Genomic DNA, 112,860 nt, shown 5'->3' on the forward strand with positions numbered 1-112,860 from the left:
GGGATATATGGCTTTAGCCATATATATAATGCTTTCTTTTATTTTTAAAGAAAAAGATACAAAGCAAAAGAGGTGACACAAAAGTGAGCATTGCTCAATTGTGTTGCTGCCGTGACTGAACGAGCGAGTAAGTGGAAAAATGCTCAGTGAAGGTTCTTTAGAAGGGTACAGTGATGGTGGCTCTGTAGGTGGAGAGAGCTCACGTCCCTACCTATTGTGTCATCGCAGTGAAATCTCACTCTCCCATTAATACCTGTCAGTCTCAATTTCCTCATCTATAAAATGTGTATATTAAAAGTGCCTTATCTCATAGCATTTCTGTGAGTTAAATAAGTCAAAGTGCTTAGAGTAGGACCTAACTTAGAGTAACTACTCTTGCAGACAGGCTGCTGTTGATGATGCCGATGCTACTGTGTTGCTAGGTTTCTCTTCCAGATGCATTTGAACTCTTTCTAAATCTCAACTTGTAAAATCTCCCAGGAACCTCATTTGGCGATGAAAGTGCCCAGCATCTAAGAAGACCCAGCCTCTCTTCAAGGAGCTGAATCAAGGATTGCAAACTCCCATCCCTGCCAGGCAGGTAACATGCAAAGTGCCAATGGAAGGCGGTAATGGAAGACAGGGCACCCTCCCCATCTGGAGGGGCAGCAGCTCCTGGTTGGGACAGAAACTATAAATCCAAATTTTCTGTAAAATCTCTCCATTTTTTAAGTGTTACAATTAATTCAAAAGAATAATAAAAGCACACTGTGAACCAAAGGAAATACTTGGGTGGGTGCCAGGCCAGCTTTCGAGCCCTAAGATGGAAGCTGGCCCAGAGACAGATGCAAGAGCAGATCTTGACAATGCAGTGTAATTAGAGCTACAACAAAGGTGAGTAACAGAAGCGGGAGTGTGCTGGATTGAAGATGACAGCAAGTTCTCTGTCACATCTCCCACCAACATGTACAATCTGTCTCCCCTTCCCTTGTTCTGGGCTGGCCCTGACCTGTTTTGAACAGAATGTGGCAGGAGTGATTGTGTAACTTCTGAGGTTGGGGCTTAGGAGATCTGCGACATCCACTTTTGCCACTTGGAACATGCTTCCTTGAACCCAGCCACCATGCTGTGAGGAAGCTCAAGCAGCCACGGGGAGAGACCCACACGAAGCAGAACTGAGGCCCATGGATGACTACAGTAGGCCGGGCTCCAGCTGGTAGCCAATATCAACTGCTTGTCAAGTGAGTGAGGCCATTTGGGAACATCCAACCACCCCAGAGCCCCAGCCAACAGTAAATGAAGACCTGCCCAGTCAACCTGCAGAATTTTGAGAAACAATAACTTCTATTTTAAGATACCAAATGAGTGGCTTGTTGAGCAGCAATAGATAATCAAAAGAAGCAGCATTAGAAAAAGAGATCTTATTCTACCTAGAAGAGCCAGGACTTGAGATTTGAGCTAATTCTTTTAAAAGGCATATATTGGTGTGTGTTTTAAAAAAAATTGTTTAACTGATTTTTTTTTAGAGAGAGAGGAAGGGAAAGGGAGAGAAACATCAATGTGAGAGCCCAACATTGATCAGCTGCCTCCTGCACGCCCCCTATTGGGGATCCAGCTCACAAATTCTGACCAGGAATCAAACCCGCAACCTCTCGGTGCACGGGTGGGTGCCCAACCAACTGAGCCACACCGGCCAGGGCAAAGGCACATATTGGCCTTTAAAAATTTTTTGTGGCCTTAGCTGGTTTGGTTCAGTGGTTAAAGCATCGGCCTGCAGATTGAAGGGTCCAGGGTTCGATTCCGACCAAGGGCACATACCTCAGTTGCAGGCTCAATCGGCGGCCCGAGTCAGGGCACATGAGGGAGGCAACCAATTGATGTGTCTCTCTCACATCAATATTTCTCTTTCTTCTCCCTTCCACACTCTCTGAAAAAGCAACGGAAAAAATATCCTTGGGTGATGATTTTTTTAAAAATGTGAAGGAAGGAATGGATGGTGAGTAGTTAACTTCCCAGATGGAGGGGAAAGCATGTACATAGCATGGATAATGAAAGCTATAATGTAATCAAGGATCCCCAAGTAAGTCAATTTTGCCGATTGGGGCCTAAAACACCAAAATGGGAGGGGTCAGAGATAACCATTTCTAACCTTTCTTGAGCACTTACTATTTGCCAGGCACTGTGGTGGGTGCTTCGCAAAATCATATAAACCACCAATCTGTCTCATTAATACATGAGAAAGTTGTGGTCCAGAGAGGTTAGGTTACTTGCCAAAGATCACACAGCCAACAAATGGCAGAGCTGAGATTTAAAGCCACTCTGTAAAGCCTGTGGTCCTTCCACTAGGTCACAGAGACACTGCAGCTTCACATACTGAGTCAGGTCCTGAAGGGCTGTGTGCCAGGTAAACAGGTGGGGGTTATACTGAAGGGGAGAGGCAGCCACCAAGGAACTGTGAGTGGGGAGTGAGATGTTCTGATTTTCATTTCGGAGGGGTCTGTCCGGTGGCTTGCCAGAACTAGGAGCAGAAGACAAGTAAAGAAACATTTCCAAAGGTCTAGGCGGGGACACTTGAGCAGTGCTGCATTCCCCCCTCACGGGGACTTGCACAGGCCACCTGTGGCTGGCCACGTGGCTGAGGCTGGGAGTTAGGTTCGGGGCAGAACCAGGATAAAGGTCCTTTCTGAGGCAAAATGAGCACTGAAAGTCGAGTAGCAACCTGGTAGGGAAAACTGGGTTCAAACCCTGAGACTTCAGTTGGGGTCATACGGCCTCGGCCTTGAGTTAGGAGCTGGAAAGAGGCCGGATGGGGGGAGTAGGCCAGAGATCAAGAGAGCTGCTGAGCGAGGGCCGCAAACTCTAGGGGGTGCTGTGAGTGGCCTCTGCAGCTCCAGGGGCGAGGGAAAGGCAGAGGCGGTGCGGGGTTCCTGTGTGGTGAGCTGGCGAGTGGGATCAACGGCAGCTCTGGTCGGGACCCTGGGGGGGAGCAAGGAGGGACAGGGCCTCCAGGCTTCTGGTTTGGGCGGCTGGGTGCCTCGTGATTCCATCTACTGAAACCAAGGAGCAGGTTCGGGAGAAAGGATGGGTTCAAATTTGGGGCTATTCAGTGCTTGCTTGGTAAATTTAGACTGAAACGTTAACTTCAAGCAGCAGGGACGCCGAGCTGGAGAGGTTCATGAGACAGCTGGCAGTGGAGGCCGAGAGGGAGAAGTCCGGGCTGGAAATATACCTTTAGGAGTCAGCAGCGTGGCAATGGGGGGGAGGGAGCCCAGGGAAGGTGTGCAGATGGGGAGAGCAGGGGCCTGCGAGGCAGCGAGGAGGTCTTGGCGAGTAGCGGGAGGAAGATCGGCCAGGGAGGCAGCAGGAGGCAGGAGGCAGAGAGTGTTTTCACAAAAAGCAACAAAGAGCCCGGGCGTGGCTCAGCGGGTGAGCAGGGACCCAGGATCCAGGAGATCCGGTTCGATTCCCCGCCAGGGCACAGGCCCGGGTTGCGGGCTCCATCCCCAGTGGGGGCGTGCGGGAGGCAGCCGACCGATGACTCTCATCATTGATGTTTCTCTCTCTCTCCCTCTCCCTTCCTCTCTTGGAAATCAATAAAGATATATTTTTTAAAAAAAGCAAAAAGCAACAAAGACCTTCAGAGTGCAGTCAGCAGGATCAAATGCTGCAGAGGAAAAAAGAAATGACGATGAGCATGCCCCTTGGGTTTGGCAATGAGGAGGCCCAGCCGAGGTCACCTGAGTGACAGCAGGGACAGGGGAGGGGCGAGCTGACGGATGTGAGCTGAGGAGGTGCCTCCTTCCCCACAAGCCGCCTGTAGCCTCAGTGGCTCACAGCGCGACCAGCACCCGGGACGCCCACGGGCTCCGGGTTAGGTATTGGGACCGGGCACAGCTGGGACCTCTTGTCTCTGCTCCAGTGTTGGGGGCTGAGCTGGCCGCTGGCCGAGGCTGTGGGCTGCGACCCCGCAGACGTGTTGGTTGGGTTCCTGGGGGGCCAGCCTCCTGAGGGGAAGAGAGAGAACCCTGACATTTGAGTCCAAATAACGATTATGAAGTGACAGGGATTTAGTCTGCCTGCTCCAGTTGTAGATTTGCTAAAATGGGACAGAAATTTATTTTCTACAACTTGAACAAGTCAGCTAAAATTCATATGCTTTCAATATTGTTAAGTCCCAAGTTCTAACCCCTTCCTTGAGTCATATTTTTCTGTGAACTTCTGCATCCATAGATGAATAAATATCTGTCTTTTCTCCTGCTTACAAAAATCCACATACTTTATATTCTGTATTGGTTTAATTACTGATCAAAACAATGAAGATGTATGTGGCTCCCATTTGTATTCTTTTCCCAGTTTTTTAAAAACTTAAGTAGATTACTTCCTTGAAGATATTCTATTTTTCTTTTTTAGCTTCATTTCTTTGAATTCCACATTCATAGTTTCTGTTTCTATCATGATCTCAATGTGTACTCATTCTCAACAATCAAGGATTAAAAATAAAATACAATTGTAGCCAAAGTTAAAATCGTTTTATGGAAATCAAACTATTTAAAATCTAATATTCAATGTCCATCCACTTACCAATATAGAACAATCAGTATCATGCTTTGCAACACTTTTGCCTAGACCTACACGCTTACAAATTTAGCAGTAGGGAGAATTATTTAATACTGCAAAGGCTCCTCCACTTGCAACTGTTGTAAATTGATCCCCCTCGAACACAAAGAGAAACAAGACAAATGGACACAACACTATTGGGAAATGATACTTTATCTGCTGTTTGAAAGGTAATATTTGACAAAAACCATTAATTAAGTTGTACTTTCTCTTACCTAAGTCTCCACTGCTTACATGCTCGACACACTCCAAAGCCGCGGTGCCTCCGACCGGCAGACACACGACGTCCGCTTTCACGGGACCGGCTGTAGTCATCTGTTTCCAGGAGACCGGGCGACAGGTTGCAGAAGAATTTCTCTGGGGCCCGAACAGTGTTAATGGCCAGAGCAGACGTTCAGGGTTTCAAGTTGTGTTGTGCCAGCAGATCCCAAGTGGCAGAGGTGCCCAGGTATCGTTTAACGAATGTGCTGTGTGCTAGGTGGGGCCCAGTCCAGTGTGTGGGCCTCGGCAGGGCCCCCGTGGTCCAGGTCTGAGGATGACACTCTTTGTGGGGGGAGATCATGATTCAGTTTCAAATAGGCTAAGTTTGTGACATTCAAAGTAGGGGGGCCAGGTAGGCAGTCAGATACGCGAGGCCGGGGATCAGAGGAAAGATACACATTTCAGAGAGCAACTGGAGCCATGGGAGGCGTGACCCCAGGGGCTGGGAGCCTGAGAGGAGGAATTCCAGAAAAGAGGAATTCCTGGGTAGGCAGGAGGAGCCACGGGAGCAAGGGGCAGCGGAGGGAGAGGGACAAAACCAGAAGCGCCGTCCTGGAGGCGCGGGGAAGGCTGGTCGACATTAAGAACTGGTGGGAGTCCAGGCGGCGGAAAACTAAAGACAGGGATTGAGTGGAAGTGAGGGAATAGAGAATTTTTCCCCACCTTTTTTTCCCTTACATTGATTTAGCTTTCATTTCAAAATGTCTTCTGTTGACAGGATTCTATCTTGGACATTAAAGAGCCAGTGTCTAAAGGACCTGGAGAGAGGCCCGAATCCGACCCGTACGGAGGACTTCCCATCGCCCTTCTGCATAATTCCTCGCGGTGTGAAAGTGCTCCCGACACTAGGATGCTCTCGGCGGTGGTGTGAGCCGGGGACGGCCTCTGACCACCTGCTTCCAGGGCCGTGGAGGGCGGCTGCCGCATGCTGGCGGGTGGCAGTGAAGGGACGGCGAGCTGGTGGAAACACACAATGGCTCGTAAAGATTCTCTCCAAATGACACATCCCTTCCGCTCCGGGTTCACTGGCCAGAGCCCTCTGTGGGGCCGGGTTGGATCCCAGGGACGCTCATGCTGGTGGGGGTTCCACTGTCCTCGCGGGCCGTCTAGGACAGCTTCCCGCGTCTGAGCTCAATTCTCCATCTCTCCCTACACCCGATCATCCCAACTTTTTATTATAAAAAGTTTCAAACATACAGAAAAGTTGAAACTATAGTACAATTATCATTTGTATAGTACAATGATCATTCTTAGATTTAACAATTACATTTATACATACATACAAATACTTACATATTTATGGAGAGTTCTTTTTTAAAAAATGTTTTTATTTATTTTGGAGAGAGAGGAAGGGAGAGGGAGAGAGACACTCGGATGCTCTCAGCAGCGGTTTGAGCTGGGGACAGCCTCCATCTGCCTCCTGCACGCCCCCTACTGGGGGGGATGGAGCCAGCAACCTGGGCATGTACCCTGGCCAGGAATCTAACCAGTGACCTCTTGGTGCACAGGGATGATGCCAACCCCACTGGGCCACACCGGCCAGGGCTAGAGTTCTTGAACTAGGTAGTCATTTAGGAAATCGTGCTGCTTCACATTTTAATACTTCAGCATACATCACCTAAAAGTAAGGGCTTCCTCCTACATGACCACAGTGCCCTGACCACAGAAAATAACTCGCCCCAAATGTTATCCACATGCAGAATATACTCAAATTCTCCTCAACTAACCCCCAAATATGTTTTATATATGTCTGTCCAAAGGCTACCATCCAAGTGCTTGTACTGTGCATGTGAGAGAGAAGCTGGACAAGGCAACTGACCGGCACAGGGAGCGGCCAGAGGGAGAAGTGAGGTGGAGGAAGGGAGGTTTGGGGTTTGGTTTGGTTTGGTTTTGAGAGGGAGAGGTTACAGATTCAGGAGGCAAAAGGAGTAATTGAGAAAATGGGGTGCAGAACACAGCTAGAAGGACTAGCCTCGGACAGGAGGAGGGCAGCCCGTCTACTCCAGGGGTTCTCAAAGTGGGACACGCAGGCCAGCAGCACCAAGCGTCACCTGGAAACTAGTGACAAATGACAATTCTCACCTCTCCCCCACCTCGTTACTGAATCAGAAAGGTTTTCACATGCCCTCCAGGCAACTCTGGAGCACACAGAGCTGTAGAACAACCGCTCTACTCTAATGTAAGGGCAAGGAGAGGGGGCACAGGGCAGTGTGGATTTGGTAACAGTTTTCCCTGTGACATTAGAGGGAGATCATCAACTGAGTGAGGTGAGAGGCAGAGGGAGAGGACCTCACAGGTTCGGGGTCAGGGAGTTTAAAGTAGCCAGTGACCACATGATGTGGTTGGGTCGCTAAACAATGTGGGGTTGATGACCGTGAGTGAGGAGTGGAAACCATGTTCTGGTTGTGTGACTTCCCCCAACACTTGTCAGCTCTCACAGTAAAATCCCGAAGCAAACAAATCGCTGGGCTCGTGTGGGGCTGAAGTTTTGCCAGATAGGTGCAAAGTATGAGGATAGAGAGGGGCCAGGAGTTTGGGACACTGCCAAGAGAGTTGCTGAAATAAAGGGCCGCGCAGTTGAAGCTGGATAAGGAGGGGCTACCGGGTTGGACGAGGGGAGGCGGCGGTGATGTGCAGGCCCCAGGCGACGGCAATGTTTGTGAGAGGAGCAGACAGGCCCATGGTGGACGGTTAGGAGAGGGGGCTGAGGCAGGCTGCCTGAATGAGGGGTCCTCGGGGAGGGGCCGCTTCAGATGACAAGGTGACAGAGACAATGGGTGGCTGGTTTGGGGTGGAAAGGTCCAGGGGATGAAGTCACCAAGTTGGTGAGAGGTCAGGTGGGGAATGGGTCCTGCGCGCAGACAATGAGATGGGAAGAGACAGACAGTCTGCCTGGTGCCCGGTCCCCTGAGTGAGGGGAGGGGGCCGGCGGCAGACAGGACCAAGGGGAAGGACAAGGGCGACTCAACCCAGGGGCTGAGCCTCAGAGGCGGAGCTCATTTTCAACTAGAAAGTGGGAGTGGGGGGAGCCCGGGGCAGCCGTCTGGAGAGGGAAGCGCCCTCACCTATAAGAAAATAAACAGCTCGCACTTCAGAAGCCTGCAGAGGAGGCCGTGTCCTCAAGGGAGACTTCAGTTTCGGCTGAAGCCGGGAAGCGGAGCGAGGCTCCAAGGAGAAGTTCAGGACGGGAGGGTGGCCATTTACTAGAGGACCAGAGGGTAGCTCAGGAGGGGCGCGCGGAGGCTGGGCGACAGCCAGAAAGTGCAGGGCGCCTGGAGAGGACGAGGACAGCGCGAGCGACGCCTGCGGGAGGGAGGCAGCCCTCGAAAGCGGTGGCTGGGCTCAGGCCCGGCAGCTGTGTGTAGCCGTGGCCCGGGCTCTGGGCCTCGGGGTTCTCTTCTCTAAAACAGAATAAAAGCCCCTGCCTCACAGGGCTGCTCTGCTGATTCAGTGACTCCGAGTGTGAAACGTTGAAACAGAACCTGGGCAGTCGCCGCAGACGGGCCTGGCCGTGGCTCCTGCCTCTCTGCTTGCCTGGCCCTGGCCCTGTGCCAGGTGGGAAACAACGCGGCAGCCGCTTGGATGGGGATGTCCAGTTTGAGGAGCAGTTGCAAATGCAAGAGTTATAGGGAAACACCAAGGACACAAAGAAGGTCCCCAGGGAAAGTGGATTCTTTCAGGCAGCAGCCGGCTGACGCCCCCTACAAGTGGGATTTGGGCGAGAAGCTTGGTTCCCCAAGACCACGGAAGGTTTCGTGGCCACACGTAGACCGTTCCGGCTGCTCTAATGATGCTGGGTCTGGCTCTACTGCAAACGCACAAGACGTCCATGCTAGAAACGCAGAGAAAACCCCAAACCCGCTGATTCCCCCAAAGAGGGGAGATAACAGAAAGGCGGAATCAAGGTGGTTTCATGTTGAAAAAGATAGAAATACAAATGTGTTAAATGTGTTATATGTCCGATTTGCCCCCAGACATTACAGTGGATGAATTTATACACCTTTTATTCAAATCTTGCATTATCTTGAGAGATCCTCAGAAGAATTTAAGTCAAGCTTTACAAAGAAATCTTAAAGGAGATGGGCTTTGCTGTTCTTTGAAGAGGGAGTCTGTGGATCTTGCACTAACATTTTTAGATAAAACTGAAATTAGAAGCTACAAATTACGGGTCAAGGTGGCAAAGTCTGAGCTGAAGGAGAAATAGATGCCTCAAAAAAGAAGTGCAAAGGCTACAAGAAGTTGTCTCTGCACCAAAAACAGTTGGACTGGAGGCCCAAGAGGAGAGCTGGGCCGCTGGAACGCACCAGATTGGTTACCAGCCAAAATATGCCCCATCCTGTGGGTGCTGAGATAAAACTTTATCTTTATTGTTGAGCACATCAGAGAGACCTTTCAGTGGGGTGTCCCAAGTCTGCACAAATTAGGAAGCTCTTTCTCTGGGAGGCGCGCAGCTGGGGTCTTTGAGGAATACAGAGGAAGCTGTGTTTTGTAGCCTAATCCTCTCCTGAAGGTGGCTGGGTGGCCAGCAAATCACTGCTCAAGCACAGGATGGGATTATAGGTTATCAGGTTGAGGAGGCCTCAAGAGAAATGGAGGAAAGGCTGGGAGGATAAGAGGCTTTCCTCAGTTTCCCCCAAGGCCAACAGAGGCTTTCAGCATCCAAATTCCGTCTGTGCTTCAGAAAGAGCAAGACAAGACTGCCCTTCCACTCCTGACCTGAAGCCTGGTGTCTTCCCTCAACCCTCCGTTCGGGCCTCTCTTCCCAAGTGACAGACACTCCTCAGATGCTGAGCCCAAAAGACATCTCTGCATTCATTTACACTAACTCAGGCAGTGAATGGGAGTGTGGGGTGCGGGGAAGGGCTCATCTGTAGAAATGTCACAACCACACATTTTTTAATAAAATTTATCTTTATTGCTGAAAGAATGACAGATGTCCCATTTTTCCCCCCATTGGCCCCTTCTATCCTCCTGCCCCCTACCCAGGCCTTCACCACACTATTGTCTGTGTCCTTGGGTTATGCATATATGCATATAAATTCTTATGTTAATCTCTCCCCACCCTCTGACCCACCCCCACCTTCCCTCTGAGATTCACCTGTCTGTTCCATGCTCCTATGTCACTGGATCTATTTTGTTCATCAGTTTATTTTGTTCTTTAGATTCCACATGAGTGAGATCATGTGATACTTGTCTTTCTTTGCCTGGCTTATTTCATTTAACATAATATTCTCCAGGTCCTTCCATACTGTCCCAAAGGGTATGAGATCCTTTTTCTTTTCAGCTGCGTAGTATTCCTTAATGTAAATGTCCCACAGCTTTTTTATCCACTTATCTACTGATAGGCACTTGGGCTGTTATCTGATCTTAGCTATTGTAAATTGTGGTTTTATGAACATAGGGGTGCATAAGTTCTTTCTGATTAGTGTTTCAGGATTCTTAGGGTACATTCCTAGAAGTGGGATCACTGGGTCAAATGGCAGTTCCATTTTTAATTTTTTGAGGAACCTCCATAGTGTTTTCCACAGTGGCTGCCCCAGTCTGCATTCCTCCCAGCAGTGCACCAGGCTCCCCTTTCCCCACACCCTCCCAGCACGTGTCATTTGTTGATGGAGCCATTCTGACAGGTGTGAGGTGATACCTCATTGTGGTTTTAATTTGCATCTCTGATGATTAGTGACGTTGAGCATTTTTTCATATGTCTCTTGGCATCTGTATGTCCTCTTTGGAGAAGTGTCTATTTAGGTCCTTAGCCCATTTTTTAATTGGATGATTTGTCTTCCTCTTGTTGAGTTGTATCAGTTCTTTGTACACTTTGGGAATTAGCCCTTTTTCAGATGTATCCTTGGCAAATATGTTCTCCATACCATGGGATTCTTTTGTATTTTGGGGATGGTTTCTTTGGCTGTGCATAAGCTTTTTAGCTTGATGTTGTCCCATTTGTTTCTTTTTTCCTTTGTTTTTCTCTTGCCCTAGGAGATGTATCAGTGAAAATTCTGCTACATGAAATATCTGTGACTTTACTGCCTATGTTTTTTTCCAGGATTTTTATGGTTTCACAACTTACATTTAAGTCTTTTGTCCATTTTGAATTTATTTTTGTGTATGGTGAAAGTTGGTGGTCTTTTGTCCATTTTGAATTTATTTTTGTGTATGGTGAAAGTTGGTGGTCTAGTTTCATTTTTTTGCATGTATCTGTCCAATTTTCCCAGCACCATTTATTGAAGAAATTGTCTTTATTCCATTGTATGTTCTTGCCTCCTTTGTCAAATATTAATTGACCATAATGGTGTGGGCCAATTTCTGGGGTCTCTGTTCTGTTCCATTGATCTATATGTCTGTTGTTGTACCAATACCAGGCTGTTTTGATTACAGTGACTTTGTAATATAGTTTGATATCTGGTAAAGTGATCCCTCCAACTCTCTTCTTCTTTCTCAAGATTGCTGCGGCTATTCGGGGTCTTTTTAGGTTCCATATAAATTTTTGGAATATTTGTTCTAGTTCTGTGAAATATGCTGTTGGTATTTTAATAGGAATTGCATTGAATCTATAGATTGCTTTGGGTAGTATGGACATTTTAATGTTAATTCTTCCAATCCATGAGCATGGTATATTCTACCGATTGTTTATATCTTCCTCTATTTCTTTTTTCAGTGTCCTGTAGTTTTCTGAGTACAGGTCTTTTAGATCTTTGGTTAGGTTTATTCCTAGGTATCTTATTTTTTTAGTTGCGATGGTAAATGGTATTTTTTTTTCAGTTTCTCTTTCTAAGAGTTCATTATTGGTGCATAAAAATGCTGTTGATTTGCTGATGTTAATTTTGTATCCTCCTACCTTGCCAAATTCATTTATCAAATCTAGTAGTACTTTGGTGGAATCTTTAGGGTTTTCTATGTACAATATCATGTCATCTGCAAATAATGACAGTTTTACTTCCTCCTTTCCAATTTGGATGCCTTTAATTTTTTTCTTCTTGTCTGATGGCTGTGGCAAGGACTCCCAGTACTATGTTGAATAAGAGTGGTGAAAGCAGACAACCCTGTCTTGTTTCCGTTTTTAATGGAAATGGTTTTAGTTTTTGCCCATTGACTATGATGTTGGCTGTAGGTTGTCATATATGGCCTTTATTATGTTGAGGTATGATCCCTCTATTCCCACTTTGCTGAGAGTTTTTATCAGAAATGGGTGCTGGATTTTGTCGAATGCTCTTTCTGCGTCTATTGATATGATCATATGATTTTTGTTCTTCATTTTGTTTATGTGATGTATCATATTTATTGATTTGTGGATGTTATACCAGCCTTGCATCCCTGGAATAATTCCACTTGGTCATGATGTATGATCCTTGTAATGTATTGCTGGATACAATTTGCTAATATTTTGTTGAGGATTTTAGCATTTATGTTTATCAGGGATATTGGTCTGTAATTCTTTCATTGTAGTTTCTTTATCTGACAACCTCACATTTTGCAGTTGGGAATGTAGGACCCGGGACCCTTGGAATCACTGCCCTAGCTGGTTGCTAGCACATCTTTGCCCAGTCATTCAATCAAATTTTAGTCTGGGCACTGTGAGGAAGGGATTCTGCAGATATAAGTAAAGTCTCAAATCAGTTTACCTTGAGTTAATCAAAGGGGAAGCTTTGTGGGGTGGGTCTGACTCAATCACATCCAGGTTTTTTACTAGTGGCTGGAAATGAGGAAACATCTCCATACTCTGGGACTTTCTTTCTCACTACAGTCTTAAAGCTCAGACCAGCTGTCAGTTCTCTGCAAGCCCAGGGTTAAGCCTTGTGGCTGCAGAGAAAACTCAGGAATAAAAATGGAGACAGTGGCAATTCCAAATAAAACTATTAGAAGTCTTCTGAAAGTAAAGGAGGAAAAAGAAGCGTGGACCAGAGAAGCTTTAGGCCAGTTAATTAAATCATGGAGTGAGCAGGAAATCCAGAGTTCTCTTGAGGAAGGGGATGAGCTGGAGATGAGGAACAGGACCCCCGTGCTGCGACAGCAGAGTAAATGCCCAGGGCCCCAAGCCCCAGGGTGTGAGGAAGAGCAGGTGGTGATGCCGGCAGATGCTGTTTGTTGCACTTTTCAGGACTATTAATGTGGTCAACCAGAGGTCATATAGAAACCCCTTGCCTTGTCCTTATAGGGAAGCCCTACTCAGGATCCTGGGATATAAAAGGGAGGGCATGCCTGGCTGGCGTGGCTCAGCGGTAGAGCATCGACCTAGGATAGGAGATCGCAGTTTGATTCCCGGTCAGGGCACATGCCCGGGTTGTAGGCTCGATCCTCAGTGGGGAGCGTGCAGGAGGCAGCGGATCAATGACTCTCATTATTGACGTTCCCATCTCTCTCTCCCTCTCCCTTCCTCTCTCTACTAGCCCCAGGCCTGGCCTATCCATGCTCCCTTCAAGGAGCTGCTGTCCCTCCCTCTCCTACATGTGATCCATACTGAGGATCCTCAGAAAAGTGGATAGGAGCCTGGACCCCCAGTGGTCCATCCTCTCTGTAGCTGTGTCCTGGGTTTCTCTTACCAGAGACCCCCCACCCCACAGCTGTGTGGACCTCCTATGACTCTGATCCAGATTCTGAACTTAAAGATAACTTGAACTGTGATCCCAATTCCATTCAAGAGACAATAGGATATCACAATTTCATTTACTCATGGCTCCTTCCCTCCCCCAAACCCAAGGTAATATATAGCCAAAAACATATGTTAAAATATACAAAACAATTTGACAAAATTAAATAAAAATAATTTTAAAATCCACATTCATAGTGGAAGACTTTGACATACCTTTTTCAACAACCGATAGAAAGAAAAACACAAGGAAAGATCACTAAGGACACAGAACATCTGAGAAACACAATTAAGAACTTGGCCTATGACAAATATAGAACATTTCCCCCAACAGCAAAATAACCCACATTTAAAAAATATATATATCCTTATTGATTTCAGAGAGAGGACAGGAAGGGGGAGAGAGATAGAAACATCAATGATGAGAGAGTCATTGATCAAGCCCACAACCCGGGCATGTGCCCTGACTGGGAGTCGAACCCCGATCTCCTGGATCCTAGGTCGACGCTCAACCACTGAGCCACACCTGGCTGGGCAACCCACATTTTTTTGTATATCAAATTTTATTTACCAAAATTACCGCATGCCATGTTGCAGAGCAAGCTTCAAAAAAATGCCAAAGGATTCAAAGCATTCAGTATATGTTCTTGGAAAGGTGTAAATTAACAACAAAGTGATAAGAGAGTATTAAACTGCTTAGATATCAAGCAATATATTTCTAAATAATCCTTAGATTAAGGAAAATACAGTAGAAATTAGAAAATCTTTTGAACTGAGTAATGATAGAGCTAGGACATATAAAAACTTGTTAGATACAGCTAACCAGTGTTTAGAGGGAAATTTATATCATTAAATCCTTATGTTAGAAACCGGTGATTTGAGAGTCATCCCAAGATGCTAGAAGAAAGCATATCAAACTCAAACACAACGAATGGGAGAAATAAAAGAGATGATACCAATAAAATAGAAAAAGAAATGTTCAATGAAAAAGTTCAACAAAGTGAAAAAAAGGCAGTTCCTGGAACGCAGTAAGCAGTCAGTATGTGGCGGTTACGTTATTGTCACTCAAGCAAGGTGGGCACTCCCTGGGGCAGCTGGCCCAGCAGCTCTGCCAGGCCCCCCCCCCCCCAGTGGAGTGGGGTGAGGACTGGCGTGGGGGGTTGAGGGGGGGAAAGGGGAGTCTCTAAAGGCTGTGTGTGTGTTGTGTGTAGACTGGGCATGGCTACACTCCCGTGTGGAGTGCATAACAAGCCGGGGGGTGGGAGAAATATTTTGTAATTAACATTATTTAGAATTGCTGATACGTGGTAACAATGAAAAGTCAGTTTTCGTGTTAATATAAAATTCCCTACAGACAGCACACCCTCAGATGGCCTGCCTCAGGGCCCCTCCCCCGCCCTGCCCTTGGCAAGCTGCGGCCTGAGTGCCCCTGTGAGTACAGTCCCACTTCTCCCCCAGCTTGGGGCCCCAGGCAACTGGGGGTTGTTTTGAACCTAGTAGCATAGTTTTGTGCAGCAATGTTTAGTACAAGAAAGGTGTTTCCTAAATATATGAAGGAATGAATAATAATGGAGGCAAGAAATTACAGGCAGAAATTACATAAGTGGGCATTTAGTTCAAACATGAAGAAAACCCTCCCATTTACCATGGTTGTAAGAAAATACAAAGCAGGAAACTACCATTTCATCAGAGATCTAGGCATTCTTAACCTTTTACACTTTGGACCCCTCTGGCAGTCTCAGAATATTTTTTCAACTGCATAAAATAAAAAATACAGGATTCTAAAAGAAAGCAATTATATTGAAGTACAGTTATCAAAATACATAAATAAGAAACAAACATGCAATAAGATCTAGAGGTGGGTCTAACCGCAACCATAACTACAAAGTAATGGTGAGCACTTATGACATCTTGAGATTTCTGTAAGTGAAAGGTGACATAAAGTCTGTGATTCCTGTTGGTGACAGTCACAGGTACTGCTAACGCTGCTTTGTTGCCTACATTTATCATTGGAGTGAAAATGAAATGCACCTTTCCTCTTCTTCATTCGCAGATCCTTGGGGTCCTGAGTAAGAGGCCTGCAGGAGGGCCAGCAAGGTGTCCAAATGGAAAGGGAGCCAGGTCAGTAACATGTTGCTTCCTGCCCATGAGCCTTTTTTTTTCTTTAAATCCTCACCCAAGGATATTTTTTCCATTGCTTTTCAGAGAGAGTGGAAGGAAGAGAGAGGGAGAGAGACATCAATGTGAGACACAGCGATTGGTTGGCTCCCTCACGCGGCCCCAGGGGCTGCCTTTGGATCGAATCCAACCTGGGACTCTTCGGTCCTGTGGGCTGACGCTCTAACCACTGAGCCAAACCAGCCAGGGCCCATGACCCTTCCGACCCTTGGCCCCTGCTACCTGGATCCTGAAAGTGTCCTGGCTTCTGTCCTTTCCCAAATCTTGCCTGTTCAGCTTTTCCTTCCATCCTGTCAACATCCTTCCAATAACTATTCTTACTTCTGGGGGTTAATTTGTTAGTCTCTACAGCCAGCTGCTTCTTCAGCTCCATGACTCCCAGCCTGGAGTCACCGCACAAAGGGTGAATGTGGCACAGGAGGCCCAAGCCATCCATTGGCTGTGTGGCCTGGGGCTCGCTGCCACCTGTGAAAAGGGAAGAACAGCTCCTTACGGGGCAGGGTGTGAAGCCAGTGAGATGAAATATCTGCTCTGAGGTCGGGGGCCACAGAACACAGAGAAGGGGATCAATAAATGTCTTGGCTTAATGCACACTGTCTCTGAAAGCACTAAACTCTAAAATGCAACATCAATTGCTGCATCCAGGATTCCCAGGCTCGGGGCTGATCTCTACTCCTCCCCTCCAAGTTTCCTCTTGGTCCTGTCCTGCCTTCTCCTTCTTGCCTTGAATCTTTGCCCTAAATCTATGTTGGAACCCAGGCAATTTGCCTGCTTTCCTGAAATCAGAAAAGCCACCCTGATTGAGTGGAGGGAGGGTGGGTCCGTGTGGATAGGATGGGAAGAAAGAAGGATGTCCCTAATTTCTGTCCTCCGAGTACGCAGCCACATTCAGTGGCTCTGAAACCTGCTGAGAGGGGTGCCCTCCGAGCCTGCAGAAGCAGAGCTGTCGGGCGCCGAGTAAATGTTCCCAGAAAGCCCAGTTAAGAAATAACTCGGGGCAGAGTCGTGGACAAAGAGGGAAATGACTTTCCTTTAAAGGACCGAGATCCCTGAACAGCGGGGGGCGGCTGTTGCACCCATGGGGGCTCCGCCGAGCCCTCCTCTGTGGGCCAGGCGGGCACCGAGACCGCGCCGGCAGGCCCCGCCCCAGAGCCGGCAGGGCGGGTGGGCCTGGCCCCGCGGGTGCTAGGGAGCGGCCCCCAGATTCCCTGGCCTGTGAGGACGTGTGTCTGTATGAGCAGAAGGAAACAAGTGGGGGAGCAAGCTGAGGGGCAGCGACGTTCGCCAGAAGTTGCAGGTTCCAGCCTGGGGATCGCAGGGTGCCACCTAGGCCGCGGGGTGCCACCTAGGCCGCAGGGTGTCATCTAGGCCGCGGGGTGCCACCTAGGCCGCGGGGTGTCATCTAGGCCGCGGGGTGCCACCTAGGCCGCGGGGTGTCATCTAGGCCGCGGGGTGCCACCTAGGCCGCGGGGTGCCACCTAGGCCGCGGGGTCCCACCTAGGCCGCGGGGTGCCACCTAGGCCGCGGGGTCCCACCTAGGCCGCGGGGTGCCACCTAGGCCGCGGGGTGTCATCTAGGCCGCGGGGTGCCACCTAGGCCGCGGGGTGTCATCTAGGCCGCGGGGTGTCATCTAGGCCGCGGGGTCCCACCTAGGCCGCGGGCTGAGGTTCTGCCCGAGGCGAGTCCCTCCCCTGCGCCCCGCGGGACGGGCGGGCGCGGGCCAGCCTGGGGGAAGGCGCCCGGGCGACAGCGCCGTCCCCTGGTGGACGCTGCCCCCTGCACGCCCGCAGAGGCGTCGCCGCTCCCTTTCGCGCTGGTCGGTCTCCTTTCATCCCCCGGAGGTCAGAGTTCGGCCGGATCCCCACGGGACTGCAATGTCCCCGAAAACTGTGCTGCAGCATAACGTGAATGCCCCAGCGAGGCCTGCAAAACGCCTCGCTTATCCGTCAAGTCTGGATATTTGGGTCCGGGATGGACAGAGGGAAGGTCAGGAACTGCGAAGATCCGAGGCGCCTGCCCGCACCCGCCTTGCCCCCGGGCACTCGCTGACCTCCGGCCAGGGCTGGGCGGGCAGAGACCCTTCCTCGGCGAGCTCGCTCTGTCGAAGCAGCTGCGCGCCGCCCGAGCCCCAACCCCTGGGCCCCTGTGCTCCTCGGCTGAGGCTGGGGTCAGGTCAAATGTGAGGCCATCTGGACTCCCCAAGGTTGAAACCTGGAAGTGGGGCACGGGTGTGGGGGCAGGGACCGGGAAGCGGGAAGGAGGTGGAGGGACAGAGGGCTGCAGGGGCCGACCTGGAGGAGCTCCGCAGACCACCACCGGCACGGGGGGGGCGGGGCCCCCCGAGTCAGGCAGGGCGGACGGACACCGCGGGGGTGTGCGGAGGGAAGAACGGGGGCTCGAGGTCGGTTCAGGATGCTGCCCCGGCTCCGCCCTGAGGCGTGTGGGCCAATCCGGAGCCGCCCCCGGCCCCGGCCCCACCCCGCCCTGCCCCGCACTCGGCCCAGGCGCTTTGGAGGCTCTGACTAGGTTCCCAAAGCGGAGATGGGGCGGAACCCAAGAAAAGGAGCGGCGAGGGCGGCTCTGCCACGCCCCCGCCCGCAGCAGCCAATCGGAGGGCCCGCCAGCCGCTGTGTGCGCACGCGCGGAGGACACCTCCTCCCCGCCCCGCGAGCCCCGCCCCCCGAGCGCTAAGAGGGTAGAAACCGCTGCCCTCGCTCCGATCGCCGGGGCGTGGCCCGGATGCTCAGGCCTTAGGGGCAGAGGAATCAGGGAAACATCGCCAGAGTACTGACTTCGGGCTGCCCGCACCTTCCTCCTCAGGACTTACAGGCGCCCGAGGCTCCCCAGTCCAGTCTGAGTTCAGAGGCGGCGCACGGGCGGCGCCAGCAGGAAGACTCCCAGTCACACAGAAGTGGACGGGACGGGCCCTGCAAACCCGGCTCACCCCCGCCCCGACGGTGTGGGTGCTGCAGCCCGCAAGGGGCCGCGACAGCCACAACCAGAGCAGCGAGTGAGCTGACAAAGGAACAGCAATCCCAAGGTCCGCTCAAGGGGCAGAGCCGCAGTGCTCGAGGCCGCGCAGCCAGGTAGCCAGCCCTTGCATCTGCCATCTTAACCGGGGTCACCTTCCTCCACCAGGTAGGTCAGTCATCAGATACTCCCCACCCTAAAACCAATGCAGCCACTCTGGCCTAAAGCAGCTAATGGTTAGAGGTCACTGTGTCCCTACTTTTTCAACACCCACCAGAATGTAAGCCCAGGACGTATTCAGAGATGGAGGTGACCCTGGAGCACAGATGGGGCTACTTGAACGCCCCAGGAGGAAGGAGAAAAGAAATGGAAGAAGGGCGTTATATTAAATATTTATTGTTCTCTGTAGACTGACCTTGAAGTACCTCTCAAGCCAGGAGGGGGACTAGTTAGTGTTCAAGTTGCCATAATTTAGGTCAAAAAGCTACAGAAATCACTTTGTGTAAAAAAAAACACCAAAAAAATCAATGACTTGAAGGCAGTCTCCCCTTGCCACCAATTCCAAGAGGTGAGGCTTCACGCTCAGGACATGGTGACAAGAGTTGAGTGAACCAGAGATTGAGGCAAGTGAAGGTTTTGCTAGAGGAAGAGAGAGGAGCCTTGTTTTCTGTTAGTTTTTGGGGGGACGGAGCATCGTGACAAAATTGGGAGAATGATCAGGTCGTTTTGGAGGCCCAGGGGAAGGTGGTCCTGGGACACCTGAAGACACTGGGAGGTCCAGCGTCCCCTGATGAGGCAGGGCCCTGGGGACGAAGGCAGGGTGAGGCATGTCATAGACCCAGGAGGAAAGGGAGAACTGGGAGGGGCACGCAGGTGAAGGACGTGGGTGGGCTGCAGGAGTCCATGGAGAGGGCTGGTGAAGCCGTCAACCCCAGCACATCAGAAGTTGGGCTTGTGCTTCTTGAGCTCTACCATAAGGTGGTGAATGTTGATGAGCTCAGCCCGGGCAGGGAGCGCGCGGAGCTGGGGCTGAGACAACACCCGGTGAAAACGATGATAGAGCTGGATCAGCTGGGTCAATGCTCCCTGGCCAGAGAAAGGCAGGAGGGGGTAAGACTGTAGGGCAGTGCTAAGGATGGTGATTAAGAATCAGGTTAGGGCTTTTCCAGAACTCTGGGCACAACTGGTAGTTGAAGATCAAGGGTCATTTGGATGATGCCGAGCCCAGGGAAAAAGGGTGGGGGGTGGGGATTAGTGATAGGCGCAGGATGGGAGTGGGGGCTGGGAGTTGCAGGTCACCTGGATGATACTAGTTCCATTTCTGAAGTTGGTGAAACTTCGCATTACATCCTGACTCAGAGACTCCACCGATGATTTCCAGGAACTACCAAAGCCACGGATCAGCTGAGTAACACGGGCTGATGGTAGGAGGAAAGAGAGAGTGCCAGATAAGGACTAGGCTAAATGATCTTTGACCTCACAAAATCCTCCCCAAAGCACAGCCATCCTCACCATCCAGCCCCTTTTCTCTGGTGGTCTCCCACCCATTCTTACCTGCTCCACCCACTCCCCATGCAATCCCCATCCTCTCATTTTTCATTTCCAGTCACCTTACCACTGGCCCCCTCTCTCTACCACACCATCCTCATACCTTCTTCCCCTCGAAGTCGCTCAGCCTGTCCACGCTCAATCAGAGCCTCGGCCTCCTTCACAAATGCCACCAAACCACCAAAAGGGGGAGAGAGCAACTCTTCAATGAATTCCTGGAGAAACACACACACACAGTTGAGTGTCCTGCTGTCAGCAGATTTTTCCAATTCTGGCATCATGACCCACTAAGTCCTTAGAACACTCCCACAGCAAAGGTCATATACTTTAAGACACTGCGGTCTCACTAGAGGTAGGGGAAATCTTCAAGGTTCCCCTTCCTAAAAAACAAAAACAGAAACAAAATTTCAATGGGAGCAGAGCAACAAGAAACTGGGGTCAGGGCTGGAACCAGAGGAGTGGGTGCTGGGAGAGGCAGGGCTACAAGAAGGCAAATGGCCATGGCAACTCTGCTATCTGGAAACAGCCTGATGCCAGTCTCTCATGAGAGCCACAAGAGGTGCTGATGTAAACCCAGGTGGATGGCATCTTTCAGCTCTTGCAAAAGTAGAGGCAACTCCTTTCTGAAGGAAAATATTCTCAATTCCAACTTAGGCCCATATGACTCCTCCTGATTGAGATCAAGCAATGAACTCAAAGATCACCAGATATATAAGAAAGCAATGAGAGTTAGTGTAGACAATAAGTAATGGCCTGAGACCTACAAAAACTGCCAGCATCAGAACTGTCAGATACCGACATATGGTTGTACATTCTTTTTAATCTTCACTGAAGGATATTTTTTCCATTGCTTTTTCAGAGAGAGTGGAAGACGGAGGAGAAAGAGGGAGAGAGAAATATCAATATGAGAGAGACACATCAATTGGTTGCCTCCTGCATGAGCCTGCTACGGAGGTACATGCCCTTGGCCAGGATCGAACCCTGGACCTTCAGCCCACGGGCTGACGCTCTAACCACTATGCTGGGCAAAACCAGCTAGGGCTGGTTGTACATTCTTTATGAAATGTTTAAAGAAGTTAAAAATACAAAGATAAGCAGTTAACAAGATGGAATTTTTTAGAAATTATTTAAAAATAAAAAATGTTTTAGGAGTTCTGGTCATGATGGTATAGGTAAATGCAGTACTTGAATCCTCCCACAACCACATCAAAATTACAACTAAACTACAGAACAATCATTCAGAAAGCCTGAAATCTAGCTGGAAAGAAATCCTACAACTAAGGATATAAAGAAGCCACATCAAGACTGGTAGGAGGGGTGGAGACGCAGAACGGGCTGGTCCCACGCCCACATGTGGCAGATAAATATCATAAATATCGGGATATCTCAGCTGTACAGGTCTCCCTGGGGAGCGAAGGGATGCCAGCCGAGGGTTCCAGTGCCAGGAAGAGAAGTCCCCATAACTTCTGGCTGTAAAAACCAATGGGGATTGTGGGTGAATGAGACATGTGCTGTAATATAGAATACACACCAGACTTCGGAAAATTCATACAGAAAACATTTTTAAATAAATAATTACTAATTTTTGTTGATTCTATTTTGAAAAGATAATATTTTGGATATAGTGGTTTAAATAAAATATATTATTAAATTCACTTCACCTGTTTCTTTTTAATTTTTAAAATGTAGCTATTAGAAATTTTAAAATTAGTTAAGTGGTTCATATTATGGCATGCATTATATTTCTATTGGACAAGCACTGATCTAGACTTGGTCTAAACTTTCTTTAAGTTCTCTACCCAGCAAAAGGGAATATTCTCATAGCAGAGGAGTGACCAGAGGGAGAAAGCACACACTGGGCTTGGGCTAGCAATCCTTCCCACATAATATCAAGCAGCAGCCCACCAAAAGGGACTGGGAGCACAGGTTAACAGCTGGCTCCCCACCCTGGCAAATTCCATGGCACCTCAGCTGTTCTCAGCAGTCCACCAGTTTAAGTGCATCTTGTGGGATCAGGGGATCTACAGAATTACATTTCTGAAGGCAGAGCTGACATTCCCTCAGGTCACCCAACTAGGCAGGTGAGGACAATGGTTTCCTTTGTCATCTAATTACATGTTATTTTACTAAAAGCAGAGAAAAGAATGGGAAAGTTTAACCTATAACTAATCAGACCCCAGAAGAAAGATGGAGGAAAAGCAATGTTTAAAAAGATACTGGCTGTGAATTTTCCCCAATTAATTACAAAGGTAAACTCAAAGACCCAAGAAACACAACAAGATACCAAAAAATAAACAAAGAGAAACCCATATCCAGACATATTGTTGTAAAACTTCAGAATACTAAGGAAAAAAGAGGGGCTCTTTAAGAGCAGTCACAGAGAACAGACTGCCTTCAAAGGAACAACAATTAGAACAGCAGCAGACTTCTTCACAGCAATACTTTAACAGTGGAAAATTGTCCTCTAAATGTTGAGAAAAAATAACTGTTAACTTAGAATTTGACAGTAAGACAGCAAAACTCTTTTTTCCGAACAAAGAATAAAGACATTTGTATAAAAATAAGGTTTATTACCAATAAACTTTCACAAAGGAATTTCTAAAAAAGTTGCTTCAGGAAGAAGGAAAATGATCCCAAAAAGATCATCAAGTTTTAAGAAGGAATGATGAGGAAATAAGCTGGGAAACATTTCATGGAAATCCAAATAAATAGTATCACTATAAAATAGCAACAATTAAAGGTAGGAAATAAATAAAATGCTCGTCAATAATTAGCATGGAAGACAGGAGGAGGAGGAGTGACTGGAGCATTAAAACATTTAAAATGTATTGTTTGAGAGAGGGGTTAAATATTAAGTTTATATATTAAATTAAATATGTAAGGCAAAATTTAAAGGACAAATTCCAAAAGAAGGAAGTACAAAATGCAAACACTTAGAGAGAAAAATAATGTAAAATTATTTTTACATTAAGAAAAACAAAGACAAGAAGCACAAATGACACAGCACAAATAGAAAACTAAAGATGACAAAAACAAGTCAAAATATAACGTTAATCATAATAAACATAAATGGATTAAAATCACAACTTAAAAGGCAGAGATAATCCAACTGGATTTTTTAAAATTCCAGGTATATGCTATTTACAGAAAATGTGAAAACATAAAAAGGCTGAAAGCAAAAGAATGGAAATAAATTAATAAGCAAATATTAACCAAAATAAAGCTGGCAAAACTATGTTAATATCAGACATAATAGGCTTTATGACAAAATTATTAGGGCTAAGGTGGGTCCTTATATAGTGACAAATACTTCAGGTCATCAGTAAGAGCTAATGGCTCTAAACTTTTAAGAATTCAGATAAACTAAGATAAGTCTCCAATCATGGCCATCCCATGGCTTCCCAGGAGAGGGCAGAGGCAGTTACCAAAGGAATGGGATTTCGGGCGCTGCCCCAAACAGGCCACTTACACCCGTGGGACCTGAGAGCTCCTCAGAGGAGATTTAGAGAAGGAGAAATGAAGACTCCAAGATATCTTTGCTACAGAGAACAAACAGGAATGGGAAAGAAAGCCTCCTCCTGTGCAACAGGAGAACCCAGCCCCTGAGCTGGACCAGTCTGAAGAACTGGTGAAGGAAATCTGGGAGAGGAAAAAATTCCTGTCTGAAATAGAAGCCCCAGGAGAGAGCAGACAGTACTGAGGGATCATCCTTGCTGAAATCTCCCAGAAACTACAGGAAATGTAAGACACTGACCACAAGAGGAGTGAGGAGTTTAGGAAGGCTCTTGTCACCACTGAAGCTGTCTCCGGAGATGGTGGCAGAATAGCCCAACCTTGACCACTGGGGCTCCCCCCTTGCCAAGCAGGGTCATCCCCATCCTGGCCTTCAGCCATGTCAAATGGTCATACAGAACTGCACAGGCCTAGGGTACCATGAGCATATACAACACCCTAGAAAATGGACCACATCAGAGAATGAGCTGATTCTCCTTGAGACTGTGCCCAGGGATGCTGGGTCAGCTGTGCCTCTGAGACCCAGTCACAGACACACACAACTTCTAATCTTTTCTTGGGGAAAAAGCCCCATATACCGTGAAGGCAAGTCCCAAGTCTTACCATCTTGGGCAAGTGTCTAAGGGCATACAATAAGCCCTCTTACCACCATCTTCTCCCGCTCTGTGTCCCCACACTTGGTTTTCAGTACTTAGGAACGAATACGACTCCTCCTTCCTACCTGTCTTGGGACCTACTTATTTGACTTCTTCCAGCCTTAGTAAGTATTTAACCACTACGATTAACTGGCCAATAAAAAACACATTTAACACGGGTTAAAAAAACCCCAACAATTTAGATAAATGAAGCTGAAACTACATAAAGCAAAACTTGATAGAAATGCAGGGAAAAAGTGACAAATCTATGAATTTCAAAATATCTCTCTCGATTACTGATAAGTAGACAAAAATAATCAATAAATGCATAGATGATGTAAAAAGCACAATTAAAAAGCTTGACCTTCATACCCGACAAATACAGATTCTGCTCAGACACACATGGAACATTTACAAAAGTTGATTATGTACCAGGCCACAAACAAATTTCAAAGAATCAGTACCAAAAAAAACACATTCTCCATCCACAATGCAATTTAGACATTAATAACAAAGATAAATAAGAAAACTTTTAGAAATTTAAAAACACTCTTCCAAAAATCTCATGATCAAATAATTGAAATATAAAATTCTTTTTATTTTATTTTTTGCTAATCCTCACCCTAGGATTAAAAAATATATATGCCCGCCCTAGCCAGTTTTCCTCAGTGGTTAGAGCGTAGGCCCTCGGACTGAACAGATACTTTTTCCATTGATTTTCAGAGTGTAGAAGGGAGGAGGGGAGAGAGAGAGAGACAGAGACATCATTGTGAGGGAGACACATCAATTGGTTGCCTCTGCCACATACCCCGACTGGGGCAGGGATCAAACCTGAAACCCAGGTTATGTGCCCTTGACTGGGAATCCAACCTGAGACCCTCTGGTGCACAGGCTGAAGTTCCAACCCCTGAGCCAAACTGGCCAGGACTGAAATATAAAATTCTTAAAGATAAATGACAAAAAACTGCTACATATTCAAACCTACAGAATTCAAAAAATGCAGTACTTAGACAGACATACCCTGGTTGCAGGTTCACTGCCCCCCCCCACCTCATGGAGGCGCATGTGGGAGGCAACCGATCGATGTGTCTCACATCAATGTTTCTCTCTATCCCCCCCTCCTCCCTTCCACTCTCTCTAAAAATCAATGGAAAAAATATCCTTAAAAAATATCCTCACTCCTTGGATGATTAAAAATAACAATAATAATAATAATTATTATTATAAACTATATGATTATCTCAACAGTTTCAGAAAAAGCATACATCCTTGATTAAAAATTCAATACTCATTCATGATTTTTAAAAATAGTAACTCTTGCTATAGTAGGGATTGAAAGAAATTTTCATAACCTGACAAAGGGCATCTATAAGAAAATCTACAATAACATTACTCTTAATGGGGAAATGATGAAAGCATTCCTTTTAAAATTAGGTAAAGATAAGTGTTCTCACTATTACCACTTCAATTATTCATCTCTGTCCTGGAGGTACTAGTAAGTGGAGTAAGAAAATAAGGACATAAGAAATTAAAGACATAAGGATTAGAAAGGAAGAGCTAAAACTGTCATAAATCATAGATGATGAATCCCTACATGAAACATACACACAATTATCCAGAAATACTAGTAGAAATAATAATTTAGGAAGGTGGCTGGCTATACGGTGAGTATACAAAAATCAATAACATTTCTATATCCCGGTTCAAACAACAAGAAAATTTCTTTTTCACCCTGGCCGGGTAGCTCAGTTGGTTAGAGCGTTGCCTAGATAAACCAACGTTGCAGATTCGATCCCTGGTCAAGGCACATATAAGAATCAACAAATGAATGCAGGGATAAGTGGAACAGCAAATCGATGTTTCTCTCTCTCTTTCCATTCCTCTCTCTAAAATCAATCAATCAATCAATAGAAATTTTTTAAAAGAAAATTTCTTTTTCAAAAGATAACATTTAAGTAACAAGTATATTTAAAGAACAAATTCTGAAAGAATAGAGTAGAAAATCCAAACAGTTACAGAGGAAAAAAGTACCCATTATTCCTAGTTATTATTCCTAAATCAATCCCTAAATAAATGTAGATTGATTCCCAGTAGGAATAACTACAATAACAACTCCTAGCACACTAGGGATTAAAAGGAATTTTCTTAACATGATAATGGGCACCTACAAAATGCCCACAGCTACAGCCCTCTTAATAGGGAAACGATGAAAGCATTCCTTTTAAAGTCAGGAACAGGATAAGGGTTCTCACTATTACCCTTCTATTTAATTATTCAACACTCACAGAGGTCCCAGCCAGAACAGAGGATTAGAAAGAATTCATTTATTTATTCCAAGTAGGACTAAATCTACATGTGACCCCTACCAAGGAATAACAAACAAAAGATTTGTAATGTCTTTGTGCTGAAAGTTATAAAAGATTATCAAAAGGCATTAAAGAATATGTTTTTAAAAAGGAGAGGGAACCCATGTTCATGAGCAGTAAGTGTCAACATCATGAAGTATCAGTTCTTCCAAATCGATCTACATTGATCAATGCAATTCCAATCAAATTCCTTAATGGGGTTTTTTATGTGAAAATTTACAAGCTGATTATAAAATTTATATGGAAAATCAAACTGCCAATAATACTCAACATACTGATGAAAAAGAAGTTAGGAGAATTTGCCCTATAAAGCATAATAATTAAGACGGCATTGCAGGGTAGACAAATTGACCAATGGGACAGAATAAAGGCAAGACCCACATCTTTGTGGAGCTTTGCTATGTGACAGAGACCGCACTGCAGATCAAGTGGGGAAAGAGATTTTCTATAAATGGTTCTAAGTGAATCATTATCCATACAGAAAAAATTAAATTAGATTCCTACCTCATATCATACACAAAAATCAATTCTAGGTAAATTTAGGGGTTTAAAGTAAAAAAGCAAAATTCTACAATATTAAGAAAACTGTAATATTTTCCTGACCTTGGAATAATAAGGGATTTCTTAAATAAGACACAAAAATAAAGATTATAAATTCAGCCCTGGTGGTGTGACTCAGTTGGTTGGGCATCGCCCTGTGCACTGAAAGGTTGCCAGTTCGAACCTCGGTCAGGGCACATGCCCAGGTTTCAGACTCATTCCTCGGTAGGGAATGTGCAAGAGGCAGCCAATCGATGTTTCACTTTCACATTGATGTTTCTCTCTTCCTCTCTCAAAAAATCAATTAAAAATCTTTTTAAAAAAAGATTATAAATTCAATCATATTACAATTAGGATTTCTGATTATCAAAAGACAACATAAAGGAGATAAAATGTATATTGAGAAATATCTGCAATTTATATAATCAAAACCAACAGAAGATCAGTATGTAGAATGTATAAAAAATTCTTTTTGTTGTTGTTGTTAATCCTCAACAGAGGACATTTTTTCCATTAATTTTTATTTTTTTAAAAAATATATCCTTATTGATTTCAAAGAGAGGAAAGGATGGGGAGAGAGAGAGATAGAAACATCAATGATGAGAGAGTCATTGATCGGCTGCCTAGCCTGCAACCCGGGCATGTGCCCTGACTGGGAATCAAACCCCGATCGCCTGGATCCTAGGTCGATGCTCAACTGCTGAGCCACGTCCGGCTGGGCAATTAATTTTTTTAGAGAGAGTGGAAGGGAGGGGGAGAGACACAGAGAGAACCAATGATGTGACAGAGACACATAGATTGGTTGCCCCCCTCATGTGCCCTGACCAGGGCCGGGGAATCGAAACCTCAACCCTTCAGTCCACAGGCCGACACTCTAACCACTGAGCCAAACTAGCCAGGGCAAGAACTCTTTTTTAAAAAAATGTTTTTATTGCCCAGATGGGAGTGGCTCAGCAGCTGAGCATTGACCTAGGATCCAAACGATCAGGGTTCGATTCCTGGTCAGGGCACATGCCCGGGTTTCGGGCTGGGTCCCCCATCGAGCGCGTGCAGGAGGCAGCTGATCAAAGACTCTCTCATCATTGATGTTTCTCTCTCTCTCCCTCTCCCTTCCTCTCTCTGAAATCAATAAAGACATATTTTAAAATAATGTTTTTATTGACTTTTAGAGATAAAACATATTAAAAAAACTTATCTACATCTATGCGCACTAAAAGACATAACTGTTCAAAACAAACAAACAAACAAACAAAATTGAAACAACTCATAGACTCAGAGTGAACTAGTGGTTGCTAGATGGGAGGGGGTTTGAATGACTGGGTGAAAAAGGTGAACGGATTAACAAGTACAAATTGGTAGTTGCAGAAGAGTCACGGGGATGTAAAATACAGCATAGAGAATATAGTCAGTAATATTGTCAAAGAACTTATATACATATATGCATAGCCCACGGACACAGACAATAGTACAGTGAAGGCTTGGGGTGGGGGTGGGGAGCCAGGTGGAGGTGGGCAAAGGGGTGAAAATAGGGGACACATCTGTAATACTCTCAACAATAAAAGTAAATTTAAAATAATAATAATAATACTGTAATAACTATGTATGGTGCTAACTGGGTACTAGAAATATTGGGGGAACATTTTGTAAAGTATATGATTGTCTAACCACTATGCTGTATACACCTCAAACTAATACAAAATAATATTGAAAGGAAGCTGTAATTGAAAAATTAATATGAAAATGATAAAAAGGACATAACTTCATAAAAATGCCCACAGCAGCAAAAAACTGGAAATAATCCAAATGTCCTCTTTCAGGAACACATTATATTCATGTAAGTCACATGATCCAACAATGAAAAAAATGAGGTACAGCCCTGTATAACAACATGACCATATTAGAAAAATTGTGCATGAAGAAGTCCTGATCCCATTTTTACAACACTCAAAAATATAACTAAATAATTATTGTTTTGGCATAGGTACATCTATATTTTTAATTAATTTTTAGAGAGAGAGGAAGAGAAACCCTGATTTGTTCCACTCAATGATGCACTCATTGGCTGCTTCTTGTGTGCACCCTGACCAGGAACTGAACCCACAACCTTGGAGTATCGAGACGATGATCTAACCAACTGAGCTATCTGGCCGCGGCTTAGCTATAATTATATTTTTATTTATTTATGTATTTAAAATATATCTTTACTGATTTAAGAGAGAGGAAGGGAGGAAGAGATAGAAACATCAATGAAGAGAGTCATCGATTGGCTGCCTCCTGCATGCCCCCTGACTGGGGATCAAGCCCGTAATCCGGGCATGTGCCCTGACTGGGAATCAAACCACAATCTTCTGGATCCTAGGTTGATGCTCAACCACTGAGCCATGCCTGGCCGGGCTATAGCTATATTTTTAAAAGCAAGGGCATGATAAACACAGCATGTAGGTCACCAGGTGCTTCTATGTCAGAGGCAGGGAGATGCAATGAAGAGGAATTCATACTCTAAGATTGGTTATTGCCAAAGTGTCTTGTGGGCTCATGGGTGTTTATACCATTTTAAAAGATACAAAATAGACCAATAATGGCAGCATGTTGTGAACTAAGAGTTATAATAATTCTAATTCTGTGTAAATGGTGTCCATTAACTGCCACTTTATTTTCCCCACTCCCTACCTGTGTCCGAGCATTGAGCAGCTGCTGGAAGCTCTCAACCTCCTTGCTGTCGTCCGCAGCCCGTTCCTAAGGGAAGACAAAGGGAAACCTCAAGTTCGGGACAGGCACTCACTGCAGGAAACTTCCTTCCTTCCGCAGTCACTGCACTTAGCCAGACGCTGTGCCAGACTCCAGAACAAACCACTGAACCAACAAAAGCCTGCCCTCAGAGTTGCCAGAAGAGTGGGGCAGCCGATTCTGCAGGCAGGGAAAGAGGAGAGCAGGGGCGTCCGTTACCATCAGCACGCCCAGCATCATGTCATAGTTGTTGATCAGAAACACAAGCTGCTCCTTCCTTGAGGAGAACTCAGCTGCCACTCGGAGGACAAAGTTCTCCACTTCCACCTGAAAAAGCCGAAGGAGGTGACAGGAGGTGAGGGCACACGGCCCCTCCTCACACTCCCACGGCTTCAGCGGGAGCTGCCCCTCACCTGGAGCTGCCCCAGCAGCTGCATCGTCCGCTCGTTGGGAATTGTCTGATTGATGCTGACAAGAGCAGACGAGAACTCTGCATATCGGCGTGTGATCTGGGAAAAAGAAGGTGGGAAGAAAAATCACCCCACCTCCCTGACCCAGCCAACACAACCTCCCAGCTCCCCTGAGCTGGCCAACCAACCTGTAACTCCCGCCTCCAATCCTATGACCAGCGCCCAACCGCCCTGAGTGTAGCACACTCTTGGACTGCCCCTCACACCATATGGCTAAACATCCCACAGGACCAAACAACCACATAGACCTCCCCCGAAACTGAAGCTTAGAGCCCAGCCCTTCAGGAAACCCTCTGTTACCCTCGCCCTCCCTCACATAGTGGGGCCGAGTATCCAGCCCCCCAAGGCGCTGAGGGTCAGTGCTTCGGACACTCTGCACATTCATCTCCAGTATCAGCTCAAACCGTGGCCACAGCAAGGCAAGCACCTGCTCCCAGTACCTGTGGGCTTAACCAGAATCAGCCATCAGCTGGCCAGCAATGTGAGAGGCGGGGTGGGGGTAGGGGTGGGGCGGGGTGGAGGAGGGGTAGTGTTTGTGTTAGGGTGTGTGGGAAACCGTCCATTCTGGGGCATCCTTTAGGTTAACAGCTGGTGGCTGGTACTGGCACGACTGGGTGTGAAAGGTGAGTCAGAACCAGTAGTGCTGCCTCTTGGCAGATGAATGGGACTAGAGTCAATGGTATCAAGTCAGTAGGAGCCAAAGGGTCAGGGCAGGGCCCTGTAACACCAAGAGTTCAAGGCCAGCAGGGCTCAAGGACCAGAACTCAGTGACCTGTCCAGGGCGGGAACATCCCTCTTCGCTGTAATGTTGCGGAATCGGAGCACGATGTGGATACAGAGAAAAACAGCAATGGCGTCGTAGCAGTCAGCGAGATAGGACTCCAGGTGCTTCTGTGATTTAGGAATAGGCAGAGGATTGAAAGAGAGCGCTACTTTGTCCTTCCTAGTGGCTAAAGACAAATGCATGTGCTCTTTTGGGGATGTAGCACTGGGAGGGAGGGCAGAAGGGAGGGGAGAGAAACCTAAAAGGGAAATGCCCCCCCTTCTCTGTCCACTGGCCACTCGGTTGGTCCTGCTGTCGTGCTCACAGGATCTATGATCTCAGGCCTAGTACAGAATTCAGAGCTGAGCACCAAGGTTTAGGGGCCCCTCAGCTATTGCCTGGGTGTGGATCAGCAGTAGGGGTAATCTATTTTGAGGGTTTTGTAAGGAGTCACTGTGAGTACAAGGCTTAGATGTTGCAGAATAAGGGGTTCTGGTTTCATTACCACCAGAGCTGTGACCCTCCTAACAGTGCAGGTCTGAGAACACAGGAGCGAGGGGTCTCACCAGGGTCATGCTGAGTGTGCGGCCCATGACAGCGTGGAAGAGGTCGTGCGCAGCCGGGCCCGACACAACAAAGAATTCACAGATGAAGAGATATTCCCGGCAGGAATTGTCCAGGAGGGCATAGTGCTGGCTGCGAAAGAGGGCCTCAAATGGATACTAGGATGGGAGGGTAAAGAAGAGAAACAGAGGGATGAACCCAACATTGACGCCCTGAAGAAATGGCTGGGAAGTCAGCAAACCTGGGCACTGAGAGCTCAGGAGACCCTTCTCGTCAAACCCAAGTCTAGGCTGTTTTGAAACAGCATCCTGAATAGGTGGTTACTGAAGGGGGAGAGGGGTACAAGAGAACAGCCCTCCCCCCACCCGCTGTGGCCACACCTGCCTCAGGACATGTCACTCCCCTCAGGGAATCTCTTCCCCTATGTGCTCTTAAGCCCATGGTCCCAACCCTCTTCGCATCACAGAACACTAAGGAGATCGGAAAAGGCCGCTCCCAGGTCCTGGGATGACAGAAGGGCCAGCAGGGCAGGAAGCTCTGACCTTCCCACCCACCCCCGGCCCTCCCATCTCAGCATCACCCTATGACTGAAGCGTGCTCTCCCTCCTACCCTCTGTTCTCCCCGCTGGGCGGTGTGAGGCACCAGGATGGGGGCCTCCAGCTCAGTGGGGGAGATGACAGAGCCACGAGTCCCCAGGGTGAAGATGGTGTTTCTGCTTCGCAGGGATGGCTTTGAGAAGAATCGTGAAGGGTGAGTCAGGGAAAACAGTTAAGATCACAGCTGTGACTGAAAATCAGACTCAGTACCTCGGGGCCTCCGGGAGCTGGACACAGCTAGATGCCCCTCTTTCCCGGAACTAGGGCCCCACTTCACCTGACATCCATGAATGTGCTTCAGGAAACCTCTCACCCCGACATCATATGCAAAACCAAGTATCAGAATGCTTTCCTTCTGGGAAAGATGGCCATAGCCCTCATCACATTCTCAAAGGGTTTGGTCCCACAGAAAAAGGTCAGAAGTAGTGCCTTGGAAGCTAGAGTCAGAAGCCCCCTCGCTCTCCAGGCCTAGCAGAGGGTTCCTCAGCTCTAGGATATCTTTCTTTGCTGTGTCTTCCACACCCATTAGGTCATCTTTCTCAGCAACTTCCTCATACTAGAGAAAAAAGAAAAGATCTGGTAACCATTTCTTCCCATGGCACCATAAAAAACGTGCCTCTATGTTGTCCCCCCTTGCCCAGTGGTAGTCCTTCCTCCCAGCCCAGGTGCCCAGGAATGTTTCCCCCTCCTTGGCCTCACCTGCACCTTCATGAGCCGCCCCAGGTAGGAGCGGTAGTAAGACAGGTAGATCTTGCTCAGCGTCTCCACATATTCATCTCGGATCTCCTTCGCTGTTGCTCTTTCATTGCCCAGCAGGAACTGATAGAAGAACCTGGAGGGGTCAGGGACCTGTAAGTTTCCCTGCCTGCCGAAGAAACCAGAAACCACACTTGGCTGCTCAAAGCTCAGAGGCCATCCTCCCATGGTGACCTGTACTTCAGCAGGGCCGTCTGGGGGATCTGATAGTTGGTCATTGGTTTTCTGAAGGAATAAATCTTCTGAAGGATGAACTCTCGAATCTTCGTCACTGCCTAGATATGGGGGACCAAACACAGGGCATTAAGCTGCAACATTCTTACTACTGGGAGTACTGGAGAAAATGACAAATGTTAAAGGGAGGAGGAGGAAGGGTGGAGAATACCTCTTTCATTTTTTTTTAAATTCTCAGGGGAACCCAGAGATGTGAGCCTGAGCTCTGCCAGGGAAATCCAGAGTGAACATGTTGGGGAAGCTGGTTCTAGTCTCTGGGCTATACACCCACCCCTCACCTTGACCCGGAGCCGGTCGAGCACACCTCTGACATCTGCGCAAGCTGCTGTACCTCTAGCCTCCTGCTCTCGGACTGCAGCTGCCTTGGCATCCAGTTCCTGCAGCTGTTCCAGGAATCTGGGCTCTGTCACTGGCGCCTCCAGAATTGCCCTGGGTAGCAGGGAGGGGTGGGATAGGTTAGGAGGGAGACCCAGACATGTCTAGACTCCAAATTCCTTACATCCAGCCTGTGTCTCCTTCCCTTCTTACACTGTATCGTAGTCAGGCTTTACATAGTTTTCTATTCCTGGACCCCTCACTACACCCCTAATCCTGGATGATTCCTAATCTTTGATGCCTAAAGCATGCATCAAGGTTAGAAAGAGTTGTCAACCCAACCTTCAGCTTATGGAAGGTACTTGGTGACCTGGAGCCAGGAAATCCATGTGGTAAGTAGGTCAGGTCAGCCCAGCCCACCTACCTGCTATAGACCTTATGACCCTTCAAACTAGTAACTCACGTGACCAGAGCAGTGGGCACTACCAGACCATCGACAAGCTCCCCAAGTTTCCCACGAACTGCCTGGCGGTTTCGAAGCCGAATGTTCATGGCTCCTGACTGTTCCTGCAGTGTCCGGATCTCAGAGCTGATGGAGCTGAGGTCACTCTGAAAAGCTCCCAACATCTGCTCCATGCGCTGGAGAAAAGGTAGAAGATGTTGCTAGAGCACCAGAGGGGACAAGTGGGCCACCTAAGTGCATTGGTGAAGTCCCCAGTATCGATCAGCCCATGAGGGTAGCAGGTGATGAGGGAAGAGGTACCCCAAAGGTCACTGCCAAATAACATTAGTTATGGCAATAACAACAAAAAAGGTTGCTGAGGTCATACTGCAAGTGACTCTGTCCACACCTGAGGTTGATGACCTAAAGAAGGCACTGGGGACCATGATCTAGTTCAAGGTTATTTTAGAAGTTACAGGTCATGGTCACTAACCTACCTCAAGGACAGCATCGCAGGCTGTGATCTGGTTGTGCAGAGATGCTATGTTCTCACTCTCTTGGATATCTGACCCACAGAAAGTCAAGGGGCCTCTCTGTAAAGATGGAGATCCCCAGATCTGCAGGACCTTTCCAATTTCTCCCTGAGATGATAGAAACCTCAGAGAGAAGATGTCACCCCCAGTTAGGCTGTCTGCACCATGCTCCACAAATCCCTATTTTAATAACACCACCCTTTCCCTCTGCTGGAGGATACAATCCCGAATGGATTTCTGCTCAATCTGCTGTAGTTCCAGCTCAACCTGCTTTGAATAGTGACGGAGATCCACACCCTGGGAGAACATAAGCATGACAGGTCAGGAGGAAGTTACAGTGAGGGAACACTAAACAGAATCAACAGAGGACTAGAGGGTAAGATACCAGGATGATATTATAAGCACAAAGGACTGTTTCCATATTTTTTTTCTTTAAGGGGAGGGTAACAGGGGGCAGGTTAGCAGAGTGGAAAGCCTCACCGTTTTAAGAGCTTCCTTTACTAACTCGTCCTCCAGATTTGCCTGAATGTGAACTGGAAAGAAAAGTTTATTATAAGGGTTCAGTTCCACAGCTCCCTCTCCCCACACTGAACATGTGCACACCAATCCCTGCCTTATTACTTCCAGCCCCCATGCCCCTCAGATAGGCACTCTGCATCCACCCGGTGCCATCACTTACCATCCACTTCATCCAGGATAAATTCATCAGAGGTGATGTCCAACTCTCCAAGCTGCAATGGCTCCTGAAGACCAGGACCACCCCCCTGGAGAGGGAGAAGTTAATGAGAAAGGATACAGGGAAAGAAGGGAAGAACAAAATATAATGGGATAATCCCTAACCCTTCAATGGGGAGGAAGGAACATTTACTGGGGAGCCATAGGTACTGAGTGAAAAAATTCCAATTTATGACGGGGCTAATGGGCAAGGAATATGATAAGGAGCCAGGCAATCAGCAGAGAATGGAGGTGTCTGATGAGAAAAATTAGGAGTTGCAGAGGACAGAGCAGAACTTGCAGTTCTATCACAATCTCTCTGGGGAGCTCGTCTTTCTAGAAATGTCAGCTAACACACTGTTTACCTGCATGCCAGGTACTACTCATTCATCTAACCAACAACCTATATGACAGGTTTTATTATTTTCTTAACCTTATAGGTATGGAAAGTGATGGCAAAGAGGTAGTTACCTTGCCCAAGGACACAGGGTGTGAGTAGCAGAGCTGGAATTAAAACACAGGCAATCTGGCTCCAGAGACCATGTTCTTAACCTTTAGACAGCACTGCTTCTCTACTCTGCCCGAAAATCTGGAGGTTAACTGAAATTGTGCCCCGGGGATCGAAGTCGACCCTTCTGGTCCCTGCTCAGGCTCAGGTCCGAGCCCAGGGAGGGCTGCGGAGAGCATCTCTGGTAAGCAGCTGAACTCCCACCCTCTGCCTGAACCCGGCCCAGGTCTTTCTGACGCGAGGACGACTGAACGAGATTCCGGAGGAGAAAAAGCCCTGCGTTCTCACCAGCGGGCCCTCCTCCTCCTCCATGTCCGAGGCCCCGGCCCGCAACACCAGCTCCCGGGCAGCTGCCGCCATGGTGGCCGCGGCGGCCATTCCGCGCAGCCTCACTTCCGGCAGCTGTCAGTCGCGGCGAGGCTGTTCTCCCCAGTGGAACTACAAGTCCAGGGTGTGTTGCGCAGCGCGAACTCGTTCCCAAGGGTTTGCGTTAAATCGCTTCACTCCAGCCTTCCGTTTCAGCTCTGACCACTTCACTCAAGCACCGGAACTGAAACTTAGCACAGTCGCACCCGGAACCTTCGCTGCTCTCACACCCCAAAACTTCACGAGCCATAAAGAGACCGCACCGGAAGTCGTGCCAACTAATTCATACTCAGGACTCCAGTGGACTCCCGCACAAGCCGTTTCCGGAAGCTCTTCACCAGGTCGCCCCGCCCCTTCCGCCTGCTAGCTATATAAGACTATTGCGTAACTTCCGCTTTCTCTTCCACAGGAGGCCTACACGCTGGTGGCGCCATGGTAAGACTCAAATCCGTCCGGGGATCCGGCGACATCGAACCGGGGCAGGGAAGGTCTGCTATGAGGGAGCCGAAAACACCCCGTTTTAGGGGCCTGCAACTTCCTGTGTGGAACCTTGGATCGCGCCCCTGGGAAGGAACGACTAAAGACATCCGTTTCTGGGGAGTGGGGCCAGAGGAAGAGTCGCTCCCTGGGCGCTCGAAAGCGGCGAAAGGCTTGGGCGTGTATGGGGACCTCCCGCCTCCGCCGCTCAGAGTGTACTTTGGAAACAGGCAGGAGATTTGTGCTCTCCTAGAGTTCGCATTTCCCCCGAGCCCGAACGTTTCACGTTCCTGCTGTCTGCAGGACTACGGAAGTCGCTGTGTTGTGAAAACCTGGAGGGGGATCGTTGCTCCCTGTGTGGCGAGTTTAACGTTCCTGTTTGAGGTTGTAATGTGATACTAGTTCACCGTGTCTGCTTTCTCCCCCAATCTCTGTCAGTCTCTAGTGATTCCTGAGAAGTTCCAGCACATTTTGCGAGTACTCAACACCAATATCGATGGGCGGCGGAAAATAGCCTTTGCCATCACTGCAATTAAGGTAAAGTAGGGTGAGGAGTGGACAGTGTCAGTGAACCTTAGGTTTTAAGACCTAAGCTGTAAGTGAGGAAACATAAGCCCCAACCAGACCACCTCAGCTGCTGGGGAGTTCCCTTACAACATTTGCCCCGAAAGGTAAGGAAGGAAAGCCAGAGAACAGTCTCAAGCCTAAATACTTCACCTAAGGGGTGGAGAGTAGGTTTGGTTGTCTACCTGAATTTGCTAGAATTTTTCTGGACCATCAGCCATCATTTTGAGATCATTTTGTGTTTGGTTCCCTCAGTGCATCATAACAGGAACCCTTCCTATGATAGTTATCTGCCCTGTAAATTGGATAATTGTGCATCTTGAGGGGTGGGTAGAAATGCCAACAGTTTCCTAGCGTGAAGAAACATAGTGTGGGAGAGGTGTTACTACGTCATAAGCAGGACATTTCCTCACATTCCCAGAGGTGAAAGTCATTGCCCCTTTCCAGTTGAAGAGGAAACCAGTACTTGGCTCATTGCATGAAATAAGTTGGTGAGAGCAAGCTTGGGTATCCCCCTTCACCAAACTAATGAGCTCTTGGCCTTCCAGAGGAGGACATTCTATTTTTGTTCTCTGGAATATGTGTAATTATTTGTGGAGATGGCTGAATGACTTCCTTTCCCACCAGGATGTACACTCTCTGGGTCAGAGAGAGCTCTGTCTTGCTCACAGTTCCTAGCTTGTGGTGCGTGATAGGTGCTCAGGCAGTGTTAGGGAATGGATAATATCAGGGATACTGTTGCCTGGTTTTCAAAGAATTTTGAAGGAAACTGATTTACAGAGGAGTGTTCAAAACTAAATCCCAGCTTCATCAGATTCCCTCAGTTTTTAATTATGTACTGCATGGAGCACACTTACTCGTAATTTGTAAGAAGGTTGTAATGCTTTCCTTCTGTCTGGGAACTAGTAAGGCAGTGTAAAATACAGTCGTACCTTTTTCAAGGGTTGTTATGAGACTTAAGTGAGGTGGTAAAGGTAAAAGGTGACCATGGTTAATGGGATGCGTCTGTTAAACTGCCTCTTCAAAATTAGTTGGTTTTGTATTTGTTACCTTAGTTAAATATGTGTCATAACTTTTGTAGTCAATTTAAAACAATCCAAAGCAGTTTCAGGTACTGAGTGAACATCTTGATCAGAAAAACCTCTTTAGGGATCCTGGCGCCCTGCTTATCATTGGGAAAGGTTATTCCTATAGATGAGTACTGAGGTTTTTGCTAATTTTGTGAAGAGCCAGCAAAGGCAGCTAGCTTTGTCTCTGGTCTTGGAGGTGGTCTTTAGTTTAAGGACCCAGAGTAGGGGAAAGGCAGGCTGATGGGAGGAGTGCCTCAAAAGATGTGGTTAAAGAACTGGTAAGTAAACTTAATCTCAAGGATGGGTGAGGAATGAAATGGAAGATGACATGAGAAGAGGGTATTGAGAGGTAATAAAGATCATGCACTAGTTCTCTATTTTGTGATCCCTCTCTGGTTTTTATTTCCATTTGTAGACTTTTGCTATGGCCATTCTTTAAGGCTGGATGGTTTTCTGCCTTCCTCTAAATCAGATAACTGCTATCTGTGGATTATTTGGAGACATGGAAGGAGGGGGGTGGATTTGGTTACAATGACTACTTTTCTCTAAATACTTTCAGAAAGTAATATTAACTTGGTATCAACTCTTCTGTTATATGGTTCAGGTCCTTTGACTACAAAGATAAGTGTTGGTCCCCTATAGTGGAATCTGGATGGAGAAAACAGGGACGATCTTGGGGCAGAAAAGGGGGTATCTGTGGAGCTAACTTAGGAAATTGGCAGGCCATTACCTAGAGTCAGTAAATAGGGCTTTCAAAAATCTTAGCTTGATGGCAGCCTTTTTAAAACTTGATTATGGAAAGTGTTAAACATTTAAAAGTAAAGGGAAGAAAGTTATTAGCCCCTGTGGATACAGTAAAACCTCAATGTAACAAACTAATTTGGGCAAAGGAGTGTCCATTAAAGTCGAAAGGCTGTTATATAATAATGTAGGTTTTCCAGATTGTGTGTGTTAGAAAATTGACAGGTTATTTTGCCTGTTTTTACTTATATAGACACATTTAGGTATGTATGAAAAGTTTAATTTCACCGAAAGGTTTTCTATATGTATTACAGTATTTTTATACTGAATAGATCTATTGAATGCCTGCATTCACCACTCACTGCAGGTAAACAAATGCACGTGCCTGGGGGGACATCAGGCCAGCACAGGTCAAAACTGCTGCAGAGCCCGAGCTGGTATGGCTCAGTTGGTTGGGCTTGGTTGAGCCTCATCCCATGCACCAGAGGTGGCCAACTCGATTACCCTTCAGGTTGTGGCGCTGATCCTCTCATGGATGTTTCTTTCTCTTCATCTCCCTCTATCTCTAAAATGAATAAAAACATTAAAAACTGCTGCATAAAGTCACGCCACGTGACAACAGAACCAATTCTCTCTCAAGGTGTGGTGTGAACACATGCTAATCATTTGCTGAACATTGTTTATGGGCAGTGACTCTTGCATTTAAATAAGGAGACTATAGTTGTAGATATGAAATATTTATGTCTGTAATTACTGCAGTGTTTTTTCCAACTAGGGCCTGTTCGCTAAAATTTGTTAAATAACTGAATTTATAACAACAAAAACTACCTTAATTATAAGCAAATCTTGGTTTAAATCATTTTAAAATTGACTGTTAATTTTCACATGAGGCCTGGACTGGAAATTTTGTCCATTAAATCAGGGTTTACTGTATCATTTAGCTAAAAATTAGGAATTTTGTTAAGAGGGAGAGAGAAACATAAGTTGGTTGCCTCCCGTACACAGTTCGTCCAGGGATCGAACCCACAGCCTGGGTACGTGCCCTAACTAGGAATTTAACCCGAGACCCTGTCTGTCTGCCTCTTCTAGCTTCTGGTAGTCGCCAGCAATCCTTGATGTTCCTTGTCTTATATAGCTGCATCACTGCAACCCCTTGACTTTATGTTATGTCTTTCCTTCTGTGTCTGTGTGTCCTCTCATTGGATTTAGGGCTGTCCCTAATCTGGTATAACTTCATTCTTATCATATTTCAGGTTCTATTTCAGACTAAGTCACATTTTGAGATTCTGGATGGAAATATATTGTGTGGGGGCACTATTTAACCCAGCCCACCATCCTTAATTATCCAGATCTGTGTGGTTCAGGTGGCAATGAATACCCGTGTTGGTGTTTATATGATGCCACCAGTGTAAGCATTAGTTTCATTTAAGTTTGATTTGGGCAATTAGTTCCCTAGGGCCTGGTCATCTGTGGGCACTGACAAAATCAAGAGTATGATCTTCAGAAACTGGTCATGGGGTCCCTGACCGGGTAGCTCAGTTTGCTAAAGCACCATCCCAGTACATCAAGGTTGTGGTTCAATCCCCATCGGGGCACATATAAAAATCAGCCAGTAAATGCATAAATAAGTGACAACAAATTAATGTTTCTCCCTCTCCTCGCCGCGCCCTCCCCCCCCCTAAAATCAATATATAAAAACATCATGGCTATGCAGTGGCTTGTCCAAAGATTTATGACCTTTAGAGATTCCAGGCAATTGACAGTCCTACCCCTTGATCAAACCTGCTGACCAAAAGACCTTAGTCTTGCTGCTTTGAGGCTGTATCTGCTTTGAGCGCCAGGCCCTTTGTCCTCAATGCTCCTGAGTGCCACTGCTGTGTCTAATAGCCAGTGGTTATCGACAAGTACATACGCTGGGCAATACAAAAGAGAAGCTCCGGCTTTCGGGGTTATCTACCCCAAGTTCTCTGTTCTTGGTCCAGCCCTGCACCTATACAAAATTATTTTCCTCTTTTCTACTTAATCATTAGGCATCTAATCTAGAAAAGGGTGAGGTGCAGGTTGTGTGGGCAAGTATTGCGGGCCCTACCTTTGTGTACTTTATAAATAATAAGGGGCTATAAAGGAAACAACAAAAAATCAAACTCTGATCCAATCCAAAATCTCCTCAGGGTGTGGGGCGAAGATACGCTCATGTGGTGTTGAGGAAAGCAGATATCGACCTCACCAAGAGGGCAGGAGAGCTCACGGAGGATGAGGTGAGGACCAGGAAGGGGGCGGGGGGTTGGCCTACCTTGGAGGGGGCCATCTGGATCTGACCTTTGTCCTGCCTGCCAGGTGGAACGTGTGATCACCATTATGCAGAACCCACGCCAGTACAAGATTCCAGACTGGTTCTTGAATAGACAGAAGGATGTGAAGGATGGAAAATACAGCCAGGTGTGTATTGAGATGAGATTAAAGTCAGGGTGTCCAGTCAGAATTGGTCATAGGAGGTTGGGGGTAAAACAAACACCCCTCACCCTCTCTTCCGAATCCAGGTCCTGGCCAATGGTCTGGACAACAAGCTTCGTGAAGACCTGGAGCGGCTGAAGAAAATCCGGGCCCACAGAGGGCTGCGCCACTTCTGGGGGTGAGTTGGGGTGGAGGTTTCCTTTCCCTTCCCTCCCCATCTTCCCACCCAAATCTTTTCTGTGTAATGTGTGTGACCTGTGACCCTTCTTTTCTCACTTGCAGTCTTCGTGTCCGAGGCCAGCACACCAAGACCACAGGCCGCCGGGGTCGCACTGTGGGTGTGTCCAAGAAGAAATAAATTTGTAGGCCTCGTCTGTTAATAAATAGTTTATACACCTACGGCTTCCTTTGTGATTTTTCTTGCTGCTTCTGGGGACGTTGGTGGGGAATGCTAGCTATCATGAAGGATCCTGTTGGTGACTGTCCCAAGTCTCGTAGCTGATGTACCCACCCCGGTTGCCCAAACAATGTCCTTGTTTTGTTTAAAACCGTGGAGTCTCTGGAGTCTCTTCCCGCTCCTCTAAGGTGTCAGGAAGTGGGAACATCAACACTCGGCCTTCAGGGGGAGCCCAAGCAGTTTTCCCCGGGGCTGGAGTGCAGAGTGGTAGGTAGGTTGAGCCTAGTCAGTTCCATCTCCGGTGAGTATTTGCAGGTTTTGGCCACCCTAGGTTACTAAAATACCGGGGCTCGGTGTCGGGAAGTTGGGGGGGAGGGATGCAGATTTCCTTGACACCGAATTGGTGGGCTTCCCGTTCGGAGATGGAGATAACGGCACGGGGGTGGGGAGGAGGACCTGCACCAAGGCGGAGCATTGCCCTGACGGATGACTTTATGCGAAAGGCCTCCCGCAGGATGGGGGGGTGCTGCCTGGCGCTGCAGGCTGGGGTTCTGGGAGCGCGCTCCACACCCCGCGAGGGGCGGGGCTGTCGCGGGGCGCTGCGCTCAGAGGCCGCTGGTGCCGCAGCTACTCGCCAGCCATGGAGCCGAGTTTCGGGATGGGGCTGCAGCGACAAGGTAACCTTCCCGCAGCTCCAGTCGGCTCCCGTCGCCTCCCGCGCCCAGTCCCGGCACCTTCCGGTGCTGGTGTCCCAGGCGCTCCACTCGTCCCCTCCCGGGCGCGGTCGGCGAGGGACGCGGGCTGCCGAGAGCCGGTCCGCGCCCAGCCGCCCTCCATCTTTCCCCGCAGGTTCCCGCCGCGTGCGCCACACCATGCCCCGCGGACTCTTCCGGCGCCTTCTCCTCGCCGCCCTGCTGCTGGTGATCGTCTGGACCCTCTTCGGGCCCTCGGGTCTCGGGGAGGAGCTGCTGAGCCTCTCGCTGGCCTCCCTGCTCCCAGCACCGGCCTCGCCAGGGCCGCCCCTGGTCCTGCCCCGTCTCTTGATCCCCAACGAGGACGCCTGTCGTGGCCCTGGCGCCCCTCCCTTCCTGCTCATCCTGGTGTGCACGGCCCCGGAGAACCTGAACCAAAGAAACGCCATTCGGGCCTCGTGGGGCGGGCAGCGCAAGGCCCGAGGGCTTAGGGTGCGCACTCTCTTTCTTCTGGGAGAGCCCGGCAGGCAGCAACCCAACGGGGGCTCCCCTGCGAACGACCTGGCACGGGAGTCAGCGGCCCAGGGGGACCTACTGCAGGCGGCCTTCCGAGACTCCTACCGCAACCTTACCCTCAAGACGCTCACGGGGCTGAACTGGGCGGACAAACACTGCCCCTTGGCCCGCTACGTCCTCAAGACCGACGATGATGTGTTTGTCAACGTCCCGGAACTGGTATCAGAGCTGGTCCAGCGAGGGGGCCGTTGGGAGCCACGGGAGAAGGGCGTGGAGCCCCAGGGAGAGGCCGAGTCTGGAGATGAAGAGTGGGGTGGAGGCAGCCCCACCCTGGGGAGTCAGCCCATGCCTCTTTTGTACCTGGGACGTGTGCACTGGCGGGTGCACCCCTCTCGGACACCAGGGGGCAAGCACCAAATATCAGAGGAGCAGTGGCCTCCCACCTGGGGCCCTTTTCCACCCTATGCCTCAGGAACAGGGTATGTGCTGTCAGCTTCCGCTGTGCATCTCATTCTCAAAATGGCCAGCAGGGCACCCTTTCTGCCACTGGAAGATGTCTTTGTGGGGGTAAGTGCCCGACGAGGAGGCCTCTCCCCAACCCACAGTGTCAAGCTAGCTGGCGCCACCCACTATCCCCTGGACCGGTGCTGCTATGGGAAATTCCTGCTGACATCCCATAGGTTGGACCCCTGGAAAATGGAGGAAGCCTGGAAGCTGGTGGGCAGCTCTAATGGGAAAAGGACTGCACCCTTCTGCTCCTGGCTCCAGGGATTCCTGGGCATCCTGCGGTGTCGGGTAATAGCCTGGCTTCACAGCTGAGAGGAACTGGGCCGTAGGAGAAGAGTGAGGACCTCAGGGTCCAGTCAGCATCCTCACAACCTTTTTCCCAGGCCCAAGGCAACTGGCTGCAACTGAACAGTTCCCCTCCACCAGATGCTCAGTCTGTCACTGAAGACAGGATACAGGGGAAACCCAGGGCCTAGCCTACCAGCCCCAAAGATGAACATCAGGAGAGTAAAACAATGTTGGAGTCATCCCCCCATCCATGGCAGGAGAGAGGCATTTATTGAGGAGCCCCTCAATAAACCTGTCTTTCTACTTCTTTGAGTGCAGTGTGATCCTCACCAGGAGTCCCGGCACACAAACCTGGGGAGCCTGGACAATGCCAGACCCTGCTGACTGGGAAGCACATCTCCAGGGACTTGGGAGAGAGGACAGCCTCTCTGAGGAGAAAGGCCCCTGAAGAGCAAAGATAAGGCCATATCAACCGCAAGACATGGGTGGGGGCAGAGGCAAGAAACCACGACCCCTTGGAGGATAGAGTAGCCCTATGTGGGCAAAGGAAAGGGGACAGGTCCACAGGATGATCCAGACACGTTATCTAAAACTGCACCTTCCTCTTTAATACCAACCCACCCCAGGAGCCAGTTGTCCACTCCCAGTTGGGGAAGAGGCACCTGCCCCCTTCCGCATTTCAGGGAACAGGGTCATTCCCCACAGATGATCTTGGGGAGAGATTGTTCCAGGCCACCCTGGAGCCTGGCTCAGCGCACAAATCTGTCCAGCACAGATGGCCGGGCCTCCGTGGGCTTGGCCGCCTTCTCTTGCTTCTGTGGCTGCTGCTCAAGGCTCTGTCGGACCTTGTCCTGGGGTGTAGAGACAGGCAGAGTGAGAAGTGGCAGGCTGGCAAGGCCAGAGCAACAAGCAGAAAGAGGGTACATCCCGTGGGAGGCCTGGCCCACCCCCTAAATGCTCCTTTACCCTGTGTTCCTCATCCATGACCTTCCTCTTCCTCTTCACCAGGCTTGCTGTTGAGCTTCGGCCCTTCTGCTTTGGCTTTGGCTGGAAGGGAGCCTTGGCCTCTGGGTCATAGCCCTGGGGGAGGGGACAGGAGTGAAGTCTCTAACAGCCTCAGAGACAGGGACTGTGGCAGCACCCACCTGCTGTACCACACTTCTGGGGATGTGGTGGGGGAGGGTGTGCCTGGGCAATCAGGGCTCTGCTCCCTACCAGCCTCTCTATCCGTTCCTTCTTTTCCTGCTCCAAAGAGATGACATCAACCTCTGCCAGGGTTCGTGGGTCCAGACAAATGAGCTCTGCAGGTACCTGGAGGTGTCACAGAGGGGCAGGAATGGGTAAGGAGGGTGACCCCAAAGAGGGAATGAAGCCAGGGAGGCTTCTTTCCAGACCTCAGCATGGGAGCTTTTCCCACCCCTACCCCCCAACCCCAAGCCGCACATGCTCACCTTCTCCAGCAGGGCCTTCACCTCCCACTCCTGCCTCTGCTTCCGGCTCCTATACGGGTTATTCTCCAGGCCGTCAAAGTTGGGCTCAGCAGCCCCTGGAGAGAGGGAAGAGTGTGGAGCCATAAACGGGAATCCAGTTCAGCACTCCAGCCTGACCATGCCCCTTGCTCCCAGCTGTCTCAGGCCCATCCTTGGCCCACTCACCAGGGACCAGCATGCTGGTGATGCCTCCACTGTGCCCCACCCCCAGCACGTCTTCATAGGGGCAGAATTGAAGGCCATGCACGTGGCCTGAGAGCCGGTGGGTAAGATAGGGCTTCTCCAGGGAGGGTGGGCTGGCCTTGCCCTGCCCTGCCCATATGTTGACCACATCGCCCATTCCTGCAGCCAGCAGTCCTCGCTGGGAGAAGGCCAGGTGCCCTGCTCCCTGGGGCAGGGTCCGAGCACTCAGAGGCTGGAATGTCCCTCGCAAGTCAAAGATCTTCAACTGGTGGTCCAGGCCAGAGGTGGCCATGTACCTGGGGGAAAAGGGGGACCAATTAATCTGTAGTAAGGGGTATTGAGCAGGCCTCTGGCGAAGTGCAGGTATCAAGTCTGGTTGGGGAGAAAAAGACCGATAGTAACCACAACCATCACAGCAAACACTGTAGACAGCTTCTTGGTTACACGTCACACGACTCTGTTCTATGTTTATTTCCCTTTTACAGATGAGGAAACAAGCGCAGAGGAAGGAAAGCAGGGTGAGAGGTAGAGCTAGAATTCAAGGCAGGCCTGTTTCTTTAGCATCTGCCCTCTAACCTACTCAAGACATGAACAAAGGGAGAATGCCCATTTAGGTGCACCTAAATGTGATGTCCCACTGCAGACAGAAGGCACGGCGGCTCAGCAAAGGGAAGGGTCAGGAAGATCGACTGCAGTGGTCAGGGAGGACTTCCTGGGAAAACTGGGATGTAAGTCATTCTCAGTAATTCTCAAGAAAGCAGAAGCAGAGATACAGCAGGTACAATGAATGATCAGAGAGGAGGTAGGGAAGCAGAGGCAGAGGTGTTTTCAGGACTGGCAGGAAATATGGCCATGTGGGTCAGCAGAGGACAAGTTGCAGGGCTCTTTCAAGTCATACTGGGACCCAATGCCCTAGCAGTGCCCTCTGGCAGTAACAAGCCACCACTGAAGACTCTAAGGACCTGAGAAAACCTTAGGAGGTAACGAAGCCATGTGCTAGAGGGCCTTACAGCCCTTTCCCTGGAGGGGCAGGCTGCTGAGCAGATCCTCAAGGAATTGAGCACTGCACAACTTGTTCATTTTCCGAGGCTGGAATTTCTGTGTTCAAGCTGTTCCTCAGAGGAAGGCTGAAGAGGAGCCAGCCAGACCAGGTGATGTACATTTGCCAAAGGGCCAAGGCCGCTCTTTTTAGCTGTGGCGGTCAACCCAGGAGGAGGAAACTGAAGAGTTCCTAGGAGCAAAGATTTGCCCTGTGATGGGGCCAAACAGAGGCCCAGATGGATATTTCTCCTGACAAGACAATCAGTCCCAGCTCCACCAAGGGGAAAGGCAATTGGTGCAAACCAAGAATTACTAAGGGCTCTTGGGACACAGGGTCACACCCTTCAATGAACCGACAACTCCAGGGCACATGCTCCTTACCCACCTCTGGGACCCCCTGCGCAAATGCCAGCCCAGTGGCCAGATGGGCATCCAGGCCACACTACCATGTTACTAAACTTGTAAGAACAGTTCAACTTTGAGAATCCAATCCCAATGCAAGTTTCCAGAAAGCCTCTTAAGAAAGACAGTGAGCCTCATCTCTGGAGCCCCTGTGGCTTGTCTGAGGAGGGCTAGAGATAAGCAGGGCTGGACCTAAGGTCAAAGACCAGAGCTGTTCAGCGTCTAAGTGTTGAGCAGACCTCAGTGAACTAGCTGATTAAGCCTGGGAACAAGAGCAGCTGACCCAGGCAGCCCCAGAAGGCAAACTACAGCTCAGGTCCAGCAGCCCACAGAAGACAGAAAGCCCCGGACAGGCCTCCACACTCTCCTATGGCCAGGCTGGCACAGCTATGGAGTCAAGCAGGCGGAACCAAATCACTTGTCCCCAAAGATACAACTCTGGGAGTCTAAGGGGTCTGAGCCTCTGGAAGGCTTTCAAAGGCGGCCACTGTGCTTTCTCTTCCTGATTTCCTTTCAAACAGCTTAAAATAACGTTATATAATTATATTCAATGTAGAAGACTCCTGAGCAGCAGTGTAAAAGGAGGAAAGCAGCTTGTGGGAAAGGTTATTCTGACAAGGCCCGTGGAACAAGGCAGGAGGGAACACTGGAGGCTGGAAACCAGCTGTGAGCACCATGCGTGCCCACCAAGACAGCAGGGATGGAGACAGACGGACTCAGGACCTCTGAGGGGCAAGGCATCAGGACTTCCCAGACAGTCATGAATCGCAGAGCCTGGGCACCCAGAGAGCACTCAAGAAACAGTGCTTTTGATTGCTGCTCTTCTGGAAGGCTAAGGAACATGAGGCTGTGTAGCTAGCCAGGGGTGTCGAAGTCAAATTGTGCGTGACAGGAAACTGTGGCAGAAAAGGAACAAGCAAGGAGGAACCCTGAGTGGGGTGTCCGATCCAGTGATGGACATATCAAGTCTGGGGTGACAGAAGACAACTGAGTAGCAACTAAAGGCCCCACCTGGCCAATCATTCCTGTAAACCACTGCCACGTGTTTTTGTAAAGAAAGTGTAACTGGAACACTGTACCGGGGCAGGCTCAATGGCTGATTCACCCTTATTCCCCAGAACCTTAGCACAGAGCCCAGCGAAGGTGGATGAATGAAAGGAATCAGAGGAAAACACATAGGAGTTTGTGTGAAAAACTGCCTGCCAGATTCAGACATACATACAAGTCAGAATAGCTATGAGATGAAGACACTCAGGAAGAACAAAAATTCAAAGCAGACCCACCACCCAGCCCTCACATCACCAGCCAGACCTAAAGAGAACGACGGTCTCTAACGATGACGATGCAGCGCAGTGCTCCCTACCCGTTGGGCACCACACTCCACTCTATGTGCTTAACTCGCTTTACGGTCTACAACAGCTTCATGAGCTAAGCCCGGGCCTTGGCAAACTACAGCCAAACAAATCTGGCCCACCACCTATTTCTGTACTGCCCACAGCTAAGAATGATTTTCCATTAAGTGGTTGGAAAAAAATCAAAAGAATAATTTCAAAACGAGAAAATTATATGAAATTGTGGCCACAAATAAAGTTTTATTGGAACACAACCGCATTCATTTACTGCTTTTGTGCTACATTAGCACAGTAGAGTGGTCAAGACTTTCCGTCTGTGGCTTTGCACTGCTACTGGAGTCGCAGTCACACGGTTATAACTCGACAGCACTACAAGCATCTCCCAGACCACCTATCTCATTACCTGCCTGTGTGGAAGACATTTTCAAAGACAAAATATGTGCCCTGGCCAGTTTTCTCAGTGGTTAGAACATTGGTCTGCGGCCTGAAGGGTCCCAGGTTTGATTCCAGGCTAAGGGCATATACCCCAGTTGCAGGCTTGATCCCTGGCCCGGGTTGGGGCTTGTACAGGAGACAACCAGTCAATGTGTCTCTCTCACATCAACCTCTCTCCCTCTCCCTCTCCCTCCTCCCCCTCCCTCCTCCCCCTCCCTCCTCCCTCTCCCTCTCCTTCCACTCTCTTTGAAAAACAATGGAATGGAGGAGGATTAAAAAAAAAAGATAAAATATGCAAAATCTTTCTACAGATCAGCATTAACAGATACACACTTGCAGTCAAGTTTGATGACGTGGAACACTAACTTTGAATATCAATTAAGCAAAATATCCTCAAAGAGAGGAATCCAATTCTTCCCATTAGTAGACCTGCATTTGAAAAATATTGTATTCAATTATTACATTTTGAATTTCATTGCTTAAAAATTTGTGATACTGTTTTCTCTCTTATTGTTTAAGTATCTACATACTACCCTCGATTTTGCCTCTTGGCTAGCAAAGCCTAAAATATTTACTATCTAGCTCTTTACAGAAAAAGTTTGCTGACCCTTGAGCTAGACATTCATGCCCCCACTCTCAGGGTGAGGAAAGTGTGGCACACAGAGGTTATATAATGTGCCCACACCCACATGGCTGATCACTGGTGGCACCAGGATTTAAAACTGGGCAGCCTGATACAGAGTCCGTGCTCCTAAAGGCACGCTGCCTTCCACAGCTTTCTGCCCAGCTGTGACCGACTGCCAGCACCTAATATCCAAACAAGTGACTTACGTGCCTGTAGAATCTACTGCCACAGCCCGGACCCCACCACGGTGACAGAGAATCTTTGCCAGTGGCTCCTTCATGGCTGGACTCCATAAGGAAACAGTACCTGGAGGTCAGAGGAGGAGAGCTAGTTATTAATGGGCAGTGAGAAGATTAAACTTTGGAAAGATGGGGACTCAAGACCAAGAGGGGCCAAGAGAGAAAGGTGAAAGGGCAACTTTAAGGGACTCATGAAATACAAACATAGAAGACAAGCAGGTTAGGATGGTCAGAGAGTCAAAGCTTAGCCAGGGACCAACCATTGCTGTGTCCAAGATGGATGACGGCATTGTAAGGGTTCTGGGTCATGACGTCAAGCCGACCAGCCCGAGCGTTCAGAGCTGCCACAATCTTCCCCACTGACACGTCCAGATAGGTCAGAAACCCTGTCTCTGACTGTGAGAGAGAATGAGTCCTGATTGCCCTGTCCTCCCTCTACTGGGGTCCCAGAGGAGGAACGGTTTTCTCAGGGGCTCCCACCCAGTCCCCGTGCTGCACAGCCACTCACAGATGTGGCCAGGAGAAAGTGGAAAGGCAGGAACTCAAGCCGTGTGATGCGGTCACAGCGGCGGATGCAGTGGAGTTCAATTCCCTGGTTGTCATAGATGTGAAGCCAGCGGTTCTGAGCAACAGCAAGCAGTGCCTCTGAATGCAAAAACCTGGAGGGGAGGAGGGGCTCAGTGGGTAAGGGGGCCACAGCTGTCATTCAAGCAGGAGTGGGCTATCTCACTGCTACTGACCTCTGACAGACAGGCCACTCACCGGATGTCCCGCACCGCCTCCATGACGTTGATCTCACACATGAGCTTCTTTGTCACCCAGTCAAGGGCAGCCACATGACCCCGACGCCCTCCAAAAGCCAGGTGTCTGTTGGAGGTGGGGAACACGCAGGGTGTCAGTGCAGGGGAGCACTCTCAGACCATTTGAGGTCTGCTGCACACTAGCCCCTTCTCTCCAGGTGAGAGGAGGGATGCCACTATACATGCTCACCCTCACAGGCAAACAAATCAGGGGACACTCCCCACATCAACAACCCAAGCACACACTGGTACGGCTGAGGTGGGCCTGGCTGAAGTGGTTAAGGAGACATGACCTCATCCCAGTTCAAGAGTCACTAGAATTCAACCTCACCTCCCAGTCCGAGAGTAATTCAACCTGTAGGGTCCAAACTGCCGCAAGTTCAAGTCAAAGTGCTGGGAGAGGGAAGAGTTAAGAAAGAATCAAGAGCTAATTAGCTCACTTCAGTAATTCCCTCTTCTAGTCCCTGCTTCGTTCTTGCCTGGCCCATTCCCAGCCTCAGGCCTACCTTGGCTGCACTTGCAATGTCAACAGCCTCCACGATGTCGGCCTGAAGGATCTTTGCTGTGTCTTCCCCATCATCCCCTTCCAGAAACCTGCAAGTGAGTGTTGGGGCTGCAGTCAAGCTTCCTAATATGAATCCAGTGTAGCAACATAAAAATGAGAAAGGGCAGTCCCATGAAGCAGGGGCTGGAGAGGCCCAGATTAGAGGCCACTCACCCAGGTTCCTCAGCAAGCAGCAGCTCACAACGAGCAGCTCTGACACTTATTTCCTCCTCCTCAGCTTCAGCCACCTCAAGCCGGCTTCGAGTTTTGGATTTAGAATGTGGCAGCTGTAACATCGTTGGTAGCGAAGGAATGGGGGGAAAAACAGACTCTATGTGGGGTCACATAAGAGCCACCTGGTCCCTCCTCCATCCCTCTCATCCAGACACTCCCTGTCTGCAACCCCATTCTCAGGCCGGTCCTCACCTTTTTGGATTTATCAATGCGACGGAACTTCTGAGCCACCTCCACAGGGACCGGGGCGGGGCCTGGGAATGGGTCCTGGGCCTGCGGCAGGGAGGAGACCCCAATTCGCTGGCAGGCTCGGATTGACCCCAACCTTCGCACCGTCAAAGCACAAGGCGACTTGCCCCACCACCCGAATAGGTCCCACGCTCACCCCGGACAAGCTCCGCTGAGGCTCCGGATTCCTCCGTTCTCGGGGTTTCTTCAGGATCTGGGGCTTCTTGGAGATACGAGACTTCTTTGGGATGTGAGTGTTCCTTGGCTTCTGGGGATGGAGCTCTCGATTCCCCTTCTTGTTACGAGGGGCCGCTGGAGAGGCTGCAGCAGCGGTCGGAGTGGTCTCTTCCTCCCAGTACCGCCGCGGTTTCTACGGGCAGATCAAGAGCCTGCAGGCTCCGCTGTCCGTGCCCCGCCCCTCCAACCCCGCGCTGAAAACTTCCCTTCCACCCCAGGAAGATCCCTACCTTCTTCTGGATCTGAGGTTTGTCTTTCTTGGGAGGGACATCCCTGCCCGGCTTGGGGGCAGCCTCCATCTAGCCCACCCTAAGGGCGGTACACGTGCAAACTCCTCTCAGCGGTCCCACAGTCGAACTGGGACCTCCCGGAAGTCCTCCAGCCCTCATCCAATCAGCGCTGTACCGGGTGTGAAGCCCTCAGTCGCCATCTTGAATGAGGGCAGCTAGCCCTTAACGGGCCTGGCGGACCTTGGCCCGGTTCTCCCGAGTAGCCCCTCATGCACGAGTAACAAAAGAAAGGCAAGTCCGGGACCGGATGCCACGAAACAGTGCGGTTGCTTTTTCCATCCTCGTGTTCCCATCTTGCCTAAAATCTTCAGTTTGTTTTTTAAGCAGAACGCCGCTTATTAAACGGCCTGACTACAATTCCCAGCATGCATCAGATGATAGCATCCGGCAGCCTTTTCCCAGCATTCTTTGTTTACTTCCGGGTTTAGGAATCCTGAAGGGAGAACGTGAGTGGGGCAGGGTTTCGGTTGAGAGGTTTGGCGTCTTCTTCCAACTGCTATCCCCTACGGCCTGGGTCGTGTGGATATACCGACCGGGAGAAGCTGCTGTGCCCCGAGAGGCTGCCTCTCAGTGCTGTATTTCCGCAGGCCAGACCCTTAAAGGGAGCTCGGGGACCTTGCAGAGTGTGAGACCCAGAGCCCCTCTCCCGCTCCCGCAGGCTTTCGTCTCCGCCATGGCTGAGCTGATCCAGAAGAAGCTACAGGGAGAAGTGGAGAAATATCAACAGCTACAGAAGGGTAAGGGAGCTGGGTCGGTGTAGCCTCGCCCCAATCCTTTCACTGACTCCGAACCCAAAGCCATACCAAGATGATGTTTTCTTCACCCGTTGACCCCCCGCCCCATCCTTGATTACTTCCTCAGCTCCATTTTCCTCTGACTAGGATTGTGGGGGTCGGGTAGCACATTTGATGTCTCTAATAAAGTCTTTCCTCCCACCCACACTCCCCAACCCCCAGACTTGAGTAAATCCATGTCAGGGCGGCAGAAGCTTGAAGCACAACTAACAGAAAATAATATCGTGAAGGAGGTGAGACTGGGACTTGTGGGGCAGGGAGGGACCTGTACTGGTAAGGATTATCTTATGTGTCCCACACCTCCATCAGGAACTGGCCCTGCTGGATGGGTCCAACGTGGTCTTTAAACTTCTGGGTCCCGTGCTGGTCAAACAGGAGCTGGGGGAGGCTCGGGCCACAGTGGGGAAGAGACTGGACTATATCACAGCTGAAATGTGAGTCTTTGTCCCACCACCCTGTGATGCGCCTGACACCACCATCAGAGTAGAGGTGTTGAGGAACCATTGTAGATTAGCTCTCTAGAGTAGCCCGATTGTCCACTTCCTCCCTCTCCCCTTTGCCCTCTCTTCCCTTCCCTAGATCTCTGGTTGTCCACTGACCTTTCTTGCCTTCAGCATCCTCAATAAGTCTTACTAATTTCTTATTTGCTTCTTTGTCTCTCTTGCCTCTCAGTAAGCGATATGAATCCCAGCTCCGGGACCTTGAGCGGCAGTCAGAGCAGCAGAGGGAGACCCTTGCTCAGCTGCAGCAGGAGTTCCAGCGGGCCCAGGCAGCAAAGGCAGGGGCTCCTGGGAAGGCCTGACCCTATGATGGGGGGTGGGGTGGGGGGGAACCCAGGCAGCTTTAGGGTCTATACTGTAGCTAATAAAATGTGAAAACACCTGGCTGTTTTCTGACCAGCCACTTCTGTCATAATTGTCTCCATCCATCCCCCAACCCCTTCCACCTGATATATACACCACCTGTTACCTTAGGTCTGAATCCTTGCAACTGGAATCTGTGTGACAAGAATAATCCATCCTTTCTTGAGACTAAAATCAGAAATATCTCAAACCTCCTCGTCTGTATATAAAACCCTTAACTTGGTTGGCATGCCCCTTTAGGAAACATGAGGGCATTTATGATGCAACAGTTGTGAAGATTAGTTGAAGAACTGTTCTCTAACCTGGCATCCCAGGATGAAAGGTGGTGACCCTCAGTGCTATGATTTAGTATCTCTTTTCCTAGAATTTGTTTAAATGTAGCTTGGACTGATTTAAATCCTAACATGTACTTTGTGATGCTGTAAGTCCTCCAAGTCTGTACATTGCCCACAAAGTTCTTCCATGTCTCTGTCCTAAAATTATTTCTTACAAATTTCCAGTCAGAGGAATTCTTTATACTGATCACTTTAACTGAGTGGCTAGTACTTGACATGGGTCTGTGACGACTAAGGAGAAAAATTTAAGCGCAAATATAGGGACCAGGGATGGAGAAGTTGCTAGGGAGGAATAAACCATTCTGAGGATACTGTTTTTCAGCAACACTTCACTTTCAGATCTTCATGGGAATAGAAAATACTGTCCCGTCATGTTCCATGGTATCTAAATTTCAGCCAGCTCCCCACCCCCACTCCCAGCAGCTGGTACACACACACTGCAAGGACAGGAATAGTACTCAGGTAGTGTTTTGGTTTATTTTAGTGTCATCACAGTGACAGAAACCCTAGAATAGGAAAAGGAACTCCTATTAGAACCTACTTCTTGTCATCCTTTCTCCCTGGGACTCAGAGCCTCTAGGTCTTTCTTCTCCCCCTACTTCTAGGTCTGCCTTTGGCCCTTGGCATGCTAGGACGTGGCCAGGAATCAGCCCTTTTCCCACAACTAGCCATGTATTACATTCATGTAAAGTGAGGAGCTATATATGGGTAATCCAACTTCATTACCAAGATTACCAGTTCCCACAGGGCAGGATCTCTTGGCTGTCTGACAAACCATTGGCACTTCACTGCCCCAGGGTGGTTGGCCATCTTTCTGGATTTCTTCCCAACGCAACATAACTGCCACCATTTCAGCATGGCTACCCACATCTGGTGTGGTCACCAAGAGTTCTGTGAGCCAAGAGAGCTGCTTCCTCAGAACAGTGCCCGGGCAATCTTCCTTCCTGTGGCCTTGATCCTGGGAAAGGACCCCCCTCCTCCCTCGCTTGGGGGAGTTGCTGGCACAGAGGGGCCGCTGGCAAGGCCAGGTGTGGCAGTAGAGGGCCTTCGCCGCTGCCGCAGGAGGAAATCGTGTGATGCTCTGTCCATAGCATAGAAGACATTGGCCGAGGATGGGATGGTCAGCTCTGTAGGTTCAGAGAGGGGGCGTCAAGCACAAACACGGTCGTTCCCCCAACCACCACCTGGATGTAGAAGCATTCCCACTGATGGGCACCTCTCTCCTCCCAAGTCTGCCTCTGACCTCGCTCCCCTGGCAGCAGCTGCACTAGCTCATACTCCGAAGCCACTGCAGAATCGCGATTGTTTTTCTTAAGGACACGACTGATGACACTTGGAGCCTTGTCCTGGCTTGTCACCTGGCAGGACAGGAAACCAAAAGAGCAATAAATTGGCCAGAATGACACCTCCTTCCCATCCTTCTCCAACCCCAGCTACTGATCTCCAACCAAAAAAGGCTACCCGTGTCCAATACTTTTTTTTTTTTAGAGAGACAGTGGAAGGGAAAGAGGGAGGGGGAAGAGACAGAAACATTGATGTAAGAGACACATCGATTGGTTGCCTCCTATATGTGCCCCCACCGTGCCCAGATCAAATCTGCAACCTAGGGAAGTGCCTTTGACTCAGAATCGAATCCGCGACCCTTCGGTGTGAGAGCCAATGCTCTAAGCCACATGGGCCAGGGCTGTCCAATACTTTAGAGTGAATAGGGAAACCCAATGTGCTGGCTCCCTGTCTTCCACAAGTCAGCCCACATGGTGCCCAGTGAGATAGGGCTGCTTCCCTGTGGGGAAAAGTGCTATTCGTTATGAAAATGTAGTGTGGGCACCAAAGGTTCAAAGTGCAGCAGCTAGTAATGCTTTAAAATAAAACAGCTGTTAAAACCAAAGGTCAGAATGAAAACTACAGTCATTCTTCCATTTGGGTTCAAACCTAAGACATCTATAGGTATTAAAGCACCATCCTTCCCCCCACCTCCCAGCCCACAGCTCCCTCACCAAGATGCTCTTGTAGACACTGCCATCTTCCCCAAGCTCCATCTGGACTCGGATGATTCGACAATCGGAAGCCCCTGGCCCAGACCCCCCTACCCCAGATGCAGTCCCCCTGGAGGCCCCTTCTGCACCCCCACTGAGTGGGGAACCACAGGAGGCTGAGCGGCGGTGACCTCGAGAAGGCCTAGGGGAGGATGCTGGTGGGGAGAGGTGGCTGGGGCCAGCTGGACTGTGCAGAGATGGGGTGCTTTCCAGGGCGGAGTCCAGAGATGACACAGATGGCCACTTCATGTGCTAGGGACAAACAACATGGTGGACTGGTGTGAAGGCACAGATGTTAAGGAAGATAAATTCACAGAGTCAGGGTCAGTGTTGAGGTCAGAGGTCAAAAGCACAGCTCACCTGGGCCAGCCGGGTCAATAGAGGAGCAGGGCCTCCAGGTACCTCATCGCCCCCAACACTGGGCCGGTCCCAGGAGACAAGGGGGCTGGGACCTCCAACAGAGCCCAGAACCCTGGAGTGGCACGAGATTGAGAGGGTCAGAGGAAGAAGTCAGGTCCCCAAGAGACTAACGCCCAACCGCTGACTCGCTCACTCTGTCCACTGTGAGATGACCAGCGTGGGCCGAAGCACTCGAGGGGCAGGAGGGTCACCAGTACCAGGTGGCTCCACCTCACAGGACACTCGGTGGCTGAGGAGAGGGACATTGGGCAGAGGTCAGGATGTGACACACGAATCCCCATACCCTGGTGAGCCCTAAAGTCCCAACTTCACCCAGCCAGTCACCTCTGGGCCTCCGTCAGTGGCCGGAGCCCCTGTAACCACTGCTGGATGTCGGGGTCGCGTCGGAGGTCATAGCCACGACATTCGTTCTGGAGCCGCCGCAGCTCAGAAAGGACAGCGAACTCCTAGAAAGGGACCCTCAGCCTGTAGGAGCCAAAACTCAGGGACCCCGACTTTCCCCTCCTCCTCCCCTTCCTGGGACTGGCTAGGGATGTCTAGCACCCAACCCAAGCACCCCCTCACCTTCCTCCGCTTGTCAAAATTGATGTATCCGTTCTGCAAGGATAAGGGGGTGGGGTGAGAGTCCCAACCTTGGCACAGGGAAAGTATGTCCCCCCAAACCTAAGCAACCCCCACTGTACCCCCCTCTCTGACTTCCCCCCACCCCACCTACCATTCCCTAAGTACTCTACCTTACCCTCCAAACTGAGTGCCTCAGGTAGAAATTGTGTCCACGTTACAGAAAACTGGGGCTCAGAGAGGATTAGGAACTTGCCCAAAGTCTCAGTATTCATTTACTTAACAAACCGTATATGCTTAAGTTTCAAGCATGTTCTAAGCACTCACCAAAGATTAATTCATCTAACCTTCATAGCAGGTGTAGACACTGTCACTAGCTTCCCATTTACAGGTCACTAAGGCATACCAAGGTTAAGGAGCTCGCCAAAGCAACAGACCAGAACCCTGGCACTCTGGCTGGAGCCCTGGTAAGACCTGAGCGCTCATGCCTGCAGCCCCTTCCAGGAGAAAAGTCTGTCTGACCCCGAGGCCACCTGTTCAGCTGTCACACTAAGGCACACACCAACCTCAAGCTCATCCTTGGAGGCTGCATCCAGCATCACCAGGTCCTTCAAGAAGGTGCCGAGGTATGGGACCACACCCTGAGGCCAGAGGTCAGTCAGACACCCCTGCCACTGACTGCAGGGCTCTCCAGCCCTTGCACTTCCCATCCCCTGCCTCAGAGGACAAAGTGAATTGTCCTCACCCCGCTGTGCTTTTTCCTGCCCCTCAAACTGCTCCCCCCACACACTCCTGTACTCCTTCACAACCACCCTTCGGGCACTCACCCCACCCCGGGAGCCAGACTTCGGGGCCTTCTTGGAATTTGGCTCCAGAGAGGGCTGCACCTTCACCTCCTGGGGATGACAGAACAGGGAGAAATGGGGGCGGGAGGGGGCAGGGATGGCTAGGAATGCCAGGGAAGAGGGCTCACCTGCAGGAGTAGCTCCCTGCTCTGGGAATAATTATCCTCCTCGGAGAAAATCTGGCAGAGGCCAGAGAAGACCCTGAGGCTGTCCCTGGGGGAAGGAGGGCAACAGGTTTGAGGATGGCCTGGCTCAGCACCCCTCTCCCAGCCCTCACCCCAGCCCAGTGCCCCATCCTCCTCACCTGGCTGCTTCTCCCCAGGCTGCCCGAAGCCTGTGGATAGGGCTGGACTGCAGGGCCGACACCACGGCATAAACTGAAGAGAAGTTTCGGAGTAGACGGCACTCCTGTGGGGGGTCACAGAGGGAGGCCACAGCTCTGGGACCTCTCTTCACACCGTGGTCCCCAACAGGGCCAATATCTCTTACCTCTGCCACTCGGATCCACTTCTCCAGAAGCCGGGCCCGCTGGGGCGGACGGAGTGGCCGTATGGTCACCTCCGCAGGCTCTTCTCCGGTTGAGATAGCCCCCAGGACAGAGCTGACCACTGCCCCTGCCACCTTGTTGAACTGTGTGACCGTAGCTCGCACAGACGGGCAGAGGTGGGAATGTCCCGGCCGGTCTCTGTGACCCCACAGGCCCCCCAGGCACTGAGAGGGAACCAGATTGAGAAACAGCTCCTGTGGGGAAGAGGTTAGAGGTTAAAGTTCACAGTCAAGAGATTCAGCCTTCCAATATTAGGGGTGTGAGGATCTTGGGTGGCCAAGGAACCAGAGGGGCACAGGATTTGAAGGGTAACAACCAAGGGGAAATGGGGAAAGGTCAAAACTGGGTGGACAGAGGAGGTGGGAAGGGTTGGAAGGAAAGGATCAGGAGTCAGGGAAAGGTTAGTAAGGGGGCATGGGGCATGGGGTCACAGGTCAGGGTCTCACCGCATCTAGCAGGGTCAGCTGTTCGGCCAAGTGGTCAGCGAGGAACACCAGGACATCCGTGGGGTCAGCAGGGGGATCGCCGGGGAGGGCCAGGGGCTTAGGAAGGTCGGGGGTCTGGGGATCCACCCGGGACCTGAGGTTGCGGATGAGGTCAGCGCTGCCCCCCCCAACACCCTCCCCTGCTGCATACCCTGTCCGAAGCAAGAAGCTCTCAAGCCGGTCAAGCTGACCCTTGACCTCAGAGCCAAAATCCTCAGGGTGAGAGGCCAGCCAGGTTGACAGCACAGAGATGGCTACCCTGGAAGAAGGGGATCAGCCAGGGGTCAGATGTCAAGCTGCAGCTTGGGCAGAGGGGGACTGTGAGGTTAAAACTTAGGGGTCGCTCACCCTTTTGTCCTCTCTAGTTCATCAGTAGGATGAGATTCAAGGGCTTCCAGCCTGAAGAAGGGAAGAGATTCTGTTTGTTCATTTTTTCCCAACCCCCCAGTGGTTTTGAGTATTTTGGTAGGATATTCTGGCTTTAGAAAGTCCAGACACCTCTATAACCCTCGGTCACTTATGACCCTGACCTGTCAGCCATAAGCCCTAGCAGAGTAGGCGTGGAGGTGAAGGCCCGGTGGGTGGCCAGGAAGGTTGCTGTGAAGGTCACGTCAGCCCCTGAGGTCCGAATGTCCAGCAGGTGTCTGACCAGAGCCTCCAGAGTGCCCGCTCGGAGCCTTCGGGAGGAACGCGGGGGAGGTGTCGGGGCCTGGGAAGACAGAGGGCACATCACTGCCTCTTTCTTCAACTCTGCCCCTAGATTTCTGGGGAAATCCCAAGACCTAGGAGATAAAGCAGGCTCACTGTATTAAGATTCAGAGAGGGCAAAAGATTGATGAAAGTCACACAGCAGAGTCCAGGTCTCCAGACCTCCAACCCAGCACTCTGGCCAGAAAGTTAGCCATTCTGGGAGTAATGAGTCACAGGTAAGAAGCCAAAGTTATGATCTCACCAAGGGATCAAGAGACTGATACTGGCGGCTTGTGACAGTAAAAGTGGCACCATCCTCCTCCTCATCTCGGACAGACACAGGGGCCTGCAGGAGTACAGAAGGAGAGGTCAGACAGGTCCCCACCCCTCCCCCACTGCCCCCAGCCCTCACCCCCAGGCCCTCCTTCTCCCTCTGTACCCCTCACCTGTGGCGGCAGGGGACAGTACCAGCGAGTTCGAGGGGTTGGGGGGGCTGGTGACCCCAGGTCTCCCCCACTGGGGCCCAGACAGCCCCACCCAAACCGCCTCAGGGCCCGGTGAAGTCGAGGGGGTTGCAGTGGGGGAGCAGGTGGAATGCAGGAACCCTGATCCTGGAGACCACCGTAGCCCCTTCCCCCCAGAGCTGAACCCCAACCCAGCAGAAAACCAAGATACAAAGGGAAGGAGGGGGAACTGAGACAGAAAGCCAGAGACAGAGACCTTGAGAAGCTGAAACCTCAGTCAAAGGCACAGCCGCATGCTCCGCCCTCCCCCAAGGAACTGACCAAGCCCTAAAAGTTAGTCTTTCCCTTCAGCCCCCTTTCCCCTGGTCCCTAGAGACGCCCCCCCCTCAAGGTGGCGGCTCTTATCCCAGTACAGGAAGGAGAAGGGGAAGTGGGGATGATGGGGGGCGGTAGACTCTTGAGTGTCACGTGCCTCCAGCCCCTCCCCCAACCGATCCCGAAAAACCAGCCCTGCCAGTCACTCTGCCCTCACCCAGCCCCAGGACCCAGTAGTCCAGAGCCTCGGGGCCCCAAATCCAACTTCTGGACCCTCCTGAGGCCCCAAATCCTGCTCCTAGCCACTACCATTAGTCCTGGAAGAGAGCAGGTAACTACCCTGGGTTCGCCCTGGGATCGTCCCTCCAAAATCCAAGAACCTAGGTTTCCCGCCTCCACCCGGCACCAGGCGGGAGAGGGGGAGGGGTCACGAAATCGAAGGGTGCCCTCCCCAATCCCAGAGTCCGAGGAGCCGGTTACCGTGGAAACAAACCCCTCCCTGCCAAACAAATACAGGGAGGGAGACAGGGACCCAGACACAATGGCCAAAGAGGCAGGCACCCTCGGGCACAGGTGGACAGCGCCCGAGACCCGCAGGCTGCCAGCCAGGCGCCCCCGGCCGTAACTGGGCGGGTTCCCGCGGGCAGGCCTGAGCCACACCGCCAGGGAACCACAGAAACGCCGGGCTCCCCGCAGCCGGGGCAGGCGCGGAAATAACCGAGGCAGGGAGAAGGAATTCAGGGACACAGACTAGGAGAGAAAGAAAGGTGGAGTCTCTGAAATACAGCCCCCCCAACTCCCACCACCCGCATCTCACCTCGTCTTCTTCCTCCTCCTCTTCCTCCTGCCCCTCGCCCACGCCCTGGCCACTTGGGCCCCCACCCTCTTCGGGGTCTCGGCTCCGGAAGCTGCTCAGCACTACTCCCCCGGGGGGGCTCGTGTCCCAAAGCAGCCGTAGGGGCCGCGGGAGCATGGCCGAGTAGTCAGCGGGGTCGGGCCATGGGGGCGCCTGGGGAGAGAGCAGGGGGGGCGGGTGGGAAGTCAGGTGGGCGCTGCGGAGAGGGGAGGGACGCGGGTGGGTATCTAGGTAACTCGATGGGATCCCGTAGGGAGGCTGGGGAGGGGGCAACGCGAAGGTGCGGTACGGGAGGGCCCGGGTGCATGTGGGGGATGAGGGGGTCACGAGTACGGAAACGGGCAGGGTCACAGGGTGCTCTGACCTGCTTGGGAGGGGTGGGGGCAGCGCGGGTCCCGGGCCGCTGTTCCCGTCGGTCTCAGGTCCCCGACCGAGTCCCCTCCCCGGCTTTTCCGCACCCCCTGTACTCCCCCGCCAGGCTCCCGGCCCTCCCGCCCTTTCCGCTCCCCCTACGTCCGCTTGCACCGAGTGCAGGAGCCAAAAAGGGAAGGAAGTGAGGACAGGAGCCAGGGCGACGGACCAGGGGAGCGCTGGACGCCCAGGGGCCAGGACCCAGGAGCCCGGGGTCCGCTGTCCTGCGCCCCTCCTCCCCCACCCCCGACTCGGGGATTCTGGAGCCCATGTCGCCCTCACTGAATCGATAATAGTTCCCTGTCTTCAGCCCCGGGGAGGGCAGAAGCAGAACCTGACACTCCCCTCGCCCCTACAAGACTAAAACTCCCGCGGGATGCGTCCTAGGCGGGTGGGACCCAGTTACTCCACCCCTCGGGTTACACTCCCCACCCCACCCACGCGCGTAGCGGTCGCAATCCACTCCGGAGTTTCCCTGGAGCCCTCCGAGCCCGCCCTCCCGCCAGGGGGCGGAGCAGGAAGCCGCCACTTCCGGCTCCAGAGTGGGCTCTGGGGCACTTCCGGCGCCGGAGGCCGGACCTCTGCTCCCAGGTCACCCCGGAAAGCCTGCCGCTTGGGGGTCCGGTCGGCCGGTAGTGGCGCCCGAACCGAAACTGTTTGGCAGGGGGGTGGGCGTCGCGACGAGGTCGGGGTAACTGGAAAGGACCAGAGGTGATTGGAAGCCATTCCTTTGGCACCGAACACTTTATTCCACCCGATTAGACCCCCTTCCGCCTCGCCCCTGGGAGGTTCCCGAGTCGAGCCGCCGCCTCCTCCGTCGAGTAGTTATCTGACCCACCATCTGTTTTTGAATACTTAGTAGAAAAGAAAAACACTATACTATCTTTCACCGAGCGCCCTGCAGCGGGCGCCACGCCCAGGGCCAGCGCGGGGGGGGGGGGGGGGGGGGGGGGGGGGGGGGGGAGATACAGCAGTGGACAGACTTGTTCTTGCCTTCAGGGAGCTGAGCCCGGGAGGGAAGACCGGCTGTCACGACGACTTCAGTGCACCGTGGTGAAGGGCACAAAGGGGGCACAAAGGAGGCACGCGGCGGTCCCAGGGGGCTGACCTGGTCTGCATCCCAGGGAACAAAGCTCTGGGTCGAGGGGGTGGGGAGCGGAGGAGGGAAGGAATAGCCCTCGGTGTGACGAGCCTTGAGAGAGGGGCTGGAGGGTACCAGGTGCGGTTGAAGAGATAAGCAGTGGCTCTAGCGGGAAAGGCATGTGCCAGGGACAAAAAGAATGGATTTGGGCTCTAGAACACAGGTTCTCGAAGTGTGGGCCCTGTCCCAGAGGTCCCTGAGACTATTTCACATGATACACAAAGTTAAAAAACTATTTTCATAATGTGATTTGCCTTTTTCACTCTCATTCTCTCAAATATGTACTGTGAAGTTTTCCAGAAGCTACAAGATGTGTATTTACATTGCCCTCGCTACTGATGGAATGTGCTTGGGTATTCTGTTTAAACTTTCCTCAGCTTTAAGTTCTAGTATGATAAATGTCTATAGCTTATAACCCACACGAGCAAAAAGCTCTTTAGAGTCCTTGATGATTTTTAAGAGGTCTTGAGACCAAAAATTTTGGGAACCACTGCCCTAGAGCTCTAAGAAGGTGAATGCCATCGATTTGTGTCTGTAAAAAAAGCATTCCAGCCACTCAGTGGAGAGACTGAAAGGAGCACGTTGACAGATGATGGTGGCTTCCCCAGGATGGTGGCGAGTGCCCTCACTGTGCTTTCTGGAAAAGAAGTAAAAATCAGGTGAGGAATTTGAGGTTTTAGAAATCCAAGTGAAGTGCTCATCATTGACCCAGAGATAAAGAAACCATCATGGGCACAGAGAGTGGGAGAAAAATGGAGCTAACATCTGTTTTCTGCCTGGCAGACACTGTGCCAAGTGCTTTTGCTCCTGCATCTTCCAAAGGGGATGCACTATCTCCTTTAATCCTCCCAACAGCCTTCTGAAGGCTCCACTGTCCAGTGCAGTAGCCACCATCCAAGTCCATTGAGCATGCGAAATGTAGCTAGTCTGAGTTGATATTTGCTGACAGTTTAAAATAAACACCTGTTTTTGAAGACTTAGGACAGAGAAAAACACTTAAATTTCTTATACTGATTATATGTTATAATGATAATATCTTGGATATATCAGATGAAATAAGTGTATTATTAAAAATTTTACCTGTTTCTTTTTACCTTTCTGGATGAAAAAGAGATCCTCAGGAAAGCAGCCTCACAGGGTGACCTAATCATGAATTCCTAACTGGGCGGGTCATGGTAGGTAGTCACGTCACAGGCATGTAACTTCTTTAGTAAAAGTCATATTTGCCTTAAGCCAGCCTGTCTATTGCTTTTGTGAATCTAGGTTAACACACCTTTGAAACAATAACCACCCTCAAGAAAGCACATATTCTTGTAAACTATCCTGTAATCCCATCCCTGTCTTGTTTTTTATTACCTTCATGTAATCCTTATGTTCCCTCCTTAATTCCAAATGCATAAAAGAAGCTGCACACTCTCATTTTGAGGAGCATTTGAGATCTTGCTTCCTGACAATTGTCAGTTTGGTTCAAATAAACTCATAAAAATTCTCTGTGGCCCTGGCTGGGTAACTCAGTTGGTTATAGTATAGTCCTGATTTGCCAAAGTTGCAGGTTTGATCTCTGGTCAGGGCACGTACAAAAATCAACCAATGAATGCATAAATAAGTGGAACAACAAATTGATGTTTCCTTGCTCTCTCCATCTCTCTCTCTCTAAATCTGGTAGGGAATCTTTTTTCTGCCAAGGGCCATTTGAATATGACATCATTTGAGGGCCCTACAAAATTATCAACTTAAAAATTAGCTATGAAAAAAGCTCTCAGATTTATTGAATTTCGAGTCCCGCCTGGGTTTGCCTTGGCAGGACCAGACCAAATAACTTCGTGGGGACATTTCCCACCCATGATCTAAATTTTTCTAAAAATTTGTTTTAAGATTTTTAAAAAATTCTCTACAGGTTTGAACAGTTTTTACATCAACACCTGTTAATATTACTACTAGATTGATTGTTTATTTTCAATCCTCACCAGAGGATATTTTTTCCATTGCTTTTTCAGAGAGAGTGGAAGGGGGAGAGAGAGAGAAAGACATCAATGTGAGAGACACATCGATTGGTTGCCTCCCACATGTGCCCTGATGGGCCAAGCCTGCAACTGAGGTACATGCCCTTAGCTGGAATCGAACCCTGGACCCTTCAGTCCGCAGGCCAACGCTTCAACCACTGAGCCAAACTGGCTAGAGCAAAGTTGACTTAATTTTCTCTTACTCTTTTCTTATAAACCCAACCGTGTTTGAGTCTACAACTGAGGTACGTACCCTTGGCCCAAATCAAACCCGAGTTCCTTCAGCCTGCGGGCTGACGCTCTAACCACTAAGCCAAACTGGCCAGGGCTAGATTATTTAAATTTACATATGTGGCTTGCATTATATTTCTATTGCACAGCATTGCCTAAGTTATTATTTTTATCCCTACACCCAAGGAAACTGAGGTGTAGGTTAAATAGCCTGTTCAGGACTTCAAGCCCAGGTCTGTGTGAATTCCAGGCTCTGCCCCCCATGCCAGCAGCCTCCCTCCGTGGGTGAGGAGTTGGGGGAAGCAGATGAAATGAGGGAAAATCAGGCAAAGGTGGAGTGGTTACCTTCTCCTTTGACTCCTTGGAAGTACGCAGGTAGACAGCTGTGGAGAGATGGAGAAGGGGTGGGATGGCAGAGCGGTAAGGCAGAGGATGGGTGTGAGGCTTCTGGCAGTAAGCAGGGAATGACTTCCAGTGGCGGCTCACACTCACCTGCCCAGCCCAGTGCCTTGAGGAGTCCTAGGAGCAGAAATGCAGACAGGAAGAGGCCTATGCCATCCTCCAGGGAGGGTCCAGAGAGACCTGGCAGGAGAAGTGAGAGTGAGCTCCAAGTATCTTTCCAAGGCACCCCACCCCTTCTCAATCCCCTAGGCTCTTACCTGCCACCTCCAAGGTGACTTCAGCGCTGCGTCCCAAGGTGGGCAGGCTGGGATGGTGGACTCGACAGACATAGCGTGCCCCATGCTGGGCAGAGGTGACCGGGGCTGGCTGCAGGTGCCCTGAGAGGCTGACAGAGCCATCCGAGTGGTGGCGCAGGGCTGAGAGCCACCTGTGCCCCTTGGCCTCCTGAAAGGTGCCCTCTGGGCCTCGGAGCTCCCACTCCACCTCCAGGCCCACAGAGGGGTAGAAGTGGGACACGAGGCAGATCAATTCTGGGGGTGCCTCCCCAGGGGCAGCCCATACAAGAGGTGCTGGTGTCAGGGACACTTTGGGGGGCTCTGGGATGAGAATAGGAAAGGAGCATGGGGTGAGTCAATCTACATTGTTCTCCCTCAGTTTGCTCTCTAGCTTCCCCAAAACTAAGGGGGAGTCTGGGGTTTTTCTCCCAGGATGGTAAACCCACTGCTCCCCATTGGTGCATCACACGATTTCTCATGTCAAAGCCCTGGTTCTCAGGAACCCCTATTCCCTCAGATTTGGGAACCTTCATCCCAAAGCCCGTCAGATTCCCAGGGACCCTCCACCCATTACCTCTCTGGCTCCCAGTGACCTCAATATATCTCCCCCTCTCCCCCAGCATCCTCTTCTCCACCATCCCACCCCCTATCACGGTGTCCCCATAATCCCAGTACCCACCCTCTACCCATGGGGACCCCAACTCACTCTGCACAGCAAGCTCCAGAGCGACCTGCCCTTGCAGGTATGACAGGTGTATGGTAGCCATATAGGCGCCCTCCTGGGAGGGCCGCACTGCAGGTAGCCAGAGGGTTCCATTTCCAGTCCATGGACCCCATGGCTCATTATCATCCCAAGCAGCAAATGCCACTGCCCCATCTCGGGCAGCTGGGATTTGCCCACTTAGCCCAGGAGTTGCAGCCAGGAGCAGGTGCCCCTTACCCTGGTGCTGGCGTCTCCACTCCAGCCCAAAGGGAGGGGGACCTGGGGCCAGAGATGCAGTGGCCTCTGGGGTGGGAGGCATGTAGGCAAAGCTCAAGTCCAGCAGAGCATCCTGTCCCAGTCGGGCTCGAGTGGTAGGGGTGTGGGTGACGACAGTCAGCACAGCTGGAGAAGATGGGGAGAGGAGGGAGTGGGAGAGGCATGAGGGAGGGAAAGGAGGAAACACTAGAGAAATGGAGTTAGAGGAGGACTCAACTCCAATTTACCTGCCCCTCAGAAGACACCTCCTTTTCTCAGACACCATCTCCCAGCCCTCCCTGCAAATCGCCTTTGCTCTGGGACTGGGTGGTACCCAGGGTGGCTGAGGGTGAGCATAGAGGTCTAGAGGGGAGTAGGGGCAGGGAGTAAGTATAGCCTTGCAGGCTGCTCTGAGTACAGCCCACCTGAGTAGAGGGGACAGAGATCTGAGCGCACTTCTGACAGCCTAAGCCAGTCCAGTCTCGATGGACCCAGGCCCTTCTTGGTCAAGACAATGATGACTCATGACTATTGATCCTATGGTGCTATACAGAGTGTTTGCTGACTGGAAGGTTCTGGTTCTAGCCTACACCTGAACACAGGACCTCTATTCTATGCTCTACTCAGGCAGCTGTGCTGATTAAGTGGCTACCCTGGTTAATCCCAACTCTCAAGCTATTTAAGAGTTCTTGGGCCAGTTATTCACTTTTCCATGGCTCTGCTTCCTAATCTCCTAAATAAAGATAATAATGATGATGCTAGAACCTACTTCATGGGGTTTGTACAGGAGGTTAAATTATTTAATCCCCCTTGCTACCCAGATTTATTCAGTTCCTGATTCTGGATAACAAATATGCCTACATATGAAAGGCACTTAGCACAGTGCCTGGAACACAGTAAGTCTACAGATGTATTTGCTGTGATTACCTCTAACCATTTGCCAGGCTTAACAGCCCAACACAACAGCATCTCTGCAACATTCCCCACCCTGCTCCAATGCCCATCTCCCTGCCTGTGCCTTATGAATGATCAACACTTGGAGTCACAAGACTCCTTCCTCTCATTCATTCAACTAATATTTATTGAGCAGCTAGGATGTTCAAGGTGAGGACAGACTGGTGAATAAAACGGGTAGTCCTTGCCCTCAAATTGCTTCCAGTTTAATAAGGGAGACAGATGAGCAAATTGCCAAATATAATATGCTATGTGCTGTCCCCATCAGGCCCTAGTTCCACCTCCCCAAAAGATCTCACATCTGTTTCTAACTCAAGTTCTCATCAACATACTTTTGGACAATTAAAATAGCTTCCTCTCTGGTCTCTCTATCCTCAGTCTTTCTCTCCTTCAATTCATCCTCTGCACTATAGCCAGTGTGGCCACAAGTCTGATCCAGTCACTTGCCTGTTTAAAAATCCCAGCTACCTTGGAAACCAACAGGCATAGGCTGGAGCTAGATGGCCCAGGTTCAATTTCTAGCCCTGCTTCTTACAAGCTGTGTGTAAGTCACCTAATTGCTGTGTCTCAGACTTCTTCATCTGTGACATAGGGATAACATCATCTGTAGTTCCTATGGCTGCTGAGATGAATAAGTGAGATTATGTCTATAAAGTGCTTAGAACAGGACCTGGCATACAGAAAATGTTCAATCAATGTTAGCTGTTAAATATTTCCATTACTATCATCATGAACTGGGTATCTTGGGAAAATCGGTTCATCTGTATTTTCCTCATTAGTCCAGTGACCTGACCCTTGCTTACCTTTGGTAAGAATCAAGTGAAATAACAGACTCTTTGGAAAAATGGTGCACACACACGCACAAACTTGTGATGGCTCACTATCACCTATGAAGCCCAGCTTTCAGGGTACTTGATAATTCAATCCTCTATCTACCTTTCTAGGCTTCTCTTGCGCCCCAAGAACCAGCCACATAGAATCCCTTTCTTGTCACTAGTAGAAAATCTAATCATTGGGAATTTCTTTGCTTTGGTCATAAGGTTCCTTCAGTTTCCAATGTCCCTCCCCATTTCCTCCCAGATATCTAAATACTCCACGTCCCTCAGGTCATTTTCACTGCAACTTCCTCCCAGAAATGTCTGGGTCCTCCAGGTAAAAGTCATATTCTTTCTCTTGTGATTATCTGTAGGTGATTTTCAATCCTAGCTTCTGAGGCCTACAAGGTTAAACTTCTCTTAACCTCATGAGATTGTTTTTGTTCAATAGAGTAAAAAAAGTAGAAGATGTCACTTAGTTTATCAAAATCCAGAAACATACTTTTGAATTGTTGAAAACAACCCACAGGATTAATAACAAAACCTGCCTTGGCCAGGTAGCTCAGTTGATCAGAGAATCATCCCCATATGCCAAGGTTTCGGGTTTGATCCCGTCAGGGCACATACAAGAATCAACCAATGATACATAGATAAGTGGAACAACAAATCAGTGTTTCTCTCTCTCCCTCCCTTCCTCTTTAGAAAATCAATATTAATTAATTAACAAAAGAGAGATTTCACAGTTTAACCCCTAATCTAACACTGCTCTTTAGTATGGGTTATTGAAGCAATTTTAGCTCTGCAGCCCACAAATTGGTCTCTGTAAAACTACAAGTGTAAATACAGCAGGGCCAGAACAGTAAGAAAATTTCTGTTTTTGCAGTTTGTATAGGTTTTTGCTTTTCTGTTTTTTTTTAAAAAAAGGTGCCTGGCCAGTATGGCTCAGTGGTTGAGCATTGACCCATGAACCTGGAGGTCCCGGTTCGATTCCCAGTCAGGGCATGTGCCCATGTTGCAGGCTGAGTCCCCAGTAGGGAGTGTGCAGGAGGCAGTTGGTTGGTTGATGATTCTCATCATCGATCTTTCTCTTTCTCTCCCTCTCCCTTCCTTTCTCTGAAATCAATAAAAAAATAAATGGCCTTAAAAAAAAGAAAAAAATTACTTGTACAAAGCATTACAAAAAAACTTACAATCAAATCTAATCAACCCTCTAGATGTAACTACCAAGTTATAAGAAATATGGAGGAAAAGAAACAAGGGAAATGACACAATGAGGAAGCATTTAAAACTCGAGGGGGGGGGGGTGTTGATTTAAGAGGCAAAACTGTTGCCCTGGCCTCAGCAATTAGAGTGGCAATCCACACACCGAAGGGTCTCGGGTTTGATTCCCAGTCAATGGCACATACCAGTTGATGTGTCTCTCTCACATCGATGTTTCTCTCTCTCTTTCTCTCTCTCCCCCAGCAATGGGAAAAAATATCCTCGGGTGAGGATTAACCAAAAATAAAAATAAAGAAGTTTAATAACTGTACAAGTAAGTGATGGGTATGTGGGGGTTCATCATACTATTCTCTCTACTGTTGTGTATCTTTTAGATTTTCCATAACAATGTTTTAAAAGAATGAGAATTAAATATCATTCAATGTATACTAATAAAATATATTTGTCAACAAACATTTTAACTTTTTCTTTTAATTGACTTGTGAGAGAGGGAGAGAGAGAGAGAGAGAAACATCAATCACACAGGCCCTGACCAAAGATCAAACCCACAACCTGGATATGTACCCTGACCGGAATTGAACCCTCCATCTTTTGGTGTAGGGACAAATGAGCCACACTGGCCAGGGTGTCAACAAACATTTTTAAATATTTGATAAGAAATAATGTATATTAGCAAAACTGCCAATGATCTGTGTCCCTGGAAAGGTTCAATTCTTAAAACAAATTTCTCCCTGGTTGGTATGGCTCAGTTAGTTGGGCATCATCTAGTCAGCAAAGGGTTGTGAGTGAGATGCCCCCCCCCAACCATGGCTCGATTCCCCTGCCCCAGGAGGTATTTCACTTTCACATGGATTCTCTCTCCCCTTCTCCCTTCCTCTCCCTCTAAAAATCAATAAAATTATTTTAAAAACAAACAAATTTCATTTCCTTAAATCCCTAATCAAGCAGAAATGCTTGCAAAGGAAGACAGTACAGCAACTAGTTTCTCCCCCCAATGGTCTGTGAGATGCAAAGACCAGGCATTCCCAGGGCTGCACTTCTTTCAGGGTCCAAGTGACTCTCAACTCTACAATTATCCATGACAACTCTGCCAAGAACTTTCCTGAAACAGAATCTACATCATATCACTTTTGTGACCCTTATGGGGCCCAGGGCCATCCCAGAGATTCTGATGTAATTTGCCAGGAGTGGGACTCAGGTTTCAGTATATTTTACCTTTTTAAAAAATTGATTTGAGAGAGACATGTATCTCTTCCCCCCCACACACAACCCTCACCCCTGCACTTGCTCCAGCACCCTGGGGATTGATCCAAAACCTGGGTCTGTGCTGGACCAGGAACCCAATCCGCCACCTCCTGGGGCGCAGGACAGCACTCCAACCAACCAAGCCACGAAGGTTAGGGAGTGATTACAGTGTATTTTAGAAACTCCCATGAGGATTCTTATTTGCAGCCTGGACAAACTACTGGGCCCTAATTTGTCCTTGGTACTAATAACTATTTATTGAATCAGTGAATTAGTAAAAGGAGCTCCCTTGATAGCCACAACAACGGAAAGGCAGGTGGGACACAGCATCCACATTTTAGTTGTTAAACCCTGAGGGAAAAGGGCATTCTCGCCCCACTCCAGTGAAGCCAGTAGCTCTGGGAGATACTCCTCCACACTGGAGAGAGCCACTGTACCCAAGGGCAGTTTGCTTCTGCCCCTGCCCAGAGGTGGGGTGTGGGGAGCAAGAGTGGAGTTGTGCTGAGTCCGTTGCTTCCCTGGTCCTGCGGTGATTCTCAATGAGGTGGGTGGCAGGGAGGAGGTACAGCGGAAGGGAAGTTGCAGAGCTAGGTTGGGGTTGACCCCTGGTCAGGCAGTGTTAACATAAAATCGCACAAAACTAAGGGAAGCTGAGGACTCTATCATACCCTCCCCCCTCCGCTGCAAGCAGGGTGAGCGCCCATGTAGCCCGGTCAGGTCTTCCCTATTCTTGCTTTACCCGCCTGCTCCATCTCAAGCCCCAGCGAAGAACCCGACTTGGGCCTCAAACCAAGTTGTCCGATGCAATAAGCAGTGGGAACTGCTTGCAATAGGAATCATCTGGTTCCCCGCCGCGTCCCTCCCGCCCACTCGAGCACACCATTTGGTGACCACAGAGTCAGTGCATCCCCCAAACGCCGTTGGAAAGGGGTTGTCAGGAAGGTCAATGCGCTTGAGCGCAGGCAGGAGCCTTCACTTTGCTGATGGCCACAGTACTGGATGTGGGCTGATGTGGGCACGGGTGGGACTCTAAGGCAGGTTTTTGACACAGGGTGGACCACAAAGGTGGAGGTGCCTAGAGACACTGGCTTTACAAATAAGGAAACTGAGCTCGGATTGGGGAAATGACTCGCTCAAGTCCCCACAGCAGTCGCAGGCTGATCTACACCCTTAGAATCCACCCTTTTAGCTCCGCGTCCCCGCCCCAGCTACCTGTTGCCATGGTGACGAGCGCAGGCTCCGGCAGAGACTCGGACTGTGGTCGCAGGAGGCTGGAGAGGCTGACAACCCGGCTGGATATGCTGACCATGAGCCAAGCCCCGTCCAGGGCCCGCGGGCAACTCGGCTCCGGGGTCAGGCCCCTGGCCCAGCGCGCCGAGGCGGGGAGCGGGACGTAGCGGCTCATCTCGCAGTGCGGGGCGGGGGCGCTCCGGGGGTACCGCCGCAGCGCCGCCTGGAGGGCGCCCGCGGGGTCTGTGGGGCGGAGGGAGAGCGGATGTGCTCGCTGCTCGGCAAGTGGTGGGCAGCGTCCGCGACATTTCGAACGCACAGCTGCCCGGCAGGGAGAGATCCTGAAGCAATCCAGACTTACTTACAAAGGAGGAAACCGAGGCTCGAGGCGACCTAAGGGGGAGGGGGTTTCGGTGCGGGGTACAGTTGGAGGCGAGTCCGGGAAGACTCACCGTGTACTTTAAGGTAGAGCTCGGGGTCGAGGTCGGGCCGGGGCGGTGGTCCCCCCGGACCCTGGCGCAGCAGCAGAGCAGCGGGTCTCTTGGCCAAACGGCCCCCGCCGGCGTCCTCCACCAGCCAGCACTCGATCACCGCGGGGCCCGCCGACGCTGCGGTCACCAAGCCTGCGGGAGACGCGCGACTGAGGGGCGGCTCGGAAGTCGGGGGACCCGGCCTCCCACCACCACCCACGCGTCGGGCACGTGGCGGGGTCACCTTCCTCCGCTTCCCCCCGTTGGGTTCCAGGGCAGAGTTGCGGGGTTCGCTCACCCAAAGCCACAGCGAGGAGTAGAGACAAGGGCTTCATGGTGCCGCGACCTCCTCAGCCCCGAAGCCTCCTCTTCCCCCTTTCACTTTCACTTTCTTCGAAACGAAAGCAGGAGGGGCGGCGGAAATCCCCGCCCCGGGTAGGTGAGGGCGTGGGAGGCAGGTGCTTCCTTCACTGGGGGTAGGGATGCCGGACCGTCCTCCCCAGGTCCCGCGGGGGTCCTCTGCAGGCCGCGCCCCCCTCCCGAACGACCCGGCGCGTCCGAGTCCCAGCGCTCTGCCCAACCTGGGCTCCTCCCGCTCCGACCCGGAGAATCCACTTCGAGAACCATTCCTCCGCCTTCCCCCACCTGGGCCGGGTCCCCAGCAAACACATAGGGGTTGTGAGAGGCCAAGTGAAACCAATAAATATTTTAATCACCATTTAAAAAAAATAAGATTTAAAATAAAAACCTTGTACTCCTACGACTTCCTCCCTCCCTGTCTCCACTCCCTCCCCAATGAGAATAGAGGGGACCCCAAGGTAGGGGAGGAAGGATTAGGGTAAATATAAGGGGCACATTCTTGGGGGAGGGTTCTAGGATAAGGATGGGGCTTCAAGGCCTGGTCCTCACAACACAAACACAGACTTCAGATACAGACTACAATCACCTGACCCTTGACCCTGTGACTCCAGGATGCTCAACAGCTGCCCTCACCCCCCCCCCATATGCGCCATATTATGGAACTGGGGCTTCAGTGTACCCCGAGCGAAAGGGCTTAGTTTCGGGATGCTTCGGGGGAGGACCGAGTGGATTGGGGGGTGGTGGCGCCATATGGTTCCCCCTCCATAATATATACAAGTCCATAGAGATAAGGAAGACAGTAACTGTAGTGGGAGATCACCTGGGAGGCCACGGCGCGCCTGGCTCGTGCTCCCTATTTCCTCTTACCTGAAAACTACCACCCCCCTCCCCGTAGCCTGCCCCTTTAGTTTGCTCCTCCGCCTCCACTGAAGCCCATCTCCACTTTCTGAACGCTGGGTGGGGACCAGACCCGTCGGCCTGACGGGGGCGTGGCCCCACTAGCCTCCTCGATGTTGCCCCCGCCCACCCCAGGGGACTCTCTCTGGGGTGGCAAGGCTGGCCCTATGTGCCCCCCAGGTCCAGATACAGCCGCAGTCCCACCTCCACCCAGGCGGTGCCGGCGCTCACAATGTCCTCGGTGGCGCATGAAGCTGTCCCGCCACATGAACTTCTTGGCACAGACACCACACTCATAGGGCTTGAGGCCTGTGTGTGTCTTCATGTGCTCGGTCAGGTGGTGCTTCATCTTGAACTTTTTGTTGCACACGGGGCAGTCAAAGGGCCGCAGGTTGAGGTGCATGTTCACGTGACGGTCTCGCATGCTCTTGTGGGAGAAGGCCTTCCCGCAGTGGCACAGAAATATCTTATTCCCATCCCCGCTGCCTGTCCCTCCAGGGGTCCCACCAGCACCACCTGGGACACCCAGCCCTCCTGTGGATGAGCCCCCTAGAGTCACAGCCCCGTGTTCAGCTTGGCTCCCTGGCTGCTGGCCTGGACCCTGGGAGGAGGATGCAGATGATGGGAAGACTAGGATCTGGTTACCCTGCACATCCACAGGAAGCAGGGGCCGTGGTGGGTGGGAGGGGGCATAGGAGGAAGGGGCCGGCCCCCCGGAATCATCAAGCCCTGCTCCAGGACCCCCACCCTCATAGGGGCCAAAGTCATTGGAGGACTCACAGAAATTGACCTGCTCCTCTCCCTTGCCTGGAGGCTCAGTCAGGGTCCGGACATCACTTATGCTAAGGGTAGCCTCGGGTCCTCCCCTTGCTGGAACCCCGGACCCACTCCCTAGCTCTTCATCTTCATCATCCTCACAGGTCAAAACCAGATCTTCCTCCTCCTCATCCTCTTCCAGATCTTGGTCTTGGGGAACAAGGGGCGCTGCTGTTGGGCAGTTTCCACCCCGCTTTACATATATCCAGTGTTTCTGTGGCATGGCACTGGGAGGTGCATAGGTAGGCCTTCGGAGCCCAGCCCCAGAAACCACCGCACCCCTCCCATCTCCACCGTCATCACACAGCTCATCTGCCTCCAGGAGCAGCTTCCCAGAGGTAGCACCCCCACTGCCAACCACAGGGGCTGGGAATACAGGGCCACCTCCACGGTGCTCCCCGCTGCCCACTGCAGGAGCTGCAAATGCCTCTTGGGAGGAAGATGAGAAGTCAGTGGACTCTCGGGGGCTGAAGTAGTTGCTGCTGCTAGGGGACTGATTCTCACTGGCCCGACTGGAGGCATGGGAGCGCACAGAGCCCATGGTGGCCGAGGCTACACTGCCCCCACTCCCTGATGGGACTCCAGCACCAGGGACAGTGACGGAGGTGGCTACAGCAGTAGTGATGGTGGTGGCCGAGGTCCGGCCTTCTCGAAGCAGTTCAGTGCATTTATCCACAATGTGCCACATTTGGAGTACAGAACCCACTGTGAGGAAGTTGACAATGTCAGCAGCAGCCATACTGAGGCGACCAGTGTAAGCTGAAGCGAGAACAGTCTCGAAGGCACCTGGGTCCATAACACTGGGCAGTGAGATGGAAGTCATGCCCTTGAGTAGGACCTGGTCGTGAAAGTAAGGAGAGGAGGCAGCCAGGACAGCACGATGAGCCCTGAACTCCCGGCCCTGCACTCGGATGGACACATCGCAGAGCTGGCCCTGTAGCCGCTGCTGATTGAGGGACTCCAGAAGGGCACTGGTTACCTCCGGGAAGGACACATGTACCACTGCAGCTGCAGGCAGGGGCAGTGGGGGTGGGGCCAGAGACAGAGGCAGGGGGAGTGCTGCCCCACTTGGAGACAAAGGAGATGGCTCCATGGTGTGGAGGGAGGGTACCCCCCCAGCCACAGGAACAAGGGAAGGAGGGCGGCTGGGGGGGGGGTCTCTGGAAAGAAAAAAAGAGAAGAATGATAACATCTCATAATGAAACAGTCCTTTACAGTTTAAAACATGTTCACGCCCATTACTTGAGAAACTCCCCACAACACTGTGAAGTAGATATTCCTCTCAACCCCACTTGATAGGTGAGGAAACTGAGGCTAAGAAATACTAAGATGATTCATGGTCACAGCCAGCAAGTGGCACTGCCAGCAAACTCAGTTGTGCTTTCCTTGGAGGTTAGAGAAATAGGTACTCTTTGGGAATGGGGTAGCTCCCATTGGAATTTCTCATTTGCCAGAGAGCCTGACTTTCCAAAATTTACCTTTTTGATGTTTTGCGCCCTTTTCTTGGGAGGGGGCAGGTCTGCTCCGTTACTGAAAACCACCGTCTCCCCCACGTTCCCTTTAGGCTACGCCACGGGCTCTTTCGAGGGTCACGCCCCTTTTGACTCCCCCCGCCCCCCCGCGCTCAACTCTAGCCTCGCGCCACACTCCCCCCCCCCCATCAAGACCCGCCCTCTGGCCCTTTCGGCCCCGCCCTTTTCAAGAACCACCCCTGTGGCCTTTTAGGCTCCGCCCCTTGCCTACCTCCGCCCACGCCGGACCGGACCCCGCCCCCGCCTGCTCCGCCCCAAGAGCTACCTCGACCTCCTCTCCCACCCGGAAGGTGCCCCCCAACCCCGCGCGTCACCGCTTACCGGGCCGCGCGCCCCCGGGCCCCCCCCGCCCCTCACTCGGCCGCCAGAGCCGCAGCCTGAGCCCCTCCCGCCGCCATCTTGCGCCGACTCCCTCCGCCCTCCGCCTCCGCTCCGCCTCCTGCCCCTCCGACTTTAAAGGCACAGGCCGGCACCCCGCCCGTGCCGCTGGGCAATACTCGGCCGACTCGGTCACTTCTTTAAAACACAGTTGCTTCATTCCACCTTAAAGGTACCAGGTCTCTTCCGCCGCTGGGCTCTGAACTTGGTTTTGCTGAAGCACTCATTCTCCTTTAATTCTGTAGGCCTGCCTCTTCCCATTGGCAATGGGTCTTGGCCTCGGAGCTGTGGCCATTGGCGGGTTTGCGGGATCTAATCGCCTTAGCCTCCCAGCTTCTGACAGTCCCCCTGAAGCCCCGCCCCGCTCCTCCGGGCCTGGATTGGCCAAATAACCTTGAGTCCGCCCCTGATTGGCCTTTTTACTCCTACCGCTCCAAGTGGGAAAGTAGAGCTGAAGCACAATTTTTTTAGTGCCTGGCAAAGGGCAAGGTTAAAACTTGGAGGCAAGGAAACTCTAGGAGAGCGGGGCTAAGCGCAGGCTGGAAAGGATAGATCTAGGGCTACCCCGGGGCCGGGCTAACCCTGAGCCAGAGAACAAAGAAAAGAAAGGGATACAATAAGAAAAGAACTTTATTGTTTATTGTTTTGTGTAAAACTTGTTTTTGTGGTGTGTTTTTTTAAAAAGAAACACCACCAAAAGGGGATTAGCTCAGTCCATCCCTTCCTCGGTCATCTGCTTCCCACCATCCTCCAAATACTATCCCCAAACATTTGAGTCGGGAAGTGGTGGGGAGGCAGCTAATCAGAGTCTGAGAGCTCGATGATCTCCTCTGGATCGCACTGTGTGGCCACACTCATCTGCAAGGGAGTGAGAGACAGAGTCAGAGAGGTCTGGAATATAGGGGGAGGAGAAACAGAGGGAAGGACTTATCAAAGATTAAAAAGTGGGGTAAGAAAAAGGGAGAGAGAGGATGTGGTGAGTGCAATATTCAGAGGGAACACCTGAAAATGAACAGACACTGAAAGAGAATGAAGTCAGGAAAAACAGCCTCCCTCTCTTACCTTGTAAGTACCAGGCTGGGAGGGTTGTAACTGGGGGGTTAGGGCCAACTGCGCTGGAGATGGGCTACAGAGGGAGCTGGTCACCAGGCCATGGCTAGGAGAGTCCACCCTTGTTGAGGAATCAGCAACTGGGGCCATGGAAGTCACGGGGGAAGGTGGACTGGGCACGGTACATATCTTCTTCCTAGTCAGCTCATGTACTTCCCTTTGCCCTTCCACGTACCTAGGGACAAAAACATAAAAACAGGGAGCCTGGGGCTGAAGGGGGAGTGTCAGTCTCTCCCAGCAGACTCAGTTCCTCAATAATCCTCTTGGAAAGCCCCCTGCAATCCCTCCTTGGCTTCCCTCTTCCTCCCTGTTCTTACCTGTTTCCTAAAGGCCCTGCTCCTGTTTGCCTCTCCTTCCGAAATTTCTTGCAGGGGGGACTAGAATCTCCCCAGGTGTGAGGAGAGACACCTCCATTGAAGGAAGTGGAGGTGACCATGGCTGCTCCATTCTCCAAGACAGTGGTGAGGGTGTCCTCTGGTTGCTTCCTGGAAGAGGAAATGTCCCCCTCCTCAGGGGAAGGGGTGGTATCCACAGTCAAGGCTTCAATCTCTAGCTCAAAGACCTGAGACACAGGGCTCTCTTTCTCCAGGGGCAACTCTTCGAGGTATTCTTCATTGCTTTCAGCATCTATACTGGAGGGTGCCAGGGGCTCTTCTGACAGTGAAGATGGTGACACTATGAGTCCTTTGTTGTATTTGTCCCGTGAAGACCTATTTATCCCATTGCTAGGATCCAAGTTCTTTTCAGTAGAGATCTGTGGTGGGGACATGGGGCTCTTGTCTCCATCCTTACCTGGAAAAGAGAAAAGAGGGGAGGGGTAGCATGAGGACTAGGAGAAAGAATACTGCCAAGAAGACACTAGGCTTAAGAGGAGGAAGGCAAGGGTATCAAACAGGTGGCTCATGCCCAAGAGTAGAGGGAGCTGTCACACGAAAAGACTTTCCTGGACATACCTGCTTCTTCCTCTTCCTCTTCCTCCTCCTCCTGACCTTCTTGTATCGGTTCCAGGTCCTCCTCTTCAGAATCTGTAGCCTCCTCTTCCTCCTCCTCCTCCTCCTCCTCTTCATCACTTTCCTCATCTTCTTCATCATCTGTTTCAGCCTTGGAGGAGGTAGGGTGTTCCTGGGATGTCATTCCACTAGGGCCCTGGGGGACAAAGGAGTTTCTCTAAGAAATCCCTTGCCCCAGAGCATCTGGGTCTGTGTTCCTTCTGCAAACTCCCCCATCAGTAACCCTGGACTCCCGATGGCCAGTGCAGGGGAAGAACAGGGTTTCTCTAAAGGGTGTATCCCTTCCACACCTCACCAGAATCCAAGGAGGCTTTGGGGGGATCTGGAGAATGGGAACAGGTGGCTTGGGGGAGCCGGGCTTTCCTCTTCTGTCTCTCTCCTTCCTCACTCTTCTCTTGCATCATCGCATATTTGGAGATGACTTCATCCAGCCGGCTCATAGCCAAGCTCCGGTTTTCCCGCAGGCGCCGGGCCAGATCGGGATCAGACAGTGCAGGGTCAATGCCTATGTGGGAAGATATAAAGTCAGAGTATTCAGCCCAAACCCTAGAAGAAGGGACTAGAGAGATGCCCTCTCTACCACACACCTGACATATAAGGGTTACTGATGGGCATCTCACTAATCCCTACCTGGCCTATAGTCATCTGTGAGGTGACAGCCAAAGTTGTAGATGAGATCAAGGTGGCGTCGCTCCTGTAACCTTATGCCCACATCTCGGAAGGCATCTTGAGCCATGAGCTGGAGCTGCTGTCGGGGGAGGCCAAGGCTGTGCCGAGCAGCTGCCTTCTCCACGGCCTGCAGCACATCTCCATAGTCAGGGAAGGCATCAAGCCCTGGCTTGTTGATGAGCCGCTCAATGCACCTATTAACCTCTGGGTAGCGGGTGCCACGGTAGGGAATGCGCTGCTCTATGACTCGGCCTGTCAGTGAAGAGCACTCTTTCAGCTCACAAAGCCGCCCAAAGAGGCGGATCAGCTTCCGCTTCAACCTTGCCTCCTGCAGGTATGTGGAGTCTGGGTCATCCAATTCTTTGAGATCCAACTCCTTTTCCTGCAGCCGCCGAATCTCTGCCACATAGAGTGCTAACAGTTGCTCCAAGTGCTGAATCTGCCGCCGGGAACCACGGGTCCTTGAGGCCTCAGAGCTAGTGGTCTCGGCATTTGTGGGATCTGAGGAGGGGTCTGCAGGAGGGTTACTCCCAGAAGGCTCACTAGAGGTGGTCGCAGCAGGGGCCAGGTTCAGTTTTTTCTTGGCTGAGTGAGCTTTGAGAACAGTGCAGAGCTCATTAATGTACACATAGAGCTTAGCTGGTCGGCTCTGGGCCCGAGACAGGATTCGAGAGAGGATGTTGCAGAACTCCGCTGAGGCCAAAAACAGAGAGTGGGCACGCTGCTGCCGTTTATAGAGGAATGGGACCACATCAGGGTGGTCTGCTGTCTGCGCCTTACACAGTTCAAGGAACTGGAGGGTTTAGGGGAAGACGGGAGGGGGAAGAGACAAGGGAGGGGGTTGAGAGAAAGAAGGCAAGGTGGGATTAGTGGGAAAGAAAGTACAGAGAGCCAGTCAGCCACCCCTCTCCCTGGGGTACAAGAATCTTCTCCCCTAAAGCTCACCTGTTCAAACAGCTTTTCATTCTCCAACTTGTAGCATTTCTTGCCACCAGAACTACTGTTCCCTCTGGCCTCATGGGGCTGAGAGGAGCCAGGGGCCTCTGCCTGGGGTGAGGCCGGATTGGGGGGTGGGTGGGAGGGCCCTGGCAGAACAGCTGCTTCATCTTCGTCATCATCATCCAGCACAATGATGCTGTTATCGGTGTCCATGGGGGAATCAAGTCCCCCTGAGGGAGGAATGTTGGAAATTTCGTAATTCCTGCTGGAAGGGGATGGGGCCTTAGAAAGAGCCCCGTTCAGCATAGCCCCATTCCTTCATCTCACACATTTTCCATTCGTCTTGGGTTTCAGTAATACCCAGCCCTGCCCAACAATGTCCTCACTGCCTATCTTCAGCAAGGATTAGTACCATGTTTTCTGGGCCCCTACTAGGGAGTCCCAAGGCACTTGAAACGTCAAGTCCTCACCCTCAGCTCCACCCCTCATATTACATCCGGTCTTTCAGTTGTGTTTCCTCAGTATTTCTCCTAGTTGGCAAGTTGATCTTTCCTCCCAGCCCCTGGACCACTTCCCACAGTGCACTCCAGATTTCACTGACATCCCCCTCGCACAGGCACTGAAACTACACCCCTGTCAGCACCACCTCACATGTTTTCCCTCTTTTGCTCTCAAACACGTCAAATTCACACCTTCACCCCATCCTGAAGGATCACCCCAACTCCTAGACTCTGAAGCGAAGAGGATTTCCTCCCAACAATACATTCCCCTTTCTGCATTATCTCCGTATTCCACCCCTGAGAGTCTCAAACGCGGGAGTTAGGTTGGAGGTATCTCACCTCAAGTCCCCTCCCTCTCACCCCACCCTAATTTTCCCCATTCTCTCTGTGTGACCTGTAACCGACTGTGAGCCCCGCACTGGGTTCTCCCGATTCCTCTCGGATCCCAACCCTATGTCTGGCCCCTTCCCCAAGATGAGCTTCCCGCCAAGTCCCCCTCCCCCAGTTCAGCCCCCGCCCGCCCCATTCCCCTTCAGGGATAGGAGGTAGAGTACCACAGCCTGCCCCTCAGACTTAGCGCCCTAGACTCCCCAGTACCTCTCCCTCGACATTCCCGCTCCCGCCTTCGATCCCCGTACGGTCCAGCCCGCACCTCAGAAACGGCCTCTCGAGGCGACCCTCACCGCGGATGTCGGAAGCTCGCAGGGTTCCCTCCTCTTTCCCTCCCCCTCCCACCGCAGGGCCTAGTCTGGACCGGAAGCCGCAGAGTTTCCGCCTACAAGCACCTAAGTGCGGCCATATTGTCGTACGGAACCCAGTCCTCCTGTGGCCGGAAGTGACGGTAAGCCCGACCCCCGAGCGCCTCCAGTGCCGCCTACATAGTAAGAGGCTCCCTTCCGCCTGACCTGGGGGTGGTACTTATCCCCGCGGCGAGTCCCTAATCACCTGCGGGCCGCCATTTTGCCGTACGCCGTTGACTCTGCCCGGACTCCACGGCGCCGCCAGTGGAGCTCTTTTCACCCAGGGCTTCTGCGACTCCGCCAATCAGAAACTTCCTGCGGCCGCCCAACCGCCCGAGAGCCGCGTGCGGGCAGAACTGAGCCACCTTTCCAAATAGGGGCGGGGCAGCGGAACCCGGTCCCCGGGGGGGGCCCTCCAAAGCTGCCCCAGGTGCACCGAAGGGCCGGAGTCTTTATGAGGGAATAAAACCTCTGCCTTCCGGTGGGCTCTGGACAGGCCCTCCCGAGCTGCTTCCGTACCCGCCGGCTGCCTGATCCCGCGTCTTCGTCGACGGCGCCTGCCCCTTCCCTTCCATGGGCGGCCGGCTCCCTCGTTACTTTTACATTTCGGTGACTACGTCTCCCAATCGTGAAATCAAAACACGTGCACACAAATGATCACAACGCGCTAAACAATGTGTTGTTATTATTATTGCTATTGCTGTTGATTTGCTTTCAAGCTTCATCACAGAACTACTGGCCAACCAACTAAGTGGGACTTAGGTGTTTCTCCGTCCATTCCTTGGAGGGGCCTCCGAGGCGCGGCGGTGAGGACTCAGCGGTGCTGGCCCGGGAGCTCCGGGCCTAAGGACTGGCGACATGGGGCGGGGCTCCCGGGAATCTGCGCAAATTGCCGCAGTGAGGGCCAGACGGCGAAAGCGGCCTCGGAAAACACCTCGGGTCTGGTGTCCTTTTCCTCCGGGAGAGCTGAGGAAAGATCGAAGGGAGAAGAAACCGACTTTGACGCCCGCCTCACCGTACCCCACCTCGCCCAGTGCTAGGGAGGCCGGAGGGACTCGGGCGAGGGTCGGTCCAAGGGTGAGCTTGCGGGCAACCCGAAAGGCCGGGCGGCTCCAGCGCTGAGCTCCCCGCCTCCCCACGCGCGTTCCACGGGCGCGGGCGCGGGCATCTTGTCACTTTCTAGGACCGCAGAAGTCCCAACATCGCCAAGGCCTCGGAGCCCGGACCCTCAAACCCCCCTTCCACTAAGAATCCCACACCGCTTCTTTCCGGACAAAAATGTGTACACTCTTCATGCTATTTGATCCGTCCTACTGTCATCATAATTGTCATGATAACCCTGAAGAAATTTTTTAAAAAAACTAGAGTCTTGGTCACAAGAAAGAAAAATATTATTAATCTGAGACTTTCCAGCATAAAAGCATAAAATTGACTCTGGGAAAGTGGATTGGTAGTAGGAGTTCAAGGAGAAAAGAGAGAAAGAAGAAAAAGAATGATTCCCAATTGCTAAGTATTTTTTAATGGATGATAGTAGATATCAAGTCACTGATATTTCAATTCTCCTGGACATTCAAAAGGATGATTTAATTGTTTTATTTTAAAATGTGAATATTTTCAATATGCCGGGAATTACATCCTTGAAACAATTTCAATTTATTACAAAATTTTTAGATATTTACTTAAAAATATGTGAGGAGTACAAACTTTTTCAAAAATTGTTTTCTGGAGCAAAGGTACAGAAATTTTAGACACCTGCTCTAAGCTACCCAAGTGTCCCCTCCACAGCCCCCAAGAGTCCCACTCCCCCCCCATCTCCCCTCTCACCTCCTTGGCAGGGTAAGAGGATGTTTGTAGAGAAGGTGGTCACAATTCCAGCTCCTCCTCATTCCAAGGTGTTCCCAGGAGCCAGTCCCCAAACTTTGCCCATGGTAGCAGCCACAGGAGCTTATAAAGAGCCTCCAGCATCAGTAGTGTCAGAAAGAGGACCAGGAATATAATGAAGGCCTTGTCTAAGGCCCGACGGAGGGGACCCCTGAGAGGAGAAGGGCCCTGGGCAAAAGCCAGGAACACATCCTCCCCGCCCACATCACCCTCCTCTGCCATCCTAACCTACAGTCTGACAGCTAACTGGGTCTGGGAGGCGGAGATGGAAGCCCTGGCTCAGCAATGCCAGGATTAAGGGGCATGGTGGCTTCAAGTCCTGCACCTGCCTGGCATGACCCTAATTCCAGAGAGAGAGAGAGGGAGGGAGGCAGGGAGGCAGGGAGACAGGAAAGTAGAGCCTCTGAGCCTTTGCAACAATCATATAATCAATCATGCAATGCAACGTGAATGATCTGGTATGCTACTGGGAACTGCTGCAGTCAAGAATCTAAAGTCTGCCTGGCCGGGCGTGGCTCAGCAGGTGAGCACCGACCTAGGATCCAGGAGATCGAGGTTCGATTCCGGGTCAGGGCACATGGCTGGGATGCGGGGCTCCATCCCCAGTAGGGGGCGTGCAGGAGGCAGCCGACCAATGACGTCCTTTCATCATTGATGTTTCTCTCTCTCTCTCTCCCTTCCTCTCTCTGAAATCAATAAAGATATATTTTAAAAAATAAATAAAGTCCTACTGAGAGAACTCAACTTTTTGTAGTTTTTATTCCACATTTAAAGTAATTTTTAAAAATCTAAAGTCCATTTCAGCTTAACAATGGGTGGTCAGGAGTGGGGTGGGACTCTCTTTTTTGAGAGTATATTTATTAAAGCTGAGGACAGTGGAACAGGAAGGGCTTAGGTTAAAAGTAGAAACAGGAGAGCCTGGGCTGGGCTACTTTGGCTCCCTAGAAATGTTACAGGAAAGAAATGAGCCTATACAGGGCTGTGTTGGCTCACTGGTAAGTCAGAGAAAAGGGGGCCTTGGGGACTGGTTCAGGGGGTTAGCCTGGGATGAGCTGCTGCTGCCCATTGTCCCCTGGTTGCAACCCTTGAGGGTCCCTTAGAGTTTAGAAGACGTATGTTTGTAGGGAAGGAGAAGAGGAAGGGAAAGGCACGGGCATGCTCCTGGGAGGGACAGCGAGCCTGGGTGGGACTCTTTTTTAAAAAAAATAAAAAATATGTTTTTATTGATTTTTAGAGAGAGAGGAAAAGAGAGGGATAGAAACATTGATGAGAGAAACATGGTTCAGCTGCCTCCTGCATACTCCCTATTGGGAATTGAACCCACAACCCAGGCATGTGCCCTGACTGGGAATTGAACCTTTTGGTGCATGGGACCATGTTCAACCAACTGAGCCACACTGGCCTGCCAGGGTGAGACTCTCTTAACTGAGACAAGTGGGAGCAAGAGGTGCAGGAGCCCAAGGTGAGGTTTATAAATAAAAAATAATAAAAAAAGAAGAAGAAAGAAAGACCATGATTGGTCAGCAGGGTGAGAGTGTATGATTGGGAATTACTAGCAATAATAAGGAAGAGTGAGATTTTTCCGTGGGAGATCTTGGTCTGAGTTGCTGGTGGGAAATGTCTTAGAGCAAGAGTTGAAGGCTTTTTCTGAATCCTGTTCCCCAGGCACTGAACTGAAGGTCCATGAGGGAAAACGAGGCCCCTGTGGAGTCCTGGGGCTCCTGGGATAAGTGGTGGTGGCGTGGACAGCCAAGGAAGTGGCATGTGGTAGTGGACTTCATACCTGGAGCCCTTAGAGTCTCTTACCTAAACTTCATTTTGACCTTGATAGGGTCAACTTGGGTAGATTTTGTTGACCCTAAACAATACAAAGGATGTCACAATTTTGTTCAGAGCCAACTCATATTATCCTTTGCTGCCACCACAGGAATTCACATTATAGGTCTGAAAAAACTAGATAAAGATCCAAACTAATCATTTATTAGTTGTGTTAAATTAATCAAAGAGACCATTAGATTAAGATAGCTCTTATTAAAAACAGACCCAAAATGGAGTAACTTTTGCTAATCCCCACCAAGTCTTAATACCTAACCTAACTGCAGTTTCAGCCTCTCCCAGCAATGGAATTTTAAATGAATCAGTCTGGAATTTCCTAGTCAAACTAGTAAAGTAATCTAACTGATGAGACCCCCTCCTTTCCCCTAAGCCGGAGAAAGTGACATGCCTGAAATAACCCACTCCTTTAACTTCCTTGTTCCCCCTCCCCCCATTTCTACCTATAAAAACCTTACATTTGTCCAGCTGGGGGGAGGGGGTTCTATTTACTAGATGGGATGCTGCCTGATTCATGAATCACTAAATGAGGCCAATTAGATCTTTAAATTTACTTTGTTGAATTTTTGTTCTTTGACAGTAATGCCGTGGTGGTCTACTTAAGCAAACCAAAATCTAAGCTGTCAATGCCTCAACCAGCCTTTATGCTATAACCAATCAAATAATTTCCTTTTCTCTGCTTTCACACTTTCTCTGGCCACTCATGACCACTTCTGGTTTGGTGATGCCCATTCAAATGGATATTTGTTCTTATAAATAAACTTAAAAATTTTAATATGCTTCAATTTAACAGTCATGTGACTGTCACCTTGGGCACATCAGCTGAACTTTTAAGTTTTTTATAGCGTGGCTGGTGTGGCTCAGCTGTTGAGCATCAGCCTATGTGAAAATCAAGGTTCAATTCCTGGTCATTGATGTTTCTATCTCTCTCTTCCTCTCTCTGAAATCAATAAGGACATTTAAAAAATATATATCTTTATTGATTTCAGAGAGAGGAAGGGAGAGGGAGAGAGAGAGATAGAAACATCAATGATGAGAGAGTCATTGATCGGCTGCCTCCCGCACACCCCCGACTGGAGATCAAGCCGGGAACCCGGGCATGTGCTCTGACTGGGAATCGAACCTCGATCTCCTGGATCCTAGGTTTATGCTCCACCGCTGAGCTATGCCAGCCATGCTGGACATTTTTTTTTTTTTTTTTAAGTTTTTTATAAAATTGAGGAAACTTCTTGCCTCACAGAATTGTTATGAAAGACAAATGTGAAATAAGGGTTATTTTTTGTAAATTATGAAGTGCTATGTAAATATATTGTGTTAGCTTCTGAAACCCTCACTTACGTCTCAGGCAAATTTGCAATAAGTCTATCCAAACACTTTTATCATCTCCTACAGTTCCTTTTCCATGGTAGGTTCAGCACCAAGATCTTGTGCAATACATAAACCTAGAACCTTATTGAATGTTTTTAAATTTTTGAAGTAATTTCAAACTTGCTGAAAACATTTAAGAGCAGTATCAAGAGCTCTGGTGTCCTCTTCACCCTGACGCCCCATTTGACAACATTTGGCTCTACTTGCTCCATTTCTCTCAACCCCAATATAACCAGCAGTTATGGGTTTAATTGTGTCCCCCCAAATTCAAATATTGAAGTCCTAACCCCTAGTACCTCAGCATTTGAAAATAGAGTTGTTGTAGAAGTAATTGGTTAAATTAAGATGAGGTGATACTGCTCTGACCAGTGTGGCTCAGTTGGTTGGGCGTCACCCTATGCACCAAAAGGTTACCAGTTTGATTTCTGATCAGGGCACATGCCCGGGTTTCAGGCTTGATTCCCAGTAGGAGGCATGTGGGAGGCAGCTGATTGATGTCACGTTGTCACATCAATGTTTCTCTCTCTCCCTCTCCCTTACTCTCTCTCTAAAAATCAATAAATTGTTCTTTAAAAAAAAATAATGAGGTGATACTGCAGGGAGGTGGACCTCTAATCCAATATGACTGATGTCCTTATTTTAAAAAGGCAATTTGGACACAGGCCTGCATATGATGAGAACATCATGTGAACATGAAGGCAAAGATAGTGTTGATGCGTTTACAAGCTAAGGAAAGCCAAAGATTGCCAGCAAACCACCAGAAACTAGGGGAGAGGCACAGAATAGGCTTTTTTCCCATAGCCTTCAGAAAGAACCCACTCTCCTAATAAGACAGGCTAGTAAGCCAGGACAAGCAGAACAGGGAAACTGAGACAGATGGTTAAAGGGCGAAGCAGTGTGCAGCCATCTAGAAAATCAAGATGCTAAGCACTTGCAGCCATCCAGGAAATCCTGTCTCCCCTAAACCAGGGACACTTAAGAGTACCCACTTCTCCCCAGCCAGAGGGTAAATAGCTTAAATCACCCTACTCAGGGAGACAGGTATCAGAAATCCAATTATTTCCATTTGCAACCACATCCAAGGCCAGATGAAGTTAAGGGAATAAGTCTCACTTTGGCTCATCAGCATAAAACTGATGAATATTCTGTTGAGATCCTCCCCTGAGATCTCCCCTAAACTCCCAGTCTTTAAACTCCTTGCTCTCTCCCTCCTAGGAGCATGCCCTGCCTTTCCCTTCCCCTTCCCCTTCCCCCTCTGCTTCCCCCACAGGCTCGCATCTTCTAAACTCTAAAGGACCCCACAAGGCTTGCAGCCAGGGAGCAACGGGCAGTGGCAGCTCATCCCAGGCTAACCCCCTGAACCTGTCCCCAAGGCCCCCTTTTTCTCAGACATCTTAGTGAGCCAGAGCAGCCCAGCCTAGGCTCATTTCCTCACCTAGTCCCTCTCCTGTTAATTCTTCTATCCTAGGCCTGTCCTTGTTTCACTGTCCCCAGTTTTGATAAATGTTCTCTAAAACTCACCTGGACTCTTACTGTGAAATCTTTCCCCGCACAAAATCAAGAACCTACACACTACCGGCCAGCCCCAGGTCCCCTTTCTGATAACGTCTTCTGGCACCCCAGATGGGACCTCCGGGTGGCAACCCTGGAGCACGTCTGTGCCTTGCCTTTCCCCTCTTCTCCCCTCCACCCCAGGTGCATTACCCTTGTCTTTCCTCTTCTAAGCCCCAAAGGGCCCTTCTTTTGCCTCCGTAACTTTCAGCTTCGCCCGTAACGTCTTTGGTGCTGTGACTTGGATTGTTTCGTCACTGGTAAGCCTGTTGTTCTCACCACCTTAGCTTGAAGGACCTGTTTTCTTCCTCCTTAAATCTTTTTGTCCAGCCATGGGTTTCTCTCTTTCTCTACGGATTACCACACTGTGTGGGCATGGGACAAGCATTTAAGAGTCCTTAGGGTGCTCGGTGCTTGAAGACTCCCGTGACAGGATAGGGTGGTCACTGGAGAAGTTTGCATGAGGCGCCCCACTGACTACAATACAATGTCCATGCGCCCAGGAACACTGTAAAATCACACAAGGCCCTTCCCCACAGCTCTCTCCTGCCAGGTGACTAGTTCCACTGGAGAGAGAGGCCCTTGCCTTTTGCTGGAAGGCTATTCTTTTCTTCCCTTTTCTTCCTTCCTTTATGTTCAGAGTTAAATTCAGGCTGACTTTCTTTGAGCTTATTTTATTTTATTTATTTTTTAATTTATCTTTATTGTTGAAAGTATTACAGATGTCCCCCTTTCCCCCCATTGATCCCCTCCACCCCAAATACCGCCCCCCCAGGCCTTCCCCATACCAATGCCTATGTCCATGGGTTATGCATATATGCATATAAGTTCTTTGGTTAATCTCTCCCTACCCACCCCCACCTTCCCTCTGAGATCCCTCAGTCTGTTCCCTGCTTCTGAGTTTCTGGATCTATTTTGTTCATTGGTTTATTTTGTTTATTAGATTCCACACATACATATGTGTGTGTGGAATATAATAAGACATGTGGTACTTGTCTTTCTCTGACTGGCTTATTTCACTGGCTTATTTCGCTTAGCATAATACTCTCCAGTTCCATCCATGTTGCCCCAAAGGGTAAGAAATCCTTCTTTTTTACAGTATTTTATTTTTTTAATCCTTGAGGTGGAGCTAAAGGTTAAAGGTTGAGAGAACTTAGGCTATAGATAAGGGTCAAGATAACTAAGGACAGGAGGGAAAAAATGGATGGCTGATTTTTAACTTTGGCTTTTCTATAGGGATTGCTTTCTGAGGGTCTAAACAAAACTTTTTACTGTATAAGTAGAGCCTGAACTCATCCCGAAGATAAGGGGGCAGTTTCTCCCTCAAGCTTGAATATTGGGCACTTTTAGGTAACTAAGAATCTGGAGGTGTCAGAGGGTATGCCATAAATTGACTTGTCCAGGGATACTCAAATAAAGGTTGGTTACCTAGCGCTCTGAGTCCTCCTGGTTGTATTAGACAGCTAAGGAGAACCAAGACACATAAGAAGGTTAGAGATGACACAAGAGGTGACAGCCCCTTAGAGCTCAACCCACAAACAGCACTCTTTCAATCCACTACACAATATCCCTAGAAATTTGTTCAGACTCTACAGATCCCAAAATGAAACTAAAATCAACATGGGAAATCACGTTTCTAAGGCCAGAAACTCCCAGCCTCCAGCCCCTGTTAATACTTCTGCAGATATACAATTAATAGGAAGCCTTTACTTGCAAGTACTTACAGAAGCGGGAAGATTTAACTAGAAGTGATATCAACTTAAGATGGCCAAAATGTAGCTCTTATGATGCCTAAATCAATTTTAAATTTATTTATACCCTTAGTTGTAGGACTTCTGTTCAGCTTGGTTTCAGGAAGTTCTGAATGATGGTTTTTCTGTAGTTTAATTGTAATTTTGGTGTGGTTGTGGAAGGATTACCTACACCTCAATCTTGACTGGAACTTCTAATCATAGCACTAAATGTTTAAAATCTTCTTCTGGATTGAACTATTAGGAGTATCACAAATTGATCAAAATTTCATAACTACATTATAAATTTTGGTACATAATTAATAAATATAAATCTAAAATTTTATTTGCAATACATGTTTTAATGGGGTTGTAGCTAGCTTATGTATCATTAAATCACCTTGCTGGAATAAGACAGTACTCAGTAATTAATTCTCTTTCTATTTTTTCTTTTCATTAAAGTAAGAACTGAAATGCCCTCGCCGGTGTGGCTCAGTTGGTTGGGCATGGTCCCATTCACCAAGAGGTCACAGGTTCGATTCCCATTCAGGGCACATGCCCAGGCTCCTGGCTCAATCCCCAGTAGAAGCCTGCCGGCTGCAGCCAATCAACGTTTCCTTTTTACACTGATGTTTCTCTCTCCCTCTCCCTCTCTAAAAATCAATGAAAATATATATATTTTTAAAAAGAACTGAACTGATAGTCCTAGTTTATATAAGTAATTAGAAATGGAAATCTTTTTTTTGGTTTTATTTTTTAATTTGTCTTTATTGTTGAAAGTATTACAAATGTCCCCTTTTATTCCCCTTGACCCCTTCTACCCCCGACTCGCAGCTGCCCCAGGCTTTCACCACACTATTTTTTAAACTATGTTTTTTTGTTTGTTTCTTTGTTTTTTATATATCTTTATTGATTTCAGAGAGAGGAAATGAGAGGGAGAGAGAGAGATAGAAACATCAATGATGAGAGAGTCATTGATCGGCTGCAGCCCGCAATCCGGGCCTGTGCCCTGACTGGGAATTGAACCCTGATCGCCTGCCTGGGCTAAACTATGTTTTTATTGATTTCAGAGAGAGGAAGGTAGAGGGGGAGAGAGAGAGAAACATAAGTGATGAGGGAGAATCATCAACTGGCATGCCCCCTGCTGGGGACTGAGCCCGCAGCCCAGGCATATGCCCTGACCTGGAATTGAACCTCTATCTCCTGGATCATAGGTCGATGCTCAACCACTGAGCCACGCTGGCCAGGTGCCACACTATTGTGTGTGTCCATGGGTTATGCATAATATGCATATAGTTCTTTGGTTAATCTCTTCCCACCCACCTACCTTCCCTGTGAGATTCGTCACTCTGTTCCATGCTTCTATGTCACTGGATCTATTTTCTTCATCAGTCTATTCTGTTCATTAGATTTCACATATGAGTGAGATCATGTAAAACTGAATCAGGAAAAATCAGAAAACCACAATAGGCCAACAACAACTGATGAAATCGAAACAGTAATCAAAAAACTCCCAGCAAACAAAAACCCTGGCCCAGACGGCCTCATGGGGGAGCCCCATCAAGCATTCTACTTATTGTTACAATAGTCCCTTTAACATTTCTTGCAATGCTGGTTTAGTGTTGATAAACTCCTTTAGCCTTTTTTTTTTTTTTTTAAATCTGGGAAGCTCTTTATTTCACCATCTATTTTGAATGATAGCCTTGCTAGATAGAGTACTCTTGGTTTCAGATCCTTCTTTTGCATTACTTTGAATACTTCATGCCATCCCTTTCTGCCTTGTAGAGTTTCTGATGATCAGTCAGCTGACAGACTTCTGGGAGCTTCTTTGTAGGTAACAGATTGTTTTTCTCTTGCTGCCTTTGCCTTGAATTTTTGGCATTTTAGTTATGATGTGTCTGCGTGTGGGCCTCTTTGGGTTCTTCTTGCTTGGGACTCTCTGTGACTCCTGAACTTGTGTGACTTTTTCCTTCACCAAGTTAGGGAAGTTTTCTGCCATTATTTCTCCAAATAGGTTCTCTACCCCTTGGTCACTTTCTTTACCTTCTGGTACAATGCGAATATTGTTATATCTCATGTTGTCCCACAGCTTCCTTAAGCTGTCCTCCTGTTTTGGAATTGGTTTTTTCTTTTTGGTTCTCTGATTGAGTGCGTTTTTCTATTTTGTCTTCTAATTCACTAATCTGATCTTCAGCTTCCTCTAATCTGCTGTTTATTCCTTCTAATATGTTCTTTATTACTGCTATGTCATTCTTAATTTCCTTTATAGTTTCCATATCATTTCTCATGCTGCTGAGCATCCTTACAATCATTATTCTGAACTCTATATCTGATAAGTTCCGTATCTCCATTTCATTTAGCTCTTCTTCTGGATAATGCTCTTGTTCTTTTTGATTTGGGGCTTGTGTTTTTGTCTCTTCATTTTGGATGCCTGTTTGGAATGATGCCTGTTTGGGTTTGTTTCTATGTATTAGGTAGATCTGCTAGGGCTGCCAGTATTTTTGGATGGTCTCTGGTGCAGGCCAATGTCAGATGCTGCTTGTGACCGGCCCTGAGTACCCTGTTTGGAGCTTTAAGCAATCCACAGTTTGTGTCTCTCTCTTCTGGGGCTGGGTGCTTTTGGAAAGGACCAAGATGAGCACCAAGGTCTGCTTTTCCAAGCCATGTGTCCAGAAGCAGATCAGGCAAAGACTCAAAGCATCCAGAGATCCATCTTTGCCTGCAGGCTGATTGTTATTCTCAGTCTTTTAATGAGCTTCAGGATGTAGACCTCAACAAGGCATAAACTCTACAGGTGGAGCAATTGCTTCCCCCATCTAAGGCAAAAGCTGCCTGGATGTGAAAGGTCTGCCTGAGAAAGACGTCCCTTGCAGTGTAGGGGAATGACTCAGGACAGGAACCTGAACTCCAACCCAGAGCCACCAACCCTAGATTCTCCTCTCACAGCTCTCGTCAACTCTGCACTCCCTCTGCTGGAGCCCATGGAGAATGGCTGCATCCGAAATTTTGTGTGCTGGCCCTTTAAGAGGGTGCCTGCATTTCCAGCTTTCTCCCCCTGGCAGACAGGAACCCTGCTGCTTTTCACTGTCAGATGTTATGTGAGCACTTTCTCAGTTCTGATGCTCTGGGCTGGGAAGCCCAGCTTGGGGTTTAGACCCCAGAGTTCTCAGTGAGAAATTCCCACAACTGAGATATCTCTCTGGACCTTCAGGGGCTGCCTGTGGGAGCCCAGCCAGCCCTCTCATGCCTCTGCACTTCCTACCAGACTCTGTGTGGTCTCCACTTTAGGTCCTTGGTTATGAGGGTTCTCTGCAGCTAGCCTACAGTTGATTTTTTGGGATGGTTTTTTAATATTTAGTTGTAATTTCAGTTTGGTCCTGGGAGAGTGTCAGTGCAGCTTCTACCTACTCCACTACCATCTTGGAAACTCAGAAACCCTTTTATTATAGCAATGACACACACTTCTTTGAACTCCTTCTGAATTATATGCTGAAAATCACAATGAGCCAACATTAAAATTATTTTTAATGATATTGAAGCTCACAAGTCAATTAGATTATCTTTTATTTTTGTTTAGAGCAAAGAATTAGAAACCAGATGAACTGCTAAATGATTCATTAGTCAATTTTTAGAGTCATGTACTTTCAGAAACAATCTTTCAAATTGTATTTTGGTATGGCGCCCAGGTGTTTTTACATTTCCCTACCTTGGGAGAAAGACAAGTGGGTAATGATAGAAGTGTTAGATAGGACAAGGGTCTCAAGGTCTGGACCATTATTACCAAATAGTATTCTTGCTAAGTGTTCAAATGTAGCACAGTATTTTGCAGACCAGGTGTATACAGAATAACCTTGACAGGAACCCAACTTGATAAGTGTAGCCAATTGCAAATAAGAAATCAACATGTAATTAATGAAATAGTGTATATAAGTAATGAATAGGCCTCCCTTCCAGGAGGCAGAGCTTTGGATGTGAATCCCATCTCTTGTACTCACTGCAAGTAAATAAAAGTACCTTGTGACAACCACATCTTGTTTTCTTTTTTATCCTTTTTTAAAAAATATATGATTTTATTGATTTCAGAGAGAGGAAGGGAGAGGGAGAGACAGAAACACCAATGCGAGAATGAAACAAAGATTAGCTGCCTCCTGCACACCCCCAACTGGGAGTCAAGCCCATGACCTGGGCATGTGCCATGACTAGGAATTGAACTATCAACCTTTCGGTGCATAAGACAATGCCCAACCAACTGAGCCACACTGGCCATGACTGCAAATATTTTTTAATGCATTAATGAATTAATTCATACTAAATAAAATGTTTACAAAAGTAGTCCTTCTCATCCTTCTCAAACTATTTCAAAAAATTCAAGAGGAAGGGAGAATTCCAAGCTCCTTTTTTCTGTTGTTGTTAATCCTCACCTGAGGATATTTATTTCCATTAATTTTATTTTCAGAGAGAATAGAAGGGAGGGCGGGAGGGAGGAAGGGAGGGAGGAAAGGGGAGAGAGAGAGAGAGAGAGAGACATCAGAGTGGGAGAGACACATTGATTGGTTGCCTCCTGCATAATCCGCGACCTGGTCAAGGATTGAACCTGCAACCCAGGTATGTTCCCTTGACAGGGAATTGAAGCCACAACCCTTCAGTGTGCAGGCTGACACTCCAACCACAGAGCCATACCAGCCAGTGCAACTTCCAAGCTCTTTTACAAGGCCAACATTATCCTAACTGCAAAACCAGATAAAGACACTACAAAGAAAGAAATTATAAGCTAATATCCCTGATGAACATAGATACTAAAATTGTCAAAAAAATATAAGCAAATTGGATCCAGCAATACATTAAAAAGATCATACACCATGATCAAATGGGATTTATTCCAGGGATACAAAGTTGGTACAATATTCACAAATCAATAAATGTGATACATCACAAAAACAACATGAAAGATAAAAATCACCTGATCAGCCCTAGCTGGTTTTGCTCAGTGGTTAGAGCATCAACCTGTGGACTGAAGGGTCCCAGGTTCAATTCCAGCCAAGGCCACATACCTCGGTTGTGGTCTCGATCCCTGGCCCTGGTCAGGGCATGTGTGGGAGACAAGCAATAAGTGTGTCTCTCTCACATCGATGTTTCTCTCCCTCCCTCCCTCCCCCTCTCTCTCTCTCCCCTCTGCCCCTGTCCACTCTCTCTTAAAAGCAATGGAAATAATATCCTCAGGTGAGAATTAAAGAATAAAGAAAAAAAAATCACATGATCATATCAATAGATGCAGACAAAGCATTAGATAAAATCCAGCACCTGCCCTGGCCGATGTGGCTTAGTTGGGCATCATCCAGTGCACCAAAAAGGTGCCAGTTCAATTCCCATCAGGGCATATGCCCGGGTTGCAGTATCAGTCCCTGGTCAGGAGTGTGCAGGAGGCAGCCAATTGATGTTTCTCTCTCTCTCCCTCTCCCTTTCTCTCTCTCAATAAAAATACATTTTTAAAAAATCCAGCACCTATTTAGGAAAAAAACTCTCAGCAGAGTGGGAATAGAGGGATCATACCTTTACATAATAAAGATCATAAATGAAAAACCTACAGTCAACATCATATTCAATAGGCAAAAACTAAAAGCATTTTCCTAAGATCAGGAACAAGACAGGAATGTCCACTTTCACCACTCTTATTCAATATAATGCTGGAAGTCCTAGTCACAGTGATCAGACAAGGAAAAGAAATAAAAGGCATCCAAATTGGAAAGGAGGAAGTAAAACTGTCATTTTTTTCACAGGTGACATGATATTGTATATAGAGAACCCTAAAGACTCCACATACAAAAAAACCCTACTAGATCTAATAAATGAATTCAGCAAAATATCAGGATACAAAATTAATATTCATAAGTCAATGGAATTTTCATACACCAATAATGAACTATTAGAAAGAGAAACTAAAAAACAACCCCATTTACTATTGCAACAACAACAACAAAAGTACTTATGAATAAACTTAGCCAAGGAGGTTAAAGACCTGTACTAAGAAAATTATATCACATTAAAGAAGGAAATAGAGGAAGATACAAACAAATGGAAGCATATACCATGTTCATGGATTGGAAGAATTAACATCATTAAAATGTTCATACTACCCAAAGCAATCTACAGATTCAACGCAATTCTTATTTAAATACCAATGTCATATTTCTTACATCTAGAACAAATGTTTCAAAAATGTATATTGGAACAAAAAGACCCTGAATAGCCTCAGCAATCTTTTTTTAAAATATATTTTTATTGATTTCAGAGAGAAGAAGGAAGAGGAAGAGAGAGAGATAGAAACATCAATAATGAGACAGTCATTGATTGGCTGCCTCCTGTACTCTCCCGACTGGGGATCAAGCCCACAACCCAGGCTGTGCCTTGAGCAGGAATCGAACCACCATCTCCTGGATCATAGGTTAATGCTCAACCGCTGAGCCATGTCTGGCCTGGCAGCATCAGCAATATTGAGGGAGAAGAACAAAGTTGGAGGGATCACAATACCAAATATCAAACTATACTACAAAGCCATTGTAATCAAAACAGCCTGCTACTGGCACAGCAACAGGCATATAGACCAATGGAACAGAAAAGAAATGCCAGAAATCAATCCATGCCCTTACAGTCAATTAATATTTGACAAATGAAGCAAGAGCATACAATGGAGTGAAAACAGTCTCTTCAATAAATGGTGTTGGGAAAATTGGACAGGCACATGCAAAAAAAAAAAAAAGAAAAAGAAACCAGACCATCAACTTACATCACACACAAGAATAAACTCAAAATGTATAAAAGACTTAAATGTAAGTCATAAACCCTGGAAGAAAACATAGGCAGTAAAACTTGGGACATCTCTCACAGCAATATTTTCACTGATATATCTCCAAGAGCAAGGGAAACACAGGAAAAAATAAGCAAATGGGACTACATCAAACTAAAAGGCTTCTGCACAGCAAAAGAAACCAACAAAATGAAAAGGGAACCCACTGTATGGGAGAAGATATTCGCCAATGATACATCTGATAGGGGGTTAATTTCCAAAATATATAAAGAACACATACAACTTAACAGCAGGAAAACAAACAATTCAATTAGAAAATGGGCAAAAGGCCCTGCCAGTGTGGCTCAGTTGATTGAGCATTGTCCTATGCACTGAAAGGTTCATGGTTTGATTTGTAGTCAGGGCACATGTCTAGGTTTCAGGCTTGATGCCCAGTAGGGTCTGAGGCAGCCGATTGATGTTCCACTCTCACGTTGATGTTTCTCTCTCTCTTTCTCTCTTTTTCTCCCTATTCCTTCCTTTCCCTCCAAAAATCAATAGAAATATATATTTTTTAATGGGCAAAGGACCTGAACAGACACTTCTCCAAAGAGGACATACAGATGGCCAATAGACAGATGAAAAAATGCTCAACATCACTAATCATTAGAGAGATACAAATAAAAACTACAATGAAGTATCACCTCATACCTGCCAGAATGGTTACCATCAATAAATCAACAAACAACAACTGCTGGTGAGGGTGTGGAGAAAAAGGAACACTAGTACTCTGCTGGTGGGAATGCAGATTGGTGCAGCCACTATGGAAAGCAGTATGGAGTTTCCTCAAAAAATTAAATATGGAAGTGCCATTTGACCCAGTGATGCCACTTCTGTGAATATATTCTAAGACTCCCAAAACACCAATCAGAAAGGATATATGCACTCCTATATTCATGGCAGCACTATTTACAATAGCTAAGATCTGGAAAAAGCCCAAATGCCCATCAGGAGATGAGTGGATAAAAAAGAGGCAGTACATTTACACAATGGAATACCATGCAGCTATAAAAAAAGAAGGAACTCTTGCCCAGCCAGCGTGGCTCAGTGGTTGAGCATCAACCCATGAACCGGGAGATCTTGGTTTGATTCCTGGTCAGGCCACATGCCCAGGTTTAGGGCACGATCCCCAGTAGGGGGCGTGCTAGAGGCAGCCGATCAGTGTTTTTCTCTCGTCATTGATGTTTCTATCTCTCCCGTCCTCTCTCTGAGATCAATAAAAACATATTTTTAAAAATTAAAAAAAAAAAAAGAAATCAGAAAACTGACAGAGAGGAATGATAACACTTCACCAACTGAGAAAGCAAAACCTCGAGATGAGAGCAGTAGCTGTGGCAACGAGAGCAAGCTGATTCCCCAGGACAGACTTCGGGAGGAATGGAACGGAGGCCCCAGATCCCTTTGAAAGCAGAGGTGCAGTGGAATTATGGATTTGAAGTGTTTAAAACTAAAATACAGTACCTGCAGTTCATTCTCCTCCCCCCACAATCAGTAACCAGGCAACTCCCCAGCCCAATCCATCCTGCTGGGAGAAGGCTGCGGAAGGACCAAACCAGGCAGATTCTGATCTTGGGGGCACTAAGCCCAACCAAGGGCAAAGCTGAGCTCCGCACTGAACATAGGGGCCTTTGGTGAAGGGTCTGTATCTCAGGCCATGAACCTCCAGTCCCCTGTCCCCTGCCAGTTTTCAGACGGCTGGCAGTCCACTTTTACGCACCCCCCCCCCCCCCGCACCCCCCCCCCCCCCAGGCTGAACCTCTGAGGAAACTGATCCCTTCAAGAAAAAATACCTACAGCCTGGCTGGGCGTGGCTTAGCAGTTGAGCATCAACCTAGGATCCAGGAGGCTGCAGTTCGATTCCCAGTCAGGGCACAGGCCCGGGTTGCTGGCTCGATCCCCAGCGTGGGGCGTGCAGGAGGCAGCCAGTCAGATTCTCTCATCATTGATGCTTCTATCTCTCTCTGTGAAATAAATAAAAGATTATATATACATATATATACATACATATATATACATGTATATATAAAAGAAAGAAAAAATACCTCCAGATATTGACATTTGGGAATCATTCAAAATTTTGAAAAAACCTGGGTTCTCTCTCATTGCCTTAGAGCAGTGATTTTCAACCAGTGAGCTGCAAGAATTTTTAAAACATGCAATACCTAACTATTTAGTCAGGGGCACTGACCTCTTTTTCCTTAGATTGTCAAATAAAAAAATGACAACAGCCAACACAACAAGAGCCATCATGTGTGAATTACTTAAAATTATACCTACTTTTAGCCGTGGCTGGGTAGCTCAGTTGGTTAGAGTGTTGTCCCTATAGGCCATGCAAGAACCAACCAACACATGCACAATTAAGTGGAACAACAAAATGACCTCTCTCTCTCTCTCTCTCTCTCTCTCTCTCTCTCAAAAATCAATAAAAACAAAAAAGAAAATTGCTGGGTTAAGGGTATGGCCTTCACACCCATTTAAAAATTTTCTGTATTGATTAAAGTATCTCAGGCTAAAGTCAATTAAAGTAAGAGATTGGATTTTTAAAATTATACCTATTTTTTGGTCAGATCAGCAATGTGCCCTGAAATGAAAGAGGTTGAAAACCTCTGCCCGAGAGTGAGGGCTACTAGTTCCCACCAAAGTACGAAGTGGTCCATCAGCTTGTTGGTGGCTCTTCCTTAAACACGACTGTTCTGTTAAGGACCACCAGATATTTGAGGAAGACTTTGGACATGAATGACAACAAGAAAAGTAAAATTAAAAAAGAACACGGAGAAAAGAGAGACAGAAAAGAGGAAAACGTCACATAAACTTTCTCATAAGAGAAGGCAGGGTATCTATGAGAGAAGGGGCTATAAAAACTGAACAAGAAAGAGCTGTAAGAAGATCAACAGTATATGAAAAATAAAGATTAAGACCAGTTTTAAGATCCAGATAAGACAGAAAGAAGCTGTTAGCATTTAGAAAACATTTGTTCTTGTATTAGCTCAAACCACACACTAGAGGCACGAGTCCTCTTTTTTTCTTTTGAAAATGACAATCTCTAAGAAAGAAATGCACCTTTCTCTTGAGAAATTACTGTCCTGTTTGTCCTGGCTGTTTAGGAACTATACTGGTTTGACACTGCAATTAATTTACAACAGAATCCCTTCTCTTGAATAGATAACAAATGTGCCAAGTCCCAAAGGGATACAGCACACCCCTTGTTTTCCCCTGTCCCCCAGCCGCCCAGCCAACCTCCCAGGAGCCAAATTTGGAACTGGTTTCTTGGGCATCTTCCCAGATAGGGGCAATTAACTCGCTCAGGTCCCTCCCCAGGCTCTGGGCCTAATTTTGTATTTGTACTTTTTTCATTTTTTTTTCCCCCCAAAGAGAGCCACCACAATCGTAGAAGTTTCCAGGTCCACAAAATGTGGCTCCTCTGTGCTCCCAGAGTCAGTGTCTTCATGTGCAAGCGTGCATTCGTATAGACTTCTGAAAAGTACATAGTCGCATGCCATACTCACTGGTCTCTGCCTTGTTTTATTAGATTTAATATTTTGAAACCAATACTTACAGAGTTTTCTCCTTTTAACTTCCTCTATTGTAGGACTAAATGGTACTTTTATTTAACCATTCATCTATTGAGTTATTTCCAATATTTTACCAAAACACACAAGACTGCAATGATTTCCTTGCATATGGTCTATGGTTAGACTGATGGCCGGGCTAGTCCTTATCGGTACTAGGCTCCCTTAAGATTCTCAAAAATATGCAGTGTAGATGTATGTCTTTGAAGTCGAATTGCTAGCCGGAAGAATGTGTAATACTTAATTTTGGCAGCTGTTGTAAAATTGCTGTGTGTAAAGGTCATACCAGTGTCCCCTCCCAACAATGTATGACGGCACCAATTCCCTTCCCCCGCCCCTGCCAACTGAGTGTGTTAGCAAGCTTTTTTATCTTTGTCTATGTGATGGGCGAAAAATACTGTCATTGTTTTTTTAATTGACATTTCATAAGTTATGAGTGAAATTGAACATGTTTCAATTTCAATCAAATGGTTGAAAAACCATTTGAATTTCTTTTCCTATAAATAGTTTATGTCCTTTGCCCAATTTCTTTTGGTGGTCAGTCTTTTTCTTATTGACTTGAAAGAGCTTTTTGTATATTGGAGAGTACTGCCTATTATTTAAAAATAACTTCCCTGCCCCGCCGGGCCTGGCTCAGTGGTTGAGCATCGATCTAGGATCCAGGAGATCAGGGTTCGATTCCCGGTCAGGACACATGCCGGGGTTGCGGGCTCAGTCCCCAGTCGGCGGCATGCAGGAGGCAGCTGATCAATAACTCTCTCATCATCGATGTTTCTCTCTCTCTCTCTCCCTCTCCTTTCCTCTCTCTGAAATCAATAAAGATTTTTTTTTTAAATAAATAAAAATAACTAAAAACAATAAAAATAACTTCCCTGGTTGGGGCACATGCTGGAGGTACAATATATAGATATCTTATTTTAAACTGATGCTCCTCAAACTGGTTTACATATATCCCAGGAAACATTTGTCAGTGTGACAGGAACAGAATAGATGGTGTTTAATAGCATCAGGGGAGGAACCATATTGTCCGGGTTCACATTCCAGCCTGCCTCTTGCTAGCTGGGTGACTTTGGAGAAATCTATTAATTTTTTGACTCAGTTAACTGTGAAAATAGGATAATAATCTCCACTTCACAAGGCTGGAGTCAGAGAACCTATGCCAAGAAAAAGTCAGCATGGAAGCCCAAAACAAATAATAATATCCTGTTATTTGGCTTTTTAAAAATAACCATAAGGAGCCCTGGCCAGTGTGGCTCAGTTGGTAGAGCATTGTCCAGTGCACCGAAAGGTCACCAGTTTGATTCCCAGTAAGGGCATATGCCCAAGTTTTGAGTTCAATCCCTGGTTGGGGCACGTGCAGGAGGCAGCCAATTGATGTTTCTCTCTCACATCAATGTTTCTCTCTCTCTCTTTCCCTTCCTCTCTCTCTAAAATCAATTAAAAAATATTAAAAATAACCATAAGGACACAAAAATTTTAAAATAAAGCCATGTACATTATGAACCCAAATCCAGCTGGCACAGATAGATTCTTACAGACTGTATCAATTAGCTAATTGCTGTGTATCAAACTATCCCCAAACTCAGTGTCTTTAAATTATTCTGCGATTCTGTGGATCAGCAGTATGCACTGGGCCTGTGTATGCAATTCTTTTAATTTCAGCAAGGCTCACTCACTCGTGTTTGTGATCAGCCTCTAGGGTAACAAGAGGTGCCTGGGCCACACGTCTTGTCATCCAGGACACTAGCCTGAGCTTGCTTGCTGGCAGGATTCCAGGCCTGAGAGCAGAGTGTACAAGGCATCCTGAGGTCAAGGCTAAGAGCTGGCACAAGACTGCTTTTACCTGTGTTCTACTGACCAAGGCACGTCACCAGGTCAATCCAGATTCCAGAGTGTAGAAACAAGCTCCACCTTTGGATGGAGTGGCTGCCAAAGGGCCAGGATTACAGGAAGTGGTGGAGCGCTGCAGCCAACTGGACACACAGACAAAGGCAAGGCCCGTGGTACCGAGTGCAGGCGAGAGAGAGCCAGCAACTGGGGGCCATGCAGATCCACGAGCATCCCACAGGAGCAAAAGCCAATCTGAACACCCGCCACAGCCAGAGGGGCCAGAACGCCCTCGGCTCTGTGCTGGGTAAGCCTTTCTTCCTCTCACTTGCCTGCCTCTGGCTGCGATGGGAAGGGCAGGACACCGAAGGAGGCAGGAAAGAAATGCTCTGAGAGGTGGGCACACTGCCCATTTCCCAGCTCCCACTGGTAAGCCAGTCTCAGCTGGCTGAGAGAAGAAACTGAGTTTATAACTAGTTTGAAGGACTTTTTCCTTTGAATCTTCACCTGAGGATGCGTTTATTGATTTTAGAGAGAGGAAGAGAGAGGGGGTGGGGGGAAAAACATCAATTTGAGAGAGAATCATGGATCCCTCATGTTCCCAGACCAGGGACTGAACATGCAACCTGGGAATGTGCCCTGACTGGGAATCCAACTGCAACCTTGTGGTTCACGGAATGACGCTCCCACCGAGCCACCCGGCCAGGCCTGGAGGACTCTTCTTCTTTCTTAAACTAATTTTGTTGTTGTTCTTGTTAATTCTCACCTGAAGATATTTTTTTCCATTGATTTTTCAGAGAGAGTGGAAGGGAGGGAGGGAGAGAGAGACATCGATGTGACAGACACATAGGTTGGTTGCCTCCCAAATGCGCCCCAACCGGGCTGGGATGGAACCTGCAACCCAGGCACATGCCCTTGACTGGGAATCAAACCAGAGACCCTTCAGCGCGCAGGTAGAGGCCCTAACCACTGAGCGGCACTGGCCAGGGCTAAACTAAATATTTTTATTCTTTTCTAGAGGACTTTTTATACCAGAGATTGAGCAGACATCGCTCTGTGGCCTCCCCGAGTACGTGAGAGGCAGTGAGGGGCATCGAAAGAAGTAGCTCATGGGGCAGGTTCCAAGGGGCAGTGGGGGGAAAGGAGAAAGCTGTTATCTGATTACAGTCTACAAGCCCACAGATTCAAAGTGCTGCTTCGGAAGTGAAAATGACAGGTTGCAGTGAGCGATATGAAAGAGCGGAAGGGAGAAAGGTACCGAGAGCAGGAAGGCCCTGAGTCGCCTGATCGAGTCGCCTGGAGAGGGCTCCGGAGGGCACCTGGGAGGGAAGGAACCCGGCAAAGCGTTTCAGGCAGAGGGAGCAGCCAGTGGGGAGTCCCAAGGCACAATTTTTCTTGCTGTGTCTGTCTAGAGGCTTACTGATTTTAGGGGTCTTTTTAAAGAATCTGCTCTTGGTTTCACTGATTTTCCTCTGCTGTTTTTCTGCTCTCGATTTCATTGGTTTCTGCTCCAATCCTTCTTATTTCCTCCTTTGCTTGCTTTAGGTTTGCTTTGTTCTTTTTTTCTGGTTTCTTAAGATGGAAGATTAGGTTCCTGATTTAAATTTTTTCTTATTTTCTAGTTTAATGTTTAAATTTTCATGTAAGCACAGATTTGGCTGTGTCCCACAAATTTTTTTTAAAGATTTTTTAAAAATTTATTTGTAGAAAGAGGAAAGGAGAGAAACATTGATGGGCTGCCTCCTGCACGCCCCCTACTGGGGATCGAGCCACAGGGGACATGTGCCTTGACGGAGAACAGAACCAGAGACCTTCTGGTGCAGGGGAGGACATTCAAACAGCTAAGCCACACCTGCCAAGGCCGTGTCCCACACACTTTGAGATGTGGTGTTTCTATTTTTATTCAATTCAAAATACTTTTCTAATTTCCCTTGTGGCTTCCTCTTTGACCCATGGGTTATTTAGAAGTATGTTGTTCAATTTGCAAATATTTGGGAGATGTTCCAGATATTGTTCGGTTATTGGTTTCTAATTATATTTAGTTGTGGTCAAAGAGAACGCTCTTGAATGATTTCAATTATTTTAAATTTGTCGAGGCTTGTTTAATGCCCAAAATATGATCTATTTTGTTGAATACTCCATGTACCCTTAAAAAGAATGTTGGTCTTCCCTGGCCCCGTAGTTCAGTTAATTAGAGTGTTGTTCTGAAGTGCAAATGTTGCGGGTTTGATCCCCAGTCAGGGCACACACAAGAAGCAACTAATGAATGCATAAATAAGTGGAACAGCAAATTGATGTTTCTGTTTCTCTTTCTAAAATCAATAAATTTTTAAAAAATATATATTTATTGATTTCAGAGAGAGGAAGGGAGAGGGAGAGAGAGAGATAGAAACATCAATGATGAAAGAGTCATTGATCGCCTGCCCTCTGCAAGCCCCCGACTGGGGATCGAGCCCGCAACCCGGGTATGTGCCCTGACTGGGAATCGAACCCTGATCTCCTGGATCATAGGTCAATGCTCAACCGCTAAGTCACACCCTGCCGGGCTCAATAAATTTTTTAAAAAGGAATGTTGGTCTTCTGTTATTGGGTGAATGTTCTAGAAATGTCAATTAGGTCAAATTTGTTGACAGTGTTCAGGCCTTCATATCTTTGCTGATTTTCTGCACACTTGTTTTATCAGTTACTGAGACAGGAGTGTGGAAATCTCTAAACGATAATTGTGGATTTGCCTATTTTGCCTTTTAGTTCTCTAAGTTTTGTTACATATATATATATATATTTTTTTAAGAGAGTGGAAGGGAGGAGGAGAGACAGAGAGAGAAACTTCGATGTGAAACACATCAATTGGTTGCCTCCCACACGCGCCTCCCGCATGTACCCCAGAATCAAGCCTGCAACCGAGATACGGGCCCTTCACTGGAATTGAACCTGAGACCCTTCAGTCTGAGGGCTGATGCTCTAACCACTAAGCCAAACTGGCCAGGGCTGTTATATGTATTTTGAAACTGTGTTCGATGCATGAATATTCAGGGCTGTTATGTCTTCTTCATGAATTGATTTCTTTACCATTATGTCCCTCTTTATCCCTGGTAATATTCCTTGTCAAGACTAGTTTGTCTGGTATTAATATAGCTCCTCTGCTTTCTTTTTATTAGTATTTGCATAGTTTATCTTCTTACATCCTTTATTTTTAACTTAAATATGGCTTTATATTTGATGTGTTTCTTGTAGAGGGTGTATATTTTGGTTCTTGCCTTTATTTGTGTAACATAGTTCAAAAGTAAAATAGGTAATCCATAGAGAGAAAATATTCACAATATGTATAGACAACAAGGGACCAATATGAAAGCAGGTGAATAATTTCTACAACTCAATAAAAGTAAGGAAACACAATGGAAAAATGAGTGCCCAGCTGGTGTTGCCCAGTGGTTGTGCATTGCCCTATGATCCAGGAGACCGCCGTTCGATTCCCAGTCAGGGCACGTACCTGGGTTGTGGGCTCGATCCCCAATAGGGGGTGTGCAGGAGGCAGCCGACCAATGACTCTCTCTCCCTCTCCCTTCCTCTCTGAAATCAATTAAGACTTTAAAGAAAAAAAAAGGAAAGAAAGAAAAATAAGCAAACAATTTGGAGAGACACTTCATGAAAGATGATATTCAAGTGTCTAATAAACCTATGAAAAAAGTTCTCAACTTCATTAGTCATCAGAGAAATTTTAATTAAAACCACAATGCAATAATACCACATCTCTCCAGAATGACTAAAATGAAAACGATCAACAATAGCAAGAGTTGACAAGGGTGTGGATCAACGAACTGGAGCTCTCTCTCAGACGCTGATGGCGGGAATGTAAATTGGTACCACCACTTTGGGCAATTTTCTGGCAGTACATAAATTTGAGCATACATACATCCTATAACCAAGCAATTCCAGTCTTAAGTATGTATACCCAACAGAAATAGGTATATAATGTCTACCAAAAATATTTACCAAAATGTTCTTAGTAGCACTATTCATAGTAACTCCAAACTGGAAACTGCACAGATGCAATTAACAGTAGAATGGATAAATTGGGGCATATTCTCACAAAGAGATTTTACAGAAATGAGAGTGGATAAACCACAACTGCACACGACAACTGGGTGAGTCTTGTGATATAATGTTGAATAGAGAAGTCAGACACAAAAGATGACATAGTGTGACTCCATTTACATAAAATGCAAAATATTCAACCTTAATCTATAATGTTAGAGTCAGGAAGGGATTACACTTGTGGGTAGTGGTTGGAAAGGAGTCATGGGGCTGGCCAATAAGGGCAATATTCTGTTTCTTAATCCGGGTGGACGTTCACTTTGTGAAAAAAATCAAGTTGTATATTTATGATATGGACACTTTGGGTATGCATCAACAAAAAATTTTCAGTGAAGAAACTGAAAAACAAAGAGTCACATAACTTTTTGAGGGTTTTTGTTGTTGTTGTTATGAGAAACAACAGGCCACTGATCCTCACTTTCACCTCCATTCCTGTTTAGAGGTCCCAAAGCCTTTATTTTACTTAGCTGTTTATTTTGCTATTAATCTAACAATTTTATTTATTTTTTTAAATATATCTTTACTGATTTCAGAGAGAGAAAGGGAGAGGGAGGGAGAGAGAGAGAGAAACATCAATGATGAGAGAGTCTTTGATTGGCTGCCTTTTGCAAGCCCCCTGTTGGGGATTGAGCCCGAAACCCAGGCATGTGCCCTGACTGGGAATCAAACCATGATCTCCTGGATCCTAGGTTGATGTTCAACCACTGAGCCATGCCCAGCCAGGCCAATTTTATTGTTTTTATCAAAGTTATTGATAAAATACACATAATTTACACATAATTTAAAGATTCAAATAATTCTATGGAGCAGGTTATGGAAAACAACACACCCCTCTCTCTGCCACCTCATTTGCCCACTTCTCATCCCCCTAATCAGTCCAACAAAATGCATTTTGATTACATGGACATTCATTGTTTACCTATTACGATTGCACAGATATTACATAAGCTCTCATTTTTCCTTGAGCTAATGATTGCCTATTTGTGTATCGTTTCTATGTTTTACCATTAATTCAACCCCCAGATATCCCCGTGTGTATCTCTTCTTAGTTTGTTCAAACACATTAAGTAGTCTATCACATCTGAATGAAAGTCCCTCTTGAAGCCTCTGACCAGCTGCAGTGGGGACTGGTTGCCCTCCAGGCCTGCTGAGCAGCTGTGGCCTTTGGGGTTTTTCTTTACTGTCTTCCTAGGAATTCTCTTCCCCCTCTCTTGTGCTGGACCCCTGTTTCATACATAACAAGTCATCTTTTTTTATCTCCTTATTGTGGTGGAGGACACCCTGTAAAAGTTTTCTGAAAAAAAGTACATGGGAAGAAAATGCTTTGAGATCTTGCATGTCTGAATATGTATTTATTCTGTTCTTATACTGAATTAATAGTTTTGTTTGGTATAGAATCCGAGATTGAAAACAATTTCCCCTCAGAAATTTGAAGGAATTGCTCCACAGTGTTCCTGCTCTCAGTGGAAGACATTCTGGCTCTTGATCCTTTGCATAAAACCAGTTTTATCCTCTCTGAAAGTTTTTAGGGTCTTTTCTTTGTCTTCCCTGGTGAAACATCAAAATGATATCACTGGAACTGGCACATTTTTAATCAACATTCAGGGCATTTTCACTCTAGAAACACATATTAGTTCTGGGAAATTTTCTTAAATTATTTCTTTGATAATATCCTTTCAACTGTTTTATTTAATCTCTCTTTATATTAACTCCCAAAATCAGATATTGGACCCCTTGGACTGAGTCTCTAAACTTTCTAATCCTATTTATTTATTTATTTATTTATATTTATTTTAGAGAGAGGAAGGGAGAGAGAGAGAAACATTAATGTGAGAGAGAAACATTGACTGACTGCCTCCCACATGGGTCCCAACCAGGGATCAAATCAGCAACCTGGGTATGTGCCCTAACCAGGAATCAAACCCACCACTGTTTGGTGCACAAGATGACATTCCAACCAACTGAGCCACACTGGCCAGGGATCTAATCCTCCTTTTCTCTAATTTTTTATATCTTTTTCTTTTTGCTCTATTTTCTGGAAGATTTCATCAATTTTATCTTTAAATCTTCTAGCATGTTTTTAATTTCTGCTATGATATGTATTTTTTAATTTTCAAAGGCCCTGTTTTGTTCTCTGAATGCTATTTTTATAGTATTCTGTTAATATTTCATTAACGTAATTTCTTAACTCTCTTGAAGATGTTAATAATAGATTTTGGGGTAAGTTTTCTTCTCCCCTTTTAGTCTCTGTTTCCTCCCAGTCTTTCTTTTATCTTTGTTTTGTTTATCTCTATATTTCAAGTTAAATTTTTTTCTTAAACTTGTGGTGATCCTTGGCTGTCTGCTTCTGTTTGAGAGTGGGGCACTAAAGGGTGGAGGAGAAGCTCTGTTCACTGGAGGGGGCTTTGTAACTCTAACATGATTGTCTTAGTTTGGGTTCCCCCAAAAGAGACCCTGAGACATGTATTCGAATGGAAGTACTCAGTGAAAACACAGGTAAGGGAGCAGGGAAGTGAGACAGGTAGAGAAGGCAGCCATAATGCTAACTATAACTGAGGATGACTAAGGCTCATTCCTACGGAGAAACTTTGGGAAAATGGTAAAAACACACACTTCAAAGTTATTGCACTCAAGGACAGGGTATCAAATACCCACAGTCATTGGTGGAAAGCTGCTCCTGGGGAAGATGGTGTTCATTCTCTAGCACTTCTAGCCTGCCTGGTGTCTGGGCAGAGTAGCTTTCTGTGTCTTTGGAGAGAGACCTGAGGCAAGAGACTCAGATACTGGCAATCAGAAGTCAGCAGAAATACACTGAAGTGGGACTGACCAGGGGATATGGGCAAGGGCAGTGATGTCTACTACAGCGACTTAGCGGGCTGTTACTTGGGAACTTCCATCTGTACTTTCAGGTCTTTTCTTTTGTCCTTGTCACATTTTCTGGACAACCACTTGTTTGGTTGCTAGGGTTCTGCCAGCTAAGAGGAAGGGCTGGGAATTTCAACTGTCAGTGGGAAATCCTACACTTTCACTTTACCCTCCTGTTTCAGGAAGACACCCTTGATCTGTTGACTCCCAATCCAGAGACTCTCTAATTGGTGCCTTCTGGGGTACAAATTCTCAGACTTCTTCTGATTCAGGAAGGGAAATCACACATCTTCTCTCAGACATGAGGTACTTGCAGTTTAACTGCTTAAGTAAATTTATGATCAAAAATTCTCTTTTTAGCCCCACACCCACCTCCATAGGTGACTAGGGTCACTACTTTCTTTTGCAGCTTCTGTGTTGTAAATCTCATTGCTTCTTTGCTTTTCTCAGCTTTCTCTGATCTACTTAGTTACCACTTGCTTTTCAGCTTTCTAATTTCCAAGATTTTGTTGCTATTGTCTCCACTGTTCTCTTTGTTTTGTGATTTTGTGTCGCTAAAAAAAAATCCTCATCAGAATTCCCTCTGGATCCTTTTGTGACCTGCTACTTTATCACAGACAATTGTGATATTTAATCTCCAACTCCAATAGATTGGGAGAATGCCACTTCAGTAATTTGTCAGAAAGAGATTGTCACACAGTTATTTGAGTAATAGGGCATTTTGTCTGGCTGGTGAGGACATCTGCCCTTTCCACCTTCTGCTGTATTGCTTTAGAAGCTTTAGAGCACTGACCTTCTGATTTACATCTGTGGGAAAGAGAGGGGATAACATGATGTCTGCTCACCATCATCCCAAGCTGTAGACAGATTTGAGTGCCAGTGGTTAGTAGGCCAGCAGTCATCAGCAGAAGGAACTGTTTGTTGAGAGATGTCAAAGACTTTAGACACAAGTCCCCACCATGGGGCCCAGCTGCCAAGGTGTGGCATATTGTCCTAGTTTATCACAGACCCTAGCACTAATGTGATACTCTGAGGATTGGCTGATGGCATCCTCTGTAGAATATCAGCTGAGGTAACAGCAAAACTTCTTTGAGCAGCTTTGAGAACTATGGGCATTGAACCAGAACAGGAGAGGAGGAACAGGGCAGATACTTGGTGGGGACGGCTAATGTTTATGAACACATGTAAGGCTCCTGTGGGCTTGTCTAGAACAACGAGGGGAGGGAAATTCCTGAAGGCCTGGCTGATGCAGGTTGAGACACACAGTAGTCTGTTATGTTGGTGACCCTTAATGGATGCTTCCCAATATTCACAACCTTGTGTTGTCCCCTCTCCTGAATCTGTGCTGGCCTTGTCACCTGATTTAACCAGTAGAGTACAGTGGACCTGACTACATGCCAATTCTGAGCTTAAGCCCTAAGAAACCCTGGTGGTGCACATTTTTCCTCTCTTGGGAACTTTGAGTGTCCAAGTGAAAAGTCTGATTACCCAGTTGGAGTGCCTGTATGGAAAGGCCACACAGAAAGGGAGATTCTGAGATTTCGTGGCAAAGAACTGAGGCCTCAGGCATGTGAACCCAGTTGAGCAGTTCCACTTGAGCCCTCCAAGCTGAAGCTGTAGACATATGAGTGATGAAGCCCTACGGACATCACCTGCCAGAGTCCCTGGCCCATTGAATTGTGAGAAACAATATGGTGGTTACTGTTCTAAGACACCAAGTTTTGGGGCCATCTGTTTGCATCAACAGGTAACACAAACTAAACCAAAAGAGGAACTTTGGGTTCTTGGTGTGTGAGGCACTTCCTCTAGAGAGCAGGAAGGCCTGATGACATTTTCACTATGCTCGAAAAGAGCTAAATGTGCAGGGCAGTAAAAGCATATGCTGGTCTGAAAGAAAATATGCACGTTAGAATTTAAAAATTCTTTTAAAAATATGAACCACAAGCATTGTTTTCTTTACCCATTGTTACAGCCTTCAAACGCCTAAGTTTAAAGACAAGAATGGGAGCTCTGGCCAGTGTGGCTCAGTTGGTTGGGCATTGTCCTGTGCACCAAAAGGTTTCTGGTTCAATTCCTAGTCAGGGCACATGCCCAGGTTTCAGGCTCAATCCCCAGTAGGGGGCATGCAGGAGGCAGCTGATGGATGTTTTTCTCACATCAATGTTTCTCTCTCTCTCTCTCCCTCTCCCTTCTTCTCTCTCTAAAAGTCAATACAAAAATCTTAAAAAAAAAAGACAAGAGTGGGATATGCCCCAAACAGCACTTCCAGACTGGGTTCTTGACCCATCGCAGAGTGAGCTCCTGCTAACACATGGCAATGGAGCTGAGGCCTCCCATTCCACTAGTAATATTTCTTGGGAAGGGCTTAAATCTGATCCCTTTAGTTTAAAGCTAGGTTAGGTAAACTTATTTTAAGCTTGTTTTAAAAATAAACTCCTGCCCGGCCGGGTGTGGCTCAGCGGTTGAGTGTCGACCTAGGATCCAGGCGATCAGGGTTCAATTCCCGGTCAGGGCACATGCCCGGGTTGTGGGCTCAATCAATGACTCTCTCATCATTGATGTTTCTATCTCTCTCTCTCTCCCTCTCCTTTCCTCTCTCTGAAATCAATGAAGATATATTTTTAAAAATGAATAAATAAATAAAATAAAAATAAACTCCTGAAGGAAGAAAATACTTGTCTTTATAGAGTATTCCCCACATAGTGCTGGCACACTCTCCAGAGGCACCTTAATGTGGGGAAAGGATGGTGAGGTTGACAGTCACAGGGGATAGGGTTCGAATCCCACCTCCTTCAGGTTTTAGCTGTGAGGCTGTGGAGAAATTATTCAACCTCTTTCAGTCTATGCTTCCTCATCATTTAAAAGTAAGAATGATAATACCTACCTTCAAGGATTGCTTTGAGAATAAAATGTGGTAATATAGGAAAGTATATAACATATTTTCAAGCATATGGCTGAGAATCAAAAATATCTTGGCTTCACTTTCCTGCATTTGGAGGTTCTTACAGCCAGGGAGATGACCCAAAGTCAAAAGAGAAGCCAGCACTGGGCAGCTCAGTGGCAGTTCGGTTGGGTCACCATTACTGTTCTCTTTTCTATCTTATTGCCATTGACTTAGCTCCTGGAAATATAAGATTTTAAAAATAGTTACCTATTATCCTATATATCCTGCAACCCCTGTCTATTTTCATCACAGAAAAACAAGGGTCCTGTCTTCATTATCTCAAGAAAGGAGTGATAGTAGAACACCATACACTCAAAGGACTAGATACAAATTCCCTAGACTTTGAAGTCAGGTGGAAGCAGGAAGCTGGAGTGGGTAGTGTATGGGGAAACTAGTAACATGCTTCTCTTTGCCTTCAGCACCTAAATGACCTAATTTGGTCATCTTGTGAGGAGATTAGGATTGTTTCAGAGGAATATAAGGAGAAGATAGGAGCTAATATAAATCTATTGAAATTAAAAATAGGACTTTTCAAGAAGACAGTAGACTCAAAAATTAGACTCTGTGAGAAATAAATAATTTTCTATGTTTATCTAGCTCCCATTTAACAAAATCAAGATCCAGACTTATATTCAAGTTTCTACCAAAGAGGAGGTTACTTAATCTCTGTTTTTTGATTTCCTCATTTGTCCATAATGACAATAGTAACACCCACCTCAAAGATTGCTTACAAAAGGAACTCCATGTTCTGAAGTGACTAGAGCCAGGAAAACCGAGCATATGATCTGAAAGGAATAATAGCAAAGCCTGCTCTTTCTTGTCTTGAGGATTGAAGGAAGCCTGGAGGTG

The 112,860-nt window shown here is 48.4% G+C and overlaps 10 protein-coding genes and 1 pseudogene across 14 annotated transcripts; 4 read left to right on the forward strand and 7 right to left on the reverse strand.

Moving 5' to 3' along the window:
• The first annotated feature begins 7,510 nt into the window (after window positions 1-7,510).
• On the forward strand, window positions 7,511-9,627 carry LOC148093021 (17S U2 SnRNP complex component HTATSF1 pseudogene; annotated as a pseudogene).
• Window positions 9,628-18,969: 9,342 nt separating this feature from the next.
• VPS52 (VPS52 subunit of GARP complex) lies at window positions 18,970-36,425 on the reverse strand. 2 transcript variants are annotated; one of them, XM_016218722.2, is made up of 20 exons: window positions 36,103-36,425; window positions 35,272-35,356; window positions 35,073-35,125; window positions 34,814-34,889; window positions 34,557-34,624; window positions 34,081-34,256; window positions 33,581-33,731; window positions 33,243-33,343; window positions 33,012-33,144; window positions 32,811-32,868; window positions 32,326-32,459; window positions 31,718-31,873; window positions 31,161-31,279; window positions 30,705-30,828; window positions 30,332-30,427; window positions 30,138-30,245; window positions 29,862-29,927; window positions 20,241-20,352; window positions 19,889-20,007; window positions 18,970-19,675 (listed from the first exon to the last, which is right to left on the reverse strand). In XM_016218722.2, exons 1-20 carry the CDS (start codon window positions 36,190-36,192, stop codon window positions 19,529-19,531), a joined length of 2,172 nt encoding a protein of 723 aa, XP_016074208.1. In that variant the 5' UTR covers window positions 36,193-36,425; the 3' UTR covers window positions 18,970-19,528. The 2 variants fall into 2 exon arrangements, with proteins under 2 accessions (XP_016074208.1, XP_087673456.1); XM_087817330.1 differs by lacking the exons at window positions 35,073-35,125; window positions 35,272-35,356; window positions 36,103-36,425 and having other exon boundaries at window positions 34,557-34,627; window positions 34,812-34,825.
• Window positions 36,426-36,587: 162 nt separating this feature from the next.
• On the forward strand, window positions 36,588-41,885 carry RPS18 (ribosomal protein S18). The gene is made up of 6 exons (XM_016218728.2): window positions 36,588-36,615; window positions 37,096-37,194; window positions 41,204-41,290; window positions 41,370-41,471; window positions 41,573-41,664; window positions 41,769-41,885. Exons 1-6 carry the CDS (start codon window positions 36,613-36,615, stop codon window positions 41,842-41,844), a joined length of 459 nt encoding a protein of 152 aa, XP_016074214.1. The 5' UTR covers window positions 36,588-36,612; the 3' UTR covers window positions 41,845-41,885.
• A 666-nt stretch (window positions 41,886-42,551) lies between these two features.
• On the forward strand, window positions 42,552-44,168 carry B3GALT4 (beta-1,3-galactosyltransferase 4). The gene has a single exon (XM_016218732.2). It carries the CDS (start codon window positions 42,756-42,758, stop codon window positions 43,908-43,910), a length of 1,155 nt encoding a protein of 384 aa, XP_016074218.2. The 5' UTR covers window positions 42,552-42,755; the 3' UTR covers window positions 43,911-44,168.
• WDR46 (WD repeat domain 46) lies at window positions 44,040-52,111 on the reverse strand. Its single transcript, XM_016218731.2, has 15 exons — window positions 51,927-52,111; window positions 51,617-51,829; window positions 51,424-51,504; window positions 51,172-51,284; window positions 50,960-51,047; window positions 50,785-50,846; window positions 50,416-50,520; window positions 50,162-50,312; window positions 49,914-50,049; window positions 49,621-49,720; window positions 45,542-45,855; window positions 45,338-45,432; window positions 45,102-45,197; window positions 44,853-44,966; window positions 44,040-44,737 (listed from the first exon to the last, which is right to left on the reverse strand). Exons 1-15 carry the CDS (start codon window positions 51,993-51,995, stop codon window positions 44,636-44,638), a joined length of 1,839 nt encoding a protein of 612 aa, XP_016074217.2. The 5' UTR covers window positions 51,996-52,111; the 3' UTR covers window positions 44,040-44,635.
• Window positions 52,112-52,356: 245 nt separating this feature from the next.
• Window positions 52,357-53,759, forward strand: PFDN6 (prefoldin subunit 6). Of its 2 annotated transcripts, none has more exons than XM_016218719.2 (5): window positions 52,357-52,432; window positions 52,645-52,723; window positions 52,943-53,013; window positions 53,090-53,214; window positions 53,453-53,759. In XM_016218719.2, exons 2-5 carry the CDS (start codon window positions 52,660-52,662, stop codon window positions 53,580-53,582), a joined length of 390 nt encoding a protein of 129 aa, XP_016074205.1. In that variant the 5' UTR covers window positions 52,357-52,432; window positions 52,645-52,659; the 3' UTR covers window positions 53,583-53,759. The 2 variants fall into 2 exon arrangements, with proteins under 2 accessions (XP_016074205.1, XP_016074204.1); XM_016218718.2 differs by having other exon boundaries at window positions 52,412-52,432; window positions 52,574-52,723.
• A 674-nt stretch (window positions 53,760-54,433) lies between these two features.
• On the reverse strand, window positions 54,434-61,849 carry RGL2 (ral guanine nucleotide dissociation stimulator like 2). 2 transcript variants are annotated; one of them, XM_087817331.1, is made up of 18 exons: window positions 61,562-61,849; window positions 61,159-61,350; window positions 59,825-59,908; window positions 59,403-59,581; window positions 59,221-59,271; window positions 58,834-59,131; window positions 58,330-58,581; window positions 58,145-58,248; window positions 57,969-58,053; window positions 57,823-57,891; window positions 57,562-57,636; window positions 56,999-57,031; window positions 56,759-56,880; window positions 56,568-56,663; window positions 56,375-56,486; window positions 55,976-56,266; window positions 55,195-55,336; window positions 54,434-55,105 (listed from the first exon to the last, which is right to left on the reverse strand). In XM_087817331.1, the coding sequence occupies exons 2-18, from the start codon at window positions 61,312-61,314 to the stop codon at window positions 54,894-54,896; spliced, it is 2,361 nt and encodes a 786-aa protein (XP_087673457.1). In that variant the 5' UTR covers window positions 61,315-61,350; window positions 61,562-61,849; the 3' UTR covers window positions 54,434-54,893. The 2 variants fall into 2 exon arrangements, with proteins under 2 accessions (XP_087673457.1, XP_087673459.1); XM_087817333.1 differs by having other exon boundaries at window positions 55,222-55,336; window positions 61,562-61,848.
• Window positions 61,850-62,561: 712 nt separating this feature from the next.
• On the reverse strand, window positions 62,562-73,066 carry TAPBP (TAP binding protein). The gene is made up of 8 exons (XM_016218715.2): window positions 72,852-73,066; window positions 72,536-72,706; window positions 72,066-72,326; window positions 66,367-66,765; window positions 65,643-65,981; window positions 65,476-65,565; window positions 65,329-65,366; window positions 62,562-63,386 (listed from the first exon to the last, which is right to left on the reverse strand). The coding sequence occupies exons 1-8, from the start codon at window positions 72,886-72,888 to the stop codon at window positions 63,375-63,377; spliced, it is 1,347 nt and encodes a 448-aa protein (XP_016074201.1). The 5' UTR covers window positions 72,889-73,066; the 3' UTR covers window positions 62,562-63,374.
• A 178-nt stretch (window positions 73,067-73,244) lies between these two features.
• Window positions 73,245-75,734, reverse strand: ZBTB22 (zinc finger and BTB domain containing 22). The gene has a single exon (XM_016218714.2). It carries the CDS (start codon window positions 75,717-75,719, stop codon window positions 73,818-73,820), a length of 1,902 nt encoding a protein of 633 aa, XP_016074200.2. The 5' UTR covers window positions 75,720-75,734; the 3' UTR covers window positions 73,245-73,817.
• Window positions 75,735-77,148: 1,414 nt separating this feature from the next.
• On the reverse strand, window positions 77,149-81,471 carry DAXX (death domain associated protein). 2 transcript variants are annotated; one of them, XM_087817335.1, is made up of 8 exons: window positions 81,417-81,471; window positions 80,271-80,529; window positions 79,287-80,118; window positions 78,947-79,161; window positions 78,600-78,792; window positions 77,964-78,438; window positions 77,599-77,821; window positions 77,149-77,394 (listed from the first exon to the last, which is right to left on the reverse strand). In XM_087817335.1, exons 2-8 carry the CDS (start codon window positions 80,475-80,477, stop codon window positions 77,335-77,337), a joined length of 2,205 nt encoding a protein of 734 aa, XP_087673461.1. In that variant the 5' UTR covers window positions 80,478-80,529; window positions 81,417-81,471; the 3' UTR covers window positions 77,149-77,334. The 2 variants fall into 2 exon arrangements, with proteins under 2 accessions (XP_087673461.1, XP_087673460.1); XM_087817334.1 differs by lacking the exon at window positions 81,417-81,471 and having other exon boundaries at window positions 80,271-80,770.
• Window positions 81,472-83,367: 1,896 nt separating this feature from the next.
• Window positions 83,368-83,607, reverse strand: SMIM40 (small integral membrane protein 40). The gene has a single exon (XM_087817087.1). It carries the CDS (start codon window positions 83,605-83,607, stop codon window positions 83,368-83,370), a length of 240 nt encoding a protein of 79 aa, XP_087673213.1.
• Window positions 83,608-112,860: the final 29,253 nt, after the last annotated feature.

The sequence above is a fragment of the Miniopterus natalensis genome, chromosome 5 (genome assembly GCF_054644295.1).
Source record: "Miniopterus natalensis isolate mMinNat1 chromosome 5, mMinNat1.hap1, whole genome shotgun sequence".
Lineage (NCBI taxonomy): Eukaryota > Metazoa > Chordata > Mammalia > Chiroptera > Miniopteridae > Miniopterus > Miniopterus natalensis.

Excerpts from the sequence above, each read along its gene's own strand:
- VPS52 (XM_016218722.2), bottom strand. The coding sequence starts at position 36,192 with ATGGCCGCCGCGGCCACCATGGCGGCAGCTGCCCGGGAGCTGGTGTTG. Across the intron at positions 31,280-31,717 it reads GCACACTCAGCATGACCCTG|AAGCACCTGGAGTCCTATCT; the intron begins GTGAGACCCCTC and ends CCTAAATCACAG. Across the intron at positions 20,353-29,861 it reads TGCTCAATGCTCGGACACAG|GAATTCATTGAAGAGTTGCT; the intron begins GTAGGGAGTGGG and ends GTGTTTCTCCAG.
- RPS18 (XM_016218728.2), top strand. Across the intron at positions 37,195-41,203 it reads TTGCCATCACTGCAATTAAG|GGTGTGGGGCGAAGATACGC; the intron begins GTAAAGTAGGGT and ends AAATCTCCTCAG. Across the intron at positions 41,291-41,369 it reads GAGAGCTCACGGAGGATGAG|GTGGAACGTGTGATCACCAT; the intron begins GTGAGGACCAGG and ends CCTGCCTGCCAG.
- B3GALT4 (XM_016218732.2), top strand. The coding sequence starts at position 42,756 with ATGCCCCGCGGACTCTTCCGGCGCCTTCTCCTCGCCGCCCTGCTGCTG.
- WDR46 (XM_016218731.2), bottom strand. The coding sequence starts at position 51,995 with ATGGAGGCTGCCCCCAAGCCGGGCAGGGATGTCCCTCCCAAGAAAGAC. Across the intron at positions 51,505-51,616 it reads CTCAGCGGAGCTTGTCCGGG|GCCCAGGACCCATTCCCAGG; the intron begins GTGAGCGTGGGA and ends TCCCTGCCGCAG. Across the intron at positions 50,050-50,161 it reads ACTTTCTCCTGGCCACATCT|TCAGAGACAGGGTTTCTGAC; the intron begins GTGAGTGGCTGT and ends TCTCTCTCACAG.
- PFDN6 (XM_016218719.2), top strand. The coding sequence starts at position 52,660 with ATGGCTGAGCTGATCCAGAAGAAGCTACAGGGAGAAGTGGAGAAATAT. Across the intron at positions 52,724-52,942 it reads ATATCAACAGCTACAGAAGG|ACTTGAGTAAATCCATGTCA; the intron begins GTAAGGGAGCTG and ends CCCAACCCCCAG. Across the intron at positions 53,215-53,452 it reads GACTATATCACAGCTGAAAT|TAAGCGATATGAATCCCAGC; the intron begins GTGAGTCTTTGT and ends CTTGCCTCTCAG.
- RGL2 (XM_087817331.1), bottom strand. The coding sequence starts at position 61,314 with ATGCTCCCGCGGCCCCTACGGCTGCTTTGGGACACGAGCCCCCCCGGG. Across the intron at positions 56,881-56,998 it reads ATTTTGACAAGCGGAGGAAG|GAGTTCGCTGTCCTTTCTGA; the intron begins GTGAGGGGGTGC and ends GTCCCTTTCTAG. Across the intron at positions 56,487-56,567 it reads GTCATCTCACAGTGGACAGA|GGTTCTGGGCTCTGTTGGAG; the intron begins GTGAGCGAGTCA and ends GTGCCACTCCAG.
- TAPBP (XM_016218715.2), bottom strand. The coding sequence starts at position 72,888 with ATGAAGCCCTTGTCTCTACTCCTCGCTGTGGCTTTGG. Across the intron at positions 66,766-72,065 it reads GCTCGTCACCATGGCAACAG|CTGTGCTGACTGTCGTCACC; the intron begins GTAGCTGGGGCG and ends CATCTTCTCCAG. Across the intron at positions 65,566-65,642 it reads AGTCACCTTGGAGGTGGCAG|GTCTCTCTGGACCCTCCCTG; the intron begins GTAAGAGCCTAG and ends TTCTCCTGCCAG.
- ZBTB22 (XM_016218714.2), bottom strand. The coding sequence starts at position 75,719 with ATGGAGCCATCTCCTTTGTCTCCAAGTGGGGCAGCACTCCCCCTGCCT.
- DAXX (XM_087817334.1), bottom strand. The coding sequence starts at position 80,570 with ATGCTGAACGGGGCTCTTTCTAAGGCCCCATCCCCTTCCAGCAGGAAT. Across the intron at positions 80,119-80,270 it reads ATGAAAAGCTGTTTGAACAG|TTCCTTGAACTGTGTAAGGC; the intron begins GTGAGCTTTAGG and ends TAAACCCTCCAG. Across the intron at positions 78,439-78,599 it reads AGAGGAAGAGGAAGAAGCAG|GTAAGGATGGAGACAAGAGC; the intron begins GTATGTCCAGGA and ends TCTCTTTTCCAG.
- SMIM40 (XM_087817087.1), bottom strand. The coding sequence starts at position 83,607 with ATGGCAGAGGAGGGTGATGTGGGCGGGGAGGATGTGTTCCTGGCTTTT.